This window comes from Buteo buteo, chromosome 5 (assembly GCF_964188355.1).
Source record: "Buteo buteo chromosome 5, bButBut1.hap1.1, whole genome shotgun sequence".
Classification (NCBI taxonomy): Eukaryota; Metazoa; Chordata; class Aves; order Accipitriformes; family Accipitridae; genus Buteo; species Buteo buteo.
Window position 1 is genome coordinate 12892056 of NC_134175.1, and position 137956 is coordinate 13030011.

The 137956-nt window shown below is 45.7% G+C and overlaps 1 protein-coding gene and 1 long non-coding RNA gene across 3 annotated transcripts; both read left to right on the top strand.

The window, feature by feature from the left end:
• Positions 1 to 7799: 7799 nt before the first annotated feature.
• LOC142031602 (uncharacterized) lies at positions 7800 to 84524 on the top strand. 2 transcript variants are annotated; one of them, XR_012650573.1, is made up of 5 exons: positions 7800 to 7951; positions 36340 to 36452; positions 55917 to 56029; positions 56833 to 56974; positions 84417 to 84524. It is a non-coding gene; the product is annotated as an uncharacterized LOC142031602 (long non-coding RNA). The 2 variants fall into 2 exon arrangements; XR_012650574.1 differs by lacking the exon at positions 7800 to 7951 and adding an exon at positions 35345 to 35541.
• A 35450-nt stretch (positions 84525 to 119974) lies between these two features.
• Positions 119975 to 131708, top strand: COPS8 (COP9 signalosome subunit 8). Its single transcript, XM_075027857.1, has 8 exons — positions 119975 to 120149; positions 122844 to 122914; positions 124441 to 124489; positions 125990 to 126122; positions 127069 to 127176; positions 127682 to 127744; positions 128907 to 128948; positions 130253 to 131708. The coding sequence occupies exons 1-8, from the start codon at positions 120072 to 120074 to the stop codon at positions 130330 to 130332; spliced, it is 624 nt and encodes a 207-aa protein (XP_074883958.1). The 5' UTR covers positions 119975 to 120071; the 3' UTR covers positions 130333 to 131708.
• Positions 131709 to 137956: the final 6248 nt, after the last annotated feature.

The window sequence follows — 137956 nt, forward strand, 5'->3', positions numbered from 1 at the left end:
GACTGAGTTCTGGGGAAATACCAGCTCAGAGTGAAACAGTCATTTCTGAGAATAAGACTGTGGAAAACCAAATAATTTGGTCCACGTTGAAGCAAGCCTGGCTCTCTCTTGTGGAAAAGGCAAGGAGAAAAGAGAAGACGTATTAGAGCTTTTCAGTTAATTCCCTGAATATGCCTATACATGGACCATGTTTTATCCTAACAATGTCTTCCTCTGCACCCAGGAATACAGGGCAGAATTGTCCTTACATTTGTGCAAGTGCGAGGGCTTTGGCCTGAAAGAAATGGATGGCCTGTTGTTGGGTGGAACTTGATCTCCATTTGGTGGCTTCCTAGGATGAAAAGAAGCAGTGAACTGGCTGGAAACATGATTAGTTTGCAGTTCGTGCTTTTATCATGTCTGAGACATTTTTTTTCATTTATTTATTTTTTTAAAGGCAGACCACATCACAAAATGGAAGAAGGTATATGGTTTCCATAACACATAAAAGCCTGGATGAGCTAATCACACTAGGGTGTCCCTAGGGTAGTCCATCATCCTAAAACCACCAGGGATGTGAAGTTGCCCACTAGAAGGACAGAGCTGGTTTTGTTCAGGCAGCAGGATCTGCAGTGGCCCAGCAGGCAGCCTGTATTTCTGGCAAGGAGCAGCACCAGTGAAGAACTGGTGTGGTTGTCAGGGAGGGAGCATCCAAGTGAAGTAGCTGATGGGCAGCTTGGACTGCTGGGCCACCTCCAGCCTGGGACTTACAGTTTGGGAAGGAGAGGATGGTTCTTCTGTCCATGCCTCTTTTGCTAATTGCTGCTGAGCCAGGCCATCCAGCCTTTGCAGGTGGAAAGATCAGCTCTGTCAGCATCTGCCTTTTGGGTTCATTTCCCTTGGTATTGTTAGAGGGAGGGGGTCAAACTGTTTTTTATTAGAGACTTCACCCCAAACCGCAGTGATCCTGCAGCACACGTGTCTGCATGCGAAATGACCATGGATCAGTAAAATGCAAGGTCAGAGGTGAATGAGGTGGGAGTCAGACTGTATTTCCAGGAAGATGGTCTGCTGTACTTGGCCAGAGCTGAGTCCAGATGCAAACCACGAGCTTGCCCCGCAGTAATCTTGTCTCCGGATTAGGGGTCAGCAGCCAGGCAAAACCCAGCCGCACTTCTCTCCTTTCATATTTGGAGATGCCAAAGGGGCAGCAGGTATGGGACATGTCTCTGGAGGAGCTGTGTCGCTCTGTCACCCTGCGAATGGGTGCAAGGGTGAATCATGCACTGCATTTCCCAGCCTCCAATAGCAGCGACGGGGGTGGTGGTGAACAGCTTGGGGTGCAGTGAGCTGGCTGGCTGCTGTCCTAAAAAGAAGACCATGGCATTTTTCTCTCCAGGGTAGCCCTGAAAGTGAAGACATTCAAAGGTAAACAACAGCAATAAAAAAGATGCATTTATGTGAGCTAGAGCCCTGGCCTGTTGTTTGTCAGCTGATCGGCAATTAAACTCTCCCAACAGGTTGTCTGCCTGTACGTGATAAGATAGAAGGGTGTGAGTGGGGTATTATTGATAGTTTCTGGATGCACCGTGTCCTGGGGATTTACACTGGGGAATGATGCAAGCAGACATCTCCCCTGGAACACCCTTTATGTTCAATTCACAACCGATTTGCTTTGAACAAACCAAGATGCGTGTAATCTGCATGAGAAAAGCTTGCAGAGGGACAGGGGCTCAGCCAGCTTCAGCTGCAAGAGCTGATCCAATAACGTACTAACTTGCGTGTGCGTAGCGTAACTGGGTGGGCTTGGAAAGGCCTCTTTGGCGGCAGCCCAGCTTCCAGGGAAAGCATGAGAGGCAGCTGACTTCCAGAGCAGGTTTGGTAGCTGAGGGCTGAAAACTCGCTGGATTAGGGGGTCCTGCAAGCCCAACTTGCTAGGCAAAATTTCTCTGAGCTGATTTCTGCAGGGCTTGATCTCTGTATTTATATGTCTTGAAGCAAAGAGTGGCCAAAGCCTGCAAATGACATCGTTATCACTAATCATACTAAGCAAAAATGAGCTTCTGCAATGCAAAGGCAGGTGTTTTGATGATGGCGGGGCAAAGCGGAAGTTCCAGAAGTTTGTAAGAATACGTGTAGAAAGGTAAAGAAAATGCCTGAGTTTGTAGAGGTACTGTAGTGAGAGACATTTTTTTGAGCAGGGATGTGATGCTGTGTATGTAGCACCTGAGCCATGTGCTTAAATTGGGATGCATGCATGCCCTTGCCAGCCAGGAGGATGCTGCCACCTCTCTTTGTCATGCACTTCGCTTTGGTCAGATGAGTTTGTGTGCTGAGCTGCCCACAGTGCCTCATAGGGTGGGTGAATTGAATTAGTCTTAGGGAGAGAGGTTTGGCCTTTCCTGCCTTAAGGATGGTGATGGAGGGGACGAAGCCAGGGAGGAGGATAAGGGGAGGTCAGAGGGTCTTGCTACCTTTGAGAGGAGATGGACAGAGCACAGGGTTTCTGGCCACTCTCCCCAGCTTTTGCTATTCTGTCCCTTTCCATCCCAGCACCGACCGGGTGCTGATGCTGGCAGGAGAGGTTGGTACCCCAGCTGCCGTTGCCTCTGGCAACCTGTTGCCCTTGGCAGCACCCTCTCTTGCCCATAGGCTTGTGCCCTTCAAACCCGAGTTTGGTGTTGTAGCAGAGTAAAAGGAAGGTGTTCTGCTGGGGTTGCTTTACTTCAGTTTGAGCTAACCTTTTCCAGTTCTCTCATCTCTGAATTAATCCATCCTCTGCTTCTTTTCAGTCCCGCTGGAAATCTTTACGTGCAGGGGCATTACTCAGTGGAGTATTTAGCCCAAGTACATTATGGAAAGGCAGGAAGAGCTTCTGGTTGTGCTGTATCTGCAGCATAGGTGTTAAAGATGTATTTGTGAGCCAGTCAGAGAAGAATGCTGAGGAAATCCTGTTTGGGTTAATCTTGTTTAATTTTATAATAAAAAACAGATGGCTGGCCATCTGCTGCTTCTTGCAATCAAATATCTCACAATTAACAGTAATTTACTTGCCCTGAGACTTCCATGATCTTCGTGTGCGTTTTTCTCCCTTTAACCTGAGTATGTGTGGTCCCTTCCTAGAGCGGTGCTGAGCGTAAGCCTAGCCCTGGAGCTGCCTGTAGAAACTCGTGGTGGAGAGCAGTGCAGGGCTCCTGGGAGGCATCTGCTTTCTTGCTGGACCTTCCACTTAACACCCCCAAAAACAGAGGCAGGCAGTGTATTTTCTGCTTTTCAGGCCCTGGGGGAACCACGTTCAGGGTAAGCTAAGCAAATCTCAGTACATATCTGCATATGCGTCGTTGCAAGAGATATAAGATGACACTAAAGGGTAATATACAAATTAGATCTATGTTTTCTACCAGGCTATGGGATTTCTTCAGAGCTCAAAATGATTATAGCTAAAGTGGGTTTTCTCCGGCAGTTTAAGTTACTGAATGTAATTAAACGATGCAGGTGATCCTCTGCACTAGGAAAGCTTTCTGAGGGAATTAGCAGCAAAATGCAATGCAGAATAAAACCCATGGGGCATATATGCCGTTCTTCTGTGCAGTTTTTCCTCCAGGAGGTTTAGAGACCCCCAGGATTCGTCCCACATAAGCTGTTCAGTGGTAATGCCAGGTGTGATGGGCAATTACCAGCTGCAGAACCAGACAGCGCATCGCTAGCTCGTTTTGGTTGATCCCAAGGATGAATTTGGGCTTTTGTGACTTGCAGTATAATAGAGGTGCCTTCTATTTCTGATAGTGCTAATGAATTTGCAGTCAGGCGGTGGAAGTATCCTGCTTTTCAGGGTGATGGGAGCCATGTCTATTTGATAATGCCGGATTTTTACATGGTGCTGGTGCAGCTGAAAATGGCATTTCTTGTTCTGAAATGCTAGTCTGCTGGTTCGGTTATGTTATCTCCAGAGGTGACACTGGGAGTAGAGATTGGCCTCTTCAATAACTTCAGGCCTCTTTTGAATATGTCCTTCCCCAACCACCTCTGTAGTTTAATGTCATCAATGGTGAATGTAAATAAATGAATTCCAGATGAGAGATCTGCATGTAGGTAAGAGCTCTCCCAGGCATTCCTATGTGATTGCTAGCTGTTTACTATTCTAATATTTTTTTGCTAGCAGATGAAGAAAAGTAATTGAACTCTTCCCCTCCTCCTCTGCAAAATCACTGGCTTCGTATGCAGTCAGTGTGCTGGTGTTAGCTTTGTCAGGGAATCAGTTCATGGAGCTAAAAGATATATTCAGATAGCAGGGTACGCTAGACTGCTGCTATGCTTCATCCTCCAAGTTGTTTATTTAAATAAAGAGGAGCCTTCTGAAGGGCAAGAGCTCATTTTAACAGGGCTCCCAAAGGGGACTTCAGGCCATCAGTGGGATCTGCAGAGCTAGCAGGTATAGGGTTTCATGCTGCCCCAGCTGCCAAATGATCAGATCTTGGAGGTGCAGCTTGGGAGTGGATCTGACATCCATCCAGAACAGCTCACCATCCAGTCTAGGTAACTGCAGTTAGAAAAACAAAGTGTTTAGTGGAATGGCATGAACACACAGGTCAATAAAATGGTTGTTGTTATTAGAGCAGTGGAAAAATGCTATGTATGACGATCCAGGACCTGCATACCTTGTGCAGAACACATTTTGGAACCTCTCTGTCCTGTTCGCCCCTTTTCCCCCCCTTTCTTGGTGGGACAAGGACAGACTCTTTTGTCCCTCGATGCTTACGTTTTCCCCATAGTGCAGCCTGTGTCTACAGTATCTTTTTCAGAAGAAGGATAAGAATGGATGATCCAAAGATTAGGACCTGTATCTGGCAGGTAACCCCACAGAGGCTACTCTCTTTCTTCTGGGGTGTGTGCCACTTTGGGATGTCGCTAAGGATGCGATTACAAGTTTTGGTCCAAATTCTGCTCCAGTTCAGGTTTTCCCACCCTCTGGGTTATTTATGTGGTGTGGACAGAAGTCCTGCCACTCTCTGGGTGGGTTTGCTCCCACCTGTACATCCCCTATCCTTGTTCCTGCCGCCGGTACGGCATGAGCCCACACCGTCGGTGGAGCTTGGCTCCATCTGCTTGATGTGCTTGCTGCCCAAGGGGTGTGCAGACCATAAGACTCACTCAAGCGTGCTCTTCACCCTGCCCCTTGAACACTTGGAGTCATTGACCCTGCAGGGCTCATCACCCCATTGCTGCCGCTCAGCAGGCTGGGCAAAAGCATGAATGCCCAGCAGACCTCTGATGCTGAAAAAAGGGTCTGTGCCATCCCTGCTAGGCAGAGCAAAGTCAAGAGGCACCAGGGACAAATAAAGGATGATGAATCAGCCATGCCAGGAAGTGAACCTTGTTCTTTAGGAGAGCTGGATCTCGCCAGCACAATAGCTAGATTACAAAGCCATTTCCTCCAATTACCTTCTCTGTCAAATCTCTGTGTCGTCTGGCACTAGGAAACCTTGGATCCAAATTCACTGTGAATTGGGGCAACGACACCAGAGATTTCTAAATTAATATCCTGCCAAGAGGAATTGAGCTTGTTTTTTCCAATCATGTCAGTTCTGATTCCTTTGCTTGTCAGAGAAAACTTTGGCTTGCCATCTGGTTTCAAGGGCATGAGTTAGGGAAACTGCAGGTTGCTCAGCCCAGCATGTAGGGCTTGTTGCGCAGCAGCTGCAGGGAGCTTTATGTGGAAAAAAACCCCAAATAGGGCTTTGTGGGCTATTCTTGGCACCTGGCAAAGAGCAGAGGGGGAGACCACAGGCACAGGGTGATGGTGAGAAGGAAAGAGAAGGCACCATCTCCTCCTTGAAACAGCGGGAATGTGTACAGGTTGTGCACAGGCAAATCCGAGTGTGGTGTGGGAGTCACATAATTCAGAAAAATGGATTAATAGGCTATACATATACTTGTAAAGAAGGTGGTTTTGTGGTCTGGAATTGTGTGGCGCAGGCAGTCAGTGTGTGAGTCCATTCTCTGACCCCCATTCATTCTTTTGGAAGAGAAATAGTAAAGAATTAAATAACATCCAAAGCTTTGGAGGTGCCCCTAACCAGAAGTTAGGATCCTGCTCCTGCCTCCCCACTAGCTTTCTGCTTCCTCCCCCTTGGGAGGAAGGTCTGTGATGTCCCCCTTTCTCCAAGCACGGCTCGGTGCTGGAGGTGGCTGATGCTGAAAGGATGGCAAGGAGATGTTTCCACAGAGACCTCCTTTATGCAGAAAGGCAGTGGCATGTCTCTCCTTGGTAGCTGTTCACCAGAAGTGCCTCAGACCCCTTGCCGTTATTCAACTCTGAAAAACGAACACAGTGTTTGCACTTACAGGGCTCTTGGAAACCCGCAGCAGAGTGGACTGGGATGCGTTGCTGTCCTCTTTGGGTCTTCCCAATAGAAAGTTATGAAAGTTAGCCATTCTGGATGCATTTAAAGACCATGGTGTGTTTGCTCTGTAGGCTAGCTTAGATACATTCAACTGAATGTCAAAGGATTCCTTTGCACTGCAAAACCCATGGACCTTAACATTCCCAGGAAAGGAGCAGCACATTGACCAGCTACTGTGCTCTAATACCACCTAGCTGGGGTCTGGTGGCCCTGTTACCTGAAACGCATGCTTTTACAGGCTGGGATGACTCTGGGACAGCGTTCTCCACAGCTGCTGCTGATGGGAATGCTACAGACCCAGAAGGTAAGCTGTGGTGGGGTTGGTGGGAATTGGGAAGGTCTGCATGTCCTTGTCCCACTGCAGACAGACCGGGACAGTCTTCAGAAAGGGGGGTGCAGGTCACAGGGGAGGACTACACTGCAGCAGGGGAGAGCTCAGTGCCTGGGACATCTCCTTCTCTAGGAGCAGATTTGGGGTGCTGGTGAGCTGGCTGGCTCCATTGCCAGACCATGCTGAGAAGAGGCAGAGCCGGGGATGCCAAAAACCAGAGACCTTGAGTGCTGGCCACGTTGCTGTGAAGGGGGCTGGTGCATGTGGCTGGGCGAGAGAAGCCCCCAAAGAAGAAATCCTGAAATCCTGTAGGAGCCACCAGCCTGAGCAATGTGTGAAGGGCTTTTTAGGATGGTGAAGCTGATTGCCATGTGGGTGATGGTTTATGTCCCTCCCGTTAGCTGTTCCTCTTCTTTGTGGGCGAAGGAGCCTTGTGGGGTGCGCTGGAGCTGAGCCCCCTCAGCCGGTGCCGCTGGGGATGCACGGTTCCTTTGTCAGGGCATCAGACGTCGGCAGCGGGCACCCAGCCAGCGGGTCGCATCTCTGCAAAGGCACCGTCAGCCCTGGGTGCCAGCATTCCCACCCAGCCGTTGAGAAGGGGGCACCTGGTTTCCCCGGGCATCCCTGCCATCAGCTGCAGCTGCCAGCGCGGGGACCATCCCCGGGGCCGTGTCCCTCCCCTCCCAGCCCCTTCGCAGCTGCAGGCGAAGGGTCTCCGTGCGTGCAGCATCTCAGGGAACGCAATGCTATCGGTGCCAACCGCCAGCCAGGCCAGGGGAGGCTGCCACTGCGCCGGCAGGGAATTTGGAGGGCTTTCCAGATCTCTCCCCCATAAGCTGTTTGTAGAAAGCCATCTGCCTGCCCCGGGTACTGAGCTGGGGTCCGGCACAGGCGTGGCGGAGCTGGAAAGGCACAGCAATGGGCGATGTCCCTCTTCTCTTAATATTAAACCCACGTCTTGCCCGTGGCTGCCTGCACTGCTCAGCTCCTGACAAAAGGATGAAAAGATGGGCGGCCTCATGCTTTCCGGACGAGCCAGCAGCTGCGGAGGTGTTGGTGGTCAGTGCCAGGAGCACAGGGGCTGTGTGACCAAGCACCTCATTTATCAACCCCCCCCACCGCACACCCTGCAGCCCCAGCTCCTTATCTTTCTTCCCAGCACTGGCGTGGTCCATGACAAAGGCTGGAGCAGAAGAAATTGGTCTCCGTGTCATCTCTGCAGCCCTCTTCTCAGCTGGTGGGTCCTGCTATGCCCGTCTGGCAGCACTCCGGCTTGCTGGGTCCTGGGGTGTTTTCGGGTGCTGTGCTGGGAAATCCTGCTCTCGGCTCCTTCGGCAAAGGGCTGCTGGGGGCTTTCTCAACTGTGGCTTTATAACTTCGAACAGATGTGGTTTTGAAAACTTCAGCTTTGAGGCATGCTCTCTTTTTAAACGGCTTTGGTGGAAATTTGCACTTCAGTGGATGTGTGGAAAAATGGTGTTTTCAAAGTGAAAACGAAATGAAAACCAGCCTACCCCCTCCTCCCCCTCCCTCCCCCAGTGAAACGTTGTTTGGGAAGTGAGGCCTCTGTTTTGAAATATTTGAAGCACGGAGACATCCTTCATTTTACTTCTTCCACTTTGCTGTTCCTTTCTTTGCTTCTATTTCCCTTATTTTCTTTATGTCTCGAGTCCGTCCCCATCCAGCTCCCCTTGCTCCCTTCATCACTCGTAGGGTGCAGGGTGTCACGAGAGGTCTGCTGAAGTGTGTCAAGTCCCTATTTTTTCCTTTTTTTTTCTTTTTTTGTAAAATGTGCTCAGAACTGAAACTCCCTATAGAAACTTTGTACCTGAATTAGGCTTTATAATTTATGCCCACTTCCCTGGGGCTATGCATGTGAGCTGGCTGCCTTGGGTCCTGTCTGTGCATGGGAAGGAAAGCGGATGGCTTCCCAGGAGCTGCTGGTTTACCTGTGGCTGGGGAGCCTGTTTGCACTGGCAGCTTGCTAAAATCCTCATGTTCTGCTGCACATCCTTTCCTCTCTGGTTGGGGAGATGTTGCAGTGTGCTGTGGTCCCGTGCCTGCAAGGCAGATTTGACGCAGAGGGGCTGTGCTGTATAAGCTTGTGCGTGTGTCTGCGTCGACGTGGTGTCCTAAGCATCGTGTCTGAGAAACCCTACTTATTCAGAGGTTCTCCCCTTTGCTGGGGAAAGTCTGTGTGTGGAAATAGCTGGTACTGGTGCCAAGCTCTTCTTCCAGCTCATCATTGTGTGGGTGTGCAAGAGGAATGGGCAAGACCTACAAGGCGGGATGCAGTGGGGTGATCGAGGCTGCAGCGGATGATGCAATGTCGGTCCTTTCATAGCTGTCTAGACAGAGACACGCGAAGGGCACGCCGGATGCCAGCTGCATGTCACGGAGCTGGGCTGGTGGGGCTGAGATCGGAGGGATGCTGCTGGGTGAGGGGGAGGATGGACCCGGCGCTGCGGATCGGTGGTGATGAGACGCTGCGTCTCTGCATTGTACAAGGAGCTGCTCACGTGGTTTCAGTCGAGCCAAAATATGCTTTCAGAAAGAGAACGGACCAGATGTCTTATTATTGCTGTTCACAATGCTGTCCTCCGAGTACAACGATCCATCAGGGGGGCTCAGCGCAGCCCTACAGAAAAGTTCCTGACACGTTTTTACAGCAGGGCCAGGTTCTCACCACTTGTGCGCATTTGTACCCCTTGACAAATAGCTGTTTGACTTCAGTTTTGTTCAAAGTCGTGGTGGTGTCAAGCACAGGGCTCCTATTCAAGTGCCCACCAACGGTGATCCACAACTCGCCGTTTCCTCTTCTTTTCTTGCTTTGTTCCCCCATGACAGTCACTCAGGAACTTTTTCTTTTTTTGTCTCATAGCGTTTTTTGAAAGACAATTTTAAAGGATTTATCCACAGCAAAACAGTGCCTCTAATAAGGACTGTAAAAATGGCTTGGGAGTATATGGTGTGAGGAATTCCCATTTGCATTGATATGTTGCTGACATGACACTTAATTGTTGTGGGGTGTTTTGGTTTTTTTTGGTAATTTTTTTCCAACAAGTTGATTTGTAGAATTGGCTGGCAAAGCCTTGCTTACATTGAGAAATGCAGCTTTTTCTACAATGGACTGGCTCATCCTTGATGAATGGTTCCTCTTAAAGGTGGGTCATGTGCTCCTAACTGCTCTGAGCACCTTGGGCATGGAGGAGAATTAGTTGTGAACTGTGGCGTATGTCCTGCTGTATAAACATGTGTATAGGTAAGGCGTTGACTTTAAACTGCTTTCTAAGTTATGTGTCTGCCCAAAGTTGCCTATAGAGACTGGACCCCAGATGTGTCATGGGCTGTACAGACACATAGTGCAAGGATGTCCCAGCCTGCAGCAACTGGCAGTGGGAGCTCCCAGGGTGCTGGTAAAATCTGTGCAGATCAGTCCATGCAACCCTGGCTGCACAGTGCTAATATGACGTTTCTGTCTAGGTCCCCTGGTTATTGAAAGTTTGGTTTTATAAATGAGGAGTCCTTTGTGTTCTCCAGACTGTGACTTTCTGCTGTACTTCTCTAGCTGAAGTTCCCCTTTGAATTCAGCAAGTATTTTGTGTGCTTAGAGAGCATTTTCCATCACTTGAGCCTGAAAGGAAAGAGGATTTATGAAATGGGGAGCGTGAGGCACCAACTCAGCAAATACCAAAGCGTGTATGTAAGCGTTTGCACGTCAGAGATGTAAGTATGCTAGTGGTCCTGATCTTAAGCCACTCTGTACTGCTGGGTCCAAAGGCCGAGCTGAGAACATGCAACACAGTTTGCATATTGGCATTTTCAGATGTCTTGTCTAAGGAGAGCTTTCTCTCTGCTGTGATCCTGCATCTTCTTCCAATCACTCTCAGTATCAGCCTGTTTAATTGATGTACAGTGACCCAGCACCCTCAGCAGGTATGGAATGCCACGTTGTCAGTGCGGTAGATTCATTATCTTCTCATGGTCTTAGTCTCTATTCCCTTAAATTCTGGCAAGTACATCATGATGTATCTGACCTATTATTGTTTCTCACTCCTTCTGACCTGTTGATGTGCCCCAGTATGGGTCATCGTTATTGAGATCTTTGGTGGCCCTTCCCATGCTCTTATACTTTCTCTAGAGTTTAGCTTTCACTCCAGCCTTCAAAGTCATCTCACAGGGGATTGCAAGCTTCTTTCTAGCCAGGTAAAGCCTGGGGGCTTTACCCTTATCTTGTGGCAGATAATAAGAGCATCTTGACTGGTAACTGTGAAGTCAGGATCTGTAATCAATTTTTCTATAAAACACTCAACCTTAAGGTGCACCTTTATCCACTTATTAATTAGCACAGGGAAAGGATACTCATGTCTAGAGGCAGAAGATAAAAATAGGAGCAGGGAGGAAAGAGAATTGGTTCCTTTGTTTGAATGATAAATGTTGTTCCCTTTGTGTCTTAAATAAAACAAAAGTTTGGCTAAAATGAGTGTGGCTTTAACTCTCGGAAACACAGACTTGAAAAGGATTGGAGAAAATAGTCCTGAAATAGGCACCAGAGACTCCATCCAGCAGATTCTTCTCGTTCCAAGGCAAGCTCAGCAATACCTGTGTGATTCTTCATAAATGTTTGTTTAACCTGTTTCTGGGACTGTTGCAATGTTCTTTTTTGCAAATGCAAGGCTCAGGAGCACACACAATTGCTTGGGTTCTCATGTTAACCCCTGTGAGCTGTGGCTTTGGGAAAAGCACCAAATATCACAAAAGCTGTTAACACTTCATTATTTGCATAAATTATTTTTTCTTTTTCCTTTTTAATAGCAACTTGGAAGCAGTTTAAAAATCCTGCCATGGATGGCTCTGTCGGAGAATAGATTTTTTTCACAAGTCTTCATGTGGAATTGATTATACAGTCCTATGTGCTAGAGCCCTCTGTGGAAGGAGAACTTGATGTACCTCCATATAAATCTATGGGCAGTAGGACTTGTTCTGCCAGATTCAAAGGAAAGAGAAGAGTCCCCTAGGGATGAGAGCAATAGCTAACAAAAGCAGATAGTGTCTGAAAAATCTTATTAATATTGAGGATTCAAGGTCTGCTGAACTGGAGAGCCTGGCAATATAGCCCTGTAGTAGATGGTAAGGATACCTGCTTGAGGACCAGGCATCTTTGCCAAAGAAGAAATGCGGATTAAAGAAAAGTCAAAGTAGATAGTTGAAGTGTTTGTTGGTTGACTGGACTAGCTAAAAAAACCCCAAAACAATGATCAAAAGCAATTTCAGTTGACCCTATTGAAGGCTTTTGGAGAACTCCTGGGAGAGAAGGTAAAAATGCTTTTGTTCCAATATCTTTCATTTGCCCTGAAGAACTACATTTTTTAAGACTAACATGTAAAAAAAACCCCCACACTAGGATTTTTTTTTTTATAGTTAGAAAGTAGCCCATATCTGTATTTGGTGTGACTATAATCTATTGCTAAGTTCAGCCTGGGGTGGTAGGCTAACAGCAGTGCATAGAAACGCTGTCTCTACAAGTGATGGCAAGCTGACTTTTCACCTTCTGATCTGGGCTGATGGCTACCTTTGGAAGACCCTCATGGCGATTAAGGGATGTACTGTGATTGCATTTCCAAGCCTCTGATACTCACGTATCCCACTAGAAAGCTAACGGGAGAGTGCCCTGTTGTAATACCATGAACTGCTTTGGGGACATTTAAGTGTAAGTGTGTTAAGTCATGAATTATATTCACCACTGAGCCTTGAAATTTCTTCCAGGAGATCCCAGCATGCTTGTATGTCTTGGCTCTGCAGGTTACAGGGATGTTGAGAGATAGCTGAGCTATCATGGGCAGTTCTGATTTGCGGGGTTCCTTGAGGCAGGCAGCTTCCCTGGTGGGTGTGATTTTTTTTTTTTCTTTTGTGTGTTTTTGGTTTGTTTTGTTCATTGCACAATTCCTTGGCATAACGCCTTTCACCTTGTCTCCAAATGATTGTTTTTTCCTCTGCATCCCACTCTGTGACTCAGGTCAAAGGCATCTTATTCAGTGCAGTATGTTTCTTGGATTTTTTTTGCTTTTCCAGATGTGTGTGAGCTCTAGGATGATAACTGGAACGGAGACAAGTGTTATCAGTGGCTTTGGTGCTCAGCTGTAGTTCTCCCAGAAGGTGAAAGGGGATGAGGCTTCGACATAGTATGAAGGACCCTCATTTTCCATCCCATTACAGTCAATGACTATACCCCTTTGGAGCTGGGTCAGGTGGCAGGTAGCTCTTGAGCTGTTTTATTCTCTAGCAGTGCTGGCAAGCATTTCAGATGAAACTATCACCAAAGTAGTGGCTTCAGTGTACTCTCTGCAAGACACAGTGATTCAGCACAGATCCCCTCTAGGGACAGCCTCATGAAATGAGGATGCAAAGTCCAAAACTGGAAACTGCCCAGGCTTCCCTACTCATCTCCCAGCTGATGCTGTGAGTACCTTTTCTCAACCTGGTTGATCTTGGGAGTCTTTACGGTGGCTTAAGGTTCTACCTCTGCATTGGTCTTAACAGCCTGGAGTCTATCTACTGACTGAGGCTGACGAGGACAGAGAAATCATGTACCTGCATGTCTCAGTTTGAAGGCTCAGCTTCCCCAGTATAAGTTCATGGGATGAGACCTCCTTGTAAATCCAGCTGTGGCTCCATCCATTGGCCATGGAGCTGCAGGACATGATGTGCACTCACTCTCCCCCTGTAAGAACTTGTGTTGAAACACTTGCCCAAGGGAACAGGCAACCTGGGCCACTTGCCTTTTGTTCCCTAGCCTGAAAGATCCCCACCACAACTCCACCTCTGAAACCAGGCTACTGTGCAAAAAAAATGTGCCAAGACTGATGGGCGAGGAAAGCAACCAGCACCTCCTCCCACCACCTGGAGCACTTGTCCCTCCCTGGGCACTACTAGGGGGCTGCCCGCTGGGTCGTGATTCCCCTTTGGAGAGCCCAGCGCCATCCATGTCTCCCTACAAGGAGTGTCCAGGATCAAGCCACACAGAGTTCCAGCTTGGATTCTCCACAGCCAAAGCAAATCAAACTCTTAAATACTTCTGAACTCTTGAAAGACCCTCAGATACTGTGATGACGAGCCCAGAAATGCTTGGGTTATTAGCTGCTAATAACTGTGGAGGTATGCCAGCGCTGGGAATAGCTCATGCTGTCATCACAACATGGAAAAAAGGCTGGCTGAACAGTCAAACGCCTTCATGTAGATGTTTCTGAAGAGCCTAGGCTGATGTGCTCAAAATGGGGGGTTTAGCTATAGGGCTGTTGTGTAGCTCCTACTAATTTCTGATCTGGCTCTTGAAATCCTGGCCCATATGTAAGTCAAGCTGGCTTTATTCAGCTTACTCTTTCCTATACGGCAGGGAATGCCTTACTCTGAAGTGAGAAGGAATGTGGCTTTGGTATGCCAAGAATATGGATTTCTGATGATATCTTGTGAAAATGTTTCTGACTGGGGTTCTGGCCTCTTGCTTCCTGGGATACGTGTTTCACTTTGCACTGACTTGCAGTGAAAAATATGCAATGTCAGTTTGAAAGATTGTGCTTTCTACCCTGCTACCAAGCCAGATGTTTTTCCCCTAGGCAGATCTTTGTTTTTTTATTTTTTTCTCCTCAAGCTAAGGTTTTTAACTGAATTCATACTGGTAGAGTTTCCTCCCTTTCGTGTTGTGTAAGGTCCTGGCAGTGGGGTCAGGACTTGTAATCTGCAGATGGCCTGAGGTCTTGTGATCCAAAGCACCATGAAGTAAGTTGGAAATGGGCGGGGGGAATTTCTGTGTTTCAGAGGGAGCAGTGCCTGATGTGGAAGCACATATGCTTTTGTCTAAACTAAAGTCCGTGCAGCCAAAACCCTTTGTATTGGAATTATAATGTTAATTAGATCTGACCAGGAATTTCCCAATGTTGATATACAGTGATTTTTGCAGGTTGAGATTTCCAGCTGAAAGTGTATTGAAAGACTGGAGAGTTTTTGCCAAAGCATGTCTTTTAAAAACAAAACCAACCCCCCAAGCCCCTCTTAGTGCACACCTAACCTGACTTTGCCATGTTCTCCGCTAAATGACATGCCCAAGGTCCCACAAGAAATCTGTGGCAGAGTAAGGAGCAGGAGTGCTGCTTTTCTTTTCCTTGGACCCCCATCTGGCATTACAAGATCGCCTATTCCAGCTGGGATTGACCTCAGCCAGAGCTTGGCTTCTCCGAAGTGGAGTTAGTGTGTCCTCACCATCAGTGCTTCCACCAGCAGGAATGGAGGAGGGAGGAAAATGGAGCTGAGATCATGTAAAGTGATCATTACAGGAAAAAGAGACTGAAACCACATCCATTTCTGCCTCCTGCCTGTGATTTTTCAGCTGTCTGTGAGTAACTGGATGACTGCTGGGAATAGTGGGAACCCGACTGTCATCTCTGCTGTTCTCTGTCAAGACAAGGCAGCTCTGAAAGAAATTAGCACTATATTTTTTCATCTTGGTGCTGTAAGAGCTTATATAAGTTCCTCCTCCGCTCTCTGACTCCTGCCTATCAGTGGTGAGGTAGTTGCCATCTCGCTGCTCCTCTGGCATTTCATTATAGTACAGCTTCATATAGGTAGGAAGAAGAGGAGGTTGGAAGTAGCCTCTTTAGATGACACCTCTAATGACCTTAAGAGAAACAAATCATTAAGAAGCCTTCTTAGACTTCTAGCTAAGTTTCTAGCTCATGTTACCAAGCACACTGTACCATGTCCCCTCATCCGAGACTCAACAAGGCTTAATGGGCCGTGCAAATAGCAAGGCCTTATTTGTATGCTGCAACATATCTATAGCACCAGACACTGATTCATGTGCTAAGTTGGTACCGATGGGTGCTTTAAGTTTTGTATTGCATCATTGCCATAGTCTTTGCTCGTTACTTAACCATAAGGAGAGCTTTAGACGTTGCATGCATTTTGATTATAACTGCTACAGATGTCTGTAACCTGCAAAACTGACCTTCTTGCAACTCTTTGACCTTTAACACATGAATAACAATGCAATCTTGGCAACACCTTGCTTTTCTTAGCACTTTGGATATCATAAAATTACAGAGCATCCCAGGCATCTCAAGAAAATGCATGTCTTAATTTATTCCAGTCTTGAGAATATTCTTAGGCCATTGTGCTAATCAACCCTTCAAAGGATGTGCGTGCAGTCTCTTCCCCCACCGCTTCTAAACCTTGGCTTGAAGGATGCTCGTACAATATTCAGCTGTTCTGAGCCTTGAGTTGAATCAATGTTCCTTGTCTTTCTATGGATGGTGATAATGACTTTGCAGACCATGTACTCCTAATGTTTCTCACATAAAAAAAAAGTCACTGAAGTCTGGAGAGAGTCTCCTCAATGTTTCTATTTATAAGCCCAAATGAATATGGGCCCTGCAGAGATCATCATCTCCTGCTGCTTCTCCCAGCCTGTGTGTTTCTTCTCAGTCTTTGGCTTTCCTTCCACTTTCTAGAGCAGTTGTCATGCTGCCCTGAAGGTCCTTGGGTCCTATGTTCTGCCCAAGACAGGTTCTTCCTGGAAAGTGTTTGTGCACTGCAGGTGGTTTCATTTATTGCTGCTTAAAGCAAGACCCACGTGGCTACCCTGACATCTCTGCTGCTCCCAAATAGGAGCTAGTTTTCTCACAGGAGTTGTCTTCTCAGTGGTGCTATGGGTCACAGCGTGAAAAAACTCCAGCCAAACAGCTCTGTCCCGAAGACCTACGACTGTCAACTGGGAACCTGGCCCGAGGTAAGCCAGTACCCAGTCTGCACCCTGCACCTTGGCTCAGGACAGGGGCTTAAGTTTTAAAGGAGGCTTAAAATTGAACTCATTCCCGGTTCAGGTTAGAGGTTTTCCTGTGTAATGGTGAATCTGGGGAGCTAAAAGCAAGATCCTGAGTGCTTCATACATAATCTGTAAATTTATCCTGGATAAAAGTAGTGCTTGAACTTATCTCATGAGGTTGTCAGGAGAGTTCAAAACAGGGAGGACTTCTCTGTAGCAGAGCTGGATGGGTAAATTTCTCCCATTTCATGCAATTCAATTTCTCACTGGCATCCGTGTGGTATCAACTGAATAACCCATATTGGTACAGGTAGAAGCCTCCTGTCACCCTGCGGCAGGTGAACCTCCAGACATCTGAAGCTGAAGTACCTCCAAGCTGAATGGATTGGTCTTAAGAAGTCAAGCCTTGCAAACTGGGTTCGCTCTCCTTAGACATTTTCCCTTGCTGCCAGAAAAGCTTTGGGACTCTCTGCTGCTTGATTGTTTCTTAAATTCTTCTCAGTTCTCCCCTCTGTGTGTGACCCTGACTGGTCACCAAACAAAGGGTGATTCAAACTTTTTTTTTGTCTCAACCTACAGTCTTGAGGGCTTAAGCAAAGCCTTTCATGCAAGGTCAAGGACAAAGATTTGAGGAAAGATTTTGCTGTGGAGGATCACACTTTGGTTACTATCTTGATTAAACTAAACTAAGGATTGTGCATGATGAACTCATGTAAAATTCATGCTCTCAATTTCCCTCAGTGCTTTATGAGGTGTTGTAATTGTTTTACACCCTTTTCTGCATGTTGTCTTAGATGTGCTTTACATCAGGGACTTTGTCTACCTTTGTACAATGGTTGTTGGTGGGTTTTGACTGGTAGGATCTTGGCACCAGTATTCTGCTTTGGGAAACGCATTAGACCAGCCCCATGAATGAGCCAAGAGAAGCTGATGACATTGCTTTGCCCAGAGGCTGCTGCAGCAGAGGAAGTCTAATCACAGACTTCAACAGGCTTTGGATCAAGTCTACAACAAAGCTGTTCTAAGAAGGCAGTGTCAACAAACTGCTATTTCCTGCAAAACCAGCTTGGCTTGGTGCAGGAATCATAGGATCTCTCATTCAGAGGGCTCTAATCAGACCTCCTCCTCCTCTGGGCCTGTTAAGTGGGATCTAACCCATAAGCTCTATGATTACAGCAGATACCAAAGACCTATGTAAGGGCTGAATAACTCCTTTTATTTATTTTAAGGATTGCTTCAAGTACAAGGTTGGTCAAAGTAGTGCTGGTGGTGGAAGAGCAAAGAACTTATGCCTCTTCACATGAAATGTTACTTCAGTTTCCAGCTACTTCCTACTCAGGGAAATATTGTTTACAGATGGTGCAGTCACAACGCGGTTGTACGCCGCTCTGTTATTCTCAAGATGGATTTATTACTGCAGAGAAATCTTTCTGCTATCTTGTTTCCCCTCTTCCCTCTCCTGAGGTTCACTCTCCCCACCATGTGGAATGGTTCTGCTGAAAATCCATCCAGTGGCAAGACATAAAAATTCATCATCTATAAACTTCACAGACTGGTTTGCTGTTGTTTTCTTTAAATCCCAGCCTAGGCTTGGCAAGGTGGACAGAAATGCCTGGTGTGTCTCCAGAAATGGAGACCTTTAGTCCTTTTTGGGCCAGATATGGAGAGACTCCATTCCTTGCAGGAAAAGCAGTTGCCATGGTAGATAGCAGCCTTGATGTGAGGTGTGTTGACTTCTGTCACATCACACCTCTGAGAGGAGGTGGAAAAGGAAAAATGCTTAGCATTTCAGAATGAAAGGAAGGTTGAGTTGCTGCAGGTCCCTGCCTCTGACTTCTTTGCTCACCTGCTGGCATGAATTGGTTCATCAGCTTGCCTAGACCAGCTGATAGAGGACAATACCAGATGCCATTGAGGACTTTTGAAGAAATAATAAAGGATATGGCTGTAATGCTGTGAGACAGACCAGAGCTAGCAAGAGCTACTTGCGAATCCTGGGAAAGGGCCCCTCCATCTTATAGTGTGGCCATACCTGAATTGTGCCGACCTCTGCTATGGCTTCCCTTGAGGCCATCTGTGAAGACACCCATTTTTAGGCTCCCATCAGCCTGCCTTGAAAGCTGGGGCAGGTCCAAAAGACCATTCTATATTCAAGCCAGCTGGTACATGTCTCACAGGTAAGATGAATTTCTTCCTGGCTACTGTAGTGGAGAAAACCAAATTATCCCAGAGAGCCATGATTCTGAAAGAGCAATTCTGTCCTTTTCCACCCAAAGCGGAGGTCAGGCAAACAGCAGTTACTCAGGGTTAGAGCTCCAGGCTGGGTTACGTATCTCCAGCAGGTTATTTCTGAGTCTGCACAGGTCTCCGTGCCCTGGTTACACTCTCTTACATTTCCAAACCTTCTTGGCTAGCAGCAGTATTTTTGAAATAGCATCTGCGGAAATTATGGTCTTGCTTCACTGCACACACTTGGATGATAGCTGGTTATGGCTGTATCTTATCTGTAGCTCTTTAAATCTAGTGACCTGCATATAAATGCATTCTGTTTATTAAAATTAGGTAAAACATAACTCTTTCCATAAATGATCACTGTTCTTCTTGAGACCTGCTCAGTGATTCCACCTTTTTCTTTAATTCAACATTTCAATTAATTCTTTCTTTTTTTTTTTTCCTTAAAAAAAAAAAAGGGAATATGTACTAGTCATGTGTGTACAGACCATATTTGTGTGGGTTTGGTGCTGATCAGCTGCATGTGTGTTTACAATAGCCCTTGTGTTATCCCAGCCGGCAGCCTAAAAACACTTCCAAATTATTCCACATCAGAAGCAAAGAGGGTTTGGATAGACTCCTAGGGGAAAGTCTTGAAGTGGTGCCCAAACCTCAGTCCCAGTGCTGTAAGTCAGGCACGTGGCTGATATTTTATCCACCCCAACTTGGACTTTCGCAAGCTGTTTTGTTTGTGGAGGAAATGGGAACTTGGGAGCAATTTTAGTCAGTGATTTCTTGGAGATGGGCTTCCTCCTGTCCTTTGTCCTCTTTTCCTCTCTTGACACACGTGCCTGCACTCTGTCCATGTTTTCTAAGAAATGATGGAAAGTATGTGCACGTAAGCACAACGGCTAGCCTGTACTAAAACAAACGCTTCAGTGGATAGGGACTGACCTGGTTACAATTTGTGCCTTTGGAATGACGCTGATTTTATGCATAAAACATTTGAATGACTGTAGGTGGATGAGCACTAGGGATTTCAAGTTCAGCTCTGTCACTAAGGTTTGGTGTTTGCTGCTAACCTCAAAGTAGGCTGCGAAGTTCAGACCTAAATGGTGCTGTAATAAAAAGCTGGAAATGCTTCGGTAAATGTTCCAAGCTTTGTCCTCATTAAGTGTCACAAAGGTAATGAACGAAGCTTTTAGACTGCAACTTCTGTGAAGGAGAAAGAACTGCTGGTCCTCGGGGTCCTCAGCTCTCAGGCAGTTTTGTTGCATGGCCGCCCTGGGACCGAGTATTGATGGGCTTTCCAGGTCTGAACTTCACAGGCAATGCCCTAGGATGTAGCGTCCTGAATCAGGTGTTTCCCAACCAAGCTCAGCTCTGCAGCTTGGAGAAACAGCTGCCCTTTGGACCAGACAGCCCTCCCTGAACTCCCATGAACAAGCTAAAATCTGCAGTGGTCATTCACAAAAACGTAAGTCATTGTTTTGTAGCTGTGTCACAGGCTAGTTTAGGTCAGCAGTGGCTGAGGATGTCTGGGGGGACAATCCTACATAATTTGAAAAAAAGCAGTATTGTGTTGTCTCAAAAAGAACTCTCTACAGTGCGATTTCAGGTCTAGAAATAACTGAGTAATTTGCTTTTTAGTTGGACTAAAGATGACATTGTTTTCCAAAAATGTTGGCATTACTGTGGCTTGGAAACTCAATACCTGAGCCAGCTCTGGTCTTGGACCTTCAGTTACTTGTATAATAGCCTACTTTACTGTTGGAGTAAAGATCACTTTTAAAAATGTAATTTAAAACCAGCACATGCATTGATTTAGGAATGCAAAATTATTTTATTACTATCTCATCTCAAAACCTTTTCCTTGACTGTCTGCAATTCTGAATTGCAAAATGTATTACAGAAACACAACTGTCATACTTTATAATGTGAGATAAGACATTCTATGGTGGTGGTTTGTCTCAAAAAACCCTAAAAAAATCCAAAGCAATGCAAGAATAATATGTCCAGCATCAAAGCTAGAATCAGGTGCATAACATTTTGCCCATCTGAGTATTGGCTAAAGGGTTGGGAGGAGGATGTGCTTCAGATGGGATGGACTAAGAGGTGTGTCTCTTACAGAGATTGCTAATTCCTTTAGTTAAACCGCTTTACAGAGGTCGTGCTCTGAGGCTGAGAGAAAGACCTAAACTTCTCCCTCCTAGTTGGTGCAGAAGTTCAGAAGAGTATGCACGATGCACATGATCACTTGACTCCAGGATCTGGAGCTTTCAGACTCTTGTCTTTTCCTCTGCAATTTTATAAAAGAAATTCAGGAATCTGGTGACACTGAATGACCTTACAGAGAAAAGCAATAATCGCTCTGGAACTTGGGCCAATCCTTTTCCTCATTAGGGCAATGAAGCTTTTATCGCTCCTGTAGTAATGATGCATTTTTAAAGCATTTCACACCTACTTTAAATCTCAGTGAAGACCATGAAACTTCTTTGGTCGTGGCCACATGGTATCTATTGTTAAGCAGACTGTTAAAATGAATCAACCCAGATTAAGCAGCCAAAATTACCACTTGCTATCGCTTGCCTGAATCTGTTCCCTCAGAGACAGCCCCGTAAAGAGGCTGAATGCTGATTAAACACTTCTCCGCCAAGTGGAGTCAGAAAAATTCTGGCAGGAATTGCCTGTAGAAAGCATGGAAAAAAAATGTACGAGACGTAAAAGGCTCGATGTGTCGGTCTGCTTGAATCCAAACCGTCCCCTGCCGCAAAACCCTTCGTTAGCGAGCCTTCCATCTGCCTGATGAGAGCTTCTGTATCCTGGCCCTGAATTTCCTTGCTCTCTCCCCAGGGGCATTATCTTGTGAGTTCATTATTACTGCTGGCTGTAATTCATACTCCAATAGGCAGTGCTATTAGCAAAAAAAGATTAAAAAAAACCATTGGTAAATGGCCTTGATTTGCCTTGGAGCTCAGACTGGAGGTTTAAACTTCCTTGGAGGCAACCATCCAGAGCAGGACTATGGGAAGGAGGCTCAGCCCATGCGCCTTCAAATGCACTTGTTGGCAATGGAGGGCAGGAGGAGGAGCACCTTGCTTGTGACCTTTCCCACTGGGCTACTTAAGCAGAAGCAACTGGACCACCTCTAAAAGGGCTATTTGACCCCCAGGTAGGCTGGATCCTTGAGCACAAGGGTACTGCTTTGTGCTAGCTGAGCATGCAGCTCTACAGCCTCCAAATAAAGCTCATGGCTTGCGGAAAGCTAAATGAAGAGTAGCTGTCTTGCTTGCTGGAGAACATGGCTTTGATTTCACCTTCCACCACTGAGCTGGTTGTTCTTGAGCCAAGGGTTATACTGAATTCGGACAATCTGCTATGTTACTGCAACCCAGTTTCAAAAAGAAAAATCAATGTTTTGTTTAGATTTTGTTTTTCAGCCTCTTTTCTCCTCTCCTTTCCTCTGGTCCTCCCTCTCCCCCTCTCTGAAAGCATGTACATCAGTGAGTCTTAAGGGAGCAATCACGCTTGTTCACAATGAAGGAATTTGATCTCCTGGTAATTATAGATGGAAAATCACAACATTGGGAATGTTTTCATTTGAACAGAGGGGGATTCCTGCCAAGACGTGGATTGTCTTGGAAGGAGAGTGCTGTCAGGATCACAGGATGCCAAGCTGGAAAATTCGGGGGCCAGATCCTGTGGCTGGAGAAACCGGGTGCAATGCCACTGACTTCAGCAGAGCTCTGACTTGTGTCAGCTGAGGATGCAGCTCCTGTGGAACTGTGCTGGGATCCTGAGAAATGCTGGGGGGTGAAAGCTTGCCTTTCAAAACACAGCAGATGACGTCTGAAACTCAGTAATCTGTTTAATATCATGTACAGTTCCTCTCCACCAGCTCTGTGTAGTCTGGCCCTTCAGTCCAAGTGACATCTGGTGTCAATAATTGTTTTTTACTTTTTTGTAGTTTTGTTAAAGGCAAATAACTTTCACATAGGGCTAATGGAGGAGCTACCATCTCAGCTGATGGATGTGTCGTGCAGCCCAAAGCTGAAGAGAGTGAATCGCAAAAGTGATCATGGACTACAGCTCTGCACCTCTAACAGGGCCTCTCATCTTGCAACTCTCAGTAATTTTCTACCCCCCGCCCCAGCAAAAACTTGTCCAGAAGCTGGTCTGAGATTACTTTTCTACCCCCCGCCCCAGCAAAAACTTGTCCAGAAGCTGGTCTGAGATGGATGTAAGACCATCTGGTGACCAGTGCGTCAATCAATGAGATCAGCCCTGGCTTCTCCTGCCCGGGTGGCTGCCACCAGCTCTGCCCAGCTGCATCAGCTTACCCAGCAGAGGGGATTTGAATGGACCCGATGCCAAAGTCTGGAATAATTCTTCAATTGTGCTTACACTGGAGTCATTTATTTTGGTAGGTCAGTGTTTTTACTGCAAATATACTATATTGAAACAGGGACCGCAAGCAATCATGCCAATGGGGCTGCTGTAGCTGAAGATGTGCAACTGCAGAGGTTGCTGTGGTTTAGGTTGTGCCCCCTCATTTAGCTGAATCAAAGCAATTTGTGTGCTGACTTGTACCTAAACAGAGAGTTCATTTGTGTGCCTGGGTTTGTCTATTGGCTCCAATAACTGCTGGGAAGGCAATAGTGGGTGAAGGGCATTGCAGATGTGCAGCAAGCCTCCGTCTTTCCAATGAGCCAGTGGTGCTTGTCTTCATCCTTTGCTTGGAATTCCTTAGCTTTGTAAATGAAGTTGAAAAATCAATTCTAGTGCTTTTTTGGGAGCCATCCCAAATAAAATTGGGCTGACTTGGCATGAAGGTAGGAGATGAGTTTCACATAGGGCTTTGCCTCCTTTCCACTGCTCTGGTGTTGCTGTCCCTTCAGTAAAGCTACTGTGGTTCTGGGGGAAAGGCTTAAAAGAAGAGGGGAAGAAAACAGGAAAAAAAAAAACCCCAAAAGGTGGAAACTGCTCTTCTCCAGGGTGTCACCTGGTAGAGAAGGACTGAAAAACCCTGCTCCTGAGAGCCGGTATGGACCATGGCTAAATGGGATCACACATGGCTCACAGTGACAGCAGGATAGTGTAGGTGGGAGCAGGACATCTTTCTGAAGACAGAAGGCTTCAGGGGCTTGGTAGTGTTTGAGGTATTTTTAATTCCTTTCAACAATTTACCTCTCTTTTGTCAGCAACAAGCAAGTTGGACTCTGGAGAGAAAAACATCTCACTGCTTGGCAAATTCCTGTAGAGCCTGTCCTAGCTTTTTGTCCAAGGACATCTCAAGGCTCGCTTCTTCCCTGTCATCATCTTTTGGCAGGAAGAAGTGGCGATGGAGCCCTGGGAGATGGTGCATTAGCTCCATTGGCAGGGTCCATCCAGCAGGTCTCTGCAGCTGGGACCCAGGGCAGCACTTGGGTCTCTGCCTGCTTTGCATTACCCTCCCCAAACCTATGGCTCATTGTTGGCCACGCAGCGAGGCTGGAGGGCTCCCATGACATGCATGCCAACCCAGAGGGCCTGGTGAGCAATATCTGGCAGTCTCTGGGGCTAATTTGCATTTCATTTGGTCACGCCAGCCCACCTTAATGAGCAGTTCTGCCTTGCATTTGACTTTTTTCCAGGATGCCAGGTTTTGGAGGTTGCAAAGAGGCAGAAAGTCTGCAAACTTTAGTAAAGAGGAAAATATTTAATAAAACCTTAAACCAGTGCATATTCTGTGGTGCTCTGGAAATGCTCCTGGCGTACCCTGGTGTGAACAAGCAAAGATGGGCTAGCAAACCCTGCGGCACCTGCCAGATGCCATATTCTCTTCTAACTCCAGATTTTACTAATACAACTTGACTCCAGGCTGAATATCCCAGCAGAGCTATTGCCTTATAAATAGAGAGGTAATTCATGTGTTCCAGCTCTCTGCAGCTGAGCTTAGGGAATTTTTCAGCTGTGGCTCTGGTCTGCAGTCCCACAGCACAGCAGTGACCTGTAGTGAGGAAAACTGGAGGAATACTGCAGTTGGGTAACTCTCCCCAAAAGCAAAACAGGTAAACAGGGATAAACAGGTGCTAGGTAATGGATATCCTTATTTTCTAGATAAACACCAGTTCTCTCTATTTCTTCCAAGCTCTGCCTCAATATTTTATATCCTCTAGAACTCACTTGGCTGGTTGCATGTCATTACATCTATTTTATGGTGGTGTTTTTATCTGTTAAAAATAGATTTTTGAAAGCAGATTTTTCTTTTTCTTTGTGCTTTGCCTCATAAAAGACTCGTTGCCAAGTGTTTGAAACCCTGTGTCAATCAACAGTATTTTCTACATATGAAAAGAAGAATAATTTGAATTCAAATGTGACTTCAAAACTTAGAGTTTCAGGGGTTTTCCCCCAGGGTTTGAAATAGGTATAATTTTAAGAGTGTTTCTTATAAGTACTTATGTCAAACTAAGTTGTAACCACAATTATTTTTTAACAGAAAGTTGAAATTACTCATAATGACACTTTTGGACAACTTCACTTGAAACGTTGATACTTTGAAAGCTGTGAAAAATCTGGGAAACACTGTGGACATTTTTAGATGCTTAATTAAAAATTAATCATGATTCTGGGAAGGGGCTTATTTGTCCCTAACACCCTGTATTGTCACTGGTGATGGAAACCCATTCCAGGCTTTTCTCCTGGACCTTGCTCAGTAAAGGACTTGTTTCTGGAATTGTCACATGTAACCAGACCTTGTGACTCTTATAACTTACTCAGAGTGAGCCAGCCTTGCATTTTCCTCTGCAGGCTAATGCCATGCTAATTTAAAAACTGCAACGCTGAAAGGCAAACAAAGAAGAGGATTAGACCAAACTAGTTCCACAGCACACATTGTACATACTAATGTCTTGTTGAAACAGGAGAAGGCTGAAAAAAATACTGCCCGTGGTTTAACAAGCAAGCTTGCTTTCTGAATCCCTGCCTCCTTTTGCCAATCAGATAGGGAGTATTCTGCATTGCTAAAGGAGCCAAGCTAATGAGATTATGGTTTATCACTTTGGAAAATAAAACTGTACCATTGGAAGAATACAATTTATATAGGAATTGTGCTAAACCCTCCGTATGATCACTGGACTCTCTTCCTGAGGTTGTTTAGGGGAAAGTGCTGAGCCTTGCAAATGTTTCCACATAAATGACTGCATGTCCAAGCAAAAAACCTTGAGCCACTTTATGTCCTGAGTTTCATCTCAGCCAAGCAGTGGCCTGAGCAAAGTCGGGCTTGGCAAGAAACAAACATGCAAATTTCAAATCCGGTGTTTCAGATGAGACACGTCACAGACCTCTTACTGATCTGGCTGCATAGGCTGTGCCTGCTGTGTGACAGAAAACGCGCATTCCTTAGGATTTTCCCCAAGTGCTGCCACCTAATTGCACTGCTAGATGTGGGGCAGCAGGAACAGACTGTCTGCAAGCAGAGGAGGAAAACCTCTGCACTGGTCGTCTTTAGGAAGAAACCCTCTGCAGTGGTCATCTTGACTGATGCTGTGCGTGTCTGTAAGAGCTGTAGCATCTGCTCGTGTTTCTCCAGCTCTGTAGCTCTGCGGTCTCCCACCCTCCAGGCAGCAACTGCCCCTCAGTGCGGTAGCAGCATCGGGAACCCCAAAAGGGAGAGTTTTCCAGCTCTGTGCCTGTTTCTGGCAGGTTTTAAAAGTAGTTTTACAGTTGCGTTTCTTTATCTTTGTTCCCTGCGAAATCCCCTGCTATGCAGAGCAGACAGTGCTGCCGGAGAAAGCGAGCTATCTCTGAAAAGAAAGAGTATTCACCCACTGCAGTCACTGCCAGGTAGTAGAGGGGCTATCTCAGCAACCCTTAAACTACTAGCTCAGTAGTAGTTCAAGTGCGGGAAGAGCAGTTGTCAGCATAATGTGCCTCTGTGGTGGGCTTGATGGGTGAGGATTTAACCCTCTCCGCTTGATTTCCCTGTTGGTATGCTAAAGGTCTGGCTTATAGGGTCAGGGGATACAGCAGCAAGCTGAACTTAGCCTTTAGCTCCTTTCAACCCTTCCCTCCCCTGTTTTGCTTTTCGCCAGCAGGAAAATATTTGCAAGACGGCATCGGGCAAAAGGTGGCTTGCTTTAGCTCTGACACAGGCCACGTAAACAGCTCCTTGGGGCTGATTCCCAGGACCACCGAAGTCAGTGGCATGAGTCCCACCATCACTTAAGGCTCCACTAGGCTTGCTCCTAGCTGGTTATCGGAGAACACGTAGGCTGTAGTTTCTATGCTAGAAATTCCTGACGTTTATGGACTTTTGACTTAGTTATTTTTGGAAAACATTAGCTATAGCTTGGCATCCTGCCTAATCACTCCTCCTGGAATATTGGTAATTCGCTCTGTTTGGGGAATTCAGAGGCTTCCCCCTCCTGTGTCCAATTTTTATTTACAGAGCCTTGTACCAATCTAAGAGCTAACTGTGGTGCCAGTTTTCCATTAGAAAGCTAAGGGTAATCCCCCCTTCTCACTTTATCCAAACAAACCTGGTGTGCCACATTCCTCCTGTCTGCTGTTATGGTGGAGAAGCAGTCCCAGGAAAGCCTAAGTGATGTGATGTGAAAAGGAGGAAGATAGGAGAGAGGGGAAAAGTTGGACGTCTTCTGCTTGGGGAAAAGCTGGTGCTCTGTTGTAAATATGTGGTGATGGCGGTCCTGCTGCTCTTTTGGGTGGCAGTTTGAGTGCAAATGCTCTAGTGAAGGTCTTGGAAACTCCCTTTGGGGTTCAGGGCTATTTCAAATCAGTTTTGCTTGGGTTTTTTTAAAATTTGCAGTATGCTAAAGCTGACCCTTGAAGCCCTGGGAGTTAGCTTCCCCTTGGAGACTCTCCTGGTCTCCCCACCCTTAGCTCAGGAGCAGTGTTATAAATCCCAGAGTTTTAAACATGAATGCGTGTGGGCTCTTCCTTTTCAGTTCACAGCTTTTAAGGAGGCAGTTTAGAAAGAATTTTTCCTCTTTTACAGAGAAAGCTGTGTTTCTCACCCACGAGTCAAGAACAGAAGATTTTAAGATACAAGTACCAAATCAGAGTTTTGAATTAAAGGGCTCGGTGCTCTGTGCTTGGCATTTCTCTCCCTCTCCCTCATCCTCACTAGGTCTCAGACAAAGCACTTGGCATTTCTCAGCATCTTCCTAAAGTCTGAGGCTCTCCGTGGTTTATCCTCGCCAGCCTCACTGCAAAGCACCACTGTCCTGCTCGAGCTCTGCTAGCACATAAATCGCTGGGATCTATGAGATGGCAATGGGAGGTGATTAAACAGTGGCTATCTGCTAAAACCAAATCTCAGCCAGTGAGAAGCAGATAGGGCTGAAGCATCTTCCCCTCTGACCCGCAGGCGCCCGCATCAGTTGGACCTGCCATCAGCGCAACCCACGTCCCGGGGGCCGACATTCACCTTCACGTACACCCCTTCCATCTCCCTCCTAATGAATGGGAGGTTGCAGGATGCCTGCCAGGGCAGGATTTACCCTTTAGTGTCAATAACTTCTCTGACGGCCTATTTACGCTTTCATCTCCCGGCCATTACTGCTGATTTATGCAATTTGCAGTGCTGAGCGATGCAGCAGCTGCAGGGAGGAGATGAGAACCAGAAACCCTGCAGGCTTCCTAGGAGACATCTTCTCCAGTAATAAATCTGGGATGGAGGCAAGCCTGCTCTGATCCTCTGTGCATGCTCTGGTGTGTCAGGAAAGGACCAAACACCCAGATGATGCTCTCCAAAAGAAGACGTTGCCTCTTTGTTTCTTTCCTCTGCAGCTTTTTGGGATGCTGGAGCCTTATAACCGCGTTGGCTGGAAGATGCCTTTGACTCAATGATCTCCGAACGCATTCAGCTGTCAGCAGCTCTCACCAAACACCATTCTCCCTCCGTCACGCATGAGCACTTGCATGTAGAGCTCCCCAGGCATGGGCTGGAGCCCATGGGGATTACAAAAGGAATGGGGATTACAAAGAAATGTAATATCTGTCAAGCCACAGACCGTGTGGCTCTGATCAGTGATTAGAGCCACACGGTGTGAGGGGCCGTACAAATTGCTACCGATGGCGATGTTCTTTGCCCTACAGATCTCATCGTGCTTGGCTGTTAATCTCACTGTAGGGGCTCCGGGTTGTTTCTGCCACCACTGTTGAATGCAGCAGATGTTTACTGAGTTATTCCTTGTGTTGCATGAGTGAGGGTGATGGAAATGTTGGGCAGGATGAATTTAGGGTGCCTCCTGATGCTGTGCCTAATAGAGGTGTGCTGTTGTCGCTTGAGGTGCGCCCCAGGTAGATTGACAAGGTGGTGGCATGGAGACCACCTCGACTTCTCCTCCTACAACATGAAAGGGGATGAGGTGCTTTGCCCCGCGGGCCTTGACAACTCATCTATTTTCATTATGTAAATGAAACAGGAGGACAGCAATAATGTCCTTTAATGGAGAGGCACACTGACAGAGCGCAGCAGAACTAATACTAAACAAATCAATTGTCACTGTGACAATTCGCTTTCCCATTTTATCTGAAATACCTACTGAGCACTCACTAAATTTGTTTGCATGCTGAAATAACTGAGTAATGAACCTTTTTTTGCAGGGAAGTGCCTTTTTTCTCTAAATTGGAAGGTCTTCTCCCATATGTGGCTTTCTCTATCAGATTACCAATTTGTTTTCCCAAAAGAATTACAAGCTATATAGCAAAATCTCCACTTAGGGCAGCAGATAAACAAATGAAACATGCAAGTTAGTTGAATTTTCAATGGGTTATAATATGCTGTAGGAAAAAAAATTAAACAAAAAAAGAGGGCTTTTTTTTTGTTTGGGTTTTTTTTTTTACAAGCTTCTTACTGAGGGCATAATCTGGTTTCTGGTGTCTGAACTGTTAATGTGAAAGGGAAAACCTGCAGCTGTTAGCACAGAGCCTGGTGAAGGGCTTGCTTTCTCTCCTTTCCAGTGTTACAGGTCTCTAATCTCCCAGGGTGAGAGGCTCAGCTCCTCGCCCTGTCTCCTGGCACTTCCCCATGGCCTTCTCCAATTCTTTCGTACAAACGAGGAGATTTTTCTCTGAGTGAAAAAGCAGTTTTGTCCAAATGCCAGGTGGATGTTTCAAGCAGGACCAGTCTGGTGAAGTTTGTGGGGAGGGTTCGCTCTCCTCCGACAAGGAATTGCAATGACGTTGGCAAGAAGAGGTTTGGTTTCATCTGAAACCACCTGGTGAAATATGCTGGATTTGGAGCGTGGGGTTATATAGGGCCCAAGGCTGTCCTTGGCAGTTCTGGTGAGGGTCTTGTGTTGCATGGTGGTCCTGAGGAGACTAGGATAAAACCTACGTCCTAGCCACAAACTCCTCACCTGCATCTGAACCAGGCAGGGAGATGATCAGCATGGTGTCTTCTCCTGCTGTCTGGTGAAAATCAGGAGATGTTCACGGGGACTGAGACTTAACACCTTTCTCTTGCTCAGGATTGCTCAACTCGTGTGCTTGAGATGTGGTTGCTTGTGGTCTGTCTCCTAGCAAACCTTTCCTATGCACAAGACATAGACCTCTATCAGAGCAAGGCTGAAGACCTTGAGAACACCCCGCAGAGGCATAGGGCATCCTCCAGGGTATGAAACTCCTCTGCTTGGGCAAAGGAAGGAAAACACACCTCCTGACTCCTGCACAGACACATTGAACGTTTGCCAGTAAGTTAATAAACTTATGTGTTAAACTATAGGCTCTCTCTGCTTTTCTTGAGAAGAGAGCTGGCATGGCTTCAGTGTATAAGTTGAAGTTCAGAGTGAAGCAACCAAGAGGAGTTAGTGCCATGCTGATTTCTGGTTCCTGAATGCCTGCAGTCTATTAATTTCGGGGGGTGGGGTGGGGGGGGTGGGGGGGTGGAAAGAGAGGTGATTTGTAATGAAGAAAACTGGTACAATCTTGCTTGAGCCCCGTGCCTGAGGAGATGTGTCCCATCTCTTCATGTGATGCTATGAGGCAGATACGGCTCATCCATCACTCTGAGGCATGCGTCCAAGCCTTCTAATTAGTGAATATAACCGGAGGTTTGGAGCTTAAACTGGTTCTGACCTGTATTTTTTAATTAAGGCATTTTTTAATATAACCCCTGCTTCAGGTCATCTGATAATACTAATCTGGACATAATGCCTAACCTTCTTAACCCTAGATTGTTACTTCTGCAGTTTAATGCCAGTCTTAAAGAAACACAACCCCATAAATTTGATGCCAGGTACTAAACAGGAACAGAACCAGCTATGAATTAAAATGCTCTTAAGGAATAATTAGATGGACCCTGAAGATTTGCTCCCAGCTGACATTCTTGCCTGTAGGGTCAAAGGGGGTGTCCTGTCTTCCTATTGCCAACCCCGTCCCTGATAACGGCTCCAACTGAGCAGGGGTAGTATGTCCAGATACTCTTTGGGATTGTTGTTTTCAGCTGGCTGATGGCCACTTATTCCACTTGCATCTTGGAGACCAGAGATTTTTTATAAGCATAAGAGCACTGTGGAGGAGACCCTTGTTCCTATCAGCAGACGGAAAGACTGATGAAGTCAAGGGATTAACAAAAGAAAACCAAGCACTGTGGAATTTTATGAGAGCATTTTTTATGGGTTTTTGCTTATCCTGTATTGTTCTGCACGTAGCAATATCATGCTGAGAATCACAGGGAGAAATGCTAATTCAGTGTTTTTATATGGGGGAAACAGCATGCTAAGTGCATTCCTTAAGTCAATCCAGAAACCACCTCCTGCAAAAATTCATGAAAGGCACATGTAATGCCTTGTCAGGCTTGACTCTTTTATCTGGGATAGTTAAAATATTTTCACTAGGGGAAGAAAGGTTGCTAGGTGGTTGGTTTGTTTGCCTGTTTCTGGATAAAGATCTTCCGAAGGTGGAAAAACACCCGTCTTCCATCTGACAGGCAGAAAGGTGCTCTCCAGTGCAGTCCCTGGGTATGGTTTGGGCTGTGATTTCCTAGGGCAGCCATTGTGGAGCTAATGACGAAATATACATAACCACAATTTTTTTCTTGCTTAGTGATTATGGTAAGCCTTCTTACAAGCAACCAGCATGGCATTCCAGGAGAGTAAGGCAGAGAAAAATCTTCCTCATCATCTCTAATACATTAAAAAGAAATTGATGAATGGAAAGAACAAACAATTTGACTGAAAGAGCCTCAAAACTCCAAATCATTCCCATCAGTTCTCCAAAGTACAGTGTTTCAAACATTCATGGCTCAATTTACCACCTATTTGATGGGGGAGTGTTTACGACACATTCTCTGCATTCCTTTACCAGAAGTGCTATAAAATTGGACTTTTTCCCCCCCCCGTATGTGATGCAGAGAATGACTCGCATCTGGAAAATTTACCTTACAGCTCAGCAGTGACCTCTTCTTACAGCAACTTACCTAAAGGGAAAATCAGATGTGACCCTGTACATTTGCTGCCCTCCAAGCGTGGGTGTGCAAATGTACCTTTGTATACTTAAGGGTTAATTTGCATCATGGTAATAGCAGAAATAGAGAGATATGGGCTTATGTAGAGAATCTATAGGCTCTAATGGGAGAGAACTGGTTAAATCAACATTACGTCATGCTGAAGGACATGTTTCCCATGGTCATAGTTATCTGTACTCTCTGTGGCAAGAGGGGGAAGGAGAAACTTAATGTTACAGTTGGTTAGGTTATCTGGAGGCATGGAGAAGGTTGGAAATGTGGTGGTCAGACAAGGCAAAAGCACTAAACACAAAATGTTTGTTACCTGTGCTCTAAGGGCATCCAGGGAAAGGTACCAGAAAAGTGTGGTTAGCGGCAGTCCTTGAACTACTAGCTGGAAAGATCTCAGAGGAGGGCATTGTAGGAGGGAATGGTGCTGCTTCTAGCTTCACGGGGCGCTTGGAAAATGTCACTGGACATCCCTGCACTCCTGGCTCTGCAAATCTGCCACCAGGATCAGCCACTTGCATGTCACCAAGCTTTGGCTGTAGAGGTGTCCTCAGCTGAGCAGAAGATCCAGCCAGGTACAGCAACCGCAAGCTGAAGTTAGAATATGGGTATTAGATTAATGCTTTCTAAAGATGAGAGGGTTTTAACCATTGGAATAGATGTCCAAAGGATCTTGTGCATTTTTTCTCAGCTTTGTCTCAAGCTTATATCCATCATGCAGTGGCAGATTCCTCCTCAGCCCTGGGTTATTGGACTTGATGGAGGAATTTCTGGGTGAAAAGCACAACCCGCTCTAATGCAGGAGGCCAGGCTGGGTGTTTCTAATGATTTCTTCCTGCTTTCAAAGCTTCTGATTAAATCTGTGTTGTTTCCCACAAGTTGGGAGCTGAGCCCAGAGGGTGAAATTCCATACGATTCAGCGATTAATTCCACCTTCATTCCTGCATGCCGCCTGATTGTGAGATCTTAATTGGTGCAGAAAGGGGAATCTCTCCTTTCCCAATACCTTCAAGACAGTAGCCCCAGCTTCCCATCAAACCTGCTCCTACAACACAACAGTGCTATAACTGCTCGAGTGGAGTTGCTACCATCTCTGCTGATGATATACGAGGGTGTCACGACTTGTTATGTCATGTCAGACGATGTGGTGGGATAATAAGAGCTGATGGGATGCAGCAGCAGTCGTTTTGAAATTGAAGGAAAAGGTTCTCTGTGCACCAAAGAACACATCTGTTTTGTGGCATAATTGAAATTAACTTGGGGGAATTCGCTACATCTCGGGTGTCTTCCACAGTGACATGCAATGTAGAAATGCGGTCTTGGAAAGCTTTTATGAAAGCTCAGCAGCCAGAGCAGTTTTAAATTGCCTTTTTTTTTTCTCTTTTGATTAAAAAAAAAAAAGAAATTCTGATGGCAATTTCCTACTCTTGACTGATTCTACCTAATTTGCGCTTGCACTGATTGCAGTTTTATAAACAGGAATTCCAGGGCTATGTATCTCTCTACCAAGGGGGGAGATGTTTAGCTTTTCACCTTTTTCCTGGATGAAATGCGAATTGCCTGAATTAAACTTCTCTGTGTAGAGCGATGCTGGGAGACCAGAGAGCAGCCATGCCTGCTGCTTCCTGGCTCACATGGGAGCACTCCAGTCCCCTTTGCAGGGACTCCCAGGAAAATCCCATCTATTAACTCCAGGTGCTTGGCTTGCACCCAGGGGAATGCGATTCAGGGGTTGATGTGTGCGAATGGAACTCGGGACCCTCCGGAGGGAAGCAAGTGTGCTGTGGTGCAAACTGAACCTCACCAACCAGGAGCCATGCAAGAGGCATCACCAGGGGAATTAAAACTTTAATCCCTAAGGATGCAGCAGAGAGATTATTTCCAGGGCAAGGAAGCATGAGATGGCTGCTGCTTGGGCCGCAGTGGTATCTTCAAGCCTGGTCCAGATGACAGCCTGTGTTGCAAAGCTCAACATCTTCCTCTCAAAGACAGAGATGGGTGGAATAAGGGTCCAGTGGGAGTCCAAAGGAGAGGGTTTCACCTTCCAAACATATGTACTGGTGCTAGCTGAACACACGGTTCCCCTAGCTGTCAACAGGCACCTTGTTGTTGGGAGCCAAAACTGTTCTGATACATCCTCTATGTCAAATGTTGATAAAGAGCTCTCTAAGTACCTTTTTTTTTCCTTTTAATCTTAATTGAAGTATATCTCTTCCCTTAAATCTGGAGTAGAAGTTTTGAGCCTCTCCGAGCTTTGTAGAGATTGCAAAATCTGACCAATCGTCCCCACAGGAACATCTGGCAGAGGAATCCTTGTGGCTTGATTGGGGGCAGTCTGCTCAGAGTGGGTCTCCCCCACGGGCTGTTCACTACAGGTAGCTGCAGAAAATGACCCTGCATCTCATCTTGTGGATCTCAAATTGGACCATAACTCTGGGGAGATGGATTCTCTGCCATGGGCCAGCTGGATGAGCAGGAACGGTCACGTCAGCTCCTGTGCCTTAGTTTCCCCAGTTGCTAAAATGGCAGCAATGATGTTCTTGCTTATATGGCACTTCAAGGCTCCCAAGGAAAGGCTGGGAGTTATAGTCATACTCAGCCTCTGAGCTTTCAAGGTGCCTTGCAATTCAATTAAGCACTGAATCTCGCTAACAGCAGTACATAACGTGTGACTTCTTGTTCCAATTAATCTCAGATTGTGGTACTACTCCGGAGACTGCATGGGCATTACTTACTGGAAACATACCCCAATCTTAACTCAAAACATATGTGGCTGATAGAGCTGACCCAAGAGAAGGGAATTTGCCTGCAGTTTTGCCTGGCCTGCGCGCTAGCTGCATGGAGCTGGGGTTGGAGGGCGAGCTGGGGCACCTTTGGGTGCTCACTTTGGGGCTGCCCCTTTAAGGGGAGTGATGGGGCTGAGCAAGGTGGGACTTTGTCCTAATGATGGGGTGGAGCTGGCTCAGGAGAGGATATAGGGCAGGAGCTGAGCCAGTAGCAAGTCTGGGAATGGGGATAGCAAGGGAGGAGGAGGATTTTATAGCTGTTTGCAGTACTATGGGCCTACTGAGGGCACCTGCTGAGCTTGCGTCTTGCTCGTCCTGTCTCAGCTATGCCATGCCTGAGTTTTTCCTGCTTAGGTTAATAAGCATAGAGTAGGGAAAGACAGCAGTAATCTTTGTTAGAGGGGAAGCTATGTTAATTAGCTATGGAAAGCAAACATCCACAGCTTAGGAGGCAGGCAGAAAATCCTGACACAGTGGGGGTCACCCTATTTATTGCCGAGCCCATGGTGTGTCTGATTACCTGCATGTAGGAAGGCTCTGTGTACGCATGCAAGGTAAGCCTGAGTTTGGCATAGAGAGCAGGGATGTTGCTCTGTTAGGAACTGGGGATCTTTTAGAAATGAGAGGAACCTGTACAGTCCTAAAATCCACAAGAAAAGATGCTTTTCTGGATTGGGTCCTGGTGCTATCCAAGACCTAGATCAGGAGGTGTTGGTCCAAGAGATGCTCAGTAGTAGCAAATACAGTGGGCCCCAGGTGTTGGGAGCAGGTGCTTTAAGATCTTTAGCATCCCAGAGGAGAGTGATGAGAACAAGACAGAGTGCCTTTTGCCAAAAAATAAAGCTTTGGTGCTCCTGGGTCTTGAGTACTGAGGGCACTTCTTGCCTCTGCATCTGTGGCGGAGCATGGTGGAGGTACAGGTAAAATGGTGGAAGACAGGCAGTTAGAGACTGGAAATGTTGGATTTGCTCAGTCTGGAGAAAGGAAGAGGGGGATTTACAAAATCACAAGTTATCAGAAAAGGCAGATGTGGGCCTGTCCTTTACCAGCCTGTGTGTGGTAAGTGGGTGCACCTGGTGAAGCCAGAGGGAGCCAGGACTGAGACACAACCTGCTCCATCTGCTCTGAGAACATTTTTCTTCTGCCTTTTCTACTTCATTTTGGAAGTTATTTCATCTGTTCTAAATAATTTTTATTTTATCTCTCTCCTGTTCCACCCACCCCAAATGTCACAGCTGATGCTTTGAATACAGCTTAACAATTTTTGTTCATGGGAAGAAGCACTACAAGAGAGCGTCTTGTCTACCCTGCCCTGGGAAGACTTATTTTATGCTTATCTATCACACATGCAGGTGCCAGAACCTGGAACAGGAGTAGCTGTTGGATTTCTCATTCCCTCCCCGGTCCAGGAGCCTGTGCAAGACTGTTTCCATCATGATCATCAGATACCGGCGCTCTGTAATGTGTGAGTAGGTGCCTGGGGATGTTTTGAGAGGGGCATTTTAGGGTTTCCTATGTTCTGAGGGTCAACCTGAAAAATGCAAAGAGCCTTCCACCTTCTGCTTTCGGCTCACTGCTTTCTTCCTCCCACAGGTAGAGTTTTGGACTGGAATTTGGATCTTGAGGCCAAATGCAGTGGTTCCAGACAGCCCCCTTTTTTTGTGAATGTATTTGCATGGGCTATCTTTTGTAACTGGCTTTATCAAGCTCTTGCTCTGCCCAACTAAGAATGTGATTCTTTGGCAGGTTGTATTTTGCTCTCTTTCTTTTCTTTGTTAATCCTTGCATTTACTGGCTGGTGGTTTTGGTAGCAGCTGGCTGTTTCTTGCCATCCTGGCTCCCAGGGTTTGGGTTTGGGAAGGCAGCTGGAGGCAATTAAACAAAAAAAAGTGGAGGCTTCCCTTTTTTGTCATCCATGCTCTGGTGCTGCATTCCCTCTGTTTATCTAGTTCCGGTTTCAGTGCTTGTTGGACCCTGATTTAACTCACTAACCTGGCAAAAAAAGGATCCAACAACACCACTGAATGATTTTTCTGCTGGGTTTGTGAGTTAAAACAGTTCTGAGTGTCTGGATGAGAAAACCATCTCAGGACACTGCTGCTGTTTATGATGCTGGCAAATGTCCTGCTGGGTTCAAAATGGAGCGGACCAAGGGCAGGACCTGAGGCGTGTGTCCTTCGGCTGCTCCAAATTTACAGCAAGTGTCACTGAGCCAGTGATGCTGGGGCCAAGTCCTAGTCCATTTGCTGTGTAGGAGTTTTGGTGGGGAAAATCCTTCTGGGTTCATGGTGGTCCCTGGTCCTCTCCCTTGCTCTGCTCCCTCCCTCCCATGGCACCCACTCTTCTGTTCCTAGTTTTTGGGGATTAGGGAGTGAGAGGTCCATCTGCCCCGGCGGCATGTTTAGCCCTGGGGTGCTTGCGATGTGCAGTCAAGAGTTTTGTGTCAACATCATCCCATGTGGTGCTTGGCTTCATACAAAAGCCAGGTTCTTCCCCCACATACCCTGCTTTAACTTGAAGAGGAACATCTCCAGCTCCACCTTGAGCTGGTCTGGAAAGAGATTTTATTTATTTATTTATTTTAACTACTACGTATTTAGGTGGTGCCCTTTGTTTCATCCTATGGGAAAATATCCCCAAATCTTGCATGTAGTTCTCAAAATGTGGGCATGTCTCCACTGGCTGGGTGCCTCAATGTTCTGCAGCTCCTGACCCCCCGCCCGCCCACCCCAAGGGCTTTTCTTGAGTGTGAGGGAGCTAATTGCGTTGTTCCGGCTCTTTTTCCCTCTCTGCTGTTGCTGCAGCGTGGTCAGAGGGTTTGAACAAGGGGGTTATGTTCATTAAATGGGGAAAGGTTGCCTCACTGGGCTTGCGGTGTCCTTTGGGCAGCTGAACCCAGACGAAAGGGGTCTTCGGGTGACACAGAGACAGGACTGGATGGGTGCAGCTCCTGTCTGCAGAGAAAGGATTTTGTGTGTGGGTGTGTAAACTGGTGGCAGGTGGAGCCGAGTAGAAAAAAGGACCCTGTTGCCCATGTGGACAAATGCATCAAGAGAGTCCCATCCTCCCGATAAAGAAAGAGGAGGAAAATCAGCAATGAACAAATAGGTTTTGTGTTCCTGAGGGCCTTTCCTGGTTGGAGTATTTCAGCTTCACCTTCCTCCTCATGGCTGCAGAAAGTGAGTTCAACCGTCTCCCAGGGGTCATCTATTCAAGTTTTCCAAGAGAAAAACAGCTTTTCCAGGACTACTTTCCCCCTTAAACAAAAGGGATGTTGTCCAAGAAAGGATTTTGATTTTGTGCTTTTTAAGTCGGAAATCTTCTCCTGCAGAAGCTCTCTAGCTGGCTTTCACAGCAAGTTTGCTCTTGCCACCTCTCTGGGGGTGCTTGGCAGTGCCCCCGAGCATGGCTCACTGCAGCGAGCTATGCCCCTGATCCTTCACATTAGTCTGGCTAGTTTATGAGAGCAAACATACTGCAAAATAACCCTCAGACTGCAGTGTCCACCCTGTCCCTGGTGCATATGTTTGATGCCAAGGGCTTACAGCACATGCTGAAGTATTGTGGGATAATTTATCTGTCCTTTCTGGGGTCTTGTAAAGAGCTGTTCAAAGACACTGGAGAACAACCAGCCTTATAGACAAAATGGTTGTGAGAGCAGCTACTATGTTTGTTCAGCTCATCTTCTGGTCCGTGCTCTTAATAGACCACTCAATGTGGCCTCGTTGCGATGGCTCTCTTGGGCTAAAAGGAAGATGGGTCTTGGGCTAGGATCAAGAGTCAGCTGCAAAGAAGGAGTATTATGAGTAGAGATAGTGGGTTTTTTTGATGTGGTGGGTTTTTTGTTTGTTTGTTTTTTAATCTCCACATCTTTGTCCCATCATATGCCTCCAGACTGCCTGGAACAAGGAGAAAGCTCAAACTCCCCTCAAAGGGATAATGGAAGGAAGAAGGAGGCCTCGTTTTAATTTATTCCTAGGAAAATGGCATGCATTTCTCATTCTGCAGAAGCCCAGTATAAGTTAAGCTGCCGGATATTTATGATAGGAATTTGCTAAGCATATACAGTTTATGGTTCAGATTGCTGCTCAGCCCCAGCAGGGATTTCTGAGGAGCCATGCTGGAGGCTTGACATGAAGGAAGGGTGTGCTTCCATGTGGCTTGGCACCACCTTCCCAAAGGAATATCCCAGAGCAAGGGAAGATGTTTGATAGCCGTGAGGATCTAATCTCCTGAAGGAGTGGCTGGGCACAAAGTCAAGCTGTGATAGCTCTCCCCTTCTTAGGGTGCAACGCATGCCTGCCTCTGCTAATGTAATCTCTGCTTCTGGTGGTGGCCTTCTTCCTCTGGCTGAGGGCCATCCATTCATCCTGTCGTGCAGCACCAGAAGGCACCAGATGTTGAGATATTCAGACTGTTGCTGTCCCTGTGTGAATCATCTGTACCTATGCATGTGTCCAGTGAGGGATGTGTTGGCACTACTGTTTGCAGGGGGAAAGGCTTAGCTGGGGTTGGTGGTGCTACTGACTACAACCCTCCATGCTGAACTGCTTCAGCCCTGCATCCCCCAGCTATGAGCAGTCTGGAGCGGTCAGTTCACAAGGAGCCACCCAAACTCTTCCAGCATTAAGGTCCTGTAAGCATCAAAAGGCTCTGCTGGGTGCAGATGGGTGAGGAATGATAACCCCATCAGCTACTTGTTCACTGCTGAGCTTTCCTGTGCCGAGCTGTGGCTGTCTATAGCCTGGTGCTCCCAGACAGGTTGGTGCTGCCTCTTGGCTGCTTTTCAAATGTGGCCTTGCAAATAATGAATGAAAGGGTCAAGTGGTGACTGCTCCAACGTGGCACTTGACTTTGGGGCTTCTCTGGGCATGAGCCAGAGCTCAAGGCAAGTCCCTGGGCCATGGAGGTCTTCTCTGTCTTCTTCTCCCAAGAGCCCTTTCAGAAACCAATTTGGTCCAGTTCCACCATTAAAGAAGTTGGGGTTTTTTTCTGCCTGCTCCCGGAGGAATGCTGTCCCAGCATGCAGTTGCACTAACACTGGGAGCTGCACCTTTCAGGCTTTCCCTGTTCCTGGCAACACATGGACCCATGTCTTGTGCTAACAGGGCTCCTTCACTGTAATACAGCTTTTCCCTTCTTCCCCCCTCTGGGATTTTATTTGTGTGTGTATATATGTACATATACTTATCTACCATTTTTCTGCCCTCCTCTGCTTTTTTAAATATGTTGAGCTTTATTAAGCTTGATGATCCCAGATTCCCTCTGTAAGAGTACTAAAAAAAACAGATTTAAGGAGTGATGCATCTCCACTCATATCCAGGTACGGTCATGAAATGGTGAGGATGGAAGGAGAGAGATCCAGTGTTGGTGATTAAGCTTACTTCTGGCCAGTTTTGGCTGTGAGAGATATCCCCAACCCTTTAAATCAATGTGGCAAAGGAGCAGACCCAGCAGGCAGAAGCTGCAGGGGATGAGCACAGTTAGTGCTCTTCATCCATCCAAAATTGAGTGAATACCCTACCAAAGTGTGACTTTGCAGTGTCTGTTTTGTGCTCATGACCCCTTTGGCTCAGCCAGAAGGCGATGGGTGACAGATGTTAGAGATCTTGTCTTGGAAGGAGGAAGAGGGAAACTGTACTCTAAATAAAATCCTTCCTCGTGTCCTGTGGTTTCCTAAAACTGCTCATTTGTGAACTACAGATATTTATCTATCCCCTCCTGTATATGTGTGTGTGTATCTATAAATATGAGTGTGTGTAAACATATGTTATGTGTATATATAGAAAGCTTTTTTCAGTTACCAGTATGGTCATGTTATTTCAACAATAACAGCAGTACTGGGGCCAGAAAATGCATCATTATCAGAGCTCGGCCTTATAAGTATCGTAAATTTTTTGATGTCAAAACATTAGTGGCTTCTCTAATGTCTCGTAAGGACACTTGATGCTAACCATCCTTATTACCTCATCCATATGCATGCCAACTATCAAATTAATGTACTTTGATTTCATGCTTTTTAGCCATGAACAAAACCACATGCCTGCTTCTATTAGAATCACAGGGTGATTTTGCATGTACTGAAGGCTGGGCCAGGAGTTGGGTGGGAGAAGAGAGACCCAGTCTAGCAACCTGCCTTCAGTGACTCTTGGGACCAGCCTGTGGTCCTGTGGGGCAGCAAACATGCGATGGAGCAGAGCAAGACCAAGGAGCAAGGCAGGAGAAGCAGCAAGGGAGCTGAAAGGGAGCTTGGAACTAGAGATGAGCAAGAACAAGCTGGTAAGAAGCCAGCAAAACCTCTGTAGGTCTGTGGGCATACTGGCCCTGCTCTCTTAGCAAAGCAAATTTGAGGGCTGGCTCAGGGATGTCAAAGCAGATGCCAAAAAAAGGTGTTGCCAAGGGCATTTTTCATGTCTGAGAGCCTCCCATCCTGCTGGGGAAGATGAGGGTATTTTTCCCTGACTTTACCTTTGGATGTGAGGTTTACTCTTGTGGGTATTGAGGCAAGTTTGTTTATTGCGAGTAATCTAAATATTGTGTTGTATGTGTATTCAAATCTATATGCAAAGCAGCAATTGCTTGCCTAATTATTTTTTCTCCTGCAAATAATTTGCTTGCTCACTTCAGTGTAAATCAGGAGTATGTTCTCCAACATTGATAAATCCTGGGCTCATATAACCCCAGTGGGGGAAGAACCAGGCTCTATGTGTTTATAAACAGTGAGAGAAAATATATATCTCTACACACAGAGTTTATGTTTCATGTGGGCTTTATTGCCAGGGTGTCCAATAAAAGAAAAGATGCATTTCTTTTCAAAAGGTGCTGGAAACATCTGGCTGGGTGGCACCATCACTGAATCCCATGCATGGAATCCAAAGAAGGTCAAGCACGATGCAGTGGCCCCATTAATTCGGGGTGCTTGCTAGGGACTAACAAGCACTGTGATTAAGTAAAAGCAATCAAAAGCTGGAAACCTGGGCCCTGGGGCTCTCAGGAGAAGGCTTAGTGGTGGAGGAACTTATTACTTAATTTGGAAGGTGTTTAGAGGCCTTTTTTGTCATGGTTGCCTATACACAGTTGTCATTCCACACAATTCTTAACTCACTGGGAAGAATTTTTGGCATGTTCCTGACAGTCTGAGGTTCAGAGAAATTACTTTAATCATTAAATATTACTGTTGCCTGCTCCCCTGTCCCAACATTTTACTGTTCCTTCACAAGGTGTCAAGGCTGCTTCTTAGCAGTAACTAGAAACTAGCTGGAGATGGGGAAAGAGAACATTATCGCCTATGAAAAGGAGAAAACAAACAATAAATGTGAGTAGTTCACGCATGCATCAGCTTCTGCATCTTAGGCTAACAGTTCTGCAAGACCTTGCTGTGTGTCTGATGTGACAAGTCTTTTTTTTATGTAACATAAACGTAACATGCACACTGCACTGTCAAATTAGCCAAGTAACCTCTGATTAGATTTAAAGGGTAAAAGGCAGCCAAACAAGTCCAATTCTGTGCATAAAGTACAAAGTCCTCTGTGGTCCAGTGTTGAAGTGGTCTTTCCAGCAAAAACAGGTATAAGACCATATAATAGACTTTCCTGAATTATTTTGAGAGCAAGGGTTGGACAGGGTTGGAGAATGCACCCGGCAGGGAATTTTTAACAGTTAACAATGGGTTGTGTAGAGGACAAGCTTTTCTGTGCTCACCCCAAATCCTTCCTCTAGCAGGATCGTTAAAGTTACAAACATCAGAACAACTGACTCTTTCAAATACCCTCTCCAAACAGGCTGGACTCAACAGTCCTTGACTTTGAGGTACCCTCAGAAGAGAAGCATTTTTAACGGATTTCCAAATGTTCAGTGCTAGCAAAGGTATTAGGTGTCTAATTCACCTTTTTAGGCAATGGATAACAACATGATAACCTTTCTGGGTACTACAGCAGTATCCCTCTATCAGCACAGTGACAGGTTAATTCATTTGTATCTAACAAAAGTCTCAAGCCTATTTTTCCTTTCTTTGCATTTCAGCAAAACAAAAATACTTGAAGGGGGTCGGTGTGTCAGTATTCATCTTTCACCTCTGGGGAGTATTTTTATCTGTAATTCATCGTTTGGCTTGTGCCTTTTCATGGCTCTTCATTACACATGCACTCTTCACTGGCACATTGGGGTGGCTACCCATGTACCTGTCCTCGAAGATGCTCAGTGGAAGTCTGACAAATACATGAGGTGATTCTCCCTCCTTCTCTAATATCCTCGGTTTGGTTTGTTTTTAACAGCAAATGGACTGGAGGGAAAGATGATGCTCTGGTTGGTACAGCCTCCCTGTCACCAGCTCCCCCTATAACATCTTTCATAAATGAGCCTCGGTGCCGGTTGCTTACCATCCTGCCGGGACCACTGACCTGACCATGCTCTCCCTTTTAGGAATGAGGACAAAAGCAAGATTTAGGGGAAGTCACCAGTTTCATAATTCTTCCCACATTTTACCCATAGCTGTTAAATGTACTTGGGGCATGCCATTGGTCATGAACCCTACAGGCTGGGCCTTGGCTGCAAAGCTTCCTAAAGGAGGAATTTTCCCACTGCTAGTCTTTCTGGCAAGGACTGTAGCCTCGCTTAATGCAATTGTTATTTTTATCCATTGCTGAATGCTCTGCAGCTCAAGCTGGGTGGTCTTTAAGACATCGTACACAATTAACATGGGCTGAGTCAGGGAGTGGAGAGGTATTATCAGGGAGGAACATGCGAGTGTGGGATCAGCTGAATTCCTCTAATGCTGCTGGGACAGTAGTGGTGGCTGATGGTGAGCTGAAGCCGCACCTTGCACAGTTCAGCAGAGGTGAACTGGAAGGGGCTGTCTTGTTCAGAGGTCTGTATCTATCTGCTGTCCATCTCTTTGAGGAAAAGCTACGTAGAGCTGTCAGTCCTGGCAGGATTGCATCATGTCAGCAGATCTAATTGGACTGGTCTTGTCAGAAATGAGACTGACAGGTTTGTGCTCAAAAAACCCATCCGAGGAGTGCTGACTAAACCCATCTGTCATGGGCAGAGCTGACCAGAGAGGACTTCTGAACCTGAGGCAAACCAATGGAAGGCTGAAGGGATAGACTTCAGAGCATGGTCTGTGATGCAAGTAACACCATCTCTTGCTGAGAGCCCACCACAGCTCGTGCTTCACTGCTGGGCAAAGCCAGAGAGAGATCTCCTGTCTGTCTGGTCCTCAAGGGTGACTCTTTTGCCTGCAGTGGAGTTGTGTGTGGCCAGAAGAAAACGACACCATGGTTTTGTGACCAGTGCGAAGGGCCAGCAGCACTGGCATTGCTGGAAGGAGTTTGGAAGCTTTCTCTAGCAGACACCCTAGAGCTGTCATCAGTGGGACACACTTTGAGGACTTCCACTTCCCCAGGCATTTCTTTAGAAGAGAATTGAGAGGGAGTGGAAATGATTTTCAGCAAGGGATTGCTTTTTTCCAGCTTTTTTTTCCCTGCTACTGAAAGCATTTTACAAACAACTGATTAAGTTTTGCATCATCCTGTGGCAGCTGTAAATGGTAATAGATCATTGCTTTATTTCCCTCTTCATTTCTTCAGTCTGGAAACCTCAGCTAGTCATTGGCAGATCAAGAGGTGCAGGCAGTTAATGAAACATGTAATTGAAAAAGGAGGGAAAAAATAAAACCTCCATATGCATGAAAAGTTACAGAAATCCCCGTACGCTGAGAAATGCATTGGTGACAGGTTGGAAGAAACACTCCAGTTGTCTGGTAGTGTCTCATGGATGGATGCAGCAGCTACCACCAGCTTGGCCCAAGAGCTGTAGGTAGCACTAGCCTGTCTGCTAGAGGTATCATCTTGGGAGTATTGCCTTGTCTGAGGTGGGACAGCCCACCCTGCTGATGTGCTGGCGTTCAACTTGATTGAGTTGCACATCCCATCTTGGGATGAAGGCCAATTAGATCTGACATCAGAATTTAAGCTGGGCTGATTAGATCCTGCCTGGTCTTGGACTCGGTCCTTTATTTCTTTCACACGGTCTTCTCTTGGGAAGCTCTGTTAACCTTTAAAGAAAAACAGCGGTTTGTCAAGGAAACGGCTGGCATGCATCCAGCGACCATCTTCATCATGCTGTGGGCTACTGTGCACTGCCAAAATAGCACTGGCCTTCTCTACCCTTCCTCAGGGATGGTGAGGGCTTGTGCATGTGTCCCATCTCTGGGTGCTCTCCTCATCCAGCAGACACTGCCAGGACGTTCAACAGCTGCCGTTGTTTTGGAACGGAGGGTCTGCAGGTTGGATGTTTGCCCATCATTGGATGGAGACCACCAGCTCATTTGCTCTGGAGCAATGAGCTGCGAGAGGCTTACAGCCATCTGAGTTGCCACAAGGCAGTATTTATCTTTGGAGGGATCCAATTCGCTCTTTCCTCCCCTTCCTTTGTCAGCAACCTCTGCCTTTTTGGTTTAAACCACTGTACTGCGGGAAAGCCCAAAGGCTGTAGCGTGAGCAGGCATGCAAATATCTGGATCACCGCAGGGCGAGAGGCTTAGAGGGATGAGGTGATCCCAGGAGAGGCATGGCAATTCAGCTCTTTTTGATTAAGTTGGGTGTTTTTTTTCCAGTTTTTCATGCAGAAAAAGTATTATTCTAAATAACACTTTTTCCTTATTTTCCTTCCACCTTCCATCTTCCTACCAGAAAAAGGGGAAGAGGGATTTGTGAGAAAAGCAAAATCATTTTGCTTTTGGTTTAATTTCATTCTTTAAAAACTGGTTTCTTTTCTTAGTGGAAAACCAGAGAAAATTAGTGTGGAAGAGGAAAATATTGTTCTCCCTCAGCTATAGGGATGCTGCATGGCAAAATAACTTTTGACAGAGCAGCTGCCGGGGACTGAAGGGTTGCCAAACCCATCCTTTTCATGAAACTGGAGTCCCTGAACATCCCTGTGTGCCAGGAGCTGCCAGGACTGCAAGGAGGCTGCCAAGTGCATTGGTGCTGTGTTGTTGACCTTCCAGAGATACCATTTCAATTCCAGCTGTAGGGCTGCAATGAGCACCATTAATATATCCTAAGGATACCCAAAATGGGGGAAACTGGGATCTCTGGTTTCTATGGCAGAGGACTTAAGAGAGATGGTAATTTCCCCAGCAACCTTTAACTCTAACCCCCAAAATGACAACCCCAGAGGCAGGTTTAACTATTTCACACCTTCCTCCTACAGCAGAAATGTCTAGCTTTACACTCTCTAAGTAGAAATATGCTTTTCTGAAATAATTTGTGACACCAGCCCTGGCAATGGTTGTTCCCAGATGCTGCACCGAGCGGTGGTACGGCCAGGAGCAGTGGTGCCTGGTTCTTGTCCCAGGAGGTGTTTGACTACTTTAAGAGTTGGAGAGCAATCCTGAGGGTATCTGAATGATATCCTATAAATTGACAGGAGTACCATCAGCTTGGGATGCTGTCCTATGCCCAAGCCAGAGGGAAACGTGACGGGAGTGGGGCCAGCAAAGAGAGGCAGAAATGATGAGGAGCTTGGGAAGTCTTCCACAGGTAGAGGAGGAGGAGGGGGTTAAACAGATTAGGGCTGTTGAATTCAGTGAGGAGCAGAGTAAGAGGTGCCTTGGTGGGGTTTATGAAATAGTGAGCAGTGCAGAGAAGGTCAAGAAACCACTGCTATCTACCAGCTCATATATTTTACAGGACACCTGATGCTACTCGAAGGGAGGGGTGGAGTATTAAATAATACTTATTAATATATAATAATATATTAATATTAAATCAAATGTCTAAAGTAGGGGGAAAAAAAGATGTTTTGCAAGTATATGTCAGTGCTCCAGCTGTTTTTGAGTGATGGTGTTAGAACGGAAGATGCCCAGGCCTTGGTAGGAGTGCTTCTCCGTGGTCCACAGGGGGTTGCAGGATAGTCTCCTGCCTGCACCACAAGGCAACCAAAATAGTTTCTGATGGATTTGGAAATTCAGCCTCTGCTTGGCAAGATTTTTAGGATTTAAGCCTGTCCTAAGGCTGAACTTCTAAAATACAGCTTAGCTGTTTTGCATGCCAACCTGGTAGTGTCAGGATGTGGCGAATGACCCATTGACAAAAGGACTGGCCGGGCTCGGAGGCAAGAACCAAGGTTGTCTGGGCACCCAGGGGCCGGTCCCAGGGAGGATCTGTCCCAGCCGAGGGATACCCAAGGGCTCTGGCAGATGAGCCATGGCAGCCTACGGCCCTTGGGTCAAAGGCAGCAGGGTGTTTGCTGCTGTAAAGCTGTCATCAGCTTCTGGCCATCAGGAGCTGAAGCAGTGGTTTACTCTATAGGCTATGTAGCATGATTTACTGTGTGGTGCTGATGTTTCAAAGAGACAAATGAAGTTAGGACAGGCTGTGTCACCAGATCAAAAGTAACCCCATGGTTCCCCTGACACATACAGATCACACTGATTTACCCCACTGAAAAGCTAGCCAAAAATATTTGCTGCATTAGGATGTTTTGTGAAGCAGATTTGTCTCCGTTGCAGCAGAGTGGTGGTCAGGTCATTGCGGATGGTGTAGGGGCTGCAGGCGTGGCCAGGGTCCTGCAGCTCCGGGATGGAGCTGGGACCCCCGTGGACTCCTCTCAGAGGGGATGGATGGAAAGAGAAGGGCTTCCCGGGCTGGGTCACCCTGCTTCGGAGGCAGGAGCTGGCGTGTGGTGCCTTGCCCTGCTAATGATGCTGCTCTGACCTCTTCCCATTTTCCTGCTGACACTGGAGACTCTTGGCCATGCTTCTGGCTTTGTTTTGATCTTCAGTAATAACAAAAGAAAACAAACTGATGCTTCGTGTTCATCCTGGTCTGAAGTTGCTCGTTAGACTGGGGACAAGAGGCAGATTTTCTCCAGCCTGTGTCAAACGCCCGCGTGCCAAAGCTCACAGACTTTGCTGGGTGTTGCTCTAAGATTCCTATCTAACGAGTGCTCCCTGGAGAGGGATATTTAAAATGAATAAACAAGGAGCTTCTTGAAAGGGGTTGTTTGGGCAGTGGGTTATAGCAGCAGGGCTAGAAGAGGAGCATGGGGAGGAGGGATGGGATGGAGGGGGTGGGAGCTACTTGGGGAGGGCAAGCCACCATGCTGTGCCGTCCCATGTATCCGCTGAGCAGCCACCGTGCCATTGCTGCCTGTCACAGCACCGTGCTGGCACCAGTGCATTTTCCCCTCTGGGAAATCACTGTCTCTGCTGAATCAGGTGTGTTATAAATTACCGAGGCTTAGCGCAAAGCTGTGTAAAACCAGGGTGGGATCAGAGGGCTGGGGCTGCTCTCTGAAAGGGCGCAATTTGCCATGCTTAGAGCCTGAAGACCACAGGGAGGGTCTGGCTAGTGCAGCCCGGGGGCAAGAAAATGAGCTGTAAGGGGGAAACTTTACTCTGCAAGGTGGGACTTCAAGAGCAGTTTCTCCCCTCTGTCTTGTTGTTTCAAGGGACCCCTCTCAGTTCAGTCATTTTCATGCCAGGACAAAAATAATAATAATAAAAAAGGGATAGGGAAGGTTTAGTGGCTTCTCTGCAGCTCCTGATGTGAAATCTCTCCCTCATGCTCCTTCATTCCCCAGTATGGCTGGCACCTGCTGGCCTGGCAAGAAATGATCTCCTTGTGGTCACTGTGCTGCTGTTGTTCCCCCAAATACAAGTGACACCAAAGCATCCCACCAGAGCATTGAATGAGCAGGAACACTTTGCAGGGAGAAGCCAGCTGGGGAGAGCACCTCAGCCATGACCCAGCCGCCTCCAGGCAGCTGCATCCTCCATCAACCCAGGACACCCAGCAAAGCACAGGCCTTAATACAACGATAAACACACAACTGAGATTGTTTCTTTTACAGGGAAAGACTAAAGAATGGTTACCAAAGCCACAGCGAGTGGGATTACCCACGGGTTTTAGATAAACTGTGAGATGAGGCATCCCTCTTCCATGGGATTGGGATGGTCAGACCACGTTCCTTTCCTTACAATGGGCAAGGTGGCAGGAACATCAAAGGTTTTGGGTGTATATTTTTCGAGTGTGGGACAGCTGCAAAAGCTTAAGCCAGGAAAGTTGATCAGAAAGTTGGGGAACTGCTCTCTCTTGTTCTGCTGCCCAGCCAGAAGCTTGCTGAGCTTGCTCTGCCTCCCCAGCAGCTTGCAGTGAAAGTGTACCTTGCTCTTAAAGGGAGTTGTGGTTTGTGTCAGACAAATTCATTGCCCTACATGTGGAAAAGTGATGGTGTCACCAGAAATTTCAGATATATTTTAATGGTTTTTTTGCTGGTGCTATACCCCACCTCCAGAAGAGAGGTTTCAATTTTGGGGGGGTGAAAAGCATCCCCTTTGCCAGCTGCGCATCAGGAGTTAATTCCTGTGATGTGTCAGCGCATGTATTTAAGGCTGGATGTAAACAAGACTGTGATATACAAATGGTTACTGCCCGGAGGGAAAGGTCTGAAGGCAAACATGCATAGTCCCATCGGAGGATTATACTGAGCTCTGATCCCCTGCTAAAATAGGAATGGGTGCTGCATATGAGCCTTGCTGTGTTTGCAGTCACTGCCGCTCCTGGTTCTCCCCTGTGCAGCCAGCCTTGTGCATGCCACCCTTGGCTTTGTGTTGTCAGACAAGGCTGATCGGATTATCTCCATAAGGAAGATTTATTCTTTCACCAGCTCAGTGCTGACAGCTCGCCCTCGTTTCACTTTCTGCGGGGGGCTTGTCCTGCCTCTCTGCAGGTTCAGCCCCAAAAACCGGGTCCAGGCTTGCCTCTACTATAAAGATTTGGATAACCGTCTCTGAGCAGGTTTCATGGGCCTGTGGGGGTGATGGCTGCAAAGTATTATGTATGGGTGATGGAGAGCTGAGAGATCCTGTTTGCAGAAGCACACAGCTGATGTGCTTTTTTGCCACATTGGTACAAAAGAGAAATCATATATGTGTGTAAACTGCAGGGAATTGGCAGGGCTAAGAAAATATAGGTTGAGTTAAACTGAGCATGGTGTAGCCTGTCTTGTAATATCTTCTTACAAAAGCCAGCCATAAATCATTTTGAAGCAAGTATTTTAACCACATGGTCCCATCATTCCCATAGTGCAGTTAATCTAATACTGGAAGTAAATAATTTGGCTGCGTTTCATCTCCGCCCGTCAGAAAGCTCTGCCCTCTCCCTCTCCCCCACCAAGTTTTGTCAGGAGCAGAGGTAAAAAAACAGGTTTGTCTGTGCTGACTGACCGACAATTGGTTGATCATAGAATCATAGATTCTGTGTTTAGGTACAACATGTTTCACAGTGATTTCTCTTTTTCCTACTTTATTAACTAGAAAGGCTTACCTTTGCTCAGAGGATGCTCAGCTTGCTTGTTTTTCAGGTTAGAAAAACCAAAGGTCACACACTGCAGTGGCAAATGTGCTTTTCTCTAGGTCAGTTGTTCATCAAAAGGCACCAGGGATAAACTTTTGCTATAAAAGCCAAAAATTCTTCCCTCTGGTCATGAACACACAGAGCCAAGATAGTCTGCTCAACAGTGTTCAGGATCTACTGCAGATCATGGGGCAGATGTTGTCTTTTGGTGGCTCTGTCATCAGAATCCATCCATCTTCAATGTTAAAATATTAAGTTGGAAGAAAATATATGCACGTTCTTATAGCAGCCCATGTTTTGTTTAAAAACAAGGACCATGTGCAAAGTGGTATTTGTTATGGTAAAACTTTACAAAAAAAAAAAAGTAAGAAAGAAATGTAAACAAGCCTTTGAAACCTCAAAAAAGTTGTGGGATTTTTTTTGGCAGGAAATGAAAAAATTTCCTTTTCCTTGATATTCTTCTGTTTTCTTTTTTTGTTTTCTTTTTTTTTTTTTTTCTGTGAAGACGATGTAATTTCCTGACTAACCCTAATCTGAGCTGTATAATCAAAAGGAAGGGAAGACAAACTGGGATAGCTTCTTCCTGTAAGGAAATTCTTTCCAACCTTTATTTGAATTACTATGGCTTTTTATGCCTTCTCCTTCAGATATAGCTAGAAGTATTATTTGGCAAAGGTCCTTGTTGCAGAGATGGGGGCTGGGGATGGAGGAAAGAGAGGTAATGGGGTTATAGCTGAGGGTATGTAAGACCCAAAGTTGGAGAGAAGGTTCTGAAGTAAATTTTCCTTTGTTTTATGGCACATTCATGTAATCTAAATTGTGCTTTAGGTTTATTTTTGAGATCACACCCTGGCTTGTGTATTTGAGAGTATGGTACTCAGAGCAATTGCTCTCATTATCTGATTAACATGGTTGGCTCTTCTATACAAAATTATGGGAGTAATTAAAACTTGCTCACTTTGCAAATGGGAAACGTTTTGCTGCTTGCAAAACAGACTGGAAAATTAGCAGCAGTTACTGGAAGGAGAGCCAAGCAGACGAAGAAAATGTTTGCCTCCAAAACCATCTCTCCGAAAGGATGCAAAATTTTGTGCTTGAGCTAGCCTCCAAGAAAGCTATGGAAAGCTGCCGTGGTGTAGTTTGGTTGGGAGTTAGGTTTCAGAAAGGCTCGTAACTTCATTGAAAAATGGTCCTAGACTTGATGCTGACAGATTTTGCTAGCGGTACTCATACTTGGCTCAAACCAGGACTTGCAGCCATTTTGCAAGCAGGAAAACTTTGGAAGATCTGTTGCTTGCATGAGTTTTTCAGCCACATCTGAAACAGTATTATGAAAACAATCTGATTTGGGTTCCCACATCAAAATGGGAGTCAACTGATCCAGATTCAGTGTGTCTCATCCAAACCGCAGCTCATTTTTTAAGAGGGTTGGATCTGCAGCTCTAGTTTCAGTCTGCTTATAATGGGAAAATGACTTTTATTTTGGATGATCCCCAGGAATTTCTCTATCTTGCAAACTGCCAATTTCCATATTTGTGCATGGCATAGACTGAGGGGGAAATCTGACATCTTTTCAACTCCTATGTATGTTTGGCATAATCCAATTGCTTCTGCTTTCGGCTGAGTCAAACTTACTGCTAGAGAAAAGTGGAAAAAGTTGCATGTGTCCTTGGGAAATGCAAAGAAATTTGCATATGAACAAAGCCCATTTCTTATGAACTCCCCAAAAATCCCTCCACTCCCACACAGAGGGTCCACAGCATCCATTCAAGGGTGTAAGGACCATTTATTCAAACCCTGGTTCTCCTTATCAATTTTAGCCACAGAAATTTCCCCCTTCTGCAAGAGTAATGGCATGATCTAAAGAAAAGAAAATGTAATACTTATGTAGCTTCTTAACAACATGGGGTTTTTTCGGTCATTTACATGGTGTTCTGTAGCATAAAAAAGAGCAAACACTCAGGAAGTGTTTGCTTTAATGCTGTTGTTGAACCATGCTCCTGTCCCTGGAAAAAGCCAGCAGAAGTTCATACATGCTGCTCACTTACGAGTGTGAGCAGGCTTATTTAAACAGCATGTTCCCTATCAGTAGATGCTGCAAAACCACAATATTTCAGCCTTGACTGATTTGACTTGTGAAACTTCAAGAAAATATTGAAAAACATTCCGGGGTTTGCTAGGGGGAAAATATAGGCTTTAAGCATGTATTGGGATTTTTTTTCTTTGTTTCTACAACAAATGACAGCTTCTAATGCACATATTCGAGACTCAATAGTATTTATCACTGCCTTATTGAAAGATCATTTTCAGGTCCTTTAAAAAAGCAGGGCAGGGAAAAAAAGGTTTCTGGTTTAAATCGGGGCCTCAAAGTGGCAGCTTTTCACAGGAAGATGTGACAATCTTTGTCCAGCAGAGAAAAACAGGTCAGTTATCAGTCCTGGGCCCTTTTGCTCCAATATGGCACAAAGAAGTACTGTGAGCAGGGTTCTTCCGAAAAAGCAGATGATGGGTAAGCCTGCATCCTCACTGATGTGAATTCCTGACCCAGTTTCTGTAGCAGACTAGCTCAGGAGCATGAAAGAGCTGCTGGGGATGGAGAAAATGCCTTGCAGACAGGCTGGCCCTTCAGTGCATGCGAATGTAAGGCAACCATCGCTGTGTCGGAGCAAGTCACTGGGCACATCGCAAACAGCTCACTCAGACCCAGTCCTCCAGGGATCCTGCCCCAAGACATTGCTGCACAGTTCGAGGATGGGTTGATGAATAAGAATCCCAGCTAATGTGATAGATGGGGAAGAAAGTCTTGTAGTCACTGGTTGTGGAAGGAAGTGGGTGGTGTTCTGTAATATTTTCCACCAATTCCACTATTTTTAAAAATTTTTCCACTATTTTCTGACTGCCAGCCCCTCTTCTACTCTCTCTCCATCCTCTTTCCCATGTGAGAGTCTCGATAGACACCAGTTTGTCCCCTGGGCTTGCAAAGAGCTGGTGTGTGCCTCCACCCATCCCATTCTGGGTTTGGAAAACAAGAGATTGGTGAGATCCCTGCCCTTGCAAAGGGCAGCAGCTGGGCTGAGGCATCCTTATCCCACCAAAAAATATATCTCCCAGGGTAGCAGGTACCCAGTGTGTTCTGTTGCATGGCAGTGGGGAAACAGGAGCTCAGGCCGATGCTTTTAGCTATCCCCAAAGGCTGGGGTGAGGATTAATGGCATCCATAGGAGCTGCTCCCTCCACAGGGAGGGCTGAGAGCCTCCTCCAAGCTACAGTGTTTGGAGAACTGGGGGATGAAATGAAATGTTTTTGATAGTGCGAGTGTAAATAGCTCCTGAGTCAGCTGCCCTGGGGGGCTGGAGGCTGCTCCATCACTTGAGATCACTTGGCTCGGTGCTTGATGTGCTCTTCCAAACGTAATTGCTAGCTCAGGGCTGGTTTATTGGGTTTTGCTGTGTGCGCTTGCATGGCAGGGAGGATTAATTCTCTCTGCTGCAGGGGTCACTGGATGGGGCCATGCAGAAGGCCTCCCGAGGACGGGGTTCAGAAGGACTCAGGGACATCAGACACGCATCTCCAGCTTGAAAGCAAAAAGGGAAATAAGTGTTTTATCCTGCTCCTCCCCAGACTGCCACAAAAATTCCAATTTGCAGAAATATGTGGATGCCTTTTGGCCTTGCAATGAACAATCCATGGTCTCGCCAAGAGAAAATATTCCTTCAAGTGCCCATTTTGTGCTCCAGTTTATCCTGTCCAAGTGTATTTCAGTCCCAGCAGCTATCTCTCCTCTGAGAAGGATTTAATATTAGGAGGCTGTTGGCCCTAATTCAGCAAAGCACCAGGTCATCAGCAGTGCTTGCACATTCATGGCTTGCTCCCTTCTTAATATCGTATTGAGCATGGATGGGTTCCTTGGGAGACAAATGTTTGGAGTGAGGAGACAAGTTGGTTTTGTTCCTGTTTATTTTGTTTGCCGTCCAAATTAATAATAGGTTAAAGATGTCCTGCTGATTAGCCATAACATCCTAGCAGCATTATTTGTTCTGTCACAGTTGAGATCAGGGTCCTGGTGTGCTAAGGAAAGAAGACACCAACTCTGCCATGGAGATGGAGAAAGGAGAGGCTTCTGGCCTTAAGAAGAGGGGTGTCAGCCTTAAAGTGGCCTTAAAAAAATGGACTCACAGCTGGTGGCATGGATTTCCCCAGCAGATGAGAGCAAGATGGCTGAAAAGCAGATATGGGGAAAATTCTAAGTGAATTGGAGGTCTTGATTTAAAGAAGGAGGAGTATAAATGCTGATGGTGTTTTTGAAACTAAGTGGAAGCATCTCCAGGCATCCTCTTTCCAAAGGAGTGGAGCGGGGAAGACTGCTGGCCAAAAAGTGGCACCAGCTCTGCTTTCTGGGTGCCAGGGCATGGGCTGGTGGATCTGGCTGGATGGCAAAGTGTTTATCTCACCCATCCCCAGGACCTGTGCTCTGCAGAGGGATGCGGGTTAGAAAGTTCACATAAACCTATCCAACACTTCACATCAGTTCTGCTTTCTGTCCCAGGTCCCTCCCTGCCAAATTCGGGGATATTCAGAGTTCCTGTCTGCTCCCCAGCCTCTCGCCATCCGGCAGCATGATAGGAACAGCAGCCTTGCTTCACAATAAATCAGTGCTGCCCAGTGGTCCACATCTGGCCAAGTGGGCTCTGCAAGTGTCAGAAAAGAAAATACTGAAAGCTCTTTCTTGCTCAATATCTATCTGTGTATATAGATGTTTACACATATATATAAAATGGAAGTGTATGTATATATATAATACATCTATAAAAGAAGCTTGTCTAGAACCACAGCATGCAGCTATTCTCTGTCAGCAGGCTTTCCATGAGGCTGGGCTTACACATGGGGACCAGATGTGGCCATCCAAAAACGTCTGTTCACTTCTATACCCTCTCTTTTTTTTCCATCGTACTTATGTACAGCATGAGACATATGGGGCAACCATCCATCTGAGGCTAAGCAGAAACCAAGAGTGATTGCTTACAATGCCATAAAAAGCTAAACAGCCATTTTCAATAGTAAATAGGAATATGTGAATTAAGAATGAACTCTCCGAGCAGTTTGTAGACATTCCAGTTTCATGTTTTAATATCTTCATGTGGCTTTTTTCCTCCCTTCTTTGCTTCTCTTGGTGGGAGGTGACACATTTAACAATGTTTCCCATGAGTGAGAGGCCCACTCTGGTTATCTAAAGCAGAATTAAAAAAAAAAAGAAAAAAGAAAAAAGAAAAAAAGACTAGGACTCTTCAAAAGGAGCCTAGCAGAACCAGAGACCTCAGGCGTCTTGGGAGCTGTATATTCGGTTCTTTGAGGGGACCCTGAAAAATCCCATCCACACGATATTGGCAGTCAATGCAAGGACTGAGGGACGCGTTTCCAGCTTAGAGCCTTTGTATGAACTTCCAAAGTTTTCAAGAGCTGTCTCAGCCAGCCACCCTTCTTGACAGCAACGAAAGCTGTCCAGAAAGTCAAATTCCCATTGCATGGAATGAAACTTTCTGATGTTTTTATGTTTGCTTTTGTTCCAGATGAGGAAGAAAAGTCCAAGTTCCACTGAGTGGAAGTTCTTGTGAAATGTAGAGTCAGAAACATGGGAGCGACCTTATTGAAGCAGACCATTTCGTTTCAGTCTAAACACCAGGTAAAGTGGTACAAAACATGGGTGTCAGAACAAAAGGAAAGGGTAGAATAACCAACATGAAAAAGCTGAAATCAAGCTTTTAGTTTCAAACTTAAATGTTTCTGAGGTTTTGCTGTCCAAACTCCTTCAAAATCAAAATTCTCCTGCAAGTCAAATGGTTTTGGATGAATCATGATTTACTATTGAAAAACTGCTCTGGGAATTTCAGCGGTTTGCCCCAAACGCAGCTTGCTGTCACATCTATGCTCATCTTTATAGCGCAGGGTTCATAACCACATGCAAAACTTGGGATCCAGCTTTGAGGCTGGCCCTGCTTTGAGCAGGAGGTTGGACTAGAGACGTCCCAAGGTGCCTTCGGACCTTGGTGATGCCCACAGTCTTTGCCATGGAAAATAGTAACTCTTTGCTAAGAGATAATGGGGGGAAGGTGTGTGTGTGTGTGTGTGTACAAAAAGCAAGAGGGGAGGAAAAAAGGCAAGATAGCAAAAGAAAGAGGTGGAGGAACATGTTTGTCAGAGACATACCTAGAAGGGAAAAAGCAGGAAGAGTACTTGTACCTTTCCAGGCTGAAAATCTAAAATTCCTTCCCTGCTTTTCTTCCAAAATATCCCCAAAGTAATCTCCTCCAGCCACCCTACATACCTGATCTCAGTTCAGTGGTGGAGGAGGGATTTTCCCAGGCGCATCTTTGGGAAGGTGAAATCTCCGACTGTGGGGAGCATCCATTAATGGGGAAGGCACAGGAGAACTGGCTAGTTAAGCAATAGGCAGGTGTCTTTAACTTTACCCACTTTGCTTTATAGAGCGGGGAGAAAATGGCAAGCAGAAATACCAAATCATACGGCAGGAGCCATTGCCTGAATCGAGATGGAGGAGCAGTCCCAGTTGCCGAGGCTCAGCACCCCATGGCAGAGGGAGCACTCGGCGGATCGAGAGTTTAGTAAGGTAAGAAGGAGCATTTTGCTTATCTGGTACTGACTTTCTCTGTAAATCTAGGAGCTGCATAAAGTCACTTGGTAATTCTTGCCTGTGCTGGTAGCTGTGCTGGTCTTCCTTGAACTTGGTCTGCTAAGGAAATTAGGGCTTACAGCCACCCATGACTTGATGGGATGGTGGCATAGGAGGGACAGTGTGACTAGTTCACCACAGCACCTGAACGTCTGGTGTATTTTGGCTAAGTAATTTTGGTACTAGCGCAGTGCAAGGTTGATGGTGTGAGTCCTGCTGCAGAGAGCTGTCTCCAAGCCCCGCAGTGTGCTCAATAAATAGGTTGGATGTCTGGTGTCGTAATTCCAACAGTGCTCGGTATTGGCTCAGCTCTGCTTTGTTCGAAGTCAGTGGGAAGCGCTGATGGCGAGCCAGCACGGCTCTTACAATCCCTTTCTCTCACTAATTACTTCTGGCTGCCATGGAAGCCCCAAGGACTTCAAAGGGATGACACTGGATTTGCACGAGGCTGTCTCTCTGGATCTTCCATCCCAGTTTCTCATCCCATGGTGGTCCGTAAGGCTTCAGAAGGGGACCCACTAAACAACTGCAGAAAACATTAAAATATATTATGTGTTCCCACAAATGCACGTTCCCACAAATGCACATTCCCACACAGACAAAGGCAAGGAAAACGGAGAGAAATCAAAGCACTAAATGAACAATTGAAATGCAGCTTTTTTTCTCTTTTTGGCTGTAAATGAAAAAGCATGTGCACAAGATGGAGTTGGGTTGTGCAAAAGGTGAATGGTTCTTAAATAAAATGCGCAGAAGTGCATACTCTGCCCCACACCAAGAGCGCTATGGAATGCTGCAGAGGTGGTCCAAGTCTGCGGGCACCATCCTTTGGGGCAAGTCCAAGCCTGAGCCTGTAATGTCACTGACCTCTTGGTGCTTTTAACATCTTGTTCTTAACTAGCTGCACATCCACCCTCAGGCCAGACACTGCATACACCCTTCTGGCTACATCTTAGGACCATGTAGCCTTCCTACTTCTCTGTTAATTCAAGACCAAAGATAGACTGCTCCAAGCAGATTTATTTTGTTTCTTAAAATTATTAATGAGTCTTCATGGAGCTTCATACACCTCACACCTAAGCAATTGCATCCCCAGCATTTTGCCACTCCATTCTCAGGGGCCAAATTTTGAAGGAGAACATTGATGGATCAGCTTTGCCACAGTGATGCTGCTTTCCCTTGTGTGGGATGTGCCCCGCTTCTCTATGAGGGAGCAGAGAAACCCTGAGGCAAAGCAATCTGTAACATCCACAGCCATGGCAGGACACCCACGAAATCAGTGCAATCCTTCCCCCTCTTTCAGTGGCTGGGTCAAAGAGGAGAAACTCTGGTCTAGGCTGAGCAGAAAAGACACTTTTTGGTCTTGGTGGAGGTTTGAAGGAGATGCTTGTGCCAGGGACGGTGATGCCAGCTCAGGGGGACAGGGGAAGGTAAGCTTGGAAGTGATGTTCTCCGTGTCCTGTGGAGGGGCAGTAAAACATGGCACTGAAACCACAGCAGCAAATGTGTCAGAGGCTTTTTTCCCTTTTACAGAGATTGTTCACCTTCTCGGGCCCTTTTGGGTTGGAAAAGTGGTATAATCAGAGGGTTTCTGTAATAAAGTCTGTTGGAGACCTCTCCAGCACCACTGCATATCCTAAAAAGAAAAGGAGGGATGAATTTTTTTCACTAATCAAATCCGTGGCTCTTCTGGGCAGTTTCCTGCAGGGGGGAGCAAGAGGAGTTGGGGGCCGTTTATCCCCAGAGCCTCCATCAACCCTGCTCCTGGGAGGGCACCTGCTTTACCACAGGGAAGTTCAGCCCTTGGGACACAGTGGTGGCTCTTTCCACCTGGTAAGGGGCCCTGAGTCCCAGAGGGTTTTCCAGGCATGACACTTGAAAAACACATCCCGGGGCTGGATTAACCCTGTCCAACATGGAGATGCTTTATAAACATTTTTCATAAACCAGGGAAGTTTTATAACTAGTCAATGAGCTGATGGGACAGCTCTGGACAAAGCAAACAAATAGCATCATCAGACAAATTTAAGTGATTTTGGCCAGACTCTTCTCCTGGACAAAACCAGGTTGGCTCTGTTTGTTCTGGTCCTGATTTTCACCCGTTTCAATGAGGGGAGAAACACAGGTTTCCACTAAACCATTAAGAAAGTGGTGATTTCAAAACAGCCAGGCAGATCTGACCATGCTTATTTCAATGGGCTTTTAGTAACCTTCAGAGACTGGCAATTCGGGTGGTAAACCGACTTTATGATCTGTTATTACCTGTGCTCTGCTCAGAGGCAGCAAAACTCATTAAGGACGTAAGCAGCCAGAGCGCTCCCGTGTACCCGTGCAGGCAACCTTTAATGCTCTCCCTTTTCCGGCTTCTCAGTGATAAAAATACATTATTGGTGAAAAACAAAAGCCGCAGACTTAGCTGCCAGTTTGCTTAGTGGTCAGGCTTCTGTGCTTGAGGTTTTATTTCGTTGCTGATGTCTTATGGATGACTGTAGAAAAATGCACTTACTTTTTAGGAAGTCAGCCAGTATGGTATGCTTTCTGTTTTTTATTTAACTACACATTAAATGTTCCCCTTTGCCCCGGGTTTTATTAAGGAGAAATTAAAGAAAGCCTCATTAAGCCAGAAACACAGAAGGAAAGCAGTCCATCCAGCTGGGCCAAAGAAACAGCCTCAGGATCAGCCCTATAACATTAGCCCAATTCTCCAGACCTGATATAATTATGAACATTGCAGTCTGCAAAGGGCAGAGGAACTGCAGACATTCCTCTTGCAGAAAATTGGGGAGAAATGAAGGCTGAAAGGGACCTCGGAGTTCATCAAAACTCACAGCTGGTGGATGTCGGTGCAAGCTGGGTGATGGAGATCCCTCCACAGCCCTGCGTAACCTCTCCCTGGTATTACAACATTTGCCCTCAAATAGAAAACGTTTCATATCTCCAGCAAGCAGAAATACCAAAGTCCACCAATGTCCCAGCCAGCTCTCTTGACCACGGTGCATCACTCCAGAAAAACTCAAGCTGGTCCTATAGAGGAGGCCTTCAAGAAACGATGCACCAGAGGGTTTCCAATGGGCTCACAGGTCCATTAGCATGTGGTACATTGTCTCCTGAGCATCAGGGCATGCTCACATTCCCCACTGACTTGACTTCTCCCATCTCTCCCAGTGGTTTGGCTCAACACCATGGTGCAGCCAAAGGGCCACGTGTTGCATTTGGGCTCGAAGGTGCGTGCTAGCACCCGTAACCCACCATTGCCTCCAGATGCTTCAAAAACATGTTTCTGGTTTTTGGACCACGTTATGCCTGGGATGAAGTCACGCGATCTGGCTGGTGCTCTAGGAAAGCACAGAAATCTGTTGCTCTCAGTGGTGTTTCTCCACACCCCACCTGTGCTGGAGTTTCTTGGTGGAAGGAAAAGGCACAGATTAATTCAGTATTAACTAATACCGAGAGCACCATCTGGTGGGCTGCGGGGCTGGAGAATGTGGATGGTCAGAGCTGAGGAAGGGCCTGGGGCCTGAAAGCAACCCAGAAGTGCATCTGGTTGGGGCCATCAAGTGGCTGCAGTCCACCTGGTCCAGCTTCCTACAGCCATCAGCTGGTAGCCTCGAGGAGAAGGTGGAAATAATCCCCATGGTGGTGATTAATAAATAACATTTCTTCCTGCCTTTGGATGGACGGAGCTTGACATGCTCCCTGAAGTATGGATAAATCCCTTGCTGGGATGACTAAGGTCTTACCATAAATATCCATCCTTTCTTTGAATATGGATAAAATCTAAAAATATTGTGGCAATGAGTTCCATAGGTCTGTGATTTTATATATATATTTGTATATATATACATTTCTCTTCCATGTATATATAAATATATATATCCATTTTAAGTTGGATGACAGTCAGTGTTACCATCTGTAGCCTTCCCCTGTGAGAGAGGGGCTTAGCAGGGCCTGAGTTACTTGGACCAGCCACAATATTGCTGGTCCTCATGATTTTGTCCAGAGCCCTGTGATATCCTATTAACTCTTACAAAGACCTTCAATTTCCTGTGCTGAACAAAACCCTCAAAAAACCAGACCAACCCCATGCACATCATGCACCATTTTTAAAACCTCAAACTTTTCATTGACCTTTCAGCATAACCCCCAAGCTCTGCATGCTTTGGGGCGGGGACACCCTCCCAAAACATGGCTTTTGGCAGGCAGCTGATCCTCCTTTTACCTGTATGAAAGCAAGTCAAAGATGCTCCTTAGCATTGGAGCTCCTTCGCCTGTCCCGTTTGCTGCTGGCCATGAGTCTGACCGAGAGGTCCCTCTTTACTGTATCCAGCACGATGAAGGATGAACTATTCCAGGCTTTTTTTTATGCTATTATCGCTTTGATGGATCAATATTTATATGTTTCCTATATGCGAGCTGTCAGGGAACATGTCTTTCTGTGTGCTTGTGCAATTTGGTGCAAATTGGGGGCCTCAGCTTGAGGAGGGCATTCAAACAGGGCTGCAATATGAAGGGTACGATAACAATAAAGATTTTGTGAGGTCTTGAGCTGTCGCCAGCCTCAGGGGGGGAGAAGCTCTTGCTTCTCTGAGCTGAACTCCTGTCCCCAGACTCACCCCATCTGATTTCCATTAAAATATCCTCCTAGCAAAGGTGAAAACAATCAGACTTAATAAGCAATTTTAGCCCAGCCTCAGCTTCCTTCTTCCCTCACCCATGGGGTGAATTGTTGGGCTGGCAGTGATGGGTGGGTGATGGCAGGTTTTTTTAGAAAATAAACAAAGATGTTTGCTATGGTCTGCTCTGCTCCTGCACCTGCAAAAGGTGAAGGAGATGTTGGCAGAAGTTTAACTGGAGACATAAGTAGATATAACCCACAAATTTGTTATAACTTAATGGGATAGCATTGCTGAGTATGCACTGTGACTGTCTTTGGGGCTCTGCAGAAGAAGTTGGGTGATGTTCTGTAACATGCTTACAGTGAATTTTATTGTCATTACTTGTGTTTCTACACAGCCATCAGATACTACATGAAATCATAATTCACGTGAATTATTCGATAGTGGGGGTAGCACCTCAGCATCAGTGCTGTTTTTTGTTGCAATGAGCTTAGATCAAATATAAAGAGAAAAATTAGTACTAAGGGAGTTTGCAGCCATACCTCTCCAGGATACTTTTCCGTCAGTGCTGGTTGGTTCCCAGGGCTCACTGCTCCATCCTCTGTTTGTGTCCTTCTCAGTGCTTACCCTCTGTATGCTCTTCTCTCAGCTGAGGCAGCATGGGACCAGTTCCCACATTTTCTCAAAAGAAAAATCTCATAAGAAAACACATGAGATTTTTCTCATAGTTTTCATAGCATAGCAGGTGGAAACGTGCAAGTAGTGTGGAAAAGCAGCCAGCTGGGTGGATCCAACTCTGTTGTCAAAGTGTCAAAAGCTAGTTAATGAACTCCTACTGTTGCTCTTCTTGAGTGAACACTCCCAAGGGCTCTGCTGCCGATAGCAAACAAGTCATGCTCGAGAAACACTTGTTAGCGGGAGCCTTGGGCAGGTTTCCCAACCAGAAGGTAGATGTGGGCTTTCCCCTTTGGGTTGAAAGTCATGGGAAGTGCTAAAAGTGCCTTGTGGAGATTTTCAAGTCTTTCCCCTCTTGCAAGCAAGGACTTGGTGGAGTCCTAACCCCTTGCACAACCCACCCCTGCGTTTGCTTTTCCAAGTGTGAGCAACTATGCAAACTTTTTTTTGGAGGTGTACCAAGGTCCTCTGTAGGACAGGGGCAAATCTCTACCTCTCCTCCTTTTCCCCAAACCCATGCCAGTGTGCTTGGGCTGCCAGCACTGTTGTAGTTGCTCTGTCCTCAACGGCTGTGCAAAAGCTCCATGTGCATAGTGCTATCACCATATTTTCCCAGTGTTAAGGCCCCATAAAGGTAAACTGTCCCTATGCAGCCATGCTGCTGCAGATGCTGCTCACCAGCGTTAAGGTTGCTGCAGCAGGGTGTTGACTCGCTGTGTTTTGAAATGAATGGAGGAAATGGGAGTTGTGCTCCACACCAGTATCTCGGCCACAACCCCTTATTTTCTTCCATGCCAATAGTTTGGTATCATCAGAGATGTATGTGGGAAAATGGATGCTTTGGTTAAAATTGCTGGCTATTGATGCCAACCTGTTGCAGTTAAAGCAGGCTTTGACTTCTGATGGTGTGCCTGGGCAATGCTTCCCAGCAGTTAACATGCCACCCTCATGGAGGAAACTAGGAATGTGGACACAACACTGCTGTGCTGCAATTTAATGAGCCAAAATAATAAAAATTCCTCATGCAGATGAAATTTTCCCTGTAGCGTTCCCCTTCCCCCCATCTTCTGCCCTTTTCTGCAGGCTCTGAATCGCAGCACCTGCTTGTTTCAGCTGCTGTGACTAAAACTGGAAAAGAAAACGATCAGTGAGGCTTGCTTTCTTCTCCCCAAACAATACCCCAAATCTCCTGAAACTGGCATGCTCCATACAAAAACCTCTGCATTAATAAGTGCGCCTTTGGACCCTAAGAAATGTCTTTTGTGTGGGGTTCTCCCTGCATTTTAATAAGCCTGCCTTTTTACAAAGACACCCCCCCAAAAGAAACAGACACGTGCACAAAGACAAATTTCATTAGGCTCTAATCTCCTTTCTGACGAATGCGCTCCTGCCGATCTCTAAGCCTTTTCAGCCCAGCAATGCTTTTTTTTTTAATCTTGTTGTTGTTTTGTTCCCCACCAAAATAAAACTTGTCCTGGGAGGGGACCCTGCTGCAAAACACCAGGTACCAGCATTAAGAGCAGTGATGGTGAAATGGATAACACCACTTTTTTTCCTTCTAAAAGGTGTGAAGTTGTTAATGAGGTGTCCCACGTGGTAGAAACCCAGCAAATCCTTTGATTAAAACCAGTCCAAGTGGTAGAGGCTGAATTATTTGTACTTGGTCCCTTTGAGGGATGGTAGTGGCAGTGGTTGAGGAGAGAGGAGAAAAAGATGAGAACATATGCTGGGCAGCAGGTTTGCTTAATTTGGCAGTGCAGTTTATGATAATGTCAAGAAAAGGGAGGGCATTGTTAAATGGCATCAGTGCTTGACACTGTATAAATAGAGATGCTGGCAGGAGGATTTGCTTTGAAATGCAGCATTTTGGGGGGGGGGTGGAACATTTAGCAAAAGATCTTAGGTTGGCATTACAGCAGCAGGATTGTGCTGCTTTCTGGCAGGACAGATTTTCTGTCAGGATGGAGGGAGATCAGGGTGATAATCCCCACATCTGTACATCGCCTTAAGTGGTACCTCCTCCCTTGCTGCGGCATGAGATGTCCAGCAAGCGCTCAGTCGTACGCACTGCTGTGATGGGGCTGATGTGAATTCCCTCAGGAAATTGCTCCCGATGGCGCTCAGGGTACCACCTTTGAGCTCAGATCCTGAGAGCTAAGGGTTTGGTTTTCTGTTGTCGTCTTCTGTTTCAGTTAGGTCCCCAAATCCCATGTTTTCCCAAGCTCTGAAGACTTTGGCTGTAAGGTCCCATACCTATAGTCACACCAAGGAGCAAAGGAGGGCTGAGCTTTCTCTTGGTCTCTGCTTTGCATTTGCTCACCTGCACAATACAAGCTCTTTAACTCTGTTTTATTCTCACTTTGATCACTGGCAATATGGGTCCATCATGTGCATATAGGAACTGCAAAGAAGGGATGAGCACGCTTGGACTACTGAGGTGGAGAACCGAGGCAAAACCAGCATGAAAAAGAGAAATTGCAATGGAAGGAGCAAACCACCCAATTCAAACTACCTAGCACCGCATTGCTGGAGGAGTTCACGTTTTTGGCTGGCAGCCCACTGGAGCATTCCTGGCATAGCTGCTCTGGCCCGGGGAGTATTTAGTTGCTTTTGGGTCCAGGCATTTTGGCTGGCTATGCCGGGCTCCTCTGCTTGCACGATCCAGGGCAGGGTGAGAAGCCAGGTTGTGGATGTCTGGGCATTTTTGTGGGAGGCGAGATGCTCTGATCTTGAAGGCTGATGAAGAGTCGGTACCCTGTCCGGAAGAAAATGCCAGCTGGGCACCCCGGAGCAGGCAGGGGACGATATACCCACGGCAGCTGCCAGCCTGAGACCGTCCGCGGGGATGGAGCCAGGGGAAGGAGCTAGCAATGACCAGCTGTCCAATGGGAGCAGCCAGGAAAGAAAAACAGCCCCTGTTTTTCTCGCCTTTGGCTGTCGAGGCTCAAACACTCTTAGCAAGTTTCCAAGCCTTAGCGGAGCTGCGGCGGGTGCCGGCAGCTGCCTGTGCTTGCGTCCCCCCCCCCTCGCCCACTGCATGTCAGGCTGACAAAAGCTTTCACAGGGAGCAGCAAAGGGCATGCAGGCAGACGGCTGGCAAGCAGCAACTCATCCGGCTGCCGTAGCGTCGACACTCCCGTGGGCAATTGGGTGTAACTCCGGGGTCCCCCTGGCTTGATCCCCAGCGGCTTCAGCTCCGTGTGGATAATATGGCATGTAAAGGCTATCACGTCAGCCCTCTCTGGAGCCCAGCCATCAAAAAAAGCAGCCCCCCAGCCAGGGGAGGTGGGGAAACATCGCAGCTCCAGTCCCCCCCTGCCAGGGCTGGCGACTGTGGTCCCCAGGGTTTGGTGGAAAATGGTTTTCATGCCCTGCAAAAATGTTGTAATTGCAGACAGCCTGCCCAACTCATGAGGAATTCATGGTCTGAAAAATACCCGCAACGTCTCCTGCCCAAAATGAGAGGAAAGGCGTGTCAAGGATGCTGCACACCCCGGAGGCTGCATCGGTGCCGGGCTCTGAGCTGGCATGGCCACGAAGAGCCTGAGCAATGCTGGGGACAATAACCGGCTGCCTGAAAAGCTGAGCAGCCGGGACGGGTGCTCAGTGCCTTTGCCGTGGAGGTTAAAGCACATCTGTAGCCTCATGGGACCTTTAAATGGAGCCAAGAGCTATGCAGAGGCGGCTGCTGGTTATTCCCCAATTTGATGGCATTATTCTCCTGATAAGAGAGCTGAGGGGCATAAAAACAACCAGCTTTTTGCAGTGCTTAGGAAAACAACCCTCATCGATTCACACACTGGAAAGAAACACCCTGCACAGGGGGAGCAGGACGGCCAAGCTGCCCACCACCCTACCAGCTCTCCTCTGCATTGCCATTTTACACTCCCTCCAGCCCTGATGGAAAGGTGCAGCAAGGCTCTATCTGACCCTGAGTTACTTTTAGCATTGATTTATTTACATTAAAAAAGAAAAAGAAATACCCAGCTAGGACTGTGAGATTCCCCTGTCCTTGGGGGACAGGTTCGGAGCAGAATTGTGGGGTCCTGCACCTCTTTGTGCCTCCTGGTCCGTGTCCAGAGGATGCTCCAGGCCATTCGGCAGGAGGGGAACACAGCTGCGGCTCTGCGAGGTCTTCCCAGAGGAAACTTTTTGACTACTCATGTAGAGAAAAGTTGGGAAAAAGTCTGATAATTTCAAGTATTTTTGAGTGGGAACATTTGGGGGGAGTTTCATTGCTGCAGTAAATATTTGGTCACCTAAGAGATTTCCTGCACATCGTTTGTCTTCTGATTGAATACTCTGGCTTTGTTCCATAGCTGTTAGTACACACAGCCAGTTTTCCCTTCTGGGTCAAAAAGGCATAAAACCAGCCATGCACCTTAATATTTCTATGCCATCTTAGAGGTGGGCTTCTGCACAAATGAAATACATCAGGACATGCAGTGAGTGGAGGGCTCTTAAAATTTGCCCCATTTGCCGTAGTAGAGACTCCTTCAAATGTGACAACCAACTGCTAGCAAAAATCTTGCCTGAAATCACTTAATCACTGCAAGCAGTGTAAAGCTTGAAGGGGACACCCCCCCCCCCCCCCAAAATAATCCAGTGATCTTTGGGCAAACAGTCAGACAGAAGACTTGCAGAAGGACTTTTGCGCTTGAAAGCTCATCTGGTTATTTTACCTAGTGACATCATTTGGGCTAATGAAAGATGTACCCCTCTCTGTAAACACTCAACGCTCAGCTATTCAGACTATAATAACGCTGCTTTAAATGTGGACGATAGCAAAGATTTCCAAGGAGATCATAGTGAATGCATTTGAAAAATTGCCCATTGCTTACAAAACCAAAATCTTCTCTTGAGTCATCTTTAAAAAGAGAAGAAAAGCTGTTAGATACCTTCTTCCCCTCCCTGCAACCTGATAGCGTGCTCTCCTTCATACTATACACAGCAATAGCAAATCTGTAAAATGTGAATTAAACATCCGAGATATTTTGGGAGAAAAATCCCAGCACCAAACATCTGTTCCTGGGTTTCCCGTGGCCAGAAGGGATAGGTCAGGCTTAGCTGGAGTCAAAGTGCCTTTTGCATCCTGCTCCTCCACGCAGCTCTGCACAAGCTCAGCTTTGAGTGGGCAGATAATCTGCGCTCTTCAAATTAAACACACGCAGGAGCTCTGCCAGGATCCGTGCGCAGGGGTTTGAGCTAAAGCAAATGATGGGTTCTGGACCAGACCTCAAAAAGTGAATAAATAAGCTTCTGCTTTGACGGCTGTCTTTATATTTAAGGTGAAGACAATGTGCAGGAATGGCACATTACTGTGCACAACCATTGCTTTCAGGAGAAAATAACTACCTGTCCTTACCCAGCTACCAGGCTCAGTTTTAATGGAGCCTCTGTGGGGAGGTCAAAGACTCCCTATCGGAGAGATTATTACAGAATAAATCAGAGCAGCTCCAAGTGAGCAGCTTTTTTCCATTAGCCAGGGCACAGCAGAGAGATCAGGTATCAGGCGTTCAGTCCTGCCTCGCCTGCAAGGGAGGGTGGAGGAAGAGTGCACCAAAACATGTGTCTGCTCTGGAAAACTGTAGTGGACACAGAGTTAAAAAAAAAAAAATTAAAAAAAATCAGCTAGATTGAAGGGAATGATTTACTGGAAAATGGGCACTGGATGTAAACTTCTCTCCCGCCTGCCCTGTCTATAAAGTGATCTTTCACATGCTCATCTTTGGGAAGGTTTTATGAGAATATATTGCAGCCTGGGCTTTGTTCACAAGTCTTTCACTGCAGGGCTTATCAGCATCCCTTCCTCCTAAGAAATTCAGGGGGAAGAGAAACAACAGTTTCTTGGTCCCTGGAGAAGCTGGGGCTGTGCTGGACATCAGTCCTAGCCCTGCAGCATTGCGGGCATTGGCAGCCCCTTTTTGAGGGGGAGCAAGGGCAGGCTGGGGTATCCTAGACAAAGCATCATGCTCAAGTAGATAGATGCCTTTTATCTTGGGGTGAATTATCCACTTTAAGGGGTCGTTTAGGCTGTGATTCAGGCAAGAGTGGATGCACTTCACTTTAGGCAGGACCGAGGTGGTCTGGTTGAAGCTGCAAAACTGGTTGCTGGTTTCCCTGGGAAATCTGGGTTTATGCCGCAGTCCTTGGGAAATGTAACCTAAATTGGAAGAGGAATAAACTGGAAGAACAATAAAAGCGAGGGAATGGAGCGAAGGGTAAACAGCAAGGATCGTGTGTAATGTTTCCCTGAATCTGGGTCTGAAAGGCATCTAAATATAACAAATATTGCAAACTTTAATCCCGTCCAGTATAAACAACAACAAAGTTTTTTTGTTTTTTTTTTCTGCCTGGCAGAGAAATAGGAAAAAATTCCTTTTGGATCCCACAGGCAAACTGAGGACAGGATGAAACCCTGCCCCACGCGGTGGCATGGCCCTTCTTAACCTTTTAGGATGCTCGGGGCAGAGGCTGGACATGGCCTCATTGAGGTCGGCTTCCCAGTTCATACTGGTTCGGCTGCGATGCATCTGGCAACATCTGAGCATCTGCAAAACTGCTCTTGCTAACACGGCCTTGAAGAAGCACAGAACCAAACCCACCCTATATCTTTATCAGACTCTTTTACGGCTGCAGCTGAAGCCAGAGTTTTCCCCTTACTGAAGGAGCACGGGGCTGAGGAAATTTGCAGCAATAACATCTGGCTGGTCTGACCAGCTGCAAGATTTTTTAACTGTGTGTGGTTGTCCATGAGAACTGGAAGGACCCTGCCCCAAACTGCATCAGTTATAAATAAGGCTGGGTTTTTTTGGTATCTTGAGGAGAATAGTTCAAGTACAGCAGGGACCAGGGAGGGCAGCTGAAACCATGGAGGGGATGGAGCCCTTTCAGGAGGGACTGAAATGCCAGGGCTGCTCAGGCTGGAGGGGATGATGGAGGTTTGCAAAATTGCGACGGCAGCAGGAAAAGCGAATGGGGGAATATTGCTTCCTTGACAGATGCAAGCAGGAGCTGGGGCTGCTGGAGGCATCCGAGGTGAAGGGCAGCAGAGAGAAGGGGGGGGCTCATGGACCACCCAAACTAGCATCTCCTATTGGCATGGCTGGGCTAGGTGGGCCCTTGGCCTGGCAGGGACCAGTAGGGTATTTCCCATGTTGTTAAGTTCTCAAGCCTGAGGTGGCCTCTATCTTTTTGAATGCTGAAGGTCAGAGGTCTTAGAACTCATTTTCCAAACTTTGCTGGCTCTTCATGTTTCTTCATGTTTTAAAAGCCCACCATGAAGCCCTGCAAGGTATTCGTAGTACCATGCCATGGCCAGTTAATCTCCTAGTATTATACGTGGGGAGACAGAGACAGAGGCTTTCCCAGGCCCTAATTCCCATGAACAAAGCCTTTCCCTGCATACCCCCACTGACCCAGCTCACTAATTTTAGTAGGTCATTGGCTGGCAAAATGCCTCCCAGCCTTCATCCTCTTCCTCATCCCACCACCCCTGAGGCATTGAGCTGTTTAGTCCCAAACTGTCTGCTTTGGGACTGGGCTCTGTGACCCCAGTCAATAACTGGGTGTAGGTCCTCCTCACGTGATCGATGACTTTGGGTACCAACGTGCAACATGTTGCCCATCTGCAGAGGGTCTGGCTGGGCAGATCCCCACGGCTGAGCCTGGTTGACTCGTGGTAAATGCAGAGGAGAGGGGGTGATTTGCAGGGAGGAATTCAGCATACAGCTAGCCCACAGTAATCGTTAAACTCCTCATGCTGTGTGGTTAATAAAAACTCCCTTGATAGAGGCAATGCTTAAAAAATGAACCGGATTAGATCGCAAAGACCAAGAGCTAATGCAATACAGCAGAAATGTGGGGGTTGAGAAGAAGCTCCTAGCTGGTAAAAATGGGGGTGGAATAATAACAGTTTATACCTGAAATCTCCTTCTCCTCTCAGCAAAAAAGTTTTGGCTTTTGCAGTGGCCTTCCTCCTCTAAAGCCAAGGGTATGTGAAAGAAGGAGCTGCCAGCAGAAGCCTCTGACCTGCTGTGGACTCAGCTGGGTAAAGAAATACCTAAAACATGAATGCAGGAATTCAAGGGTCTTCTCATGTCATCTATTTCTGATGTCCCAGAGCTGATGGTGGGAACGCTACCTTGATATTTCTGGCATATCTGGAGTGGGGAGGAAAGTGTTTAGGAACAGATGAGCTGCTGCTGTAAAATACAGAACATTGTGAATGAATCATGTTTGTGTGGCTGTTGGCGTGTTAATAATGCTGGAAGAAATTTATAATACATGTAAACTCCTCATTCCAGTGGGATGAATTCAGGCTTGGAATAAACTACCAGGTAGAGATAAACAGCTGACAGCCAAATGGAGGCTGATCTTTGCTGTGCAATGCACAGTTAGACTGCAGATTTGTCCTGCAGTGGGCTGCATTTCAGCAGGTTGGTCACTTAAAATAGATTTGGCTCCTTGGTAAGAGAGAAATTCCCGCTTGCAGACAAAAACTAATAGCAAGCTCCTAGGCATCAGGAAGAAACCTTCCTGGAAGAGTGGCATAAGTTGGTTTGTACCCCAAAATCACTCATCCCCTTAGGTCCTGGTCTGAAGGAGCTGCTATTGATGATGGTTAGAGGCAAGGGGTTTGCAGTGGCACATTTTGGGGGGAACAAAAGAGCGGTAGATGGGTGGCAAAGTGGGAGTTTTTCCAAATATGTGGCCAAGACACTAAGGATAAACAGTGTTAACAAAGCAGTGCATAAACAAAGGATGTCAATATGACCTGATTTCTATCAGTATTCACCAGTATTGAGTCAGTTCCCTGCCATGTGGCCATGGTTTCCTGTTTATACACTGCCTGCAGAAGAGACAGTCACAACAAAAAGTGTAGCAATTGGCGCCTGTAATTTATCTTATTTCTAGAGCTAAAACCAGCCTCCATTTCTGCAGGCGTGATGGAGTGGTGGAGCTCTTGCTGCCTGCTGTGATCAAGCATGGGTGATTGGGCTTCAGTTCTGATTCCCAGGTCCTGTCATCTAGTCACATCTTGCTAGGATCTGAAATCATTCAGTTAATCTAAACAAGGGAGTAAGTGTCATATGCTTGCAAGAAAAAAAGACAAGAAATTAAGTCTCTGTAATTTTTGTTGCTTCTTGTTTGACATCCGATGACAGGCGTCTCTGGAGTCAATCTTAGGAACATATGTACAAAGCTGTTTAAGGGGAAATTCTGCCTTATCATCTGTAATAATTTATACTCCCAAGGCTGCTTATCTTGTGCTGACTGGTGGGACCCCTGTGTGCAAGCTGAGCTTCTGTAATTAACCTTCTCCCAGAAGACGGATACTTTTGGTACCTCCTTTGGTGTTCTTGACAGGAGAAACGTAGATCAATCAGTCATCGCTCCCCTCTCCCGGCACTGCACGAGGGAATCTGCACAGGTCTTTGAATTTCCCTGCCGAAAGAAAGTGAAAACCTCACGTAGTTTTGGCAGGGGAGACTTAAAAGAAAGAAAGAAGAGAGTCTTTGTGGGATTATGGTGATGTGAGGTCTCTCAGAAACACCCAGCCCCAGTCTATGCTACCCCTGCCAAGGTTGGTGGGACTTGTGGGGATGACCATTAAGGGGTGATGTTGCTTTTAAGGCATTATCCCACAAAAATATCTGCTCCGGGTCTGGTTCTCTGTATTTACTAACCCTCAGCAGAGTCCTCGTTGCATGAACCTGTCCAGACTTCACAGCGTGACCACCATGCATTGGAAGTGTTTAGTGCTGAGAGATGCAATGGGACATGTGGAGTTAGATGTTCTCCGGACCCCTCCCGGCTCTGCGGCCGGTCTGTCTTCTCCAACTGCCATTGTGCAACCCCTCCTGGTCACACCTTCCTGGGGCAGGAATTGCCAGGAGATGATTATGTGCTTACGGCTCCTCTTTTTGGCTTTTACTTTCTGGAAACTGAATGACATCGGTGATGAACGAAAGATGTTACAGAAAAGAAGTGGTCACAAAACTTGCTTTTTAAAAAAGTAGGAAGAGATTGTCATATGGGTCCCTTTCTTGAAAATGAGAACTGCCACAAAGTTTGGCGAAGCTTTCATTGAAGGAATGAAGGGCAAAATAAGGAAAGATGAATCTTTTTTAGTTAAAAAGAATCGAGTTATTTCCATGTTTTGTTTACCTTTGTGTCAATCTAGTGAGGATTTTGACTCTATTTTAGTGGCATATAAAGAATTTCCTGTTTGTTCCTATTTTAAGGAACTTGATGAGTATTTCCATATAAAGAAGAAGGGCTGAAAGAGAGGATTTATCTCAGGAAGGAGAATGGCTTCCATTTTCCAGGGTGCCCTAAGATGATGCTATGCACTCAACCACAGAGACGTTGGCTTGCAGAAGCGCTGGTGGCCAGATATGGAGGCAGGCCAAGTGATGCTCATTCTGCTGAAGCATCCACACTGCTGTTCATCTGAACACAAAAAGTCAAACCTTATCCCTGCCAAGTGGCTTTAATATGGTATCATCAATCCATATTGCAAACAATTAGCGTTGTAACATTGTGAGGCGTAGCTTTGACAGGGTCATTTATGAAAGTCTAAATCCAGAGAGAAGAAAGTAGCGGAGCTGTCAAGCCACCCCAGTTCCTGTTTGTTCCACAACGAGAGCCAAGGTTATGGCTTGAACAATGGATTAACTCATATATTACAGACACAGAAAGCCCTGAAAAAATGAGGGAGGAAGAGGTTTCCCTCCCACCTTAGGAACATCTGAAGTGGACCTGCTGGGCAAGGCAAGATAGGCAGAAGTCACCTTCGCCAAGGAAGGCTTTAAAAAATTGAGGAGAGCTTGTAGGAAGGCTCAAGGAGAGAAAAGAAGAGCCCAAGGGATTCTCGTCCTCAGCCTCAGCTGCTTTGAGAGTCACCAGTCTGTGCAGTCGGTAGGTCAAACCAAGTTCAGCAGTTAATGCCTGAACTCTCCCCAAAGTGACTTCTTGTTCTTGTGTACACGTTGGCTTACGATAATCATTTCAGTTTGGTTTTATATGGTGTAATTACTTTGCTCTGCGGAAACACGCCTGAAACAACTGCAAAAGTGCTGGAGTTAAGGTGTTTCTGGAGAGGGGGTTTCTCAATCATCTCAATAATCCCTAAATCCCAAGAGATGCACTTAGTTTTTCAGGCTCGTTCTGCTTTTGGCCCCGGGTAAGGATAACACTCAAATCCATCCCTGCTTCTGGCCCCTCAGCCAGCATCACTGCTGCACTTCACCTTGCTGAGACCAGATGCAATGGTGGGGCAAGCCTGAAAGCCAGAGCACTGCTATGAGTTAAGCTTGGGCTCAGCATCCTTGCAGCCACAAGGCTGAAGTTCAAAGGTCCCTCTCTTTGTTTGGTGTATGCTGTGTTAATTTGTCAAGTTTTATCTATTTCTGCTACCCCAGCAGCTGCAGTGTGTGTAAAATACTCCCAGCTCTGCCAGCCTTGGGCTGGAAAAGCAACAAAAGAGGAGGCCTGCAGCCTTTTTCATGTAAATGTTTGTTCGGGGCATGATTGTCTCACAAACCCAACTGAAGGCACTTAAATTGGTTTAAAGGTTTGCAGTTACATGCCTTTGACAGCTCCAGCCATACCCAGCTTGTTCTGGCATTCATGGGCTGGTCACAAGGTTTTTTACTGTCAAATGGAGCTTTTTTTTTTAATCACATCAGTTAATAGGCACTTAAGATGAAGTAATTTCCTTTTGATTTTCTTACTTGGTCTCTGCTGATCAATGTGGGATGAGATCACCTGAATTTTATTTGGGGAGCCAAAGGAAAAATTGGCAACATCTACCTAGGGCTTTTTCTTTTTCCCCTTCTCCTTTGAACAGGGTGGGATTTCTGCAGAACAATTAACGTTCATTTGCTAAGTGGTTTTGCAAGCATGTTTACGAGAAATGCAAATACCCCAGGACTATGGTGGGTTTGTTTTCTACCCTTCACCTAACTTTAGCCCCTGATCCTGCAGGATTCATGTACATGTTTAAGTCTCAGCTCATGCTAAGGCAATTGAAAGACCACGTGCATGAAGCTGAACGTATCTGCAAACTTCTCTAAGGTGGAAGAGCTAAGATGTAAGAGATCTCAAGCTTTTTGAAAATGCTGTTGTATCACAGCTTAAAAATAGAGGCTGTTTAGATCTCTGAAGGTGTCGTGCAAGGAAATTTTGGTTGGAGGCAAGGAGCTTGAAAATATCACCATCCCGATGGATAAAGTGGGTCTCTGATGTTAGCCTTCCACTAAGATAACCCAAGGAAGCTGACGCCTCTAGTACTGTATTGTTTCACATCAAACCATCTGCTGGCAGAGCAAAGGCGATAGCAGGGGTGTTGATTTATGAAGTGGTGGCTGAGTTCCCAACCAGAAGCAGCAGAAATGTTTTGCATTTGAAATATGATGGCTTGGAGTCATGCAGTCTGCCTGGGGTCCATACGTGTCTTGGGTTTCTCAAGCCTGATGAAAGTCACCCACTGATTTGGGGACATTGAATGGGTTTCTCTTGCCTCTCCCCAGCTGCCTAGTTTTTATGTAACTTATAGGCACAGAGTGGCACCAAGACCTCTCTCCTTCTGTTGGGTTTTGCATGAAGTTGGCCAACACATTCAGTAATGATTAAGGGAGGACAGGCAAATGTATATATGCTTTCCCTGGGAAATGAAGCTAAAAATGGAATTGCTCCTTCCCAACCAATTAATGACTTCAAAGAGCAAACCCGATTGAGGGCTTGAGCCATGCAGAAGATTGGCAAAGGATGGTGAGAAGGGATAAATTTAGCAGGGTGGGACAAGCCAACCTGAAGACCCCCTCCCACATCATGAATATAGCCCCTTGGGGGCATTCACTGGGAAAGTCTCTGCTTAATTGCAGGCTAATCGCTGCTCTGGGTGCAGTTCTCATGCCTTCTGAAGATGTCTTGAGACTGGCCAGTGGAAAACTGCTTTAAAACATGTTTTTTTAAGATATCAGGCCAAGCCAAATGAAATATGCCAGGGAATCATGGGTATGATTGGCGCCTATCAAGATGTAGGGATGAGGAAATGCATATCTTGTTCTTTCAAGTGGGAAGAATTAACTGCATGTGAACATGGGTATTGCGAGTCCTGGAAATAGTCATGGGGACAGCAGCAGCAGCAAACAGATACAATTTAACCCTTCTCCTTTTATCCTTCATACTTCAGAGCAAAGGAACTTCTGCTGCAGGGCTCACCAAGTCAGAGGCGGAATACTGGAGTGGTTTAGGAAAGACCTTTCATAATACTAAAAAATATTGTTTGAAAATTAAATATTAGAAGAATATGATGCAGAAATTAGGATTTAATGTGCAGTTTTAAACTTGATACAAATGAAAAACTCATCCAGGGGACCCGGAAGAAATGATAGCTAATAATTAAATAAGAATTATGGTGGATAACTGCTTTAGCAAATCAGTGTGTCCAATGGGAACATACAGGAGGTGGGTGAAGGCATCTTTAGTTAGTGGTTGAGTCTCTGGCTTGTGGAGAAAGAGGTTCAAAGGGGAGGAACGGCCAGGGCTACCCAAGGGAAGGGGCAAGAGGATCCCACCATGACCACCCAAAGCACCATGTGGCCCCAGCCAGGGCTGAGGATACTGCAGTCACCGCGTGCAAGGCAGCAGCTCAGGCTCCAGAGTTGGTGCATTAATAAAATCACCCTTGTTCAAGGTTACGGCATGAGTTGATTGCTTCTGATTAGGGATTTGTATTCAGTTGTGACATCCTGCAATTTTTATTACCTTTATGGTAATAATTGCAAATAATAAAATGACAAACTATTGTAATTAAACTTTAATTAATTACAAATCCATTACTTTTAAGTTTATTCATGGTAGGAACAATGATACTGAAAACAATTCATTAAAGCACTTGATATGTAAATTGTGAAGTAAAGCATTAATATCAGGGAGCTCATGTATTCGCTTTCTGCGTTGCAGTAGAGATTTTTTGTTTAAGGAAAGGCAGCTCCCCTGGATGATTTTAACTGCTTGCTTTAGGGAGCAGAGAAATACTGGATACTCTCAAGCTGAAATTATTCCCAAAGTCAGGTTCTGCATCCTCTAAAGCAAAATGCTAAGCAAGCAAAAAAAGAGAGATCCCTGCCCAGGCTTGCTACTGTGCTTGCCTAATCACTTTAACAGCCGTGGGGAGACGTGGCAATCCTGTAGAGAGGTGGTGAGGAGGGCAGTCCTCTTCTCCCAGTCCACATGTTTTACTCCTAATGGGTAACCCTACATAAGCAGTGCTCAGGGAGAGGGTCAGCATTGCTCTTGTAACACCAGACAAGAAATGCGCACTTTGCTTCAGCTACAAACACCTCCCCGCCTTCCCTGAAAACACTAACTTTCTATCCTACCAACCCGGTGCTTTTCCAGCAGGGCAGCAAACCAGGCTCTCTAAACTGAAATAATCTCATTTGCGATGGTGTATTTGTCTTCAGGTCTTGCTGACTTAATTCAATGTAATGAGCCGAGCTGGACTCTGCTTTCCCTGGATAACCTGAGCACAGATCGCTGCATGTTGCCGCGCTAAAAAATGGTCCATGTCGGGTACAGGATGCTACTCACATGCCCGTTTCATGCCATTCACGCTCAGAAAGCCTTGTCCTTGGCCCTAGAGGAGCATCTTCTAGTGCCTGATGCAACATCTCCATGGCGGCTCCTTATCCCCAGGCAATGGGGATGAGCCGTTGCTGCTGGGTCAGGCCACATGCTGCAATCAAATGGCACATGGGTATTTTATTCACCTTCTCTGCTCCGTGGGAATCAGCTGCAGTCCTAACAGAGAAAAGTAAAAGGATTGAGAAATGCCCAGAAAAATGCCCAGGGCCAGCCAGCCCTGGAAGGTGCAGGCTGCACGATGCAAGGTGTGCCAGAGGGATGTGTTTCTGCTGAGAGCATCCTTTCCTGGTAGTGCTTTTTTTTCCACCATCTTTCACACTTAGCAGCTGTGACCACCTCCTTCCAAAAGCCTGGGGCACACTGGCCTGGTGGAGGTCAGCACAAAGCGTTTTATTTTTTTTCTCTAATACTGTTTTCAGGTAGAGGCATCAGTGCTGTGCTGGGAAACGCAAAATATTTGCATTCTGCTGAAGGGAGCCGACATTTTACCGCAGCACCCTCTGTGCTCCCAGTTGTCTGCAGCCCATGTGTAATTTTGTCTTGCTTTTGCAAACTAGTGAAAGAAGCAGCTTTTCTGTCAAGGGGGAAGGCATGAATAAAGGGGAGACATGATCAGACAGAAAGGCACCTCCAGCTCGGACAAGGAGAGCCTAAAGCAGGGAGGCACACCCAAGGTTAATAACATGTTGCTCCACCAGCTTCTATCTAATCTTGGAAAACGTCCTCTGCTGCAAAGAAAAATGGGAAAGTGATTATGTGACTTGAAATAAGGTCTTGCTCTACTGTCTAGACAGCTTTAAAAAACATCAAGCTAGGGTGTTCCTATTTATGAAAAATGCAGCTGTACTTCTGCCTTCCTCAAGCAAGAGAAGAAAGCGGTGCACTTGAGGTCATTTGGCTGCAATGTGCTCACTGAGCCTGTCCATGGGAATTTATTCCTCTCTTTTTCTTTCTTTATTTGTTTTATTCCTCTTGCTGCACGGCTTGTGCTTCCAACCTGCCATCTCCAGCCCTCTCAGCCACTGGGCTCTGTCCTCAAAGGGGCCAAGGGGGGCTGCCTGTACCCCGCTGCCAGCCCAGCTGGACTGCCTGCACCGGGACAGCCTGCCGAACGAGCATTCCTGTGAGGGTCCACAAGCCAGAATGGCTGCTGGGTGCTAAGCCGGGCTTTTTTGTTACCATAATATTGCACTAGGGATGACTGCCCAGAGCAAAACCACAGGCAGCCTCCAGGTCCTTAATAGAGTCTCTTATAGACTCTCTCTTAAATTGGAAGAATTTCATTTGCCCTAAATGCAACCTCGGCAATTCCCTTCTCCTTGATTTTTTCCATAGTAAATTATTCATAAGGTTTGACCTTTCTTTCTGGTGGGATCTAGGCAGGTGGAATCTGATGCCCAAATCAGCTGGGCAGGATTTTCAGCAGTGCCCAGCACCAGCAGGAGCCCCACTGCTCAGCATCCCCTGCTAATCGGACACAGCACCACACCGCTGCTAAGGTTCAACCCTGGATGGTCTGAATGAAACCCCTATTGATCATGGGGTTGTGTCCTACAAAAGGGAGAAATGGGTCAGCAGATATGTTAATCCCAGCTTGATCTAAAGTCTTCAGGACAGGTGGCAACCTTCATTTAATGGAACAATGAGATCATTAGGAATTTGTAATGAACTGTACCACAGCCATGAAAGTAGGTCACCCTTACCCCAGGAACACTTCAAAATGAGTCTGTCCCCATTCATGTGCAGCAGCAGAGATGGCCAGGGGCAGACTGACAGCTCTATCTTGGGATTTGCTAACCAGATGATTTTAGGAACAAAAGGAGGCAAACGCTATGGACATAAAATGAGTTATAATATCCCAAGTAATAAGATGACTTAAAAAGGGGACTGATTCAGTTTTAGGCATCGAGTCTCACTGGCCACTGGCTGTAGCCCTTCTGCCCTGGGTGAGCTAGGAGGGTGGTCAGTTTGGGAAGAACCAGAGTCCCAGGCCAGGAATGGTTTTCACCTGGGTGGAGAAGGGAGGAGATCCTTCCACGGTCCTCAAGGGAAGCTTTGTCCGCCTCTGGACATCACATAGACAATCCTATTTCCACGTCCTGAGAGCTGCTTAAAAGGTCTCTCCTCCCTGTGGCACTCTCCAGCTAGAGATGGTACCTTCATCACTGAGCTTGAGCCTTTCGAATGCTTTCTTTGCTACCTTCAGGGCTGAAGTTTGGATGCTTATAGGGTTGATGTGGTACTGCTCCCATGTTGGGACACCTGTGTAGCTAGCCAAGACCCAAGGAAAAAAAGAAATGACCCCATGGCCCTTCTGTTATGATGTCCAGCCCAATCCCAACACAGAACTGGCTGATAACTGGCAGAGTTACAGAAAGCAGAGGTCTCCTGTGCTCAGGACACCCAGAGCAACCCTTCAGTCCTGCCCAAGGCCCCAAGCCTTGCAAGTCAAATATGCTGCATGCCAGTAAACTGTCAATGAACTTTTTCGTTCTCCTATTGACCCCTGTGGATGAAAACCAAGTGCTCATGACGGGACTACAGATCTGAAAAGTTTCTTTTCTTCCCTCCACCTACTTTTGCCTCCAAATCCTGACATTCCTACAGTCCTATGTAACTTCATCAACCACTAAGCAAGCTGTCTGCTGCCCTGCAGGAGGAGAACAGGCAGGCTGGGGTATGGGGAGGAGGAAGGTTTGCTTAGCTAGCGAAAGCCCCAGGGCTGAAGATAGGAAAGGTTAAGAAAATATTTTGCTAAAGATGCAATAAGTGGTAGTGGGATTTGGAAAGTTATTTAATTTTAATTTTTTTTTTTTAAAGGAGTATTTGAAGCAAGCATTTTATAAATATTTATACACAAGAAACTGTGCTAAAATATCACCTAGGGGCTGGCTTGAACCCCTCCAGGAAATTGAGGCAGTGCACAATCACCATGTGGACCTCGTGTGTTGCTACCAAGGATCCTTATGTTGCACTGCATTTCCAGAAACAGGGTTCAGCCATTGTCCATATTAACTACAGCTTTTGCCATTGCACGACCATGGTTGTGTGATGCTGGGTGGTAGTGGGTGCTTGAGTGACCAGCCTCCCCCAGCTCTGCCCAGTGTGCCCTGGGCACCTGGTGGGCTGCTCACCCCGACCTGCCCAACCCACCAGTGCTTCCCAGTATGGACCTTTAGGCAGGGCTCTGTGCAACATGCTGGGACACCCTGAAAATGCAGGAAAAATCCCTCTTTTCTGTGCACACCAGTACTGCCAGTTCATGCCCAGTCCAGAGCAGAATAGGGAGAGGAGCTGACAAGCGCCTGCAATAGTAAGCATTGCTTACAGGGAGAGGGGACCTAACGATCCTGACATTCCCCCTAATTCAGGAAAGAGCAGCCTATTTCCCCTCCTAATTGTTTTTTCAGATTCACCATTTCCGCTCCAGCTTGTCTGCACCTGAGATGTTAATCCCATAAATTTAGCAGAAGGCCCTGTAGTCTTGACTCGCAGCCCCAGAAGAGGCTATTTAAAACCCAACCCACACCACTGAAGACTGTCATCACTCCCCATGAGCACATCAAGGGACCAGGCATGCCATGACTGGCCACTGAACCAAAAGAACAGGTCTCCTTCCGTTCCCCTGCACTGGGAAATGCTCCACAAACTCTCCCTTCCCTCCACAGCTGGAGGTTGTTGTCCATGTCCTCTCCTGGGCACAGGTGTCCGTAGTCTTTGTCAACGCATGGAGCTTCAGCAGCCAGGAGGGGAGGGCTCCTTCCTCTCCCCTCCCGTTTTTGCTGTTTTCACTCATATTTTTCATGCCTCTTCTCTTCCGCACACAGCTCCAGGCTTTCTTTCTGTACGTGCTCCGGCATTGTCTGAGTTTCTTCATGAGGACTTTCTGTTCACACCCTGCCAGATGTAATCTGGAGATAATTTGCTGGAGGAATGGGAAATAAACCAGAAAATGCTTCAGGTCATCTTCTCCCCTTCCACCTCCCTGCAAAAATCAGCTCTAGAGGATGACCTTGTGGAGGACCACAAAGATCTGTGGTCCTGGTGAGGCTTGGTGAGGGGGAGCATCTCTTGAGAAGGTAAGCAGAGGGGCTGAACCAGTCCACCAGCGGCATACCCAGCCAGGCTCTCGAGTGAGCTGGCTTTGGGGAAAAAGGGGCATTGGCTGGTGAAATGTTCTGGGGTAACATATGGGGATGAAAAGGAAAATGAGTTTGGGAGCTGTTAAAGAGGGAGGGATGCAATTCCCCTCATTAGAACGGCCTGATTTGTTTGTATTACTTGGGAAGGGGCAGCCTAAATGGGTACCCAGTCCAGCCATGGTTCCTGTGTGGCTGAGTTACTAAAAAAAAAGACTTCTTTTGGAGAAGTCTAGAGAAGCTCCCGTGTGTGTGTTCTTGGCTGTGGCCAAGGCAGGAAGACTGCCCTGTGATAATGCCGGTCCCTTGGCCCCAGTCCTTCCTCTCCACTCTCACAGTTTTGAGGACTTAAAATGCAATATCCATCTTGCTACGTAATGCAAACATTACACCATGCCAGGCAGCTGATAAGAAATCACCTCTTACTTCTAATGAGGAAACTTGACATAACCTTACAGAGTGTGCAGGAAAAAGGAAAACATTTCAAAGAGTGCCTGCAATGGAACATTTCTGGTACTTGAAAAGGCACAAAGCAAGTATGGTTCATGTCAGTAAATGTTTTCAGCTTCCTTTAAAATAAAAAGTGTAACAACTGTAAAAATTAAAGCAAAAGATAAAAACTTTCTGTAAATCTACAATGACTTAAAGAGCGGTTTGGTCTTGAAAAAGTTTTCATCCACTTTACCAGCAAAGCAAGAGTAAGGTTTTGGAGTTTTTCCCTCATGATTTAACTTTATATATCCTGAGTGATCAAAAGCAACAAGCCCTCAGTAGTGTTTCACCCGGTCCAAGGAGAGCTGGTGACATTGCAGTGGTTCTTTGAGGTCCAGCCAGAAATGCAGGTTCTGATGTTTGATGGACTTCAGCTGGATGCTAGTCATGCTTCAAGTCAACCCTTGTACTGTTGGATTCTTTCCCACTTTTTTCAACAAACTGTGTGCCCTGCTAGGATGACAGCATTGTTGGATTGTTTAGAGATCTTCTCTTGAAGTTCTGATGTCTAAATGGAGATTTTTATTGAAAGGAGACATTAAAACGCCTGCTCTGGCACCAGAATATCAGGGTTTCATGGGAGCTCTCCAAGGTCTTCCTTGAGAGATTGGGTCCAATTTTTGACCACCTCTTAGAATCATAGAATGGTTTGGGTTGCAAGGGACCTTTAAAGGTTGTCTAGTCCAACCATGAGGTTGGACCTGATCACGAGGCCTGAGAGCCTCACTGGTGCCTCTCGAATACACGAAGAGCTTATAGATAATAGCAGTAGAACGATGCCAGTGTGCTATTCTTAGCTTTAAAATTGTGTATTTAAAAAGGAAATAAAACTGGAGGATATTTTTACAAATATGATGAATATACAGCATTGATTCCCTGTGCCTTTCTGCTAGAGTCCTCAGAAACATCTGATTTTTGTCCTGTCCTGGTAATACAGTCTCACAGTGATAAACCTTACACCTCCAGGGAGTCAAACAGATCGTGGTGGCCTTGTTGGTGGATCAGAAGGTCTGCATTCATATCACACCCTGCTAGAAACCTCCTGTGTGGTCCTCAGGAGAAATCTCTTACCTTCCTCTTGCTTTCTTCACCTGGACAGCCAAATTTTCAGTGAGGATCCTGAAGACACACAGAGGTGACAAGCTGTTGTTCCACAGCTTTGGCACTCATGGTGGTTGGAAAGGTGATAAAACCCCAGACATACAAAACCTGAGTAAGGTGGGAAGAGTTTTCTAACAGACAATGCTGATATATGTAGTGCTAAAGCTGCTTCCAAAACACGCATAGAGGAGGGTAACTCTGCTTATTTATCTCATGTGAAATTGGCAGGCTCTTAGTATTGTTGCTGAAGTGTGTTTCCTCTTTGCAGGCGTGCAGAGACTTTGAGCGATGCTATCTTACCTTCTTTTGCATTCTGGCAGTTCTCCTGCTACCTCAGCCACTTTATAAAGATAAAAATTGGCAGCAAACTCCAACAGCTAGTATGCTGGTGTGGCAAGTGTGGGGGTTTGGGGCTGTGTTTTCTCATTCCTGTTTGGTTGCCTCAGACTTAGTGTAACCCCCTGCAATCACTTGGACTCTCTCCTCTGACTTGAGAGGGTGTTGTGTTATGCCCATTGTCCTTGATCTAAATGGTTTCCTATTGTTTATCTCAGTCATTTATTCTAATGTTAATTGTGGGTAAAACCCCTCTTCATGGGGAGAACTGTAGGAGGTGTTGGCAGAGCTGAACTTAGCATTCACTGGAGAGATGGATGTAGTGGACCACCTGGGTAGGTGGCCAAGCCAAACTGGAAATTCCTTGGTTTCTTTGCAAGAAAAGGAGAAAGACAAGAACCTTTCCTTTAAGTAAGTCACTCAAAACATTCTGTGCAACCTGGAGTAAACAATTTTCCTTTGATGTTAGGGTTAATTAGTCCTTCCTTTTGAGTTTTATTTTAATAGTATGTCAGTTTGGGAAATAAAAAGACTTTTGAAAAAATAACCAATAGTGTTTCCACTTCCCTGAGAATGTGTTTCCCTTGGTCACAAATAACTGGTTGACAATTTCAACTCAAATGCATAAATAGATTCCATCTCCAAAGCAGAATTTTCCAGCAAAGTTACCATTTTCTGAAAATAGCTTGCCTTATGCCTTATTTTTCACATAGGCTATATATTTCAGAAGCCAGCTTCTCCAATAGCCTCTAGATTTCATCATGCACTGAGCAGTGTACTATACGTTCTGGCAGTAGATCCTGGTTATATTTCTGCACAGATAGCAAGGAGGTTTAATATAAATTCATAATTTATAGGACAGACAGATAGGACATTTTGTGGTTCTGTTCAGTGCTTTTGATGTTAGTGGGAATTCTTCCTCCATGGGCATTCTGAATGAAAACCTTAAAAAAAAATGCATTTTTAAAAAAAGTATTTTTAAATCTTTACATCTGGGGACATTTAGTCAAATCTAGCTTAGATGCGTGTTTTATTAACCAGATGGTAACGTCTTATTTACATTTCCCATATAAAACCATCTGTGCTTGAACTGGGGAGATGCTGTCTTTTGCTACAGTTGGGAGTTTGGCTGCAGGGGGTGTAGCGTTGCTTTTGTTAGTTTCCTCTCTCATCAGAGCTGAATATGTAACACTAGTTTTATTTAACCTTGGTTTAATTAAAGGGTTACAGAACTGCAATTCGCTCTTTCTATATCAGTTAGCTGGCACTCTGGATTTTGCTGCCTTTGAACAAAACTGAAATTTCTTGCCTTGTTTTCCCTTGATATTGAACTTGCAGTCTACCTCCTCTATTTTCATCCCACAGGTCCTGCATCTAGCCTTCTTCACCACTAAATAATTCCTCTTCCTCCTTCGTGTGAAGGAGGCTGGCTCCACTGAAGTCAATGAGAGTCTTGACATCAGCATCAACAAGGTCAGGATTTCTCCCTGGGTGTTTATTTTCTTTAAGCACTCATAGCCTGTTACTCTGTCCAACCTTTCCTTGAGCCAAGTTCAACACCTCCATCTCCACCATCTCTGTCGCTCTTCTATGAACTCCCTCCAAATTATAGTGTTGGGTGCCCAGAAAAGACCATGCTATTTCAGGTGTTGTCTAACCAGTAACCTCATGGAAATACTACATTTTTGCTATTAGCATCACTAGGTTTTTTTGGTTTGTTGGTTGTTTTTTGGGTTTTTTTTTACTCTTTTTTCCTTGTTTTACTGGCATATCATGTTGCATTTTCATGTCATTAATAAAGATGCAAAAAAATGTCAGACCTAACACTGACCTCCCAATGGAATCCACCAGCTCTGCCAACAGTATACTCTGTTGGTTGCCTTTTTGCTTTTTCTCCCATCTAGTTTTTAGCCTTCACGGACTGTTCCCATCCAAGCCAATTTGAATTAATCTTGTGTGATGTGAAGAGACACCATACTGAAGGCTTCATCATGGTAAAAATCAGATACATGTGGGAACCAGATGTTGTCTTCTATGAAAATTTTCATAATTTGAAAAGGAATTTGAAGGAAAACTTGATTCCCTTCCATGTCAAAATGGACTATGAAATTTGCCCACAAAGTGATTTTTTTTTCAATGAGAAAAAATCATTCACTGATTAAAAATTATCTGAATTACATTTTGATGTTAATATGAAATATCTAAGCTTATGCAAAACTTAAATACTTAAAAGGCAAAATACTCTGATAAAATTGAGCCCGTAAACTCTGATAAAATCAAGCAGTATTGCACAGTGCTCTCAAAAAGCAAGGTAGCTCCACAGAACATCATTTCCCAGCAGAAAACTTTCTGATGAGAACAATATTGAATAGCATTGGTAGCCTACGATATGTAAATTCTTCCCTCAATCCAATGAGTATTTCTCATTTCCTGGAAAAACATGTTTGCAGAGTTGTGTAGCATTTCTAATCTTAAGGATTTTGTTCTTTTCAAGACTGCTACAGAAAATATGAGTGTCTTCAGGAAGGAGGGGGTACAAACCCGGCTACAGCTGTCTGATGATCAGCACAGAGCATGCTTTCTTGGGGCTTTCCCATCTCATGGACTTTATTTGTACTTCAGCATAATTCAAGGTTCATCAGGGCTTGCTTGAAGAAGGTTGTGCTGGGAATCTCAGTCGGGGTCAAAGCAGCCCGTTTGCTTTGGCAAGCGTGGCGTGAATGTAGTTAGATGAGCAGCTGACCGCCGCCTTTGCTCTGCGTATGGACAGTTCTGGCCATTTACCTTGGATGATGGCCAGCAGTTCCTGCTAGACTCATGTTACAGGGCCATGTTTGAACTCATCTCCATCATCCCAGGCATCCATATGTGTGACAGACACACACATGCACCATGCTACAGATGCTCTATATTGACTGCAGCTGAGATAAATATTATTCTATATCATGATGAGGATGAAATAATATCTCTGGAAGATTTGGAAGAGAGACGGAGGAGATCCAGTTTGTCGTGGTCTGCCCTTGGGCTCCTTTTCTTTTTTCTTTCCTGAAAACAGGAGAAGAAAACCCAGCCTGCTAACAAAGAGGATTTCGACTCTCACTTGAACACTGGTCAGGAAAACAGACCACATTGTTTGTGATGGCAGTCTCCACCAAAACGGCCTAGGGGCCAAGTTAAGGCTAAGGAGGAAATGCAGCCTCTCCAAAGATGAAAGGTCTGCATGCTTTCTTCCCTTGCCTCTGCTGGTTCCCATGCATGCCTTGCTCTGCTTGCTGTGGCCACATCATCTGCAGGGCAAGGAGAGGTTCCAGGGCTGGTCACCACCGGTGGTTTGGTAACAAGCTGTTTAGTACTGATGACAAAATGTCCTTTAGTGGACACGCAGGCTGGGTATATGTTTCGGTGAGTGCTCCCAAGGAGAGGACCTAACATGGGATGTGACAAGGCTGAGCGAGGTATGAGCCCAGAGAGATGTGAGGAAGCTGGTCAGTGGTGCTGATGACCACAGGGCTGCTCTGAGGAGTGGTTTGCCAGGCTGGGTGGTATGGGGCAGAGGGACAGAGAACATGAAGATAAATTGGAGCCATCAACAGTGGACCTTGGGAGGGCTGGGCTTGGATCAGCTTTGCAGCCCAGGCATCTTTGCAGACCTTGAGCCTTATTCAACGTGGCAAAGTGATTGCAGCACAGCCGTGATGCTTTAATTCAGCCAGTGTGGGGAACCCCTACTTTAGTGACCAAAAAGCCTGTGACGTACGTGATGTGAACTCTTGTTCCCTCTGCTAGGAAACAAAAACCAGGCTGAGCACGTGACCATGTTATAGTCACTTTTGCTGGCCAAGCAGGTAGGTGCATCCCCTGCCTCTCTGTCTCTCTCTGCTGCAATGGTCCCTTCAGGACAGCACAGTTGCCAAACAGCTTAAGCTCTGGGGAAGAGGGAGGGAAGCAGGCAGGGGTGCTGTTTCTCAGCAGCCAGCTTAAGACACACTCCTCCAGCTCTTGGAGCCTGCATAGCCCCGTATCAGCTCAAGTCAATGGCCCTGTGTATTACCTGAATTACCTGTCTCCCTACCCTGCAACCTTTGAAAAGCACCCCAGCATTATCCCCTCAGGAGGACGTGGGACCACAGGCACCCCAGGCGCATACAGGAGAGGCAAGTAGCTACTTGTGCACCAAAGCTCGTTCTTGAATCCTACCCAGCTGCTAATCCCCCCAGCTCCAAACTGGGATAACATTTCCCTTCTCTCACCCTTTACTTCCCTTCACTATTAGGATGGCTGCTTACCCCGCTTCACGGAGTTTACAGCCTCTCAGCCGCAGTTTACACAGAGCCTGACACCAGGGGTCCTCAGCCTGGAGGGGAGAGCAGGAAAATACAGACTAATTTAATTGGTAAAACCCCTTCCCTAAATTAAAAGTTCAGGCTCTCAGCTCATGTTTTTAAACTCTAAGCACATCTGGTTTCTCTGCTAAAGAGTCTTGCTCTAGTAGGAGATCTATAATAATTGCAAAATCCTATTTAATATGGAAAAAAAGAGAACATGTGACAGAAGCGAGGTAGGTTTTGATCATATTTTTTGCCCTGTACCTGGCACCATGTGATGTCAAACCACACTGCAGGAAGGCAATGCTGCCAGGCTCCCCGTCGCTGCTCTTGGATTGCCCATTGCCCCCAGCTCTGCCCAGCGCATGATTGCCCTCTGCCCCATGCACAGCCTGGGGCATCCCAGCCCTGTGGTCATGGGCAAGACGACATGTCGTAGCATAGATGGTGAAGGATCGATACCCACTGCAATGACTGTGCTGGCAGGCTCCCTTCCATTCTCCTTCCTTCGTGTAAACATAGTAAATTATGTGTGACATCCTACACCAGGTTTGTAAATAGGGTTTTCTGAAAAAAAGAGGGAGGTTTACCATGCAGCAAAGGCAGCCAGGGTGGAGGGGTGGGTGTTTTGTGGTTTCCCCCAGCCAGATGCACTCTTCTCCTCTTTCGAGTGTGTCCCTTCTGTGTTAAGTTACCGGGGGTGAGTAATACTACTCCTCACCCACAGCTTTCCAGAAAAAAAAAAAGGGAGGAAAAAAAGAAAAGAAAGCTTCCTAGGCTGCTCCTAGACATGCTTGCCCTTTAAATAAAGCAGGAGCAAGTCAAATCGCTGTGCTTTGAGTCCTTGCTCCTATTTACATCCATAGTACTGAAGCTGGGGTGTTTAGTGCCAAATGTCTTTCCCAGTCCAGGTGGTAAAGCATCCTTGTTTGCACCCTCTCTTTCCTAAACCTCTAATGCACAGGGGCAGCTTTTCCATACCATTTCCCGGGAGTGACAGCTTTGTGCTTCAGGGAGGAAGCATTTCTTTGGAGACTTTCCCTTCCAGCAAGATTAAGTTTTTGTGATGAGCTGGCAAAGCTCAACACGCTGCGTACTCGTGCAGGTGGGCAAACGGTGCTCGGTGGGACCCTCTCCCAACCCCTCTCATCTGATGGCTTGATATACATTTTTTATTTGAAAATATTCTGTTTTGGGGAACTTTTCCATTCTTCTATTTGAAAGCTTGCACAAGTCTTGAAAGAGCTCAAAAATCAGTTTCAAAACTGAGCTGGAAACCCCCTTTTTGGGTTTACTACAGTTAATCTGTGCTTTGCTAGCCCTGATCTTAAAACCTCAGGCAATTTGAGATATCATGTTTCAACATGAACCCAAACTGGAAATGGAAGTAACCAGGCACTTCCCATCAAAATGATGGCTGCTGGAAAAATTTCACTGTCATAATATTCTGCCTGTAAATGTTGTTTTTCCCTTTTTAGGTCCCATACCCCTTTCTGTTTCAAAGGAATTGGTAGTACAAACAGTCTTTCATCCTCAAAGTGAATGTCTCAAGGGCTGGAAGGCTGAAAAGCCTTTCTCTGAACTGTGAGGGCATCCTATCTAGCTTGGGAAATGCTCACAGGCAAAGTGATTTTCCCTGCGTCCATCAGAAAACCAAATGCAGACTAGATGTCCTAAATGCTGCTTAGGGATAAGGCAGCAACAGGCAGAAATCAGCTTCAGTGGGCAGGGTCCTGGGAGCTGCTGTGATGTCTCACCCCAGAGAAACCAGCAGAGCCACCCCCGTGAGGTCCCCTCCAGCTCTGAGATCATCTATTTTGCTAGCGTCCAAAGCTGACTCAGTGCTAACACGTGCTGCTTCTTGGCCTTATTTATTACTATTACATGACATCCAAAATAAACAATGCCTGAGGTCCTTCTACCCCTTACCCTGCACGGTGCTTCAAATAGGAGCTGTGCTTGTGCTTGGGGGGACTTATACTCCCCAGGCTCCATAGACAATGATAAATCACCTGGCATGGGCAATATCTTTCAGCTGAGCCCTAACCTGTTTAGTCTAATGGGCAAAGCGAGCCGAAACGAAAGGCTGGTTGGCAGCTCCGGTTTAAACACTGTGACCGAGGCATCCCCCGTCCTCCTGCGCCAATAAATCGCAGTTCAAAGGAGCTGGCGTCGTGGCAGCTGGGATATTAGACCAGAGGATGGGCGTGTGTTTCCAACCCATCCCACACCCCTCTTAAAACACAGAAGGGTTGCAGAGAAGCCATCATAAGTGGGTCTTAGCCCTGGGTGGGTGTAGGGCAGGGCTCGCCTGGCAGCCATGGGTGCAGGGGGATGGAGGGGAGACAAGAATAGGAGAAGCCATGGGACCACGACTCCAGTTTGCTGGGTTTTATGTCACAAATCTATCCCAAAGGACAGCTTGATAGATTTCATTTATGGCTATTCCTGCCCTACATAATCTCTGAAAAGTGCCACTTTCAGTTTGTATATGTCTTTCACTGACATGTATATTTAGCACTCATTAACCACTTACCTTGGGCTAATAACTCAACTTTTGTTCCAAACTCCAAATTTCCTCATTTCCGTGAGTTCTTGGAGCCAAAGAGAACATTTATGAAAGTTTCATTTTAACTTTGTCTAAAGGTTTGCTATAGCCTTTTAGTTTATTTGAACAATATTTTCCATGGTCTTTTTAAAAGACATAAAAAGACATAGAAGTCATAGTGAAACCATCTCATTGCTTTAAACCTGTAAAAGATTCTTACTCATTTCAGGTAAAAGCAAATTCAGAACACTGGTTGCTTTTTACAAGGAAAAAAAAAAGAATCATTATATCTATGTGTTTTAGCCAAGCTGACTGCAATTAACATTGCTGTTTCTGACCAAATTCTTTCCTGCTCTGATTTCTAGGTGCTTTCATTGTTTTGTTCTAGAGCCAATGGCCTGATGGTTTATTTTCCATCTATTTAACCTTTGTCAGCACATAAACTCCCACAACTGACAGGACCTGGAATGTGTAGTCCTTGCACAATATCTTTTTTTTGTTATTGCTTTAACTCAAGAGCACTTAAGCACACACTTAAACCTGACTTCAGTGTGATCTAAGCCTGTGTGTCAACTAAATGCAGACAGCATTAGGGCTGTTTCCTGCAAAAGCACCTGAGACAGGAGGGGTTATGAGCGTGGCGCAGTCGTGGTGGGGAATACCCAAGCGTCCGTGTTCAACTCTGCTTCGCCATGATTTCCTGCCTACGCAGAAACTAAAATTGATGCAACGAGTCAAAGCAAATGCAGACCGAACCACTAGGTTTTTCCCCCCAATAAACGGAAAATGAATTCAAAGAGGATCACAGCCAAACAAGCCAGTTCTCAGCTGAACCCAAACCAGAACCAACCTTTGAAGCACAGTAGTTAAAAAAGAGTTTAAATTGCTTCACAGTGCCAAGATCTGGTGCAGTCCCCAGACCTCCTTGGATGAGGAGCCACAGAGCTCGTGACATGCATAGTCCCCAGGAGGGGACCTGGCATCTCCCCTTCTTGGCTGTTGGGCAGGTGCCACCAGGTCATTTGGGCAGGAATCTGCCTGGGCTCTGTCAAAGTTTCATCATCCCACCTTGGGGCAATGTTTTGATTTCAGCAGATCAGCAAATTTCTCCAAGAGGTGCTTTGCTGTTGGGTTTAGTGGTTGGGGTTTTTTTATTGTTATTATTTCCGCTGTAGAATGAGGGATGTTGCACATGTACGAGAAATCCTCCATGGACTGCAGGAAAACAATAAGCAGCCCAGGCTGAGTAGGAAGTGGGTGGAAACCCAACCCAGAAAAATGAGAAGTGAAGCATTCAGCCTCGGCTTGATGCTGCGCCCAGTGATGCTGATAGCTGGGCTGTCACCAACTGCAGCAGGCTCAAGCCAGTCCTGGGAGCTTCTGAGAAACCCAGTCCTAGAGCAATGCAGGGCTTATTCAAGCCCTTTCCTCCCACCCCTCAATTTTTTTTCATTAACCCCATTTTTTCCAGGCAAATTCCACCCCTAATATCACATAACTCCCATTTTAAATAGCCATGCCTGTGCCTCCAACCAAGGACTTCTCATACAGTTCAAAGGCTTTTTTACCTCCTTTACTAGGATCTCAGTGGCATACAAGAACATCCCAAAGGCATGGGATGGAGATCTTTTCAAAGTCATCAGATGCAATAAAAATAACAAAAATATTTTTATTTTATTGACTTGTCTATGCATCAGTGGAACAAAACACAGCACTGGAGCAGGTGAAGGAGGAGGGAAGATTCCTCCCTCTGGTGTAGGTTATTGCCTTTGACAGAGCTGGCACAGGGGAGTAGAAAAGCTGGAAGCAAAGCTCCCCAACCTCTGGGACTGGAGACACTCAAAATCAGCTCGCTGGGCTGCTCTGCTCCAGCTTCTGCTGCAAAGCTCACCTCCAGGCTGCATGAACACTGCTACCACCGGGATCCCGTCTGTGGAGCTTGTTTTTGAGTTGTGTTGTGCTAATTTGTGGGTTTCAGGAGAAACTGTTGGAAAAGAGAGTAGCAGCATGAATCCAAGCCAAACTTGCTAATTTTGGCTGGTCTTCCTTTTTCTGGATTCCAATTGCTGTCACATTTTTGGTATTTTCACTTAAACCCACGGAAACTAGGAAATAAGAAAAAACTGAATTAGATTATGAAGATTTCCATTCACTACTATGACTGAATATAACTCAGTATTACATAGCTCTGCAAGGACAGGATACCCCCCTCCTCCTTGCATTTTTTATGATACTGAATTATGTATCATAGTGATACTGGATTGAAGAGTAAAAATAAAACCTGAGTATTGGACACCTCAAAATTTTAGTTTAGTCAAATTAAGCCTAAGACTAGTTTCAAATTTTACATGTTCAAAAGCAACCTCTACCTGAGGTCAGCTGCCTCCTCACAGGAGAAACCCCAGCATTTTAAAACTCACTTTACATTGACACAGGGCAGGAAAATATTATTTTTTATTTTTGGTGTTGATATAGCCCCTGTTAAATATAATAATGGCAGTCCTTGTAAGCTTTGAGGTGTTTATGAGAGCTGGGGAACTCATGCTCAACCCATCTTTTTTTGGATATAAGTTACTGATTTTGGTGCAGACTCAGATGCAAAGCTTCCCTTGCCTGGAGCACAGACTGCTGGATGGATGTCCCAGGCGGTAGGCACCTTGGCCAAGCCGTGGTGAGTAGATACCCATGGTGTGGTGCCCAGTGGCACAGGCACCAAGACACAAGCTCTGCTGCAAAAACACAGCAGCTGAGTGTAGCATTTGATGGACTCGAGGTTAAGGCTGCATCTGCTCATTGAAAACAGATTTAAGAAACAGATGAAGGATGCAGTGAGGTGGCAGGAATATCAAATCTGTTTGCTCAGGGAAGGGTCATTTTCCATAACACCTGCTTGTTATTGTCTTCTGCTCAGCGAGGAGTCCTTTTACGACCTTGCGTTTAGGGAGCTTGGCTGGGCTGCCAAAAAAAACAGAGGGAATCACTCTTTTATGAGCCATCCCTTCCTCCCTTTTATGTTGTTAGGAATTTCCCCGTGTGTCTCTCTTTCACAAATTCCTTTTAATTATGTTGCATCCGAGCGAAAGTAATCCATCCCAGTTTGGCTTCTCCAACGCTAAGCAAATGGAGCTCTTGGTCTCCTCTTCTCTCTCGTCTTCCTTTTAGGGTTTCCAATACATCAGCCCAACGGCCTGCAGAAGAAAAATGATCTCAGGCGAGAATTAATTATCACCGCTGCCCGTTCTGGCTGGAAGGAAATGTTTACCTTGAATTCCACTTAGTTGTGGGGTTTCGATTAGGAAACAGCAGCACATCTGCTGAAACTCACACATGACAACATGGGTGAAGTGTTATTGCACCCAGCCTAGGTTAAAGACCATCTTCACAGCTAAGGCAGCAGGGATGTAGGTCTACAGGTAAGATAAGGGGTCAACACAGCAGTGACTTGAAAGTATAACCCTGGCATCTCAGCACTGTGTTGCTGCATCTGAGATTGCAGTAACCACAGAGCTGAGGAAAAAAAAGAAGTGGTTGCATGCTTTCCAAAGGAATGATTTCTTCCCTTCCCTGTGGTAAACTCCCCTTTGACAAAATGAAAACTTTCCAGGAGAAAAATCAGTTTACAAAGATTTTGCTCAAGTCTTTCATTTGTTTGTTTCCAAATGTCTTTTTAATGAAGTCGTAGTGCCATATCAGATTTTGTAAAAGTCAGAATGAAAACAAGATGTATCCATTTCACCATTAAAAACAGAGCTGGAAAAGAAGATTATACAGCCCATTCCTCTGACCGTACACGGGATTGAATATTTTCAGGATACAGACAAACCATGAAATGTTGATGTTCCTTTTGCTTTGCTTTCATCCCCTTCCCCAAACTGCAATCTCCCTTTTCACATCAATTTGCTACTGCACATTACATGCCCTTTGCTCCCTCTGGATTTTAGCTGACCTGAATTAGCACGATTATAAATCTGCGTTAGAGTATCCCATCCCGGAGCACAGCCCTTTGCACAAGATGCCATCCCATGGTTTTCCCTTGGTCCCTGCCCAGGCTCCCGCCCTGCTCCAGTCCTGATTCCATGCAAGATCCTGCCACGACCTTCCCCTGTCCTGTTTGTCACCCCCTTTCTAACCAGGGGGTGCCAGTCGACCTAAGATGTACTAGATATTCAAACCAAACCCACACTGCTGCTACTATTGGATCTGGCCAAAAATGGCAATTTAATGAAATCCAAACAGTCTGGGAGAATGTATCAATTTCACCTACAGTTTCAACAGGAAATTATGGAAACATTTCCATCCCATATAGTCAAAATGTTTCCTTTTGACCACTGCATCGGCTGTTTTTCTACCACGACTATAACAGGCAGAGAAGTTGATGTTCAGATTTCTATCTGATGTTTTCCAGTGTGAAAGTCAAACCAAACCAAACATTTCAGTTTCATTGGTAATTTGCTCTCATTTGTATTTGGAAAAAAGAAAGTCACATATTCAAATGCTTGCTTCCCTCAAGACAAATGCTTTTGAGAGTGCTTTTTCCTAACTTTAAAAGTGTCAAGGAAATCTGAGTCACTTGCCTGCTTTGAATTGTAAAGAATAAATGGACTTCTCAACCCCTTGGGCTGTTTCAAAATCCCAGCCAGAGGTCTCTATTAATAACCCGGCGAGCTCTTGTATGACACTTTCTTATCCCCACCTCACAGATGGGAACACAGCGTGGAGGCAATTCTCCAAGGTCACCCAACAGCAGCCGTGGTCAGAGCCCAGTCCTTCTTCTGCTGCCTGTTGACCTACTTGAACCAGATAAAATGCATCATCCTCTTATGCAACAGCTTTTCCATTAACACACATCCACACGAAATTTCCATGGGAAACCCTCACTTTCCTGGTCAGAAGTTTCTGTCTTGGGAAATCCTGCTGTTTCTGTAAGGAAGTTTGAAAATGCAGGGAAGTGGGGGTTACCTTCCAGTTCTCCTCCTCCCCCACATTTCCAAGTTAGAGAGGAAATCTGTACAAGCAGAGCTAACCATGCAGCTCCAGCAATTTGATAATAGATGATTTCTGCAAATATATGAGCCAAGGCTACAAGACTTATTTGCATGCTGGCAGCACGGACTAATGCTAGCTGTGCCAAGGGAGTGCTAGTAAAATCTTCAGGCTACACCCAATTATCATGTGTTGTTGCAAATGCCATGGCAAGTCCTGCTTCATGGTTTGAGAATTACAAAAAGCCCAATGAAGTCATCCTTTCAAACAACCCTGCCTGAGAAGTCTGGCACATTAGCCTTCACAGACCCAGTCCCCAAAGTCACAGAGGCATAACGAAGAAAACATCATCATCATCATGCTTGAGAAACAAAGAGCTTCAAACCCCTTTCTGATCTATCACAATCAGATTTAGGTCTGATTTCTCTCTGTTGGCTGTTGGAAGATGCAAGTTTGCAATGTGGTGGTGAGTGCTACCTGATTCATAGGGAAGATGGGAGAGAGATGACTGAAGGATTTCTGTTATTGCTTTTTGAGCAGCTGCTTTGGGTGTGCTGTGTTGGATTGTGCAGCTGGCGTGGAAAATAGGACCAGCCTGTTACTGATCAAGCCCCATTGTGGCTGCGTGTTTGATCTCACTAACCCAACATGAGGGTGGTACCAGCTCACAGTCTCTCTGCAGAGCTGAGCATGGCCAATGCAAAGACCATGGGTCAAGAGAGCTGTAGGGAAAAGGTGGAAGCTGGATAGAGAGTCAAAGGGAAAACCTGGCTTTTCAGAGCACCAGGACAGCCTCATGGCTATTGAATTATTATTATTAATTAAAGGAAGAAATCTCATTCTTCCAATGTGTGCATTTTGCAGTGACAGCAGATGCAACGAACACAGTTGGGCAGCGACGCTGGTGTGACCGTGGCCTCTGAGTGTGATGGGACCCCATGAACAGGGACATCCTTGCTTCTCTCCAGCTGGCCAGTCTCTTGGTGGCCATGAAAGGACTTTGTTTCATGGAGCAGAAAGCAGTGGCAAAAGCAACAAAAAGACAGTTGTGAATGTGCTTGAGCATAAGACTGCCAAACAAGCCCTTGGGAGACCGGTGATAGCTGTCCTGTAGAAACTCTGGCATGAGCAGGGCTCTTAGGTGGCTGTCTGACTCAGCAAACCCTATGACAGCAGCAAGGGAAGAGGCGGCTGCGCCTCACCCAGGTGCTCAGCATGAAGGCAGGGCTGGGCAGAGCCAATTAGGCAGCAGCAGCTGCCTATTAAAGCCTGGCTGGGTAGACAAGACAGCTGGCTGGTTGGATAAGCAAGCAGGCAAGGAGGTTGGCTGGTCAGTGAAGCTCAGAGCAGTGATTTTCTACTGGATTTTCTCCCATTGTGTTTTATGAAAAAATGCTAGGCAGGATGCTGGCCTGAGCTGGGGCTTGACCAGATGAGGGTACTTTTCTCCTGGCAGAGCTTTTTGGGACCTTGCAACACATGCTTAGGGTGGTGGGCCTCCTGGGGGTGGTTGGAGGCTATTTAATGTATAGGCTGCTTACTGCTAGATAGTAACTGAGCAGGCAGCCTGTGCTGTGGGCTAGTAGTTAGTGAGGTTTCTTCTGGTGTGGATGGAAGAAGCCTGCTCTTGATGCAAAGTGCTGTCTGATCACTTCTTCAGCAAATGTGAAGAATAGAGCAGTCTTTTCCAGGGAGCAGGTAGGACTTTGGTCTCTTGTACTAGGGATGTAAATTAGAAGGGAGAGCACTTTTTCTGTGTTTTAAAGAGTTAAACCTGAGCTTGGTTTTGCAGAAGATGGGAGGGAAACAAGTGGTGATCAGAACAGGCATGTTACCTTATATCTTTGGTGCTGGACACCCAGGGATGGTCCCTGGGCTATGAATCAGTGTAGCATATTTTCCTCACCAAAAGTAGACCTTTTTCCTCTGTTATGCTGGTAGCTAACCCAGGCATATCGTATGAGTGGAGTCCCACAGGGGAATGCTCATTCCAGGATAGGAATAGAGACCTATTTTTAACTCCTCCAAACTGAGATCATCTGTATGAAAATAGGTACTTGTACACCAGGATAAAAGTATCCATGTGGCAAGTTACACTAGTACACGCGGATGACCAAGAACTTGCATCCTAGATCCATTCAGTTAATCCACATAGACAACTACACAGAGATGACATCCCATGCACTCTGTTGTACATTGAGTGAGGCTACCTGTATTTGAAAAACAATGTCTTATGGCTCCTCTTCTTGTTACTGGTTGCTTATATCTTTCTAAATAACAGTAATATCCTACTTGGCAGCCTATGGGACCAATGTATGATTCTTCCAGTGTTGCCATCAAGTGATCTACATAGTCTTCTCAAGGCTGTGGGTCTAGTTAAATAATATAAAACAGTCTCTGTTCCAAGACTCCCATGGTTTTTTGCTCTTTGCATCACATCTTGTCATTCTGTGTCATTTAGCAATTAGGAAATTGGGAGGGCCATTGCTCAGGGTTTAATAGGTTCCTTTGTATTCCCAGGCTGTAGCAGTGAAGGGCTTGCAAACCTGACTAAAAATCCCCTATATCTCAGATTCCTGGGATATACTATGTTTGTCCTAATTCATGAGCACCCCAAGTAAACAGGGCTATGGAAGTTATCATGGGAAATGAACCCAGACTGAATAACAGCTCATAAATGGCACCACAGCAAAATTTTTGCAGATTCTGGTTAATGCCAAATGGATGAAACTTGGCATCTCAATTCAACTTCACAAGCTGTGGGGCTTTCATCCCAAGGAAACTGAACTGAAATTAAATATTGCTTGGCTTGTGGGTTTTTTTGTTGTTTGCTCCCAAGGGAAAAAGGATTCTCCAAAATGGTTTCCCGCAGAAAATTCAAAGTTTGCAGAAATTGTACTTGCCTGCCCAAAAGAGCTATTTCAGTGGAAAACTCTCAGCCAGCTCTGAAGCTCAGTTATTTAGGAGGGAGCCTATGTAGAGATGTCAGCAATGCAGCCAACTATTAGCTAAGTTAGCTGCAGAATTTGATCTCTTACATGTTTCTCTTTAATAGAAAGAGAACCAGGGGTTATTTATGTTTCAGATAACTGCCCTCCATTTTGGGAAAACCGTCGTTGTTCCCTTATACCCAAGGAATGATTTCTTTAATGCAATAGTCTCTCCATCTGATAACAACCGTAAAAATAATATGTTGAGGTGGCAGAGGCTGTATCTGTGTCTTATGAGCCTTCTCCTCACTGTGCTGTGGGACGCAGCCCTAAATCGTGGCTGTTTGGGTACAGCATGGGGCAGCACGTGGACAGCCACCCACCCATGCTGTCCAGGCTGCTCTCCTGCCCCCATGCTGCCTCTCCTCAAATTCCCCAGTGATGAACTTACCGAAGCTATTTCCATGCCTTTAAATCACCTTGCCCATGTGAGGCGATGCTGTTAATTATGTCATGCGAAGACAAATTTACAACGTGGAGCAACAGTAAAAAATATTCCTACTTGAAGTGATGTGACATCTACACTCAGCGGGCTGTCTATAAATCACAGCCAGCTCCATGCACCGGGCTGATGGGCTCTTCCCACCCACCAGCAAACTTGTGGTTATTGGTGCTGACGGGCCAGAAGTGAGTGCTCAACCCCTGCGAGCCAGAGCCTGAAAACTAACCTACGTTGCTCCAAGTGGATGAAAAAAGCCTGTTTGTAGATACCAAAGTGTTGAGCGACCTGATTTTCTGTGTTGGTGGTACCATAGTTTCTGGTGGGAAAAAAATTATCTTCTACTAGCACCTGAAAACATTACTTATCTGGGAGGGAATTTGCCTGGGATGCGTTGGCTGGGGATAGATCAATGACTTGGGTGCACAGTGGTCTCCAGCTCACCATCCGTGTCCCTCTGCTCCTCCAGGTTTTCATCTGCCTTTAGTCATCCCTTGTCTGGAGAGGACCAGGACAAGTGGTGGTGCTGTGGCTCAGACACCTGTGGGTCACCCCAGAGCTATTTAACACAAAGCCAGAGTATTTCAGCATGCATTTCCCATACCAGTCTCATTTCTTTCCAAAGAAAAGGCAGACTGACCTGACAGATCTCCTAGGGCATCACCAGAGCTGAGCTGGATTATTACTGTTTCCAGCTATTTGCTTTCCCCTCCCTGTTCCTACCACTGACCTTTGCAGTTTGGCTAGAAGAAAAGCCAAAGCTAAGTTTCCAGCTGAGGGGATGCCAGCCACATGCAGGGGCATCCGGCTGGGTCATGCCCAGTAGTTGGACTACCCTTGCCCCAAGGAGGAAAGTCCAAGTTCAGCTGTCCAGGAGCTTCTTATATCTAAGAGACAGCCAGTGTGGGCTCCCACGCTGAAATTTGGGAACATCTTCAGCCCTTTCTGTAAACATCTTTTGCAATCAATGCTCTCAGTAAGCAGTAAGTCTGGGTTGGGTGCCAGGGAAGTGCTGCTAAAGGAAAACCAACAGTTCATGAATGATAGGTTTAAACAACAAACAAGTGAAATGCCCACCTTGGCATACAGTCATTTTTCCATTTCCTGGCTTTCCAGTAATTTCCAAGGCTGTTGCTGTGTAAATCCACTGAGCAAACATCTCATGTTACCGCCCACTTGCTCACTGTGTGGCGTCCAGGAGTCTGGACATCCAGCTCTGCTGGCTAACCCACCTATATGGATTTTCAGTACAGAGTAAGCATCCCTCACAAAAATTTATAGCAATTCATCTCTTGGCTGTTTTTCTTAGGACAGGAAAGAGCATCCATGACACCCACAGGCAGCACACCAGTGGGCAAAAGGCATGCCAGAAAGGGCTGATCCTTTTTCTCTCCTCCTTCATCTCACTGAGAAATTGTGGCAGTGCTTACTAACGTGAGCCTCCTTCCACTGGTCTCTTGCTAAAACTGTATTTCTAGCTGACTCAGTTGACTTTCAGCACAAGAATTTCACTGCTTTTTCCAGGTGACCAAAAAAAGCTGCGTCTGCTTCAGTGGGGCTATCTACCTTACCATATGGTGCTGCTGGGTGGGCATTCTTTCAGCAAAGTGCTGTGCCCTTGCTGCAGAGCAAGGGCAGGTTTCATGGCCGGGGGTGGCAGGGACATGCCGGGGACCACCACTTCCAGGTCAGAGGAGCCCAAAGGACTTGCCTGCGTGCAGCAGTTGCTCCTGGGGCTGCTTTGTAGGTGGAAACCTTTGGCTTTGGAGGGCTCCCATGGCTTCCCCAAGGCAGGGCAAGTCCAGAGAGTGGTCGAAGCCCTTGTCACCATGACAAAACTTGCCCTGACAACCCCAGGGCAGTCAGGCAAATGCCTGGAGCCATGCTTGGTGCTTTCATGGCAGCTGTGGACTGTGCAGGCTCCAAAGCCCTCTGGGTGCTGAGGGCATCCCTTTTTTGCTGTGGATGCACATGATGCCCCCAAGTGTGGTCCCACAGGTGGTGGGAGGACCTGGTGTGTCCCAAGTCCTCACCCCCTCCCCGTCTCAGTGCTTTGCCAGGGTATGGCATCCCCAAAATTGGAGCTGCCTGACATCAGCTTGGCCATGGTGGGCTCGTGTGACTATCTCTCTTCTTGTGCTCCTTTGCATGCCCGATGAGACAGCCCCAGTTAAAATTACCCTGGTAGAATGCCTTGGGGCTTTTATTTTTTGACACTGCATATGGAAGGCAGCTGTCAATTAGCAGCTGAAAAAATAGCCTACAGTGCTAATGAGAGCAAATCTAATAGAGACCTCTTCCAAATTGTTTCCATCCATTTTTCAGGGCTTTTAATTGCTGTCATATTAGAAGGATGCCAGAAGGAAAAACACAAGGGAAAAGCCCCATTCAGAGGTAGATTCCCCTCTGCCAGGATTGACTCAGAGGCAGCTTTATTCCCTGAATTTCATTTGCAGGAGTTTCTCAAGTCATTTCCAAAGTTACATTTGGAGCTGGGCCCCGGCCAGCTCCTGCAATCCCTTTTTCCCCCACAGCGAGGACAGGACTGGGATGTTATACCAGCCGCCACAGCTGGATTGAAGGCTGGGGCAAGATGCTGTCTCCCACCCACCCGCAATGCTTGATTTTTGACCTTTTTTTTTTTTTTTTTTTGAAGAAATGTAGTCAAAAAGGGAATATTATGTACTGAAGCAACAATGGTAACATGCTTAATATTTCTGAATTCTTTCCAAAGAAAAGGCTTCCTAATTATTATTATGTTGGTGAAGGCAGCGCTGGAGCTGCACTGCAGGCAGAAAGTGAGAGGAAAACAAGGCAATGAGTGAAACGTGGAGAGGGCAGCAAGAACAAGAAAACAATGTGATTTATGAAACTTTTACATATAGACAGAGAGACTTATCTTTAATCCCTACATGTATTTACACATATCCAGCTGTCCATTTCTGGCAGTGGATATATTTACCTGAGGGGCTTTTCTTAGGCTCACCCTTTGAAATGAGGCATGAATGGCTGCTGTCTCATGGTTACAGCTGCTTTTTTTGTGGTGGGATTGGTGCTCCTTAGGATGTGGGCAGCCTAAAATGTATTGTGTCACCCAGCGTTCACTTTCTTCCTCTCAAAAACTTGTGGCTCTGTAAATATTATTATCTATCTGCTTTTCTACCTGCATCACCATCCTGGTTCAAAGGTATCTGTCATCTGAGGATCTGCTCCTGCAGTGTCTGGCCTTGTACAGTTGTTTGCTTCTGTATCTGAGCTGTGGTGGATGCGCTTTGTCCAGCCCTTAGCTAATACAAATGCTACAGGACTGTGGAGGGCAGAAAAACACAGGCACTTGAAGATACTCAAGAAATAAGGATGCTACATGGAGATAAGGGTTGTACTCACTCCTGGTGTTACCCTCGGTAGGCTGTAGGAGGTGCTTGACTTGGTAAATAGGTTGGTTAAAACACAAATAATGCAAGGGTTGTTAGAGAAGGCATCTGGCTGGCCTTTTGGGCTGATACCTGCTTGTTCTTATTAATCTTTTGCACAGTTAATAAGGTACCCAGGAGTTTGGTACAGTCACACTTGAGGAGAGGACCAAGGCTTTGTCTGGATGAAGCCCTATGCACAGGGTTTATAAATATATGCCGCCAATAAAATCTTGATTCAAAAAAGTAGCTTTTGCAAAAGGTTGGGCTAAGGGTGAGCCAGTCCAGCGCATCCCAATGCAGCCATTAAAAACACATAAAAAATGACCTCGTGGGTTCATGATGGCAGCCACAAGACCATGCACTGTGGTGGCCCCAGCAACGGGAGCTTCCTGCTGCTGGTGGCAGATAAGGAAGCCCCAAACCAACAAATTCATCTCCTTGCCAGCGCCATGAGTGCAATGCCTCTGCAAGGTCTCAGCCATCCCTGGGGTCACTTGTGAGCCCTGAGGGATGTTGCAACCAGTAAAGGGGTTTCCCAGGGTGGATTGTGTGTTCGTCAGCCCCACTGTAAATCATTCGGCGGGAAGGGGACAGGAAGGGAGGGGATGCTGTTTCCTGATGCTTTGGAGCCTCCTGGGATCAAGTTACTTTAATTAAAGCCTGATGCATGATTTTAATCTGTGGGCCAGTGCATGCTGGTGCCAGGGGCTGAAATACCACCCAGGGAGGCTGCTGCCATGAATTTCCCAGCATGGCGCTTGTGGGGCTGCTCCTTCATGGGGACGTGGGGCCAAGCCATCCATGCAGCAGGGCACAGCCCCTGCAGTTGCCTCCTTGGGGTGCTGGGATAGGTGCCGGTGGCAAGGATGAAGATGATGGGTCTAAGATGCAGCAGCCCTCAGGGCAAAGGGGCAGCACATCTTTTTGAGGCTTGCTTAGCAAACAAAAAGTATTTCCTCCTGGCTTTGCCGTGATTCTTGGCCTATCCTGTGTTTCACCAGCATGGCTTAAATAGGGGCTAATGCACCAAGTGTGCCTTTAATAACCTTAGGACAGTAGCTGCTTAACAAAATAAACTTTTCCCCAGCTGCACCGGTCTGGAAACAAGCCTGCTCAGCTGCTTCCCATGCTGGCCTCTCTTTCTGGACCTGCCTCATGAATCTGGGCCAGATTGGGACAAACTAGGGATGACCCTGAGCCAGGGAACATGCTGTCCGGGGAACACTGGCTCCTGCCTGCCGGGGCCTGGGGGGACTGCAGGGAGAGTGCAGGGTGAGCGGTTTTGTCTTAGCACATCTGCCCTGGCGCCAGCACGGAGAGCTGCTCGGCACAGCCAAGGGTCAGGCTGGGAAGCCCTGGACATCTGGCCTGAGGATGGATTTTTGCCTGGCTGCAGTCAAATGTGCTTGCAATGGGAGCACAAGCTCAACAGCAAAGGGATAGGGGAGAAGAAAACCAGAGGAGGCTGCCACCCATGAACCTGGTGCTCTCCAGGACCACCATAAGTACCTTCACCTTCTCCTCTGCCCTTGCTGGAGTCTCTTCCAGTGTCCGGACACTGATGACTTTCAGTGCAGGTGTGAAACATCCTGGCTGAAACTCTTGCCTTCACATAAAATAAAGCTGCAGCATGGTGGCTGGTTGCTTTACCTATAAGTCCTCACAAAATGAAGCCCTTTTTCCCCCCAGATTCACTGAGTACTGAATGCTTGGCCACTGGCATGTGTGAGGCGGGTGGACCTGAAGCGTTTAGCCCATCCATCCATCAATCCGTCTTGTTTCCCTGGACCGCGTTTACCCAGACCATCTGCGAGGTCGTGAACCCCCAACACTGCTGCAAGCCCACATGTGCAGGGGGACGGTGGGGACGGAGTGGTCTGAGCACTGAGGCAGCCATCTGTTTCATTAAATGCCACGTGTGCTCTCTGTTTTGAAAAGGGAATGGGGCAAAACAACACCTCATGAGATAACAGCTTGCAAAGTCCTATGGAGTCGGCTCCTTCACTGCAGCGTGTCTGATGGCTGGTCCTGGAAGTCAGCTCTGCAGAGCCGAGGAGAGCTGGGCACGGAAAAATGGGCTCTGTTTGCCTTTCCAGGACAGGCACATCCCTGGATGAGAAGGGAAACAGCACAAGGAGGCTTCAGGCTTTATTTATGTTCAATAAGTGCCGAGGAGAAGCGGGGAACAGAAACCCAGGGATGGGGTCGGTTCAGGCAGGCAGCGCTCAGGGACAGGGAGACGAGGCTCAGGGAAACCTTAGGAGACAGCTGGGAGTGGAGAAACGTTTTGGGTATACATTGATGTTTTATTTTCCTTTGCATGTGGTTGCGGAGGGTTTTTTGCAACTGTATTTCCGGATTTGTGCTCAGCCATCTGTTTTGTGAGGATTTATACCTATGAGTGGTCAGTGTTTTAAGGTGGACTCAGGCGGTACCAATGAGCTAGAGGAGGGGAAATGTCCCTTGGTGCCAGTAAGCAGCAGGACAGGTCTTGGGGCAGCAGGACCCCTTCCTGGTGCAAAGAGGGGACACCCAGGACATTGCATCCCAAAGGGCAGGCCTCACCTGGACTCAAGACCTACATGGCTACACCCAGAGGTGCCCACATTTGCACAGAGAGCCAAGACTAGCAAGAGGATGCACAGTAGGTGATTAAGTCTGTCCATCCATCCACCCATTTCCAAAAGGAGCTGGTGTATCAGCCCTGTTAACGACTCAGTACATTTTTCTGACTCTTTCCTGATGAAGAGGGGGCTGAATTTAAATCTGAGGTGAGGGCTTCTCACTCCTATTAAACACAGTGTCTAAATCCTTTTTTTTTTTTTTTCCCTCTCAAACTGAGTTATAACACATTTTCTCTACAGCTGAGCTCTTGGCAGCTTTCCTGGGGGCAGCTGGTCAGAGACATCAGTGTCAGCTCTTACAGTCCTCCTCTGCATGCAGTCCCCTTGCCTGAAGAGCTGGAAAACAAGGCAATTATTTCCTTCCCTTGGCCGCCTCACCTTTGGTTGATGGGATGCAAGGGAGCTCAGCCCCCCTGGTCACGCTCTGCCTTTACATGGAGGACGGACTTCAGGGTAGAAACATCTTGCAGTGGGTGAAAACTGAGGCATTCCTGTGATGCTTGGGGACTGACACAGTCCGGAGGGGACCAGGACTCACAGCAACTGGGAGAGGCAGCATCAATGATGCTTTTTCACTGATACATAAAGACATACCCATCTTCTTGCTTTCCCTCCTGGGGATTTCTGACCTGTGTCTAAAACAGCCTCAGGCTTGGACTAAGCCTAGCCCAGCACTCATCTGCAGGCTGGGCTTCCAAGGACTTAATAAACCCTTAACCTGGCTGGCAAATGTGGAGGAATGGACAACCATTCCAACCCCATGGAGAAGTCAACTGAGGCACTGCTGGTCCCCTGCAAAAACAAGTACCTTGGCAGGCTTGTTTGAGGCAAACGAGGTTTCGGTGTGTGAGGAATGTGGGCTGGGTGAGCTGCCCCTCAGATTTACATCAGGACTGTCTCTGGTCCCATTGGAGCAACCCCTGGTCTCCCATGATTGCCACCACCCACGAGAGCAGTTTCCTCCAGAAGTGCTGGAGAAGGCATCTGCCCAGCTTTTTTTTCATCTCTTTTTGGACAGGCATCCTCCAGGAGATGATGATCTCCCATCATCTGAGAGACCTTCCTCTGCCTTTTAAGATTATTCTCTAAAGAAGACTGCTCAATATCAGCCTCAGGTAGTTTCAGAGGTGATGGCGAAGACTGTAAAAAGACCTGCCGGTGGCTTAAGCCCATAGCAAAAATTACGATGTGTTGGAGAAACGCCTGCGCAGGGAGCGGGACTTGTTGGGAGATGGCCGTGCTGTGATCTCAGGCATGCTCCATCCTCCCCTCTGCCCAGGAATGGCACAAGGTGTTCATCCCTCCACCCGTCCTCCATGCTGAGGCCTCTGCAGGTGTTAAAGACATCAACTGACCACCCTCCTGCTGATGTTTTTCCATCTGCCTGCACTCAACAGCTCATATTTTTTGAGCTGTAGGATGGGTGTGAAGAGTAACGGGCCATTGCTGGGGCACCTGGAAGCCCAAATAACCCACAGGTGGGATGAAGCGAGGACTGGGACTGTGCAGTGCTGGGATCTTCCAAGGCATGGGCTTGAAAGTGACAACTCCAGTGATGTTAAGCAGGAGGAAAAAATGCAGCAAGCCCTCCAGGCTTATGTCAGGGGAGCAGCAGGAGAAAAAGTGATTTCTTCCAAGAAACCTCCCTTAAGCCTCCAGTCCAAAATACTTTCTGTGTCTTTGTTGCTCAACAGCAGACCAACATTCTCCAGGAGAAATCGTTTTCTTCCCAAGAAACACAGTGGTTTCAGAGGGAAGGGGAGGTGTTGGCGACAGCCAGGTTTGGGGGCTCTTTGCTAAGGGGCAGCAGTCTGTACCCCAGCCTGAAATATAGAAATTTCTTTACCTTATCCCACACAAAATAGCCTCCCATCGCTTATCCCAGGTGCCCTCAAGCTTGCCAGGACCCTGATGAAAATTATGTCAGGGAGATAACAGTTTCTTGCACCACGTCCAGGCTCCTGCGCACCCTCACCTCAATCTTACCCATGCAGCAAGTGCCTTTACATCTGAGCCCAGATCCAGGCTTGCATGGGCATACCTGTATTCAAAAAGCACATGGGCATGGATCTAAACCCCCTGCACTTCATTAAGGGTTAGGCAAGTGCTTAAAGCCAGGTGACGCTGGATGTTCTCCACCTCCTGTCATGCCTTTTCCCTGCTGGAGGAGGCTCCTTTTGTCAACGAGTTCTTCTGGAAATGTGTTGGCGTTAGGTCATCTCCTTCGCCTCCTCTGCGGGTGTAAACTGGCACAACCTCATTGACTTGAAGGAGCCCTTGGCAGTGGATGCACTTCTATAATCAGCTCTATAAATAAAAGAAGAGGGAAAATGATAAGTGAGATGCAAAGTTATCCAGCTAGCCAGGGTAGGTTACTCACAGGCACTGTGCATAAGTGACCTTGAAAATAAATTCGGGCTAAATTCTTTAAAAAACTTAAAGGGGGCAGAGGGAGAGGTGGAATAAACAGCTTAAAATTAACACTTCCAGGCTTTCCACCTCCTGTCCAGCAGAAAAAGGATAAATTGGGCCCATGTGTCCCCTGGGAAAGAGCAGGACATGATGTCAATAATCAATATGTATAACCTGCAAGGGCTTCCAAAAGCAATCAGGGCTCACCAGCTCTTGGAGGGTGTTTTGCAGCCATTTGGAGGGAAACTGGAGCAGATACAAGGGCTTTGAAAATCCAGCTCTAGAAATGTGCTTCATCAGGACAAAGCAGAACTTAATTAGAGCTGGCTGGAAGGTTTTTTCTTTGCAAAGTTCCTCTCGTGCAAAACAGATCCTTGGTCAGAAGGGGAAGATTATTAGGGATTTTAGAAACGAGGCGGATGTTGTCATCTGAAATGTGTTCTTCAAAAAAAATGCTCCTCTGGGGCCTTTGAAGTGATTCGGTTATTTATTCATTTGACTGTCAATGATATATTTTTTTACAGACAACTGCTCTGGAAATGGAAGCTTTCCAGGCTTGGTGGGGTGATGGATAGATATTTTGTATGAAAATCAGTTAAAATTTTTCAGCCTTCCATTCAAATGGGAGACTTCAATTGCTGGCACAGCAGTTGATCGGTTCACCCTCATGCTTTAAACTGAAGAACTTCCAGTAACCTAATAAAGATATATTTTAAATATATATATTACTTGTTATATGTAATTTAACAAATATATTCCTCCTGCTCCTTTGCCTTATTTCCACAGAAGACATTTTAACAGCTTGAGTGATGTTGCTTTTATGATGCACAAGTCATTTTACTAAACAGCATGATAAAAGTTTGTTCAGGCAGGAATTTCATTAACTTCAGGGTCCTTCTTGCACTTAGCAGCATTGGGCTTGGCATGCAGGAATAATGGGTTCCAGGGCCTGAAATTTCTATTATTTTCCATCCAGTTTATTTAAAAATCATTGGATGGATTATAAAAGACTGCTAAACAATGAACGTGCTGTTGTTTCTTATTATTTGTTGCTGTGCCCAGATGTTTGGTGTTTCAGGGTTCCCTAAGAGCACTTTGGGGTGCCATAGAGGGAAATACATCCTGTAATACAATTCCTAAATCTTTGTTTTGTCCTCATAAAGCAAAATGATGAGTATTTACAAATGGGATGAAACAGCAGCAAGTTTCTGCCAGAGCCAATGGCGCTGCTGAGCATCTGGCGAGCATTTGCATCGTGTCTTTGTCTATGTGGCTCTGCGCAAAGCAGGACCATCCCTCTTTGCGGAGGGGGAAACTGATGCATGGCGAGGAAGCCTGACATCCTGCAGTGCCACACAAACCCGAACACGGGATCAACCCTTCTTTTTGATCCCCAAGCCGGTGTTTTCCATGTGCCTATGACTGGATCCCTCCTGAGGGATTTCCATCACTGAGATGTGCCTGCATCTCTTCTCCAGCTTTGCACACCCTGTGGCAAGAAGGTGGTGAGGACCGGTGATGTGGTGTCACCAACTCTATGCCTCTGAGCTAGCTCCCACCCGTGGGACATACATTAAAAAAAGACTCACCTAAACCAGATTTGCTGTCAGACCACGTCCATCTGGGCCATCCAGAGCGTATGTTTATGGGGGAGGGATGCATAGGACCTTATAATGGCTGTGTTGTCAGAGCCCACGGGCTGTCTCTACTCTGCTCGCTGGCCTTTTTATGGGTCCCTGCTCCATGGTTAGTGTAAATTGGACATGGCTCCAAAATAAATAGCCTCCTCCTATGCTCGCCAGCAGGTCATGCACGTGGGGAATGCCACGTACTGTAAATAAATGGCTAATAAAAGTGCAGTGTTTTTACAGAATAAATAGATCCATGGCTTAAATTAAATAGTTATGCTATTAGGGTGTATCCCAAAATATCCTCCCTGAGAAGAGCTCCCAGAGGGTCCCTTCCTGACCAGTGGTGGGGCTGGTCTTCCCTGCCGAGTTCCCCCCCCAGCCCTCTGGAAAGGATGGATGTGCTCATAGGGCAGTTTCAGCTCAGTTTTGGACACCTTTTTGATGAAGAAATTCCCCGATCAGAGCATTTAAGTGCCAGTTACTGTGAAGGGAAGGGTGTGAAGAGGGAGGAGAGTGGGATGGGAGGCGCAGAAAGCAATCTTCATCAGGGGAGCGCTCACGTCTTTAATGGTGGCGGCTTCATTGCCATCTCCAAATGGGCTTTGTCAGAATTAAGGTCCGATGGGTATGACATTGCTAGGGTAAACTACATCAGAGTGGCAAAACAGACTAACACATGGAAAGCCTTTCCCAACAATAGTGACATTCAAAGAAGCTGGGAATGTAGGGATTTAGCAATCATTTGCTAAGCTTATACAAAGGAGGGGAAAGAGAACAACTTTCTGTTTCATTTTGAGTGCTTATTTTTCCGCTGGCATTCCTCTCCGGAAGCTCTTACAAGCCAAGAAAAACCCCAAAGCATCAGCAGAAATGCTTGCATCGAAGGGTAGTTCTGCTTGCAATGTTTGGCAGGTGAAGAAAGGATTTCATTTCTCAGCTGGCCTTGCTGACGACTGGGAGACATCTCTTGTGACAAAGTGGAGGCTCAGATGGAGTTAGCTGGTTTTTTCCAAGGGCAGATGGACTTTTGCATTCAGTTTTTCTGGAGGTTAGGCCTTTCCACAGGGCTCGTGCAATGTTGTGTGCCAGTTCAAAGGCAGAAATGAAAGCTGAGTTTAGGGATCTTGTTTATTGGTCTCTGGCTCCAGCCATTAGTCTGGAAACAATTCAAGGAAAATCTATCAATTAATTATATTCTTGATGCTGTTGTTGCCATAAACTTTTCCAGTTCCTCATTTATGGAGTGTGCATGTCTCTTTTTTTAGAAAATCACTTCAATGCAGACTGATATTGCTTCAGTCTTTTAAACAACCATCTTTCCTTCATTTATTATTATATTCCTTTAAAATTTGATGGCCCAGCCTGTGCTAAAAGCCCATCTCCACGTTACTGCTGTAAAAGGGGCTGTTTCCAGCAAGAAGCAGAGCGCAGGACCAGGGTTGGTACTCCCAAAACCCTATACGCACATCCTCCCATCAGGCTAATTAGGAAATTACTAAGGAAAGCAAAGTCCTGACTTTGGACCAAGCTGACCCAGTGGCTGTGCCTCAGTTTCCCTTCTGTCGAAGGGCAGTGATGGCAGCAGCCTACTTGACCCCGAGGCAGTGCTGTGCACCCAGACTTGGCTGTGTCGGTACAGATGATGTCTACGAGCGATGCTAATTGCCTGGCGAGCTTTTACTCAGTGCTCTGGGTTTTTTTTTTCCAGCTGGCTATGTCCAGCCTTATCATTTCTGACATGGAGGCAGATTTACAAGGGGGATTACGCTGGCTGTGGCTCATTGCCACCCTTTGCCAACTTTCTGCAAACAGCTCCTGCAGGGTGTCCTGGGCTCATGTCTGTCTAGTGATGGGAAACCCACCCTTAAAGACCTATATTTAACCTCCTTTTTAATCCCTTTGCTCCTCATCCACACCTAGCGATGCTTAGTCCATAGACACATCTGATGATGCTTAGTACATGTATGAACTGGACTTATGCTGGCTCAACCTCCTCTTTAAGGCTCAGGTTTTACGCTCCTCAAGTGACTTGTTTTAGAGCTGTTTTTTTTGCTTCAGAGCCCTGCACTGTGATGGCCAGCAGCGGGAAGTGGCTGCAGTGAATGGTAGCAATTGCCTCCCTACTTGCACAGAGCTGCGGGCGAGATCCTCTGCACCCCCCGACATCCCTCCCGCATCCCACCGCACCCGGGACGGGTCCTCTCTGTTGGCCACCTTGGCAGCAACACTATTATTCTGGGTAATTAGCTCAGAGACAGGTGCTCACTGGCACAGCAGCACAGAATGGATGAGCTCTGGAGATGTCCAGCTTGGTCAGGGTTCCCTTGATAATTTTTTTTTTTTTTTTGGCACATCCTGTGCCACAACGAAAATCCTGTAGAAGCCTAAGGTCTTGAGATACTGTCAGGAGAAGGTGGAGGGATGGTCCTGCATTGCCGGTATCAAGGATGCTCCCACATCAAGGAATGCTCCTGCACCATCAGCATCGACTTGTAGAGCAACATCTCCAGCCCTGCCGAGGCGGCATTGGTCCTGGTGCATGTCCCCTGGTGCAGGGTCTGCCCAGCTCGTGGTCTCTGTGTCTGCACCTTTTCCTTTCACTCTCCTCCATCTTTTTTTTCCCAAGAAAATGTCATTTTACACAAAAATCATGATCTCACCCAGGACCAGCTGGCTGGCCTGTCCTTCCCAGGAGAAATTAATAAAGAATAAAACCCGATTGTGCCACAGATAAAGTCACATCCACAAAAACCAACAGCATTTCCAGCTTTGAGGGGGCGATTTGCACTTGCCTGAGATATTGCAGAGAGCAATGAAATAGTCCTAGCTCAGCACACAAAACATGGCCCCAAAGAGCGAGGTGGCTCAGGGACATTTTCAGCTCACACCCCCATCCCTTGTAATGGGCAAAGATCCCCTGCGGTTGATGGAAGACTTGTTTTTCAGCTAAACAAAACCTCTCCCAGAGTGTGTTTGCCCTCCTTGAGATACAAAATATTTATAAAAATGTATGAAGTTTGTTATAAATCCCAAAACTTCTCTAATTAAAAACTTTTGCTCTCCTCCCGCAGCCAGCAAGGAACATCACCCCGGGTAAGGGCAGGAGGATGGGACGTGCAGGGAGGAGATCCCACCCTTCTTCTGCACCAGGTGCCCAGTGAAAATCATGTTGGATCATGGTAAGAACCGTGGATTTTTTCCCATGAGTGGAAGGTGTCTTTGTCTTTCCTTCTTGGATTCCCTTTCTTCTGGGTTTTTCCATTAAAATAAATGAAGAAAAAAAAAGACAATGGGTTTTGGTTTTTTACCTGGGAAGCACTACCTGAAGCAGACTTCAGGGACAATCTGAGCAAACCATGAGCCATGTGAGAGAGTGGTGGTGGGCTGCAAAGGTCTCCTGGCCACAACCCTGTCTCTTTGGAGACATGCAGTGTGGCAGGTCTGATCCTCATCCCCATGTCCCCATGGAGGTGACAGACCCCCACCAGCAAGGAAACAAGGTAGGACCCTCTCCAGACCCGTGCAGGTGCTGGGGAAGAGAAGGAGGACCTCCCATCACGCACATCCAGGTTCAAAGCAAAGATGCTGCAAAATTATGGTCTTCGAGGCATGTAGGCTCTTCCAGACCTCGTCATTGCAGAGCACAGAGACGTGTTCCATGCAAGATGGAAGGGGAGCACTGGGGACATCCTCTCCTCCCAGTGCAGGAAGCCACCGAGTGGTGGGAAGCGACTTCTCCATCACAGGGACTCGGACCAAAAGCCTGGGGCCCACCTGCCTGTGCCATGAAATATTTATTCCATGTGGCATGCTTGATTTCTTTTCCAAGTTTCCCCCCCCCCTCTTGTTTTATATCCATCTCTCTTCCTTTTCAGACCCACCTTACTCCAGTATTTATGGGAAATACATGGCAAAAGACCAGAAGGGCTTCCCCCCCCCCCCCCCCCTTGTTTTAAGAAGTACTTCCCCTCACTGTTCTGCTGACAAAGACCCGTGGAAATTAGGGATGGAAAGGACCTGTGAGGCTGAGTTTTGTGCTCCTGACAAGGCGAGACTTTCCGGAGCGATGCAATCTCTAGCACTTCAGTTAATTGAGGTTTAACAGACCCAGGTGTATTGCTGAGGCAGAGGAAAAGCTCAGGCTTTCCAGGACAGGTGAGGGGAGAGACAAGCATGTCTTCTCCTAAAGGCAACCTGGTGGCCTGGGCTTGGCTTTGGGCTGTCGTCCCCTGGCTCCTTGGGGAACACAGTGGCCACCAGCAGGGCTGGCTCAGGCTGAAAGTGAACATGGGGAGCCACAACCTTCCCCCAAAACTAAATTCTGCTTTACTGATGCTGCTGTAAAGCCAGAGAAAGTCTCTTTGGATAAAAAAATCAAATATCTTGTCCCGCCATGTCCCCCTCCAGCTCTCAGCTTGCAGAACAGAAGTTGGGGGCCACCCCAACTCTGCTGCTAAACACACTAAATATGACTTTAATTTCAGCTCTGCTTTCTTGTCACAGGCTTTGAAAGGGCAGCTGCTTGCAGCCCAGGACAGCGCATCCTTGGATGTGGAGATGGTATAGTTAATAGGGGAATAAGAAGTCTTTGGCATGATGCATGGTCCCCATGGTGGCCCAGGTGCAAGGCAGGGGCTGCCTCGGGACGCTGTGGGGACAGCCTGGGGTGTTTGCAGGGGCTAAGAGCCCAGGGGGCTGCAATATAACCTTGGAAAGGCTTAGAGGGAAAAGCTAACATTGAAAACTGCTGGGTGCAGCAAGGTGTCAGCATCTCACTCTTGCTTCTTCCATACCCAGAGGTACCCAGGGTCTGATCTAACACTTTCTATGGCCCCTGGAAGTCATGGTACCATTTTCTGGCTTTTTGACCCTGCTCATAGGATGCAGATTTGAGCTGATCCTTGGAAACTAAAGAGCAAAGAAGCAACACATTTCCTCTTCCAGTCTCACAAAAGCATCTCATAGGAAGAAGCTTTAATCCTTGATCTCTCCTGGGCCAGCTCTTTAGCTGACAGCATCCTTGCACGGGATGTGGATCGGAAGGAGCGGGGTCTCTTCTCCCTGTGCAGAATGGGAAGTATTCCTCCCTTGGTGTTCCCAGGGTCGTGCACAGGGGGTCCCATCTGACAACCCGCATCTCGGCTGCCTCCCTGCTCCCTCGCCTGCATCCCGGCACAGCTGGATGGAGAACCCAGCTGTTGGCAGGCAGGGCTGTGGGAACAAAGGGGCCATTGCAGCGTGGACTTTGAGTAATCGAGAGCAAAGCCCGGCAGCTCTCAGCAAGCGTCGGGGCCGTGAAATCCGATTCGTGCCCCTCCGCTAGCAGTGATGGGGAAGGGACCCCAAAGGCAGCGTGCTTGGGCGGCGGGGAAGGACAGGTGGCCATGGACTGGGAAGAAGGACCGTAACGAGGCGTCGTGGACACAAGATCTTCTTTGTTAGGATGTTACCGAAGTAGAAGAGTGACTGCGGGAGGGGTTTCGGCACAGCTGCCTGAACTCCTTACCTCCTGGAGATCAAAGCCCGCCTTTCTAATTGCGTCTTTTATTACATTCACCCAAACCCTCACCCAGTATCCTGGTGGCTTTGCGGGGGAAACAGGTGTTTTTTAACACCCGTGCCATTACAGGAGATTAACAGATTTAAAAGCGTGCCCCGGGAGACATGGCAATGCATCATGCTCCTGTTATGATGGGGGATGCTGAGCCGGGCAGGGAGGTTTCTGCAGGAGCTTGTCCCTCCCTGGCATGGGAGGCTTATCCCACCTCGCAGGCAGACGATGCCATGGGGCAGCTTGGGGCAGAGGTGTGCCCCCAGCCAGCCCCAGTGCAAACTGGGAGGCCATGGGTCCTCGAGGAAGCCCCCAGGCTCACAGTGCGAGCAGCACCCCTGGGATGCCTTGTGTATCCCAGCCTGCTGATAAGGGCATTGGTTGGAGAGGGGCTGCAGCCTGCTGAGGGGTTCCTGCACAGGGATGCTCCATCCCTCCAGTGCCCCAGCTGGACCAGAGATCCCCCACTCCATCCCCCAAATGCTCCTGACTGCACAGGGGACCCCCCTAATTCATATCCCCAAACAGCCCACGTTGGACCAGGCCACCCCCCTGCTCCATCCCCCAAATGCCCCGTACTGGACCGGGGTGCTCCATTCCATCTCCCAAATGCCCCGTACTGGACCACGGGTGCTCCACTCCATTCCCCAAATGCCCCATACTGGACCAGGGACCCTCCACTCCATCCCCTCATATTTGGGGGATTTCAGGGATTTCCAAGCGAGGGAGCAGTGTGGTGGGAGATGCAGTGAGGAGAAGAGCTGCTACGTTGCTCAAAGATACCGAAGGTCTTTGCAGTAGAGGATGAAAATATGCAGAGACCAAGAACTGCTGGCCCAGGAGCCAGGGAGGGGACAAAAACTTGGCTGAGGATCCCATAGAACAAAGCAAAAAGAGGAAAATGCACAGACATGCCTAGAAAGTCATAAAAACAAAGTTTAGCTTACATACACACAGGGTCTCTTTTCCCCTTGGCAGGTTAAGAAAGGGCAATCTCTGCATCCAGAGCTGGTGGCAGAAGCCATTGCTTTTGCTTGTTCCTGGGAAAAACAAGAGGACGTGGATGGAGGTGTTCAGAGTGGACAGAAAGGGGCTCAGCCGACCCTCAAATCTTAGCTCAGGGGGAGATTTGCTCCAGAGCAGCAGCAGAAGGACACACAGCCTGATAGGCAAGGACACCTGGGTGGACAACCCTCAGCACCTCATAGCACACCGGTCACTTTGCCATGGCCTCTGTGGTCTCCTATGCATCCTCCAAGCTCCCTGATTTAGGGATTTTCCTTCAATTATACCACAATGCTATAGTAAACACCCGAGAGCTCAGGCTGGAATTGATAAAACATGGGAAAAAAAAAAAAAGTAATATCCCAGGGAGCTTCTTGTTTATTGGAGTCAAAACCAACCCCCCCTATCAAAATAAAACAATTAAAAAAAAATTGTTTGGGAAAAAGAAATGATAATTTCCCATCCGCTACTCACCGTTTCCTTTCTGCTGGGCACAGCCCCTAAAAATGAGGCATTTGTCCCCTTTGATGGCTGGTGTAAAACGAGCTTTGATGTCATGGAAGGAAACAATGTATTTAGATGCAGCCTTTGCTCAGATCAGGCACAGCTAATATAAATCAGGGGACTGAGGGGATCGGGAAGGGTGTGGAGAGGTTCAACTTGACCCTTTAGCACTATTTTCTTTAACTTTCACATTAAATTAACTTTCCTATTGTTCCATATCACCTCGTTACATCTTATTTTCCTCATCATGATTCTTTTGTTCCCCTGCAAAGCTTTTGAAGCAGATGAGAAAGGGAAACCTTTTGCAATCATCTTTCCAGAGGGTACCTCCAGATCACAAGCAGCACATGGAAATGACTGGGAAAATAAAGCCCTGTCACGACATCTCTGCTAATCTTTCTTGGAAATGCCTTGGTATTACTTTGAAAACAACCGATGGCTTATTGGGACTGTCCAGGATGGCAGAACCAGCATCCATTTCTGTTGCTGCATTAAAATTCATACAGGGCACAAAGGAGTTGCTGAGATTTTCATGCCATCATCACCAGGAGCTGAATAAAAATCACATTAAATTTACTTTACACTTCTGCAACAGCTGGCGGCCACATCTTAAAGTGATTTTCAATCCCATGGGCCAAAGAAAAATCAGGATCCTTTCAAATCAAGGAGTTTTCCTGTTAATTTAACGTGGTTAGCTTTGCCAGTGGGACAGATTTTCCAATGTGCGCAGCTGTTTTCTGAGTCTGGCCTCTTTTTTTGGTGCCTAAAAGGAAGGGAAGTTCCTGAATAAAACAAATGACACCGTGATTTCCCAGGATGTTAGCTCGGCCAGTCTTGGTCACTGTCTGGGGGTGCTGGATGATGCCACCATAGAGGGGCCAAGCTCATCCTGCACAGGCTCCAGACAACACCAGGAACAGCATCCAAACCTCCCAGATTTATAATAACCCTGGAAATACACCAGATCTGTTGTATTTAGTTTTGGGCATGCAAAAAGCCTCAAAGATGCAAAAAAAAAGCATATTCCCTTCTAGCATATCCCCTCCCTGAAAATGTCATCACAGTCTTAAGCAGCTTTGGAAAAGGGGAAAAAGAGAGAGGGAAGAGGCAGCATGTGCATGCAAAAGGGCAGGTTTGGCCTGAATTCATCATTTTTCAAGAAACTTTTTACTTCAACAGAAGCTGTTCTCTACAGGATAAAAGTGGTGCCAGCAGGGCAATGGGTCATCAGCCTGAGCTATGTGGCTTGATGATTTCTGCTTGTGAAGGGCTGTACTCTTATCTGCAGGAAAATTACTCAGGAGGGGGTAATGCAATGATGTCGGGGTGCTGGTGCAGTGTTTTTATGTACGCTTTCTGGTCCTGAAGCCTGACGTGCTCTGGGCTTTGTAGATCAACGCAAAGAGGTCTGCAGGTGGGATGGACAGAGCAGTTCCATGCTGTCTTTAGGAGCTGGTCCCTGCAGGAGCGAGCAGCCACTGTTCGCCCAGGTACCCAGGAGTTTCCTTCTCTGCAAAGGGCTGGTTTCCTTGTAAGTTGAGGCTTTAGTCTTTTAATTTGTCAGAATTAAAATACACTCAGACTTCTTGGCTCATGACCAAAACGCAAACCTCCACGGTGAAACTGATCTTAATAAAATCAGCTCCTAACACCAAAACCAACCCGCTGGTGACACCTCTCCAGGTACGGCTGTGCCACCTCACCTTGCAGTGACTGGGGATCTGGGCCAGTAGTTCCCCTCTCAAAGCAAATATTTGGGCTCTTTGGACATCCCCAGCAGACAGCGTCTCCTGGCCCACTGCCAAGACGCTGGTTAAAGCCCTCTGCAACCAGCCTCTGCCCCAGAAACTGTGTTGGCGATGGTGTAGAAATTGCTCTTGCTCAAGACAGGAAGGCAAGAGAGGCCATTAGAGCATCTTGCTTGAAGGGTTGACGTCCCAGCCATGATGCTCAGTTTCCTCTTTGCTTATGGGGTAAGGAAGGGGTCTGAAGACTCTGCCAAGCTGCTCTGGCAGCATCCCCAGCTCCTACAGTCACAGGATTTCCAGCTCATGCATGTGCAGGAAACAAAATACCATGTGAAGCCAATGTGGGGCACTGAAATTGGTGGCACAGAGCACATTTCCATCAGCAGAGGGATTTTTCGGCTTGGTAGGAGACTCCAGGGGGAAGTGCATTCCCCTCGGTGGCCAAAGCACATGGCTTGGCTTGGTGCATTGTGCTGGCCAAGCCAGAGTGTGCACAGAGCACGGTGAGCACAGCACCACAGGTTCGCAGAGAGATGTTCACTGGGGTGTTAAAGAAAGGTGAGTGGAGAGGGATGGAAGGAAGAATAGCAAAATAGAGAGGAAACAGCTTTTCCAGCTGACCCTATGCTGAGGCATTGCTTCCAGAGTGGTCCTGGTGGCTTTGGGAGGCTGAGCTAACCAAACTGGAAAGCAACGCTTCCTTTGTTGTCCCAAAAACTTAATGAAATCCTGCAAATAAAAATATATAAAAAGCCTAACTGCCCCCAAATGGAAAGTTTCTCACATGAAAGGGACAGTCAGATGGTTAGCGGCAGCCACGGCCCAGCTCCAGTTTTCTTGGACTTTTTATGCAGTTTCTCTTGCAGCTAGTGCCCTCTCGCGGAAACCTCTCATCTGCTCCATTTTTACTGCTTTTTTCCCCCCCCCAAATTAAATGATTGCGCCGCAGAGAGAAGGAGCACGCACAGAGGCTGTGGTTCTCCCCAGGCCCAGCATGGCCAATGGTGCCAGCAACCTGCTCGTGCCTTCCCACCCAGCACCGGGAAGGACGATCCCATCGGGATGGAGGATTGTAACCCCATGAAATCCCACAAGATGAAGCCTTCCCAAACCAGTGTGCTCCATGGTGGCAATCCAAGATGCTCTGACCCCAACCCCACTGGTGCTAAGGGAAGGCCTCCCACTGGCACCATCACAAGCTGCCACCTGCTTTGCTCAGCCTCCTGCTTCGTCTCCCAAAAAGCAAGAGATAATTGGGAATGAGAGCAAAAGGTGAGGACAAGGTTCCCCTCAGATGACCGAATGTCAAAGCGACGCTGGTACGGAGCTGGGGGCAACAAAGAGCCGGCAGGATCGATGTGGCCGGCTGGGATGGGAGCGGGATGCAAGGTCAGTTGCTGGGAAAAGCGATACCTGAGCTGGCAGAGCAGCAGTGCCATCGCCTGGAAACCTCCGCCAAGATGCTCTCCTCCGGGCAAATCCCAAAGTGGACACAAACACACCTTATTTGTATTTTTCCATAGTCAAGACCTCTCCCAGAGCATGGAGACTCCCCAGCAAAGGGGCCAGGCTTAATGACAGTCTTCCCTTATGCAAAAGCATTGAGAGGCTAAGCAGCCCTATTCTTTCCTTTTTTCAACCTGAAAGTGTGGGGAACACCTCTGGGTTCCACCCACCACACACTGTGGGTCAGGCTTGCACAGGGCACCCTAATTTTGCATCAGTGTGGTGCAGCTTTTGAGCACAGCTGGGGGAAAATCTCTTGTAAAGGGCTGGAGGGGTCCCTGGCCAAATATGAAGAATAAATGGTTTGGGTGACAGCGTTTGGGGCAGCGCTGGGGATGGAAGTTGGTGGGGGAGCACTGAGGTCAGACTTTGTTCAAGGAATACGGGACTGCAAGTGGTGGTGGAAAGCGAATTCATTGTATTGGAAAGCAAGGCTTTGCAGAAAATGATGCCCCCAGGTTAATTTTACCCTAAAAAATAAAGAGTTTCCATCTGTGGCCCTGGTAATTGCAAAAATCTGGTGACAATCCTGCCATTTTCCACTGATTTGTGTTGCCTCACCCCAGAGCTGTGCTCCGCACTGCAAACGTGTTCAGATCCCATCCAAGTCATAAATACGGCTCCTGAGCCCAGTTCTGGGGAAAGGTGGGCAGGACTTGGAGGGGGGATCCCGGTACTATCCTGCAGATGGGACCTCACTGAGGATGGCATCCAGAGCCACAGAAAGGCCATGGCGGAGGGGTGGTCCTGCCTATAAAATAGCATATATGCTGTTATATGCCATTTTAGCATAGTGTGTGCTGTTTTGGCATATGTACCATTTTAGAGGAGATAAACGTATACATATAGATACCATAGTATATCGTATATGCAATGTGTGATAAACGATTAGGGTATATATCTTATACATCGCGTAATCGGCGATATATACAAATAAAAAAATAAGCCTAAATCTGTTTATTGCACGCAAACATAGGGAAATAATGGGGGGAAAAAAGGCGTAATCTGCCCGTTCCTTAAAAACCCGCGGGTCTGACACATCTGCTGCCCGACGTCCCCCACCCCGCCGCAAGCCCTGGCGCGCCGCGCTCGTAACCCCGCCCCCAGCTCACCCTGGCCACGCCCCCAGGTCTTGACCACGCCCCGTCAGGCCCCTCCGGACGCCCCGCCCCGCAGTCCTCCAGAGCATTAAAAAACCCAGGGCTAGAGCGGCCGATGTGCCTTAGGCGGCGGGCGGAAGTGTGTGTTGCTCGCGACGGAAGTGACGTCGAGGCGCGGCCGCCTCCTGAGGGGAGGCGGTTCTGGCTGGCGGCGGCGGCGGGACGCCGTGAGGGGAAGATGCCCGTGGCGGTGATGGCAGAGAACTCTTTCAGCTTCAAGAAGCTCCTGGAGCAATGCGAGACCCAGGAGCTTGAGGTACCGCGGCGCGGGGGAGGGTGGGGTTGGGGATGCGCGCTACTGGGACGGGCCCGGGGGTGCCGGGGGCCTGGCTGAGGCCCCGCGTGTCCTGGCGAGGCTTCGGGACTCGGTGCCGCTCCGCAGCGCTGGTGGTTGTGGACACAAGCGTTTCTGGTGGTGAGGGTTAGAGACAATGATAACGTCGGTCTCGGTAAGTGCGGATTTTTTGCCTTAAAGTGCTGTTTTGAGAGTCTAACCTGACCTTGCAAGGAGGGGTACTCGTGGCTCTCTGCCTCCGTCTGTGTTTCTGAGGTTGGTGAGGGTTCAGTGTTTAAATTTGCCGCTTGTGCAAAAGCCTGCCAAAAAGCATTTCAGAAACTTGTGAGCTGCAGATAGATGAGTGCATTTTAGTATAATCGTTAGCGTCTTTTGGCGGGGGGAAGTGTGCGAGAGAGAAGTTCATATGTCTCCGTGTGTTTTACATGGTTGAGAAAAAGAAGATATTGAAAAGGGGAGTGGAGCACTGAACCAGGCTTGGAGAGTGACTCTTTAGATCAGTGTTGCCCTTATGATGGGAACTCGCACTGGAAGCTTCTTCTGTGCTGTTTTAAATTCTATTGCTTGGCAAGTTTTCAAGTTTGACTGTGTGCGCTGTTAGTGTACTGGACTCCAGCCTGTGGTAAATCCAAGTGGTGCCATTTTAATGCTAAAAGTTCTTCCTGCATGATATCCATAAACCCTTTCTCATCTTGCAAAGTTTCCAGTGCTTTTCTAAATGTGAATCTCGTGCATCCCACTGTAGCAATTTGAAAGAAGGGAAAAATTTGAATTTTCTTCTTTCCTGCACTCTTTAGTGATTCTGATTTTTAGATCTTGCTACCCTAGTAATTGAAGGGAGAGGGTTGGTCCTGTATGTGATTGCTTGCAACCGCAGAACTTTGGTGTTGACAAACCACGCAGTTTTGCGGTGGAAAATACAATCATTAAATGGAAGGGTGTGCATCATCAAGCTTCAGCTGATGTTTCTGTGCACTATTTCTGGGGTGAGCCCAGGTGCCTCTTGTGTTCTCAGCATGGTGCTGCAGCTTCGTGGTACACCCTAAGTTCTGAGTGTTACGGCACTGGAGGGAGGCTGTGCTGAACATGTGAGCTACCTACTGCCTCAAGTGATGGGCATGTGAGCATAGAGAAGCAGAAGAGTGCCCTTGTACCGCCATGTGGGAGAGTTGAGTGTGATTACCCCTTCCTGCTGGGCAATCCCATCTGAACCTGACTTGTGATGGCTTTGGCTGCCTTTTTGGCCTCTCTGGAGTGCTGGGGGGCTTGTGTCAGGGGTGGAGCCCAGCAGGCTTTGGGCTTTGTTTCTGCAGCCTTCAGAGGAAGTTTAACATATCCTTGTCACTTCCCCGCTGCAGAGCATGTGATGGTGGACCTTAGTGGGTCCCCGGGAGCTGTTGCAAAATGACTGAACTTAGACTGTGCTCTGCTCAAGGTTCCTGTGGAGCCTGTCAACGGTCTCCTAGAGTAAATAGCAACAGATGCACCCCAGGCAAACTGTTCCCAAATGCTTTGATAAAGCTGTAAGTTATTTGCTGTGCATGTCTGCATCCACATCAAGATTCTTGCGGGCATACTATATCTGCTGACAGCCTTTGTGTTTCAGCTCATGAGTTAAGTAAACTGATTTTTTGCAGGATAGATGCAGCCACAGAGCTTCCTTCAGTAAGACTGTAGATTGTAAATCTAGTTGTTTTGGTGGCAGTTAGCTTTCCCTTCTGTTCCATTAGTCTTTTGGCTGAGAAACTAATGAATTCTCTTTTTAGTACAGAGACACACCAAAGGCACTTGCATAGTTCAAACAGGTGGTATTAATTGACTGGGCTTTGTTTTACTGGGCATGATCCAAGGAATGGTTGCAGAAACTCTTGTATTTTTATGTAGATGATAAGCCCTGGGAACAGGGTAGGAATGGCTGGGGACAATGATACCTGCTTGATGACACAGCTAATCACCTGCTTTTGGCTTAGATGAGTCTATAAATCACATGTCTAATTAAATCAAATAGCTGCATAATTGGCTTCCTGTGAGTGCTTGCTGCACTATCTTTTGATAAATTGCTAAAACCTTATTGGACATCTTCTCAGCTTTTAAATGATTATAGACTTTTAAAATTTTATAACATTATTATAATATTTCTTTTTTCTACTTATATGATTTGTGATGTCTGCTGAAGTGTGGCAAGTGTCAAAGCTTAGTTTGGGTTTTTAAGAAGGGCTGTTCAAGTCAGCAAAAACCTTTACTCTGCTGGAGTGCCCTGAATTGAGCTGAAGTTCAGCTCAAAATAAATGAAATTGAGTGCCTAAAACCAGCTGTTTGTGAGGAACTGTAAAGCCAGATGGTTACCACTTTCATGAACATAAGCTAGAACATTAGACTAATGAAAGATGTAACTTTTATTCATGCAGCAAAACAAACGAAGTTTTCTAAGTAAAACTTCTGGCATGTGCAAGTTAACTCTTCATCATAAGATACAACTGCATTGATACAACATAGCAACTCTGACAATGTGTCCTGAGCTATTATGTGATGTGAAAAAAAAAAAATATCCGTTGTCTTGGAGTGTTCAGTTTTCATTAAACTTGGCTTCTTGCTGTATTTTGTGAGATATCGCTCTTAAAATATGTAACCAAATTATTTGTACTTGTGTTTTAGGCTCCTGGAGGAATTGCAACACCCCTTGTTTATGGCCAACTTCTAGCTTTATACCTGTTGCATAATGACATGTAAGTGACTTGTCTTAATCTTTAACTGCAGATGAATTTGTCCCTATTAGCTTGAGCTGCAGTTGCCAGCATATCAGTAATTGGTTGTGTGAATAATAAAATGCATGTAGGCAGTGCTGTGTTTTCAGAAAAACAGAATTCATGGCATTAAGCCTCTTTTACCCCTTGTTCTGTCAAGAAAATTATTCTCCTTTGTTTGCTCTTGCCCACCCTTTTGAACTGTAGGGAAGCAGATTGTGTTTAGGAAGAAAGTTCCTTAAATAGTGAAAATGGCTTCTTTGGAATGTTGAATGCTTCAGTATTTTGATTTGTAGCTTTTCAAGGCTGCATTTGTTTTGAGTAAGATTTCATGCTGCTCCTTGTGTTTAAAGTTACAGCAGGATAACTCTAAACTGTTGATGTTAAAAGTGAGGGATACAGTTGGCTTGAATGAGCTAAATCTGCATGAGGCAGTAATACTTTGAATTTGGTCTGGTGGATTATTACCATGTCCCTGTGTGAACTTGATTTGCTCTGTTTAGGGTTTTCTTGAGAAATTGCTGATTATTCAGGCAGAATAAATGACACTGCCATGTTTGATTAGTGAGCCAATGTAAGCATTGGTGTGGGGGTTCAAAGATTTGTGTTTTCTTGCATTGTAGATGTATATTCTTTCAGGGCGAGTTCCCTGAAAGCAAATAGGTATTAGGTTTAATGCAGATTTTGGTTCAAATGAATTTGAAGTTTTAGAATTTTGCTGTAATGAAAAGCAGTGAGTCTTTTTCTCTTTTGCATTTTAAATCTTTCTGAAAATTTGTAGCCATTTCAGTTTGACTTCTGTGCTCTAAGGATCAATGACTAAATATTTCAATGTGTACATTCTGAAGATTTGGACGTGACAAAGCTGGTTTGGAAAGAACATGCACAAAATAGTCCAAATCATTGGTATGCAGAGTGGGATATGGGCACATGAAGAAAGTATTTTTGTACTATTAAGTAAAATAAAAATATCTTTAAATGGTGTTTATTTCATCCTTTTTAACTTCTATATTTGTATGCTTTATAATGTACATAATATATTAATACAATAGTACATTTGTATAATTTATAAATACATATGTGTATACTGGGGGTGTATGCTCAAAAATGTTTTCCTGCTGGAGGTGCTTAATCAAAGTTTGGAGACTATTGATCTAAGTGACTACTGACACTGTGAAAAATTACTTTGTACATGTGTTCATCAAAGATGCAGCTATTCCAAAAATAAAACTGCAAACCTAACTTCTATGAAATGCTGCCTAGGGTGAGTAAATGAAAAAGCTTTTCTAAACTGGTGTTAAATAAGGCAGTTAATGAACTATTTCATGTATTATGGTGGTCATGTTGTCTACTTGAGAATAACTTTGTTTTTCTACTTTAGCAGACTTAGAAGGAATATTTTAAAGCACTGAGACTGTGTTAATTATAGCATCCGAACAAACCTTTTGGTGTCTCCTTGTAGCAAATACTTGGTTACTGAGAAGTATTTTAAACTTAATTTTTTTTAGGAATAATGCACGGTATCTTTGGAAAAGAATCCCTCCTGCTATCAAATCGGTAAGTACTTCATAAAATGCCATTTGATACAAAACCAGTTTCATATAAGCTTGCAAATAATGACTTTTTTCTGCCAAGGATTCTGTTTGGTGAGTAGCCTTGGGCTCAGTTCTGTGCTGTGAACTGCTTGCCCAGCAGGTGGCATATTGGTCTTTAAGATCTCCTAGTTGCTCATCTGTTACCTCTTCTCCTTCACAAATAATCTGGTGCAATAGAATTCAGTAAATCTGTAGACTTTTTAGTAGAAAGCCCCATGATAGAGTAGTCAGCTGGAGGAAAGCAATGGATCTGACTCTGGGATGGGGCTGCATTCCACATGAGGGTGCAGAATACCTTGTGCAGTGAAAAGTGACTTCAGGTGAGATGCCTCTTCAAATTGATTAACTTTCTGAAGGCACTTGTTTTGCACTGCATTTGGATCAAAGATGCATTTTTGAGGATTTGGCTAAATACAATACCAGAAATGCTTCCAGACTTACTGTTAGGTTTTTAGTTTGAGATCTTTTTACAAGGAAACAAGTGTTCCGTAGTCTTGTATTAAGCAACCTTTCAGTCAAGATGGGGCCTGTCAGATGGTTCTGAAATAATTTTCTTTCTCTATCAAGAAAAAAGTAGTTACATCAGTAAAGTCAGTAGTCATCTGGACCAAATTTTACTTGCCCTTTCTCTGAAACCTGCTGTACTTGCTGCACAGCAATATTCTTTGAATAATCTGGCTTTTTTGCTGTAACTTGCCTTTCATGTGAAGCATCATTCTTGGTGGGGGAAAGTCATTGCATGAATTATTTTTGGGAATGTTGCACCTCAAAACATAGTATTTTCTATGTTTTGTATCTTCTGCTAATGGAACCAAGTAATAATTAGTATGAGTCTTAACTTCAGAAACAAATCAGTTCTCTTTACAGTTGAAAATACTACTTTATTGCCCAGTTTGCCGTTTGGGTGCTGTTCTGACAGGATATTCTGGAGTCTAGTTGACCAGATGACAATGTGTAACACAGTAAAAGTAGCCCTTAAAACCAGTAGTAGGAGAGCAGTTGTAGTGAGTATCGCACCATATTAAGTGTGACCTATTGTCAAGGTTGCAAGACTTCTGAGTTGAAAATTGCCTTCACTGTGCAAACAGCCTCGGCATTTTGTAAAGCCTCTACTGAAGAGACAAGCATTTCTCTAAGCAGAAAATAAGCTGTGCCTGTCTTGAGTGTGGATTATTCTCCATGATTGTTTTAGCTGGTGTGTCAGCCTGGATTGGTGTAACTGACATGTGAGCAGACTTTGCTTATGTGGGTGATAAAGTTTTGGCAGAGGATGGATCAGGGAGCTTGCAGTGATACCTGCTAGAACAAGATTTCCCAGTGTTTGTATGTTCATCTTTACAGGTGTTGTGATACACTCTTGCAATGGGAAAGGGAGGGGAGTGGAAGAGGGTTTATACAGTATGGTTGCTGTAGAGAATACACTGTTCTGGATTAACTCTTTGGGGTGTTTTTGTCACAACAGGCAAATGTGGAACTTGGTGCAGTTTGGTCAGTAGGACAAAGAATCTGGCAGAGAGACTTTCCAGGAATCTATACAACAATCAGTGCACATCAGTGGTCCGAGACTATTCAACCAATCATGGAAGCGCTTAGAGGTACAAACTGAACTTCTGTAGATAGCATGGAATTATATATTGCCTTAAATTATTTCTGTGTGCTCAAACACAAATAGACAAATGACTACTTATTATGAAAATTCAGAATTGGTCAGGAAGATTGTTGCCAAGTTTTTGTAGGTTTTACTTAAAGGATTTTAGGTATCAGGTGTAAATAAAAAGCTCACTACAAAAACTTGTAAAAACAAACTAAACTGTTTTTATTAGGATTGGAACTTCATATACCATATGTTTTGTTCTGTAATAGCAAAATAGACCATTAGTTATCCAGTTTTATCAGACTTTTAACCAGTAATCTAGGGAACTTGACCTGGCATTTCAGAACCTTGTGACACTTAAGAAAAGGCTTTTCTTTTTAAATGTGGCTTCACACAAATGTTTTATAGACTTTATAACTGTAACACGCAAAGTCTTGCTACTAGAGGGCAGTACAGACTGCTAAAAGCCTTCCAAGGTATTTTGCAATAACAAATTCGCTGTAGCTTTAGAAAAAACTGATTTTTTTAGATGCCTCTGTATCAAAGCAGATGTGGTGAAAAAGGCATGAATAATTTAACTGTTTTTTTCTTTTTTTTTCTGATTGAGCTACTTGACACACAAGCTTATTGCAAATGGAGAATGCCATCAGAAGCAGAGTTCCCTAAACTGGTTTATATACTGGTGGTAGTATGCAAGATGCTGCAAACTGCATTTGGCAGTTAAATGTGGTCTCTGAGGGGTTTTGACCTGGTATAGAGCAAGCTGTTTCTCTGGCTGCTGACTGTGGTAATTCAGTGAATCGTGGGAAGGGAGGGGGAACTTCTTAGGTGCTAGCTTTAAGGGTGGTGGTGGTTTTCCAAATGTGTTAGAATTGGAAAAATTGTCCTGGCTCTCCTAGTTATGGAGATTAGTCTACTGTCTGCTTACAATGTTTATCTCTTCTTAGATGCAACTAGGAGACGAGCCTTTGGACTGGTTTCACAGGCATATACCTCAATAGTTGCAGACGATTTTGCAGCCTTTGTCGGGCTTCCTGTAGAAGAAGCTGTGAAAGGTACTTTGCATTTATTCACTGAATAGTTTTTCTACAGATGGTTGAGATCAGAGAGCTGTAAGTGATGGTAAATAAAAATGTGTATGCAAATTTGGAGACTGCCCCATCACTTCTCTTTATAACAGTGAAGAGAGGAAAATCTCCTGGTTCTGGATAAGTGTGTGATTTTTTTTTTATTATTATTTGCCACTAGTTATCATTGGCTATCCTCCCCTTCCATATGTGGAAATGATAAAGCAATTCAATGGTGAGGGAAGAGTGAAGGCAGTGGATTCATCTAGTTCCGTGTGCTATTACTTTCATGATGTTGTTTGTTGAACTACATTGTTGAACTACATGTCTAAGTATTAACATTTTTATAAGAAATATGTCTTGGAGTTATGGCATACAGGGAGTGAACTGAGGTGCTTTTTCTTTTTTACTGGCCTTGATGTGCATCTTTATTTTGCATTTTTAGCAGTCATTTAAGATGTTTGTTCTTACAAATGTAAAAATGCCTTTTCAGGTGTATTAGAACAGGGCTGGCAAGCAGACTTTTCAACTCGTATGGTAATGCCTAAAAAGCCAGGTAGGTGGAGCTGTTATTTCATTACACATTGAGTTTAGTATTTTCTAGTAATTAGGTGTTAGTTTTTAATTAAAATTTTGCACAATATTCTCTTAGATATTTTTATGGGGGCTTATGCTGCTTATAAGCATTGAATGTTTATAAAATGTAAGAAGTACAAAGTAGCGGGTTTGTTTTGGGGTTCCAAGTAGTTTGGATTAAACTACATCCTCAAATTAACTTTTTTAAACAAAAGCAGACAGGATATGCTGTGATTTCTCGTGTCCTCCTCTGCTGCTGGCTCTGACTCAGTGGAACATAAGTTGGATGACCTCAAACGACCTGTCTTAATCTAAGAAAGATGAGTAAAAAATATACCATTTTGAACCTGAGAAGGTTTTTTTCAGGAGAAGTAGAATTTTTGGGGCAGGGATCTAGTGCATCTCTGTGTTCTGAGGAGCTCCAGTTGTTGGTATAATTTCCTTTGCTTTTTAAAGTTTGACTGGATCTTTTCTTCACTGTCATGGTGTTGATAACAGAATATCTGTTCCTGCAAAGCTCAGTCTGCAGAAGTACTTGGATTTTTTTGCTGAAGCTCTTTCTATGGCTGGCTGAGGCAAAAATAAAAGTTAAGCTATGAAGGCAGGATAAAATGACTGCTCTTAAACTGCAGAGTGCAGTTCTGGAAGAAGGAGCCAAATTACAGCATATCTAAAAGGGCAACATCTATTAGACTAAGAAAATATACTGTTTGTATGGGCAGAATTTTTAGGTGTTCAGAGCCCAGAACGTTATAATAAACATATGCCAGGCAAGGTGTTGAAATTTATCCCTTGGGGCACATAACCAACCAGAGCTCTGAGCTTTTGTATGTGATCAGTTTTTTATGAACTGGTTGCAAAATACACAGTGCTTACAAGTACTGGGAACTAGTTGCATGTGGTTCTTTTCCAAAAGTGAGTGCAAGAACTATTGAGGCAAAATAAAGAGGCAGGAGATTGTAATCTATTTTGAAGCTGCATGTCTAACCAGCTAAGCCTTGGGTATTCTGCTTTTTAGCTATGAAGTAAAACATGAAAAATGAAAAGGTTTAACTTTAATTACCTTTTCATCTAGTTTTGACTTTCTGTATAGAACTGTTTAAAATCGGTCTGCTGGACTAACTTCTGTGTGTTTTTTTCAGGTGTGCTGGAAGCTTCCTTTAACAGATTTATTCCTTCATCAGGTACTCTCTCTTTATATATAATCTACTTGCATATAGCTAAACTTGTGTGATTAATATAAACACAATTTCACCAGCACCACAAAATGGGAATTGAGTCCTAGAGAAGTGAGTGTCATCATTCCCCCCTCAAAAAAACCCACCCCAATCAGGTGCTATGTAAATGTGTTTCTCCTTCTGTCTTCTCTTCCTTCACATTTTAAGGAGTGCCTGAGATTCCCACTTCCATAGCTGAAGTAGGGAGCAGATTCTGAAGCAAGGGTGGACAGCCCTTGCAAAACAAAACTATTTTGGCTAAAACTTCTGACTTAGAGGCAACTGCTTCACAAAGCAACTCTGAATAGGTTTCATTGCTTTTGTGTGATGTGGGATTTCTGAAGTCTTCCCTGTAGAAGAAAGCAATGTTCTGGTTTTCCTCAGAGCTCAACTATAGATTGAGGTGTAATGTGTTATGTCATGCCAATTCTCAAAACACTGTTGTGTCTATTGTTAACAAGATAGTGATAGCAGATCTGAATTGGTGGCTTGCTGTGTCTTAACAGTTGCCAAAAGTCTTAAATTTATGAGTTTAATTCCAAGGCAATTTCAAGAGCTGGGGTCTTGCTTTTTGAAAACGTTCTTTTGATTGTCAGCATCCTCTATCACATACTGCAGCCCTAAGCAGGATGTCTACTTTGACTATATCCTGAATGCTAGTCTGTTAACTCTTCAGGAAGAGTAAATGCAAAGTTTCCTGCTGTTTTTTAATTTCTGTTTTTAATTCCTAACTTATCTCCCTGGCTTTAGTCACTTGTCTTCCAACCTATTGTTAAACTGTAATCTTAGGTTAACTAGCATTTATATAAGGATTTGCATGTGCACTGCATTCCACTGCAACTCATGCAGTACTGCTGTGTTTTGTTAGTTGGATAACCCAGTAGATTTGATATCTTCACTATGGCAACTTGTAAGGAAAGGAGCAACTTTAGAGCTCTAGGAGTGTTTTTGTCAAGTGGAAGTACTCTTATCTTAGTCTTTGTTATTCAGACTCCAGTATATGCAAAAAAAATTCTGGATACTGCTGACAACTGAAACTTATTACAGCATCTTTGCTGTTAGTAACTCTTGGACTACTTAGTGTTGCAGATAACAGAAAAGTAATGTCAGCTTAAAGCTGCATAGGCAGGAGATACAGTTAAGATATGCCCCCATAAGACTGTTTAACAGTCTGATGCATTTAATTTTTTCCTTACTGTTGTGATGGATGGTAATGTGGATGGATTTGCTTTCTTAATTTCATTAATGATGCATTTGTTTTATCTTTGTAGAACCTGCTCCAGTTCCACCAATTCCAAATGAACAGCAGTTGGCCAGATTGACTGACTATGTGGCTTTCCTTGAAAATTGATTACCCTGCTCCTGTATTCAGAACAATGGGAATCCTGTGTACTGACAGTTTTAGAAATCTAAGATCATTTTATTTCTTATCTGTTAAACGTTGCAGCATCCCCTACTCAAATGTGTGAAGTATACAGTGTATGTTAGCCCAATTTGTGCTTTGCCATAGCCATGCTAGCAATTGAAACAATCCTTTAACTCCTGTCATATTTATTCAGTAGGTACACAGCAGTATTACATAGTAAGGTTTTTTATTGACTCATAGCAGAGAGAGGCAGAACTTTTTTCAGGTATATTAGAAACAGAGAAGAAAAAATGAGTAATGAAGCAAGTTAACTGTGTCAAGGGATTTATGCTAGTAGGTTATGTGCTTCTATAGTGAGTACTGCAGTGCTTATCACAGATCAATTGCATGTTGAACTGAAGTACAAAGAGTGGAAGACTGCCCATCCCATATCTGCAGAGAGGAAATATTTTGAAATGGTAACTTAAAGAAGAAAACAATTTACAGTAACTCTTTTGCAAGTATATTTGTGGCGTATTTATAATTGATCTTTTTTCTTGTTGGTATTTCTAGATTGTTAAATCTTGTTTTGATAAGAAATTTCGCATCAGGCATATTTTTACAGCAGAGTAATGGGAGTTGTTTAAGAAAGGTGAATCTTCACTTTGAGGAGGAATTTTTACTTTTGGAAGATTTTATCTGAGTGATGTAGGACACCAGGTATTTTGCTGGGTAACCATACACCTTCTTGAGGCCTGTCATGTCTTGGTTCTTTTCAGTACACTGGGCCAAGATCTACAAGAAACAACAACTCATACCTGTCTAAGCTTTCTGGATTACCTCTGCGGTTATTGGAGATGAATTTAAAAATTAGAGTAGGTGTCCCTGAGTAGAGACCAACTGGGATGGGGATGATAGTTATGCTGCAATATCAGTTTGAGGAATATATTTTCTATATCAGAGCACTGCTGTGTTAATCTTTGAGTTGAGAGTGGACTTTAGAAGCAGAAAGATGACTTGTATTCCCAGGCTTCTTATTTGTATTATGCTGGTAAAAAGGCTATGGGAAAATAGTGGTGCTTTAAAGGGCAGTGCATGCCTTTATTTGCTTCTCCCCCCTTGTCAACATCATATTCAGTGGTTTCATCAAAGATGGCAAGTGTGCCATATGTTGTGATTGTTTTTTCCAGTGTGCACTACCTACTGTACATTCTCTTGCTGGGGATGTGTTAGCAGGGAGGAATTATAAACTGTGCACTGCTGCTTTGAGAGCTCCCTTTATATGTAAACACTTACGCAAAATGATTATTTATTTGAAACCCACCTGAGACTTGTATTTCTAAATTTATCTGCAGTGAAATTAAAGAACATGTTTACACTGACCATGTGTACTTGGTTTTTTTAATTTTCCTTAGAGTACAGTTTTTCTGGCTTGGCTAGTTTTTAATGAATTCTTACTGGTCTCATTTGGATAGGGCTAGTTAAAGATTAGTGCAATACATTATGCCTAGACAGGTATTTTGAACAGCTTTGTGTGCAGCAATTGTATGGGTTTTTTATTAAAAAAAACCACTGGTACCCTTCAGATGCCTCTTATAATATTCAAAGGTGTAAAGTACTTAAAGAGCTAAGTGAAAATTTCCTCTTTTGTGTGTATTGTGCAGTTGTTCGTAGCACACAAGGACAACCCTGCCTGCAGCAATGAAAATTAGACATAATTAAAGGATTACTAACCACTTGCACTTAATAAATGGTAGTAGGAGAGGAGCAACATGGACACTGGTAATCTGTGTCTGTGTCATCTACTATCAAATCTGTGCCAAACACAGCAAGTTTGACCCTTCTCTGTCCAGTTCTAACAAGTTCGTAATTTTGAGATCTCCGGTCTGCTGTAAAATTTAAGCTGGCTTTTAGCTTTGGGTATGGCATTAAGTCATAATTTGCCTTAAGTAATGTGCTACCAGCCATGCTTTTTTGTTTGTACTTCTTTGGAATCCAAGCTATTTCAGATCTTTTTCATCTTCATTGCCCTTTATTGTGGTTTCTGGTTCACAAATATCCTTTTTTTCAGATGGTTCGTTTGTTGCTACTCTTACTAGTCATGTAGTGGACATAGCATGGCTTGTAACCACAGCAGCATATTTTCTATTTGTTCCTGATCCTTTCCAAGAGTGGCTCTGTTCTACATCTCTTGAGGGCTGCCCTGTTCTCAGTGTAGTAATGACAATGACTTGAGTATATTTCGTCAGCAGTGATAACTAGGTTGGTATGCATCATGGCATGTCCTTATTCAGGGTTTTCCCTTCTGGTTAGTGCAGTGCATGCATGGATAACAAATGGGCAGTGAAACAGTAGGTGAAATTTCAGTATTGTAAGACACTTCTGGTCTTCACAATCAGACTTGCTTTTGACTTCTTGAATAACTTTAAAATCTTGGCGTTGTTGGCTTGCTAACCTAAAGAACTTTTATCAATGTTGAACATAAGAGGTGTAACAGTGAAAACTGACTGAAAACTTCCTGTTCCACTGTGAAAACTGACTGTCTGCTACATACCCTTAGCCAGCCCTTTCCCTTTAAGTGTCCTGGTTTGTGTAGTTTTGGAAAAATCTGTTGTGTATGAAGTAGACCACTTAATCCACATTTGTTGATTCTTTATAGAAAAAGTCAGTAGATTTGGAGCTGCCTACAAAACCAAACCACACTTCCTCAAGTACTCTTCTATGTTTTTTTAGTGTTTGTCTTTTTTAGTAATGAAAACACTGCATGATGCCCTTGTCTTGATACTCATCTTGGCTTTTTAGGTTTTAAATGGGCAGGTGAGGAGCAGGCAGGGTTTAAGACTTGGTAAAGGAGCTAGAGGTATTAAATGTTAGAGAAGTAGGGGTATTACAGCCAAGTGGAATGCTGTGCTTTGTGTCTGGGAAAGGTAAATGGGACAAGTTGCTTTATTGATGTTAATTTGAAGTAACCCTGGAATAGATCTTAATCTACTGCTAATGATGTGGTTTCATACAAATGGCTTTGAGGGATGTTAACTTTTGTGAGACCTTTAATGGACTTGTCTGGTATGTATCAAGCTAATAAAGTCAAATTTTTACTTTTCCAACATGTTCTTAAAACTAGTGAATGATTTTATCCTGCAACAGGCTTTCAGCTGGTTCACAGTACCTATTAATAGGAAATTACATCTGGTGGCAAGTTTGTTGTAGTTCTCTGTGGAGTTTGTGATACATTGTCATGATCGATTTGGTTCCTGAACTGCAGTGTGCCATGGAGCCTCAAAATGGGAATGAGGGCCACCTCAAAGTACTATGAAATGATGTGCTTCTGTTTAAAAATACTGGATCAGAAAGTTTGGAGTTACAGTAGGTCACTAATGAAATTCACAACTGGATTTAATGGCTGAAGACAAACGCAGCTTTTCTGTATCAGTAGAGGGTCGCTAGGTAGAAAGACAGATGTTATTGTATAGCATAGTTTGTTTAAGGAAATGAAGATGACTTAACCAGTCTCTGAAATGTGGAGAGAAATCTGTCCATAGAGCTGTGGATACCCTAACAAGCAAAGATATAAGATGAGCTTGATAGAAAAGGTAGGAGATATTAAGTTCTTTTGAAGGCAGTGAGTAATCTCAGTAAGGTAGCTAATTTTAGGCTTGCTCTAATTCGTACTATGGTCTTCACTTGAGTGTGCTTTGATACTATGGAAAAGTGTAAACAACGTTGACACATGGCTTTACAAAAGCAAAAATCAGACATATTTGTAAAAGTTTCTTTTTTGGCTTGGGCCTGTCTTGTGCTAAAATATTGCAGTCTCAAAGGGGTCAGTAACAATTCTGCTGAGCGGAAATGTTAGTCCATTTGTTAGACATGATCTGTGTTAAAGCATTTCAGTTTACACTTTCACTGCTCTGGTGAGCCTAGTATAGCTTTGTGCTTCCCTGTCCACAGCCCTCTCTTGGTAAACATGTTGTGTAAATTATTTCTTAAAGTGAGATCTTGCAGCATTTGAATACTTAACCTGGGCTGCTTTAACCCTGTGCTTTCAACTCAACGAAGAGGAAGTATTTTTGTGGTCATATCTGCTTTTTTTAATTGAAGCAACTGTTGTGGCTTTTGGAGTTCTTCCAAATGCTTTTCCGTCAGCAGTGCTGGAACAGTGCTGGACTGGGAGGACCTTTGGGTTAAGAAACCATTAAGAATTCAGTAGGGAGCAGAGGTTCATGAAGGATTTGAAAAAAGAAATTCCACTTCAGTTTAGTGCTTTCCATTTTCATCTGTATCCCATGTGTAATTGACCATTGTTTCTTTGCATTTTATTAGCCTCTCCTATATAGGTCAGTGATGCTCATTTAGCTGCAGTTTCAGTCTCTGTAGAAAAAGGTGTTTCAGTTCAAAGGTGGTTAAAAAAGGAGAGACTGGGTGTGGAGGTAGAACAGTAGAGTGTGTCTCCCGGCTGAAGATCCTCATGGAAACCTTCCATAGGCTTTAATAACAAAGCCTAGCAGGTTTTCCATGATCTGATCAGAGCTGTCAGTAACTCAGTTAAGAAAATGAAAGCAGAATGCATATGTAGAAAAACATCTCACAGTGCATTGCAGAACAGTGCTGATGTTGCTGTAATGCATTTTGATTAATCCTGCTGTAGATACCGTGCTTAGATAATATTCTTTCTTGCTTTAGTAATCTGGATTCATTCTGAAATCCAGTGGATGTTCTTCTGGATTGCTAATCTGTAAAGTATGTGCAGAAACTGGACAGTCCAGTTTCTGAGCATTTGAGAAGCTCCTTTTAAGGGTGAAAAGGGCATCAGCTCAGCCTGGTGCTAATTATTCCTCTGGTGGCCTGAGTTCATTCTGGTGACTGGCTATGGTGGTAGCAGGCACAAGATATAAACCACTGTGCTTTGTACATCTTGTTAGCTTCTTTTTGTCTCACCATAAATATCTTGCAGGGCCTCCAAAATGAATGCTGCAGATTGATTATGCAAGTTGGTCATAAGAGTTCTGTCTAGGCAAGGAGAGAGCTGATAGTGTTGTCATTTAACTCTGTATTCAAGCAACCTGGTGTATGTGCAGTAAAACACTGTGTAAAACGGTAGGGGAAATCTGGAAAAAGATCTTGGGTGAGTGGTTTGTTCTGCCTGTGTCCTACCCTGCTGGAGTTGGCTGGGCCATCATCCAGACAGCATGTTGGTGTTTTCTTACTTCTAGGAAGGACTATCCTGGCTGGCTGGCTCTGCCCTTCTAGTTCCAGAACCACAAGCAATTCAAAGCATCTGCTGCCCAGAGCCTGGCTTCCTGCATTGAGAGAAGCAGTCCCGAAGCCTTTGTAAGGTGTCTGAAAGTATTTATTAATGTGTTTGATAATGTCCAAAAGTGACTAAAATAATAGTAAAAAGGAAGGGTTCACAAGATTTTACTCTGAATAAGCTTAGTTTTGTGAAGACTAGGGCTTGTAAGACATTGTGCAAGTCCACAGTGAAGCTTTCTTCTTCAGGTCCCCATTGATGTTACAAATCTGTTCCCATTTACTTTCTTAAATGCTCATTTCTAATATGTAATCTCTTGGAATTTTTTTGTAATGTGGTAAATGATTGGCAATCTTCCTGCAGACTATTTATGAAAGCTAAGATCAAAGCCTAGACTTATTTGTTATAATTTGTTGTATTTGTCAGATGCAGTGGAAACAAAGTAAAAGGTTATTCTACCAAGATACCTCAAAGGACCTAAATATTTAAGTAATACCCTACTGTACCTTGACACCAGCTATCTTAAATCTGAGGAATACTACTGAGTGCTGGTGGGCCTTATGTATTTTGGAGCTGGTGCACTGGGAAATGATGCAAGTTATGATTAGCCACCTTGCTGCTTTGTCAGTTGAGTGCACTGAGGTTTTGTAGTTTCACGTGGTTAGCTGTGGACACTTCTTTAAAACAAACAAAAAAAACCCCTTGCCTCTGTCAAGTGTCGAACAGCTGTCAAAATACAGTTTTGCAGTCAACTGCCAATGGACTGTGACAAGTGAAAGGCAAGTAAGTTGCTGGTTTGTGATGGGAAGCAAACTTACAAATATTTTACATTTTCAGATCTTACGAATTAGCTTGGGAAGTTTGCTTCATTTTTAATCTACTTGGGTTGAGCAATGGAAAGTAACATGCATTCCTAGTTTCCTGTTTTTAGGGTTGATTATTAAATGCCAGATTCTTCTGTGCTTTCACAGCAAGGAACTCCAGGTGGGATACTAGGGCTGTGTGGCACAACTCGATGTAAATAAAGTGAGAGAACGCGTTACTGAACATTAGTAATTGGGATGCTTACAATCAGTTCCAAAGCATTGCAGTAAATATGGATATCTTTCTCCTGAGTGTGTTCTCAGGATGATTAAAAGTAAGAGACTAGGAAGAAATGAAGATTTTCTTTTTTAGAAGTAGGAACAGAATTTGTTTCTTCCATGTGAGCCTTCTGCCTTGCTAGGATAAGTTGATAGAGCGACCAGTGCTGAATTAACAGTACTGAATCATGACTAGCATCTTACTTTGTGTATTACAACAGCCCATCAAAGCTGAGTTTGGTGTAAAAGTGTGTGATGAGAATTTGTCTGAGGTGACAAGACTTGTAGATCACTGCACTGAGAACAGGATTTGGCTTCTGATTCATAAGGTAGGGCACACTCTTGTAGGTGTTCAAAATCTGACATGTCTGAGGTATGAAACCTGTTTTATTGCTTTGTTGTTTTACGTAGACTTGAGTCTGTCTGAAGTAGAGCATACCAGCTCTGACAGCAGTCCTGAGGTTTACAAACTGAGGATAGGAAGATGACACACTGTGCTTTCTTGTGCTAATTGGAATCTGGTTTTTAGACTGAGTTTATGAATAAACATGTGGGACTTAAGTACCATACACAGTGAAAGTCTTACTTCGTAACTTAGTCCTACAGCAAACAGAGGGAACATGTGTTGCATTTTCAGCCTGTCAGTACAGCGTAGCTGATAGAAGCTAAATGCAGTATTCAGCTTACCCTGCCATTAAAAGAGCTAGTATTTGGAAATAACTTTGGGTTTTATATATTTTTACAAACTGGTTAGCTGCATAAATACTAACTGCTTCCAGATATTTAATGCTTAATGCTGTTTCTGTGGTAAATCAGTGGCAAATGTGTTCAGCCTTGATCTGATGCATCTGGGAAGATCAGCAGTGCTTGATCTTTCAGAGTTGGGCTCTTGGGACTTAGCTAGCTTAAATACTATGGAGCTTCTCATGTATTCGGTCTTCCAGGCTGGCATGTTCTAAACTTTAGAAGTGTGGAAAACACTGGAGATTGACTTGTCTCCTGTTGTGTGGAAGAGCACATCCTTGTGACTAACACAGTCTACACAAAGGACATTGTTAAGCAAACAGCATCATTACAGTGAAAACGGAAGGCAAATCAGACCACCTGCAGTATCAGCTGACTGGCACATGAATTTTGAGTGATGGAGCAGGATCAAAACTTGCAAGTGCTTTTATACCAGGTGGAAAACCTGAGAAAGACAGGGTAACTAAAGTGCTGGACATTGAGCAATCACACTGATATAACAGGCCAAAATAATTGTAGTAGTGTTACCAGGCTGCAAACCTTACAGGACAAA

Excerpts from the sequence above, each read along its gene's own strand:
- COPS8 (XM_075027857.1), top strand. The coding sequence starts at position 120,072 with ATGCCCGTGGCGGTGATGGCAGAGAACTCTTTCAGCTTCAAGAAGCTC. Across the intron at positions 126,123-127,068 it reads AATCATGGAAGCGCTTAGAG|ATGCAACTAGGAGACGAGCC; the intron begins GTACAAACTGAA and ends ATCTCTTCTTAG. Across the intron at positions 127,745-128,906 it reads GGTAATGCCTAAAAAGCCAG|GTGTGCTGGAAGCTTCCTTT; the intron begins GTAGGTGGAGCT and ends TGTTTTTTTCAG.